The sequence below is a fragment of the Geotrypetes seraphini genome, chromosome 2, assembly GCF_902459505.1.
Source record: "Geotrypetes seraphini chromosome 2, aGeoSer1.1, whole genome shotgun sequence".
NCBI classification, from domain to species: Eukaryota; Metazoa; Chordata; class Amphibia; order Gymnophiona; family Dermophiidae; genus Geotrypetes; species Geotrypetes seraphini.
Window position 1 is genome coordinate 416,713,264 of NC_047085.1, and position 126,013 is coordinate 416,839,276.

Below are 126,013 nucleotides of genomic sequence, written 5' to 3' on the forward strand. Positions count from 1 at the left end.
CCCAAGGACTTTACATAACGCTCACAACAGGTGGCAAAATTGTCCAGCAACAAGTCCCACCCGACAGGTGCACCCGATCCCTGGCAAACAGCCCTACACATGCCACAGTCACGGCTGTATAATCTTTGAAGGAAGGATCCCACAAAGGGCCTTGTGTAACTCAGAGACAGATATTAGATTTTAAGAGTCTTCCTGAAAGAATTCTGAAAGTCTGGTGACTGTTCCACAAAAAAGATTGTCCCTGCACAAGGCAGAGATATATTGAGCAATTTACCGATAAGCAAAAATATCTTCTCCTCTGCCTTCTAGATCCAATTGAATTCCCTCTAATGGATGTATAGAACCATCCTCCTCAAGGATTTGATATAAAAATTGTATAATCCAAAAAGACAAATACAATGAAGGATGTTCTAATCAATAGTCACAAACCAAAACACACCCTGTGATATCGTGCACCCAACATGATCTTGCTTGACAATAGGAGTGGGCCTCAGAGGCCTGAATGTCAGGCAGTAGACTGCCATATATGTTTGCAGGTCTATGTCTCAATCATTGGCCCAAACCAAGTCATTAAATCTTGTTTTTTAAAATTTTTTAACATTTAAAACTTTTTAGTGTATAAATATATATAGAACTTTTTAGCTATCCAGAAAGTTGTGCTCCGTATTGTTTAAACACTATCCCCTGACGAAGCTTATTGAGGTGAAACGGAGACCCTGTCGGGTTTCACCTAGTAGTGCTGTAACCTTTCAACAGCGTTTACATAGATAAGTGCTTTTTTAAAGTATAGGCACTATTTTTGAATGTTCTACTATTCTACTATTTTTGAATGTTCTACTATGCAAGTCTAAATATTTAAAAATATATTTATACACTAAAAAGTTTTAAATGTTTAAAAATTTCAAAAACAAGATTTAATGACTTGGTTTGGGCCAATGATTGAGACATAGACCTGCAAACATATCTAGCAGTCTACTGCCTGACATTCAGGCCTCTGAGGCCCACTCCTATTGTCAAGCAAGATTGTGTTGGGTACACGATATCACAGGGTGTGTTTTGGTTTGTGAATATAAAAATTGTATCCCTTATGCTTCCCATCTCTGGAATATTGCAGTTTCTATTCCTGGTATGAAGTCTAGGTTATCCACTATGGGAACAGGTCACTGTTATTTGGATTCTATTTGCATAGATACACTAGTCTCTTCCATGCCTCCTCTATGGGCTGTACAAGAACATAGGCTCTCTAGTGTGAGGGGAGTGACTGTGGATGCACATAGAGTATGAAACTAAGAGGTAGTGGCACCCCCAAGACTCAAACTCTGTTGGAGTAAAAGTCAGTGTCCAGGATCTAGTCTCTTATGTGGTACAAGGTACAAGTCTTGCATTCCTAGCCCCCTTCTGCTCCATTTAAAAATGTCCTAGCCCCCCTATGCTCCATGTAAAAATTTTGCTGCTCTTAATTTAGGTTTCCCCCAACAAAAATTGGTGATCAATCTATTAATGAGGTGAAGATCCTTATATGTAGGTAGGAATGGGAAATTCTGAAGTGATCCTGCTGCAAAGTGAATGCCCAAGTAATGCAAACTATCAGAAGCCCAGCGGAGCGAAAATCCACACCCCCAGGCCTTTTGAAGCCTGGACTAGGCCTCTGATTTGTTCATGTTTACCTTAAAAGACTGCAAGGGTTCAGGATTTCTGGAAATGTACTGAATTGATTTACATCATTTTTACAAGATCGACAGATTCAGGTGAAGTTAGGGGCTTGCTGTTCTTGGGAAAATATTAGTTCAGGAGTCCCCTAAGGGTCCTCTCTATCTGCACTTTTGTTTAATATATATATTGCACAATACAGCAGGGAAGTTACAGGAAATTTCTGGATGTTTAGGAGCTATTGGCTAAATTTTGTAAGGAACGATAACTAACTTTATTTTACTGACCTTTAAACATACACATCCAGGGTGGGAGGGAGGGGGGAGGAGTTTGCATTGGAATTGATTTGGGGATTTTTTTAGGTAGTTTCTTGTGGGTATTTATTTTCTTGATTACTAGGTGGGAGGGTAGGGGAAAATAATTGCTTATTAATATCTGTAAGTTTATTGTGCTTTTCATGTAATATTATATGTACATGAATTATTTGCATGCATAATTGTACCACCCTGTACAATCTTGAGTTTTCTGGGAGTACGTTATTGGCTATATGCTGATGATATTCAGTTTTATTTTCCAGTTCATGAGTCAATTTTCATTTTTGACTTGGTGTATGAAAGGTGAGCCCAAGAGCTTGTCTCAATGGGCGATGATAACATGGGGCTGTGAGGCCCACACTGTTGCCCATCAAGTAGAATAGATAGACATAGTGTTGAAGGATTGGCCGATGGATTATTCCTGCTGAAGGAATTGGGCCAATAATCAGACTGCAGGAGACAACCCAGCTAATCCAAGTTTCAAGTTTCAAGTTTATTTCGCTCTTGATGAATCGCCTATTTCGAATTTCTAGGCGATGTACATAATATAATAAAGAAACTTTAAACATAGTAACATAAAATTCCAATAATAACTAACATGAAAGAAAAAGGAAAGGAGGTAAAGTTACAATAAGGGTAAAGAAAAAAAAGGGAAAAACAAAAGGTAGGGTAAACAATTCTAAGGCACACTTTGTGAATATTAATTAAAAGAATAGATAATTTTAGAATTTTTAAAGGTCATAAGCATCCTTAAACAAATGAGTTTTTAAAAAATTTTTAAAAGCTGAAATATCATATTCTATTCTAATGTACTGGGGAAGGGAGTTCCACCATTGTGGACCTGCAACAGTGAACATATCTGCTCTTCTCGTTCCGATGATTTTTAAAGAAGGGACAGATAATAAATTTAAATCGGATGAACGTAAAGATCGTTGGGGTTTGTATGGGATTAGCGATTTAGATATGAATTGCGGCTCACTAAATGTTAGGGTCTTAAAGATTAAGAACATCAGTTTGTACAAAATCCTATGGTTAATTGGTAACCAGTGTGCGTCTATCAACAATGGGGATACGTGATCAAATTTTTTGGCGTTATAGATAAGTTTTATAGCCGTATTTTGAACAATTTGGAGTCTCCTTTTTTCTTTTTGGGTAATATTTAAAAAATCTTGTTTAAACTTTCCTGCATTGTACACCATGCGCTAAATACCAACTCATTGGAACAGATAACCCATCTGTTCTCTACCTCGATCAGGATAAATAACACAAATCCCTCCCCCAAAGCCCTTTAAATCTCTATGGGCTTTGAGGCAGTTACCATAGCAACAGCCGCTAACGCAGCTTTCTTTCTTCTTCTTTTTTAAAAATCTTTATTAATTTTCAAAACTAATACAAAGTGCCATGAATTATACAGACATTAATAATCAACGTAAGCACTTAAATCCCATCAATAACAATGCAGAAGAAAAATATCCCTCCCCTCCCACCCAACAATTTAATCAAGAAATAAACCAAAAAGATTTCCCTCCCCCCTTCCCCATCCTGGATATATGTATAGAAATAAACAAAATAAATAAAAGACAACTATGTTAAAGTAACAAAGGATGTCAACGGGCCCCAAACTAGCGCAGCTTTCTAAAAGGGGAGTTAAATCCCACAGTCAAGGGTGAGCCTGCTGTTTCCGGTGACCAGCACTGAATATCTGGAGAGGAGGGGGCTTTGGGCCAGTGTTAACTTAACCAACTAAATCAATATTCATTGCTGGCCAGTTAATAGCCAAAGATAGGCCTGCTATTTATGCGACCCAATCGGACTGCTAAACTTGGCTAGTTAGCACTCAGTATTGACAGTTCTTGCACAACATAGCCGGGGCTAAGTTGTAGCCACTAATCGTGAATATTCAGCAGAGATAATCTAATCTCATGTAATCGGGATTCCTTAATCACACTTATCCAGTTCAGGTTCAAGGCTATTTACAAGGTAAGAAGCCCATGCAGCATCATGGGAAAATCATCAAATTGAAGAGGAAGGTTGTATTGTTGCAAGAGGGGAAGTAGTTACATTATGTTGTAGAGGACAGTTACATTGTCAAGGAGAGGGTGCAGGGTCACTGAGCTGAAAGGAATTTATCAAATAGGTAAGTTTTCAATCTTTTCCTGAAAGTGAGGTAGTTCAGTTCTTGTGGATGTCGGAAGGGCGTTCCAGGTTCTCGTAGAGACGTGCTGAATATTTGCTTGTATTTCACTCTCTTGGATGAGGGAATGATCAGCTCGTTTGTGTTATTTATCCTGATCGAGGTAGAGAACAGATGGGTTATCTGTTCCAATGAGTTGGTATTTAGCGCATGGTGTACAATGCAGGAAAGTTTAAACAAGATTTGGGTATTTACAAGCAGCCAGGAAGCATGCGGAAGTATGCAGAGACGGGCTATTTCACACTGAATATGCATAGTTAGCCGGTTAAATGCTATTTAACCAGCCAGTGATCATTTAAATAGCTTTTAATATTAGGGGGTAAGTACTAAAGAAATCTAACCTTACTTTTGTAAGAATCAGCTTATTTTTATTTATTTATTTAAAACATTTGCATTCCGCTTTTAGCTAAAGCAGCTCACAATTCAACGTACATAATCTTTAAAACGCACAAGTTTTCAGAAAGGGTGGTAGATGCATGGAACAGTCTCCCGGAAGAGGTGGTGGAGACAGACTGTCTGAATTAAAGAGGGCCTGGGATAGGCACATGGGATCTCTCGGAGAGAGAAAGAGATAATGGTTACTGCGGATGGGCAGACTGGATGGGCCATTTCTATGTTTCTAATTCTCATAATTCTTCCAGCGAACAAGAGTAAAAACTATAAAAGAGGTAATTTACTAGACATTTTATCATACACTATCTCAACAAAATTACATATTCTGCTCAATGTAGGGAACAATTAGTATAAAAATGGATGCACAAAAAATGAGTTTTCAATAATTTTCGAAAATGAAGCTGGTTGCCATAGAATCTCAATGTAATTTCATGGATTTCCAGCAGAGGTCACCCTTGAAACACAAGAAATAAACCCAACCGTATTATTCTTCTGTACCAAAGACAAGCATTTAAGTAGCAGATCTCAAGGACACTGTGTATTGATATTTCTACCCAGAAGTCAAGGTCAACATCTAAGTTTATTGCCCTAACAACTGTGACTAGCTTTCAAAGAATTAAATTCCTTGTGTATTAAAACTGGTGGGAAATAAAAGATTGTATTAAAATTGTATTACTCTTTCTCAGATTTTAAGGAACTTTGCTAGGTTGTAGTAAAACATCAAAATGCCTTCTTTGTGATATCCATATAAGATAAGTTATTTGATATTGAGTTTTGAAAACAGAATCACATTCAGGGTTACAGTGGGTTAGGGTAACCATTTTACTCCAGGCAATTTAACAGACTGATAGAGTCCTGGTTTTTGCCTCAGTGCATAACTGGATTTATCATTCTGATTCTTAGGAAAATCAGTAGGGACATAGGACATATCCATGCATGCGTAAAGAGCCTAAGATCCAGCTGAGGGATGCTAACAGTGACAACTAGAGACCGTGCTGAATTCATATATTTTTACTCAGTGGCGTAGCGAGGGAAGGAGGTGCCCAGGGTAGCATCACAGTGCTATTCACCCCATACTCTTTCCCATCACTTGAGTGCCCCCCCCATCCATACTTATCTCTTGAAATGTTTACCAGCACAAGCAGTATCTTCCACATCCTACCCATGCTGGTCTCAACTCCCTTTTGATGTCACGTCCTGGTCCCATGACCAGGAAGTGACATCAGAAGGGAGCCGAGACTGGTGCAAACAACAGGTGGAAGATACTACTTTTCAAATGTACTTTTGTACATTTCAAGAGGTACACGGGAACAGAGAGGAGCCGGTACCCCTGCCAAGATGGTGCATAAGGACATTTCTCCCTCCCCCCTTACTCTGCTGCTGTTTATACTCAACTCTTACATCACTAGCTTCCAGACAGAAGTACCCTCCAGTATTATGAGAGGAGGAGTTTAGTTTTGGAAGGACCTTCCCTGGGGTATAAATCCCTGTGCTCAATTCAAATCTCTGCCTACATGTGAGGGGAGAGACATCTGGTCCAAAGGCCCTCACCATCTAAGCCCAAGCAAGGCATACAGATACATGGATGCTCTAGTCAGGACAATCTGTAAGAAACCAAGGCACACCTAACAACGACAGAAGCCTATTGAACTCTGCATTGTCACTGGGACAATGGGAACAGGGAACCTGCTGAACCAACTCCTGGGACTGAGGAGAAGCTAGCGGTGTATTTCCAGCAAGGTGGCCAGGACCACCTATCATCTGAAGAGACCACAGACTGCTTGAAGCAATGGGTCTGCTGGGCCACCATTACACATCCAACCAGGACTCAACTACCTAAGCAATGCTCTGGAGCCTCAGACCCCCTGAGTTTCCCAGTGCATCTAACAAGAAGCCTGAAAGTGGCAATCTTTGAAGTAAATGTTCAACTTGCGGTGGTCAGCATATTATTTGGCTGCCAACAGCTTTAGATCAGGATGTTCAATACTGAGCCATGTCTGGCCACGGGCATTGAATATCTGGGAATGTGCGGGCAGCCATCACATATCGAGTCGGGTGCAATATTTTACATACAAGCAGCAGCGAGACCTACCGCAACCACCAAGAGCCAACAGACCCGATCCTGCCAGGAGTGTGAACTCCTCCCCCTGCAGTCCATTGGAGAGATCAATCTGCCTGCTTTTAAATATCAGCAGCAGTGGAGATCAACTGCTTTTACACCTAAGCAGCAACGAGACCAGCCACAACCACCGAGAGCACACAGACCCGATCCTACCAAGAGTGTGAACTCTTCCCCCCATGCAATCCGCTAAGAAGATCGACTGTCGGCTCCGGGCGGCTTTCCCGCAGAGGAGAGAATCCTGCATTCATCGTGGGCCTCATCTGGGGCAGCCTCCTTGGAGCGGCTGGGGCACGGGCAGTGTGTCTGGGAGGGAATGCATGGATGGGAGAACATCGCAGGGGAGGAGACATAGGCATCCTGGGACTGTCTGCCAAGTCTCTTCCCTGAAGAAGCCCTTCTGGAAACGTCAATCGCTCCTCCTAAACTTACTTGCTCCACTTCATCACTGACGCTGAAACCGTGGATTGAAGACAAAGTTTTATTTTATTTTTCTTTCCAGCTTATGATTTATCTTTAATCTTATCTATTGTTTTGCCTTTTGTCTTTGTTTTGTTCTATTTCTATCATTTAAATTTCTCCAGAATTCTACTGTTCAACGGCTCCCCCTTCTGCTTCTATTCCTTTCTCTCCTCTTTTCTTCCTTCCAAAGTATTTAGATCAATGCTGTCTTGTTAAAATGTTTATTTTATTTTTATTTTTCCTCTAACTCTACTTTTCACTTCTCTATTACCCTCCAGGTACTTTAGTTAGATTGTGAGCCTTCGGGACAGTAAGGGAATTTTTCAAGTACCTTTCTTATTTCTAATCTTAATGTATATTTTCTGTAAACCGCTTAGAACCTAACGGATGTAGCGGTATATAAGAAATAAATTACATTACATTACATTACATTAACTGCATATGTTAAACCGGACAAGCGTGCGTAGGATTGTGTTTTTTGCAGTCATGTTTGTCTAACTTAGATACTAAATATCAGCACTTTACTACATACATGCTGACTCCGCTCCGGACCACCCACAAAACCGATGGTTATGAGTTTGGCTGATATAATCTTTTGAGAAAGCTTCATTGGCTTCCAACCTGTTGTAGGATACAGTTTAAGTGTGCATGGGTCGTTTTTAAATTCCTTTATGGAATATTTGATCCTTCAATCTCACTATGCGGGAATGCTCTTAGATCCTGTCATTCAAGGATTACAACAAGTTATAAATGATCGTTTCCATCTTCTAGAGGACTTAAATGTGCCGGGAAACTCAGCAAAACTTTGTCATTTAAATTGGTGGAAATTGGGAACACATTACCAGACTCTTTAAGACTGTTAGGTCAGTTACAGCAATTTCGGAAAGATTTAATAACTTGGCTGTTTATGCAATAGCCATTCAATTTCTGACCAGTTCTTTTAAAGATTTAAATATCTATCTAACCCTAACTAATTAGTACTCTTCCCCATTCGATCTATTAGATGCTATCTTATTTTTTTAATTAACTGTAAACCGAATAGAGTTCCTTCGGGAAATGATTTGGTATATAAACTGAAGACTAGATTAGATTAGATTTGATTAGATTGACGCAAAATATCAGTGGATAGCCCCAAACAAGTGATTTAACCAGCCACGAGCTTCACCTGCACTGTTCAATTGCTTTGACTATCATCTCCTTTGAAACATGCTTTTACTACTAGCAACACTTAATAGAGTCACATATTCTCAGCAGAAGTAAAGGATATAAGAGAAATAAAGAGTCTCTGTAAATATTGTTTGCTTTCTGCCCCTGCCAGAGTGCACTGCCTCTGCTATTGTTACTGTCCCACTTATTTACCATGAAAAAGACGCACGTAAACAGCCCATAAATTAGCCATGTGAGCAGTCTCCGTCGTAAACATGGGATCTATTTTCTGCGTGTGATGGAACAAAACCAGGACTGGGTTAGCCTGCTTGTTTATCCTGGCAGGAGGTGAAAACACTACAGTACACAGAGCTGGAAGACGGTAGCCATGCCAAATTAGAAGGTTCTGGAGGAACTGTCCACGAAAACTGTTCAAGGAGCTCTTACGTGCACTGATCTGTACCAAAGCAGTGAGAATGTGCTGCTTTCTGTACCATTTCAATAACCAGCACAGCCTTTTAGAGTGGTAGTAATTGATGATTTTCATAAAAGCATATTTTCTGTCACAATTCTAAAAGAAACTTCAATCAACCATCATGTCACAGATTAAAGAGCACCTTTTTTTTAAACTGTATTTTGAATATATTTAATATAAACTCAAGTCGAAGGGAAGACTTGTGTTTCTCGGCTTCCAGGAGCTTTTTACGAATATGCATGAGCACTTTACAACACTAAGCTGCCTGTCACGTGACCATCTATTGCGAAATTACCACCATAAAAGATAAGTTATGGAGTTATTATTTATATTGATTAGTTAGACATGTATAAGGTGGTACAGACAAAAATGGTGCTATGATGGTCTGATGGCAGCCTGTGTTCTGTTTTATACACTTGAACATTGTAGGTTGTGGATCGGAGCACTATTTAAAAAAAAATTTTAATGATTGGTATAATGTGTATAATATTGTGATATGAATGTAGTTATTTATTGATTATATTTAATAAACATTAATATTTCTAAGCCGTCTCCCAAGATGTTAGAGTAAATCAGAGTGCTGCAATGCTGACTTTAATCCCCCAAAAAAACCTTACACGTATCACACTGTAACTGATAATATTGCAATAAAAATTGAAAACAGGACTTACAGAAGGGAATTGATGGAAAGGATAGAGTATTATATAATGTGTACAATTTACATTCCTCTGTGTGTGTGTGTGTGTGTGTGTGCTTGTGTAAGTGCCTTTTTCTGCTCTGCAGAAGGCATGTGCATATTCTCTATGCATGCACACATGCAGGCCTGGTGTTAGACATAGGCCCAGGGCAGAAATTAAAGAGGGCCTCCCCCATTTCTCTCCCTCCGCCCTCTCCCCTGATTTCCCTATCTACCAAATGCCCTCCCATCAAGCATCTCTCCCTTTCTCCTCCTTCCCTTCCTTCCCAGCACCCCCCAGCACCAAATGCCTTCCCATCCAGCATCTCTCCCTTCATTTTACAATCAGTTGCTCGAGCCGGGATATCCTTCCTTTCTCCTCACCCCGATCCGAAGCCACCCTCACCTTTAAAATGTTAAGGTGTCGCCGGTGCGGCAGTGATTTTCTGGCACTGTCCGCAGCCTCTTCATCACTGTTCCTCTGCTGCAAACCGCCTCTCAGATTTAACTTCCTTTTCCACTTAGGTAGACCATGGCAGAGGAACAGCACTGAGGTGGCCGTGGGCTGTGCTAGAGAATCACTGCCATGCCAGCAACCTCACATTTTAAAAGGCAAAGGGAAGCATGTTTTGGACTGGGGTGAGGAGAAGGGAAGGACAGCCCAGCCTGCGGGGGCCCCTTGGAGATGTGGGGCCCAAGTACATTGCCCTGTGCGCCCCCTCACACACACACAATGGTGGCCCTGCAGACATATTTTGTACGTTATGCATGTTAAGTGGGAGCCCCACCCATGTTCTGCCCAAAAGCACTCCCCCTTACAATACACATGGATAAGTAAGTTAAGCAGGTATTTGTAAAATAGATGTCCAGTTGGTATTTTCACAGCAAATTAGGGCTGCATCCTAATTGCTTTTAACACTGCAATTAATGCATCAATCATTAATCACAATAAAAAAAAAAGAATCAAATTGCAGTGTCTTCTGTCTCCTCCAAACATCTCCACTCCCAACCCCTGTCCTTGGTGCAATCCAACATTTTTCCCTCATTCATGATTCAACATCATTCTCCCTCCCCCACACCTGTCTACCTTAAAGGTGGTCTTCTGTTGCTCCTTGCCAGTGGCAGCATTACACATATGCTGCCTGCCACCTGGTCCAAAGCTTTCCCTTTGACCCATCTCGCCCATTCAGAAACAGGAAGTGATGTCAGAGGAGTCAAGGAGAACATAAGAATTAGCAGTATCCAGTTTCCAGCAGTGGCCAACCCAGGTCCCAAGTACCTAGAAAAATCCCAAGTAGTAAAACAGATGTTATGCTGCTTGTCCCAGGAATAAGCAGTGGATTTCCCCAAGTCATCTCAATAATGGCCTATAGACTTCTCTTTTAGGAAATTATCCAGACCTTTTTTAAACTGTGCTCAGATTTCACTACATTCTCTGGCAATGAATTCCAGAGTTTAAATACACTTTATGTAAATAAATATGTTCTCCGGTTTGTTTAAATCAGTGGTCTCAAACTCTCAACCCGCCAGGTACTATTTTTTGGTCTGCGGTCTGTACTAGTTCTGCCCGCTCTTTGCAGCGTCCTCTGGCTTCCCCCCTGGCCTCTTGCTCTTACCTTCAGATAATTACTGCAGCCTGCAAAGAGGATTGCCGGTGCTGTACTGATCCTTGCAGGCTGCCGTTGTCCTCAGCAGAACGTTCCCTCTTCCGCGATCCTGTCCCAGATATCAGAGGAGGGGTGGGACCGCGTCAGAGGGAACATGCTGAAGAAGCCGATGGCAGCTTGCAAGGATCGCTATAGCACCAGCAATCCTCTCTGCAGGCTGTGGTAATTAGCTGAAACTAAGACCGGGAGGCCAGGGGGGAAGCTGGAGGATGCTGCAAAGAAGGGGGGGGGGAACATGCAGACCTTCGAGGGGGGGGGAATTTATAAACTATAAAGAGTTTTAGCTCATGCAAATATTTTTTCTGCGGCCCTCCAAATACCTACAAATCCAAAATATGGCCCTGCAAAGGGTTTGAGTTTGAGACCACTGCCTTATAATAATGTGTATGTTAACCCTAAAACTAGTTTCACTGAGCCAAGGCCATATAGACATTAAACTGAACATACAGCCCTTTTTTCTACATGGCTCAAAGCAACCTCTCCCTCCCCCTCTTCCCCATCCCCCCCGCCCTTGCAGAAAACCTACATTAAAGTAAAACTGGTACATGGTTGTTAGTATTGAGGGCAGAAGTGTGAAAACCACAGAAATCCAGGAGAGAAGGTTGAAAAAAAAGACTTCTAAAAAATGAAATACCAGATCAAAAACATGTATCTCAGAGGGTTGCCAGGAAGACTATTAGATTCCTTCACCCCCCTGATGCCAGGGAGGAAAATTTTCTTAGCCTTCAATGGGAAGGACATTGATATCCCCCTCTCCTCAACCACCCTGTAACATGGATCAGCAATGACGCGTTAACAGCTATTCAGGCAAAAGCCTCAGAACACCTGTTGTTTTGTTTGGACGTGTTAACTATAGAAATGACAGCAATGGCCACTGGCTCATGCCAGGGAAGCGCCACCTCCATGTATCCCACCCACTGAAGCTACACCCCTCCTCTCCACAGCATGCACTCCATCTGCTACCAGCAACTATCTCAGAGGATGATGAGCCAGAGGTGGAAAAGTTAGAGAGGGCATCCAAAAGTGGATGGGTGAAATAGCCTCCAAAATATCCCTCCTAGTTTCCCCTGAAGAGCTACCATTACAGCCTTAGTCCTCACCTGCTGTTGCCTTGAATACTGCTGTTTCCAGAATACTGCAAATATCATTCTGTTCAATATGCTGGTTTTCTGTATACTATTTTGATTTTGGTTTTTCGGTACACAATTCCCTGGAGTGTATACAGTGTACATAAAACAATCAGTAACAGAATAACATTAGCATTCGCATTCCCGTCACCTGCAACTGAAAGCTAATCACCATCAATCAAAAATCACACAACTCAGTTTTATTAGAATAAATATTTGGCCGCAGCTTTATTATCTATCTGAATATTATCTCCACTTACAATACAATCTGTGTCAAAAACCAACAAACCCCCAATGCATATCTCACACACCCCCAGGGAGCGATTCGGTGTTGAAACTAGCTCCCGTTAAGTCTTTAAATTTATAACATTCCCCCAAACATGGCCCAAGGTGACGCAAGGCCATGCTTCCCCTCCCCTCCCCCCAAACATGACACACGGTGACGCAAGGTCATGCTTCCCCTCCCCCCAAACATGATCCACGGTGACGCAAGGCCATGCTTCCCCTCGCAGCGGTATCGCATACAAGTGTTACATTTATTTATTTATTAACTGCTCATCTCCCAGATCCAACTGGGTCAAACCCCATTTTCCACCCCACCCATACTGCAATCACCTCCCCCCAACCCCATAAGTTTCACCAAACCCACCCAAGTCGATATATAATATGTACACCCCCCACCCCACAACACTGACACAAAACATAACACCAGCACAAATGGGAGGGAGGGAGGGATAATCTTTTCCTGAAGAGACTACTCTACTGTTCCCCTTTCCTCACAGAATTCACTCCAGCCTGCCACAACATCCAACCAATCACGTGACTGCTCCACCCCATCACCTTAGAAACCTCCCTAATCATTTCTCCTTCTTACAAGCTTTGTCTATTAACCCTTTCTTACCTCCTCTTATAAACTTGTCAATCCTTATTCTACAGACCCTTGACAACACCTCATATATTCCCTTCACCCTCTGCCCCCCCTCCCATTTTACCCACACCATCATTCAATAAATATTACCAGTTGGTGACATCAGCTCAGCTAATGTTATATCAACCTGATGAATCTGCTGTTCTTCTTTACTGTCTCTTTTTTTTTTTTAAGAGTGGTGCAGTATTCTTTTTAAGCTGCACTAAACAGTATCTGAATTTTATTCATAGTTATAAACTACATGTGAATAAGTAGGGATTACATGCAGAGTATGGCATTCTTTCCAACTTCCCTGCGAGTGTGTATATATATATATATATTTATATCATAATAAAACCCTTAGCGCGCATGCGCACTTCAAACTCCTTGCCTCCGTGTGGCCGTGCCACGCATGCGCAGTAGAAGGAGCCAGCGGCGGTTTCCCCATCACTCTCCCTCGGCGACGCTGGTTCCTTCTACTGCGCATGCGGAGGAACGGAGCCAGTGGTGACAACCAGGATGGCGACTCCCCCCTCCCGCCCTCACTCCATCTAACACTTTTTACACAGTTCAAAGGTATGTGTGTGTGTGACTTAAAGGACCAAGGAGAGCACAAAAATAATAACAGGGAAGCAGGCATACCGACGCTCAGCATCCGGACTGTAGTTGGCGGTTGTTCAAGCTAGGGAGGGTGTAAACAACTAGCAGGAGGCAAAAGGAGTGATTTAAGGGTAGGTGGGAGAAGGGGGCTGGAGCTGGAGCTGAAGTATCTCAGCGCATGAGAAAGAAAGACAGGCAGGCATGGGGCAGGGAGAGAGACAGAAAGAAAGAAAGACAGACACACAGAAAGACAGGGGGAAGGGGGAGAGACAGAAAGAAAGACAGATAGAAATAAAGAAAGGGGGCAAGGAGAGAGAGAGAAAGAAAGACAGACAGAAAGAAAGAAAAGAGGCAGGGAGAGAGAAAGAAAGAAAGAAAAAATGCCTGTCTACACATCTATTTTAGCACCCATTAATGTAACGGGCTAAAAAACTAGTATATATATATATATGTATAAAGAGAGAGAGAGAGAGAGAGAGACACTTAAAATGTTTATTGCAATGCCCTAGGTTCATAAAATTGCATAAAGTCATATTTCTGCTCTGAGCAGGGAGACAGGGGTAAGAAAATTAAGACTGCAGGGACAGTGAGGGAACGGGGATGAATCTTTGTCCCCACATCACTCTCCAATACCACCATCTCAGTTCCTGCACAAGAACTGAGGGGGGGGGGGGGGTGACTGGGAGCATGGCTATGCACTGCCACAATGTTCAGACATCCCATGGCTGTAGATAGAGGATATCTTCAGCTGGCAGAGCTTGGAGATCACCGCCAGTCAAGGTATTCATTTTTTGCATGTGGTGGAGGGAGAGAGAGTGGGCAGTGGTAGCAGAAAGGAAATGTGTGGGCCCATCCATTCTACCTCTGAGCCCAACCAGAAATTGTATTCTGACTACACCACTAGAGGACATTTGGGTAAGTTGTAGGATTGATCTTTTTTTGTTGTTGTTGTTTTGTAAATACACTTATGATGATATATGTATTCTTTCTCTGGCTTTCCTATCTTTAATGGTGTTCCTTTCATAATGTATTTGTATTGTAAACCGCTTGGGTCTGTCATATGCTAAAGTGGTTCGGTCATATGCTACAGTTTTAATAAATCATAAACATAAACCACTAATGTGTATTAAAATAGCACAGACTGGAATGTAAATTGAAGAATGAGATGTTGAAATTAAGATTTAGGGCTCCTTTTACAAAGGTGCGCTAGGGCCCTAACGCGTACAATAGCGCGCTTTAAATTCCCGAGCGCACTAGCCACTACTGCCTCCTTTTTAGGAGGCGGTAGATTTTCGGCTGCTGCATGCTATAGCGTGCGGTAATTTTGTGCGTGCGCTAAAAACCTTAGCGCACCTTCGTAAAAGAAGCCCTTAGTGAGTGCATGCTAAATAACTTGGAAATTTCTTTTACTACAGTTATGGTTTATAGTTATTCAAGACTTAATAAACTCTGTATAACAGAGTGGTGTGCTTTTTAAGCAACTAACATTTAACTTTTTAGCACTAGTGGCAGGTCTGGGGATAAAGAGTGGGTGTATTCTACGCTAATTGGTTAGCGCAGCTACATTGCTGCATGCTAATTAGCACTTAGTTAGCACATGGAGCCTTCGCTGTCAAAGAATGGGAAAATGAGTGCATCACCATTAATGGGGAAAATTGAAAAATATTAACTTTATTACCCCAGCAGTTTTTTAATTCTTCAACTTCATATTTATGGTGATGCAGTTGATTAAGCTGCCTGGCAACATCTAGCCAAGAACGCGGCCTAACATGTGCATCACCATCCCCAAAGAGTAAGAGGCACAGTGCCTCAGGATTAAGTCAACGGCCATTCCGACTCCTGCCTAGAGAGGTTTGCCTTCCTTAAGACAGACAAGATTGGAGGGTTCTGCAATGAGAAGTGCATATGGCCACCTAAGCTTCTAAATATCTCTGCAGTTGCAAGAATGCTGAAAGCAGTGGGAGCAGAGGCATAGTAAGATGGGGGGGGGAGGACCATCAAGGGTGCCATATTGGTGAGGGCGCTGACACCTCTATATCCCCTCACACCACGATCATATCCTCCCTCCCCCTGTACCTCTTTAAATCTTTGTTAGTACTAGCAACTTGTCCGGCCTGCTGCCCACGTTGGCCTGGCTCCCCTGTGAAATCACTTCCTGATCGCAGGGCTAATGAGGTAACAGCTGGATAATTGACGCTTCATTCCTCAATATCAGCTATACAGAAAATTGGCCTCTCAGGTATGTCTTAACCGGGTACGTCCGCCACATCTATTGCACTAAATTGGCAATAAATAGATCAGGTGTGAGAACATAAGAACATAAGAATTTGCCTCCGCTGGGTCAGACCAGAGGTCCATCCCACCCGCAGCGGCCTCTCAGGCCTTTCACCTGTCAGTGGCCCCTGACTATTCCTATAACCTAGCTCAACTCCTATTGTACCCCTCAATCCCTTTATCCTCTAGGAACCTATCCAAACCTTCTTTGAGGCCCCCACCTACCTTGGGTTTAGAAAATCTCTCAAAACTCACCTATTCCATGGACAAGACACCTAACACCCCTCTCCAATGAACAACAATCTCCTCCTCCCCCCTTCCACCTCCTTTCCCAACCTACCCACCCCCTCCCCCCCCTAACCTACCCCCCTCTCTTCTCCTAACTTCATTCTACCTCCTTGCTCCAAATATTGTTCAATTGTTTTCGAACCACGTATTATTTATTGCTTACCTCTAATATTGTTCAATTGTTTTTAAACCACTTGTAATTTTTTGTTAATCTAATGTAAACCGCCTAGAACTCCTTGGGTATGGCGGTATACAAAAATAAAGTTATTATTATTATGTAACGTGCTCTGGCCTATCACGGCCTCCGGAAGCGCGTTCCATATGTCCACCACCCTCTGGGTAAAAAACAACTTCCTAGCGTTTGTTCTAAACCTGTCCCCTTTTAATTTCTCCGAGTACCCCCTTGTACTTGTGGTTCCCCACATTGTGAAGAATCTGTCCCTGTCTACCTTTTCTATGCCCTTCAGGATTTTAAAGGTTTCTATCATGTCTCCTCTAAGTCTCTGCTTTTCCAGGGAGAATAGCCCCAGCTTTTTCAATCTATCAGCATATGAGAAGGGACAAACTTGCCTGTCTCAGGTGAAGTCCATTTTTTGGCAAGATGTAATAGGTCAGCTGCTAATTGTCTATCTGGGTCAGGTGGGAGCACAAATTTTCCAAAGTGAAGAGCCTTCACTAAATGCAACTGGTCATTCAAATGCAGCTTTTCATGTGAGGTATTGTGGCATATAGGAGCCAAGAAATGTTGTAACACAGAGCCACTGGATAATAGGTATGTTGTTCATAGGGGATTTAGGGAGTGGTCACACATAAGCCATGGTACTGGGTCTGATGTAGGTGGGCTTTTGCATATCAACACTTATCCAATATCTTGTAATGTACTGATTACAGATAGAGTATGAAATAGGCAAAATAAGTGCAAATAAAGACCTGACATCTTGCTTATGAGTATTATGCTGCTTATACTCAAAACATTGTGGATGTGCAACACTGGAGATGATCCTAATCGGTGCCAATGTCACAGGCGCTCCATGCGATGACGAAAGCACAATAAACATATGGTTTGCTAGATTGGCTGAGACTTTCCTAATGGGTAGAAATGCACATATTCAGTAGACACAAAGATCTACTAGGGTAGTGTCTCTCAAACTTTGTGCCCCAAAGAGATTCCAGAATTTTACTTTTATTTTAAAAAATTCCCTTCATAAGTATACACCAGAATAGATGGCATGTGCGTCGCATACGCAAGAGTCTGTCAATGTTATGAGCGTGCGTGTCAGTGTCAGTGTTATGAGCGTGCGTAAAGATACAACCACTCAGAAAAGCATTATTCTTTGATGTGATTGGTCCTTGAAAACCAACGGCAAGTCAATTTAGTTGTATTTTTTTATACAGTAGTTTTCCTAAATTGAGCAACAAAGCAATCAAGGCTTTGTTACCGTTTGGGTCTTCTTATCTTTGCGAACTTGGATTTTTAGCTCTGACAGAAACTAAATCGAAAAAAAGAGAACACCTGCAGAAAGTGGATGATGAAAGGCTTGTTTGTCAACTATCGAGCTGTGTTTTGAGTTAATTTGCACTCAAAAACAAGCTCATCCATCGAATTAGCAATTCTAGCTACTTTATCCCCTCTTTTACGAATGCATAGTGCAGGCTTTAGCGCCGACAGCGGTGGTAACAACTCCGACGCTCATAGAATTCCTATGAGCGTCGGAGCAGTTACCATCACTGCTGGCGCTAAAACCCACGCTGTGCGTTCATAAAAGAGGGGATTAGTCTCACTGTTGTTACAATTAACCATACATAGCTTAAAGAACTTTAAATTACTAACTCTTGACTTTAATTTTTTGTTGGTGTTGCAATTTTATAATTTCAATCATAATGTGCCACGAAAAAACATTTGCTTCGTTTAGTGTGCTGGAACTAAAAAAAAAAAAAAAAAGTTTGAAAGACAGTTCTAGGGCTTTCTCATGTCGAATCAGGAACTACAATATTAGGGAGCTAGCAGCACATGATTAGACAGTAATGGAAACATGGTCCTGCTGACTATAGTGCAGGGCTAGAAGTTGCTTTTACCAAGGAATCTCAAGAATCCAGGACAGAAAGGCAGATGTTCAAAAGCATACCATTTGAGTAAGGCTGGTTGTAGCCAGTCTAGCTTCTGAGTAAGTTCAGCCACCTCCCTCCACTGTACCTTTTACCAACCATGGTAGTAGCCACTGAGAAGCCAACACAAATGCATTACAAGGAGCTCATTAGTATTATAATGAGCACTCCCTGTCATGCACAGCAAGGAACACCCACCTTTTGCATGCAAACATTTGTGGCAGGTTGGATAAGGTTATCATATGTCCAGGAAAACCCAGACATAAGAACATAAGCAATGCCTCCGCTGGGTCAGACCTGAGGTCCATCGTGCCCAGCAGTCCGCTCACGCGGCGGCCCAACAGGTCCAGGACCTGTGCAGTAATCCTCTATCTATACCCCTCTATCCCCTTTTCCAGCAGGAAATTATCCAATCCTTTCTTGAACCCCAGTACTGTACTCTGTCCTATTACGTCATCTGGAAGCGCATCCACCACAAGTTGGGTAAAGAAGAACTTCCTAGCATTCGTTCTGAATCTGTCCCCTTTCAACTTTTTCGAGTGCCCTCTTGTTCTTTTATTTTGCGAGAGTCCGTGTGTCCGGACTTTTTTTTTTTAAAGGGACAGTCTGTCCTGCTAACTGTATGCCATGTGACTCTCTCACAGTGTTATCTTTCCTAGCTCAAGTTGGCTTGGTATTGCCTAACAGATGACTATTTATTCCCTTGGTGTAAGGGTGTAAGTGTAGATCTGCCTTCTTTGGACACATACTTGAGACCTTATTTTTATGCATTTATATACTGCCTATTAAATTATCTAACCAGTTTACAATCAGGTACTCAAGCATTCACAGTTGTTTAGGCATATCAAGTCCCCTTATCAAAATCAGCGCTAAAATGTCATGGAGGTCTGTCAGAGACTAGTGCTTGAGCGGCTCTAAAACGAACCCTTTAAACCGGTTTCCTGGAAAGTGAGAGGTGGTTGTGCTTGCTAGATCCCTATCCCACCCTGCCTAGGGGGATTTTCTGTGCTCTTTAAAGAGTATATACATTGTTTGTTTTCAGTAAATTTAAAAATCTGAGTTCCGTGCCACTTTTAGTCTCTGGCTCTGACAGACCTCGATGACATTTTAGCGCTGACGGATCCTAATACTTTTCCCTCCCTATGCTGAGACGGATCCGTCAGAGCTAAATTATCATCGAGGTCTGTCAGAGCCAGAAATTGACTACAAGTGGCACGGACCTCAGGTTTTTAAGGACATGCGGTTTTAGATCCGCGAGGTCCGCGTTTTACCCCTTCCCTCAAAAGCAGATTTCTTACTATGGCCACATAAACTGCAATACAGAAGGAATCTGGATATGAAATACACCCTTTGTGGAACATTTGATAAATTCTGGTGAAAGCATAGTTTATCCTCCATGACTTTACCTATTACAAGCTATTACATTCATGTTGTTCATGGTATGCACACCACAAGTGGCCTGTCTGCACCTCAGTAGTGGTCCCAGGAAATCAGCAAGCAGGCATTTTACAAGGGCTAGACCAGCATGAGTAGTGAGCAGACAAAAGACACACAAAAGATACGATATATGGATTTTTGATTTTGATTCCTCTTAGAGATATAGAAATATTATGGCAGATAAAGGCCAAATGGCCCATCTAGTCTGCCAATCCACAGCATCCATTATCTCCTTCTCTCCCTGTGTAACCAAGGTTAAAAATTAAAGAAGTTGTTTTTTAAATTATAAAATTACCTGGGGCGAATTGAGCCCCACAGCTGCTGCTTCTGGTCCCAACAATTTAGGGGCTGGTGCTGCATCGGAGTTGGACTGCAGGTAAAGACTTGGTGGCTGCATTGGAGCACGGTTGGGAAACAGGTGCACTGCTTGGCAGTGAGCCAGCACTGCTTATTGTCTAGGGGAACCCCCAGGAGCAGTGACCCACAGAATTGCTCGTTGCCAAGGGGAGGTCTGTCACCAAAGGAGGTGAGCCTGGTTAGTGGCAGCATGTCCTGGTGGTCACGGCATGAGTTGTTTGTGTGCCAGCTGCTGGGACATGGAGAAGGAAGACTTTGCAGCTGCGATGCATACCAATTATGTCATCACATATGCACAGTGACATCATTGGTATGTGACTGCATATGCACGGTAGATGCTAGGAGTCGGCTGGGCCTAGTTGGCCCGAAGAGAAGTTTTTTAAGAGCCAGGGAATGTTGGAAAAAGCTGTTGGGTGGCCAGGAAGAGTGGGGGAGGGCTCCAGAGAGCCTCCTGAAGATTTTGGAGGTGTGGGTGTTATTTTTAAAAAAATGGGCATGTGAATGGGAAAGAGGAGCAGTTGGAGACGTGGGAGCTGGAGTTGGTGGTCACTATGGTGATGGCCCTCAATCGGGCTTGTGGCTTCAGGCTCGAGGAGGTTAAAGAGAAGAAAATTGAAGTTTTTAAAAGTAAAAAGAAGACACCAAAGGTAAGGACTGGTGGCTTTCAGTTTGTTTGTTTTTTTTATTGTTGCTGGATTTAAGTTTGAACTGGTGTTTGCAGATTTTGGAACTGCAAGCTGCTGATTGCTGCAACCAGTCTCTGTGTTCCTGATGCAGAAATCAGCAATGTTGGCCAAGGTTCTAAAATGTCACTGTGACAGTTGGGTGGATTTGTTTTAGAGGAGATAGCTGTGTGTTAGAGCTATCTCGGTTTTTGGTAATGTTATATGAGAAAAAGATTTGGTGGTAATTTTTACAAAGGTCTGTGGTTTGAGTTGACTTGTCTGAATTGGTTTGTTATACTGTAAAGGTATATTAGAAAAAGGATCTGTCAGCTTGTCTATTGAATTGACTTTGGTAACAGTTCTTTGAGCTTGTCTGCTGTGAGAAACTTGGGATTTTTGGTTATAGAGTTTTTCTCTCTCCATTTCTGGTTGGGTGCTGTAAAGAAGTTACAGCTGTTTTAATTATTGCTGAGAAAGTTTACTTTTCACCTGCTGTGCAACTGTAGTAGCTGTCATCTGTCAGCCGCTGTTGACAGTTCAATTTGTAATTGGAAATTGAACCATTTAATTTTTTAAAACATGGTTTACCTGTGCCTTACCTCAGTTACTGCAGCTCTGAAGTGATTTTACGGGAGGAGAAAGTGTTTGGGAAATTTAAAAGCGAATTAAAAACCTTTTTATTTAAAGACGCATTTTTAAACTAAGTAAATTTTATTATATAGTGTTATTCTAGTTAATTATTTTTCACTTATTTTTTAAATTCCTTATGTGTTTTCCCTGTATGTTCTTTCTTTACTATAAAAAATGTATTTCTCCCTCTCTTTCCCTTTGTTTTTGTTATAATTGATAAATTGTATGTAATGTTTTCGTTTTCATATGTGTATATTTTATTGTAAATCGCTTAGAAATTTGATTAAGCGATTCAACAAACAACCTAATAAACTTGAAACTTGAAACTTGAATTGCAATTAATTAAAGTTCTGTCCGGACAATATTAGGTTCTGTGAAGTATAGTTTAAAAGATTAATTCCTTGATTTGCACTAAATTGTGAGAGATTGTGGATTGGTTTCAGCTTAGGCTTTTAGCAATTATTCTTTCTTTTGGGGTAATTAGTCAAGGAAAAAATAAACTTATTGAAATCTGGTTTAGAGGTAGGTTTCTATCTTGTTTAGATTTTAAAGTCAGGTAGCAGGAAACTTCAGAGATTTTCTTCTAGCAAGAGCGCAAAGGGGTTGCACTGCAAAGACCTGCCACAAAATATGGGACATGGGCCTGGAAGATCCTGAGACCCTCTTCCCTTCTTTGGCCTATCTGTTTACACCAAGCAGATTGATGTAGTCTGGGAAATGCCTGATGTCATATGGCATATATCTTCCATGTAATGTATGGCAGTGCATGCTGTGCCCTCATATGCCCCCTAATAACAACCAATGGAGAAATAATTGGGATTGTTATACATCGGTTCTGCACTCTTTTTGTAGGTAGCACAGGAATAGACATCTTCTCTGAAGCTGGTGTTTGTGGCTTGAAAGTCTGCACTTGTTTTTCTGTGCAGCACAAAGCTTAGAGATATGACATAGAATTGGTACAATTTTTTCTTTTCCATCCATCAAGGGATGTAAATTTAAGAAATATCACCAACGTCTTTTAGCTTACCAAGCAGCCTCCTGGGACAAAGATTTGAATTCCCTGATTTTGAATGCTAGTACGTATCAACAGTTTAGGAAACATCTAAAAACATATCTGTTTACTAGATTTCTGGGCAATTAATATGTTCCTCTTGATTGTCTAATTCTTTTGTAAATGCATGGATCCGCATGGTTATGCAGTATCAGTGGCGTACCTAGGGTATGTGGCACCCGGGGCCCATCATTTTTTGACACCCCCCCCCCATCTATATGAAAAATATGATTTTTAGTACCAATCTACATATCGCACCACAAGAGTGTACCTAGGAAAAGGCTGCATCTTAAACATTGCAGTGAGCACTAGAACACCAACACATACATTGTAAAACTAAACAAGCCAGATCCCGCACAGTCAATTGGTCCTGTAGTCAATGCCAACTGAAAACTATGTCTTTTTCAGAACACACAGAACAGAGATACACCCTCGCCCAAAATGGAATAATCACAAACTAAAAATAGAAATATGTAGACAAAAGTTAAACTGATCCGCCAAGAAACCAGACCCTGGATACAATGCAACACCACAAAAAACAGTAACACATGTCCTCTAATACAGTGCAAAATATAAAGACAGTAGATGTAAATTTGAAAAACCTGATACATAACAATCACCACTTTATAAATTAACAAATAAAAATAAAACAAATAATGAGAAATAAAAAAATACCATTTTATTGGACTAATCCCCGTAAGCTCGGTCCCCATCCCCGCAAACCACCTGATTCCATCCACACAAGCCTTGAATTGTTTATATTAAAGTATAAAAAGAAACAATATTCTGTACAATTGTCAATTTATAAATCAGCATCTTCTCCCCACTCTCTTCCCCATTTCCCTTCAGCATCCTCAGCCCACTCTCTCTCCACTTTCCTTCAGCGCACGCACATAAAAACAAGCAAGTAATTTTATATCATTTTCATTCTATTCATTCATAGAAATTAAAGTCTAGATAATGCCAGTCACATAACAAAACATGATTTTACAAAAATAATTCCCTGCAGTCAAGCCTGCAAGGATTACTAGATGTCTTTCAGCAGTTCCCCTCCCTCCCTCCCCCTTACCTTTGTGGCCAAGTCAAAATGATCTACCAACAATAAAATTTTAAAAACACAAAGCACGCTGTACGCAGAGAAAATGTTAATTATCATTTATATTCCGCGGGTTTTCAAAGAGGTCAAGGCAGATGACTTTATGCAATGTCACCTCAGTAACAACTATACAAAAATAGACAAATATTCCCCCTCCCTTTTTACTAAACTGCGATAGCGGTTTTTAGCGTAGGGAGCTGCGCTGAATGCCCCACGCTGCTCTCGACGCTCATAGGCTCCCTGCGCTAAAAAACTCTATTGCGGTTTAGTAAAAGGGGGCCATAGTGCAAAATATAGACAGCAGATATAAATTTTCAAAACGGACACATTTTGATCACTGAGTTGAAAATAAAATCATTTTTCCTACGTTTTGTCTGGTGATTTCATGAGTCTCTGGTCCTTCTTCTGGTCCTTCTTCTTTCTCTCTCCCCCTGGCCCTCCTCTTTCTTTCTGCCTTTCTTTCTCTCCCCCTTGACCCCCTCTTTATTTCTGCCTTTCTTTCTCTCCCCTTGGTCCCCCTCTTTCTTTCTGCCTTTCTTTCTCTCTCCCCCTGGCCCCCCCTCTTTATTTTTTCCTTTCTTTCTCTCTCCCCCTAGCCCGCACAAAGCCATCGTGCCGATTTCTCCACTTCCACGATTCTTTCCCTACCCTCACCCCCAAGCCAGCAGCCGATTTCTCCCTGCTCCTTCCCCGATGTCCTGATGTCCTGAACTTCATCGGGCAGCAGCAGCATTCACAATTCACTGCTGTTGCCCGCTTCAGGCCTTCCTCTCTGTCGGGTCCTGTCTTCATGAAAACTGGAAGTAGGCAGGACCAGGCAGAGAACAAGGCCTGAAGCCGGCAACAGCAGCGAATTGTAAACGCTGCTGCTGCCCGAAGAAGGTAATGGAGCACCGAGGCAGTCCGCTTCTCCCCCCTCCCAGCCGAACCCCCGCTGACCCTCCTATCTCCCCCCCCCCGTGAACCTTTCCGACCTTCCCAGCGAGAGCAGCAAACCTCCTTCGCGGCTTTCTCCTCCCTCTGCCGCGTTACTGATGACGTCATCAGTGATGCGGCAGAGGGAGGATAAAGCCGACGCTACTGGAGGGAGGTTTGCTGCTTTCGCTGGGAGGGTCGGAAAGGTTCACTTGGGGGAGGAGAGATAGGATGGTCAGCGGGGTTTCGGCTGGGAGGGGGGAGAAGCGGTCTGCCTTGGTGCTCCAAGGCCTGGCGCCATTACCTTTTTCGATAATGGCGCCGATGCTGCTTTCGCTGGGAGGGTAGGAGCGCGATAGGGACCGGGCCAGCTGTGCACCCCCCCCCCTAAGGCGGCACACGGGATGGACCTCCCCCTCGCCCCCCTTGGTACGCTACTGCCCTGGGGAAACAGCCTGCAACAAGATCGCGCGATGCCAGAGATCTTTGCCTGCTTCGGCTGTTTCCTCCGCCGCGGTCCCGCCCCTCCTCTGACATCAGAGGAGGGGCAGGACCGTGGCGGAGGAAACAGTCGAAGCAGGCAAAGATCTCTGGCATCGCGATCTTGCTGCAGGCTGTTTCCAGACGCGACACCCGGCGCAGGGGGGGGGGAACTGGACCGGATCGGGAGCACCCCCTCAGGGCTTGGTACCCGGGGCGGACCGCCCCTCCCGCCCCCCCCTTGGTACGCCACTGTGCAGTATAGAAGCAAGTTTTTATGTTATGTCTTGTTATATTACAATGGATCCAGATTTTGAATCCACCGTTATGCAGGGATGGCAGTTACATAATTGTCTAATCTGCAAAAAGTCTAACTAGCTGCAACTTTGGCCAGGAGTGGTGGAAGACCATAATGGTTAGTGCAGTGCACTACAAACCAGGGAAAACTGGGTTCAATTTAGAGGTGTGCGTAGGGATGGGGACCATGGGGAACTCATGGAACGGAAGGGATCAGATCAAAAGTGAATGGGGATGGGAGGGTTTGGATTGGAAGTGAATGGGGATGGGGGGGATCAGATTATGTCCAAAGAAAGACAGACAGCCTCACACTCTCAGAGAAAACATTCAGGCCCGGATTCAGTATAAGGCGCCCTTTCTCAGAAACCGCCTAAGCAGCTTTGGAGAATCGCACACGGGTGTCCTATACAGAATAGTCCTAAGCTGCCTAACCACCACTCTTACCAATGTCCATATTACAGGCACCGGTTAGAGAATCATGTTGCCACTGAACTGATGGGAGCAAAGGATCTCCCTGCCGCGATCAGTATAGAGGCCATGGCCCTTCTCCCCCATGTGCAAAGACTACTGTCAGGAGGGATGCCCAGACCCTCCTGCCGGGACCCCCGAAGCCAGGCCCCACCCCCACCCCTGAATGTCAGCGGCAGGAGGAGTGCCCAATTCCTCCTGCTGCCACCCCACTGACACATCTCCCAGCAGGAGGTATGCCCAGTCCCTCCTGCAAGACACCCACCACTCCCCATAATGACTGCACCCAGGAGGGGCCCCCCGCAAAGGTAGGCCGCTAACCCCTAGCTGGAAAAAACCCTTGCCTAGCCCAGCCAGACCAAACCCCCCAGCCAACCTGAACACCCCCCCCCTATCTTTAGTATAAGAACATAAGAACATAAGAAATGCCTCTGCTGGGTCAGACCCAAGGTCCATCGTGCCCAGCAGTCCGCTCACGCGGCGGCCCAATAGGTCCAGGACCTGTGCAGTAATCTTTTATCTGTACCCCTCTATTCCCATTTCCAGTAGGAATTTGTCCAATCCTTTCTTGAACCCCAGTACCGTACTCTGCCTTATAACGTCCTCTGGAAGCGCATTCCAGGTGTCCACCACACGTTGGGTAAAGAAGAACTTCCTAGCATTTGTTTTGAATCTGTCCCCTTTCAACTTTTCCGAATGCCCTCTTGTTCTCTTATTTTTCGAAAGTTTGAAGAATCTGTCCCTCTCTACTCTCTCTATGCCCTTCATGATCTTGTAAGTCTCTATCATATCCCCTCTAAGTCTCCTCTTCTCCAGGGAAAAGAGACCCAGCTTCTCCAATCTCTCAGAATATGACAGGTTTTCCATACCTATTATCAGACGTGTTGCTCTCCTTTGAACTCTCTCGACTAATGCCATATCCTTCTTAAGATACGGCGACCAATATTGGACGCAGTACTCCAAATGCGGGCGCACCATCGCCCGATACAACGGCAGGATAACTTCTTTCGATCTGGCTGTAATACCCTTTTTGATTATACCAAGCATTCTATTCGCTCTCTTAGCGGCCGCTGCACACTGTGCCGACGGCTTCATTGTCATGTCCACCATTACCCCCAAGTCCCTTTCCTGGGTACTCTTATTCAATAACATCCCTCCCATTTTATAGTTGTACCCCGAGTTTCTGCTCCCCACATGTAATACTTTACATTTCTCAATGTTGAACTTCATCTGCCATTTCGCCGCCCATTCTTCTAATTTGTTTAAGTCCCTTTGCAACTTTTCGCAGTCCTCTGTAGTCCGAGCTCCATTAAATAATTTGGTGTCGTCCGCAAATTTTATTATCTCGCACTTCGTCCCTGTTTCTAGATCATTTATGAAGATATTAAATAGCAGCGGCCTGAGCACCGAGCCCTGCGGGACACCACTCGTGACCCTCCTCCAGTCGGAGTAGTGACCCTTCACTCCTACCCTTTGTTTTCTACCCTCCAACCAGTTTCTGATCCATCTATGTACGTCTCCTTCCACCCCATGGTTCTTCAGTTTCCGGAGTAGACGTTCATGGGGCACCTTGTCAAAGGCTTTTTGGAAATCTAGATATATGATGTCTATGGGGTCTCCTTTGTCCATCCGTTTGTTGATCCCTTCGAAGAAGTGCAATAAGTTCGTTAGGCACGATCTTCCCTTGCAGAAACCATGCTGGCTGGTTATCAGAAGTTCATGTTTTTCAAAATGTTGATCAATGTTTTCTTTTATCAGTGCTTCTGCCATTTTCCCCGGAACCGAAGTCAGGCTCACCGGCCTGTAGTTTCCCGGGTCACCTCTTGATCCTTTTTTAAAGATGGGCATAACGTTGGCTATCTTCCAATCTTCCGGGATCTCGCCTGTTTTCAGGGATAAGTTACAAATTTGCTGCAGTAGTTCCGCTATCTCATCCTTTAATTCCTTCAGAACCCTTGGATGTATGCCATCCGGACCCGGGGATTTGTCAGTTTTTAGTTTTTCTATCTGCCTACGAACGTCCTCAAGGCTCACTTCTATGGATGTTAATTTTTCTGCCTGACTTCCGTTGAAGAATTGTTCAGGTTCCGGCATGTTGGACGTGTTTTCGTTTGTAAATACAGACGAGAAGAACATGTTAAGCCTTTCTGCCACTACCTTCTCCTCCTTCACCACTCCCTTCCTGTCTCCGTCGTCCAGCAGTCCCACTTCCTCTCTAGCCGGCTGCTTCCCTTTAACATATCTGAAGAATGGTTTGAAATTTCTTGCTTCCCTGGCTAGCTTCTCTTCACACTCTCTTTTGGCTTTCCGAACCTCACGGTGACATTCTTTTTGATGCTTCTTGTGCTCTTTCCAGTTCCCCTCAGTTTTGTCCTTTTTCCATTTCTTAAATGATTTTTTCTTATTGCCTATCGCTTCCAGCCAGTAGGTGGCTGGACGGACGGATGGATGGATAATTCTTCCGTCTAGCTAGCAGGCCTGCCTTCATATGAATGGTGGGCCTACCCCTTCCCAGTGCTCTATGGGAGGGGTCATAGGTGCCTGGGCCAATCAGAATCTTAGGCCCGTCTCCCAGTGCATTGTGGGATGTGCTAGGAGTGGCCTAGGATTCCAATTGGCCAGATGCCTTAGGCCCCTGGAAGACAGGCTTAAGATTCTGACTGGCCCAGGCACCTAAGGCCCCTTCTATGGGAGGGGTCTTAGGTGCCTGGGCTTATCAGGCCCTTAGATACCTCCATGGTTCACCACACAATGCATCAGGAAGGGGCAGGCTTGCCATTCAGATGAAGGTGGAAGGGGGGTTGCAGCTGGGCTGGGAGAGTTCCAACTGGGGAGTCGGTGGCCTACTTTTGTGGGGGGTTTCTATCCTGGGCATGGTCATTATGGGAGGTGTCCAGCAGGAAGGACTGGGCATCCATCCTGCTGTGGTCATTATGGAGGGGTGGGGTGGGTTGTCCGGCAAGAGGGACTTGGCATCCCTCCTGCTGGGGGATGTGTCAGTGGGGTGGTGGCAGGAGGAATTAGGCACTCCTCTTGCCGTGGACATTCAGGGGTGAAGTGGGAAGGCTTTGGGGGTCCGGGTAGGAGGGACTGGGCATTCCCTCTTTCCGGTAGTCTTTGTGGGGGGGAGGGAGGAGACAGATCCCTGTTGTGGCTGCTGAACTGATCATGGCAGGGAGGTTTCCTTGCCGATAAGTTCAGTGGCTGCATTTACTTGAAGGTGCATGAAATGTAGGGGAAGGGGTGGAGACAAAAATGGAGAGGGGATGAAGCTGAAATGAATCAAGTACAAAGGAGAGAAGGAGCACAGGACAGACAGTTTATTGAAGGGACATAGAAAATGGGAAGAGAGAGAGAGGGAAGACACTGGATGGAAAGGGCAGAGAGGTCAATGGATGGAAGGGGCAAGAGAGGGTGATCAGTAGATGGAAGGGGGAGAGAGAGGGGGAGAGACACTGAATGGAAGTGTGGGGAAGAGGGGGGTCAGATGCTGAATGGAAGTGTGGGGGAAGCAGACAATGGAAGGAGTGGGGAGAAGAAAAGGGCACATGCTGGATTGGGGGAAGAGGATAGAGTTAGACACTGGAAGGGGTGAGGGAAATAGGTGGCAAGCTATAGGTAGACACAATGAAAGAGGGAAATGGAGGACTGAATAGTAAGAAAGAATTTAGACAGATGCAGAAAATAAGTTGAGAAGGAAAACCAGGGAAGAACAGGAGGAAGGGAGCGGAGAGAGATGCCAGTGCAGGGGGGAAGGAGACAGACACCAGACCTGGGAGGAGGAAAGGAGGAAGGAAACAGATATCGGATAAGAGGGGAGGAATGGAGGAGAGAGAGATCTGCTGGGAGGATGGGAGAGATGGAAGGGAAGAAGACAGATGCCACATCATGGGGGGAGCAGAGAGAAGTAGATGGATCCCATAGCATGGGGGGGAGAGAGAGAAAGAGAGAGAGAGAGATGGAAAGGAGAGGCAGACAGTTTCTGGAAGAGGCATAGAAAGAAAGCAGATGCCATATGGAAGAGGCAGAGAGAGGACGGACAGTGGATGGAAGGAAGAGAATGATGAGAAGATGAGAGGGGAGGAATGGAGGAGAAATAGAGAGATGGAGGGTAGGAGAGATGGAAGGGAAGAAGACAGATACCACACCATGGGGGGAGCAGAGAGAAGTAGATGGATCCCATAGCAATGGGGGTGGGGGAGAGATGGAAAGGAGAGGCAGACAGTTTCTGGAAGAGGCATAGAAAGAGAGCAGATGCCATATGGAAGAGGCAGAGAGAGGGCGGACATTGGATGGAAGGAAGAAAATGATGAGAAGATGAGAAAAGCAGAAACCAGCCAACAAAGGTAGAAAAAAATTTCTATTTGTTTTATTTATTTATTTTTGCCTTAGTATTATTGTAGCTGTGTTGATGATTGTTTATTAATAGAAAATGGAAATAAGGTGATCCTGTTTATTGGACTACTTGTAATACATTTTTTTCTAATTCAGAGACCATAACATCTTTCCTCAGGTCAGGACAGGGTTACTGTAATAGCAGTATAGTTTACTGATTTGAAGAAAGAGGTTTTAACCTCTGAAAGCTAATTGAGAAATGTATTAGTCCAATAAAATGACGGGCACTAAATTTTCTTCCCATCATGCCCCATGCCTCTTACCCAAATGCAAAATATAAATTGGTGGGTTTCAGATTGAAATAAACAAGGTTTAACTTCACATCAGTGGTCCTGCAGGAGTGTTCATTGTCCATTGGACACAATCTTGAATGAAGGGAATCTTCGGGATCCCAGTCAGCATGGATTCACCAAGGGTAGGTCCTGCCAATCCAATCTCATCAGCTTCTTTGACTGGGTAACAAGAAAGTTGGACTTGGGAGAGTCTTTGGACGTCGTGTACCTGGACTTCAGTAAAGCTTTTGACAGTGTCCCACACCGCAGGCTGCTAGGAGGGTTAGGAGAGACACTAACTGCATGGGTCAATGATTGGTTCAGTGGCAGACTTCAGAGGGTGGTGGTTAATGGTACCCTCTCTAAAACATCGGAGGTGACCAGTGGAGTGCCGCAGGGCTCGGTCCTGGGTCCACTCCTTTTCAACATATTCATAGGGGATCTGACTCAAGGGCTTCAAGGTAAACTAACACTATTCGCTGATGACGCCAAACTATGTAATATAGTAAGTGAATGCAGTTTACAGAATTATATGGCGCAGGACCTGCTTACATTGGAAAGTTGGTCCTCAACCTGGCAGCTAGGCTTCAATGCTAAGAAATATAAGGTCATGCACCTCGGAAGCGGAAATCCATGCAGAACGTACTTCTTGAACGGAGAAACTTTAACTAGGACTTCAGCAGAATGAGATTTAGGAGTAATCATTAGTGCAGACATGAAAACTGCCAATCAAGTGGAGAAGGCTTCATCTAAGGCAAGGCAGATATTAGGTTGTATCAATAGAAGTTTCGTCAGCCGAAAGCCTGAAGTCATAATGCCGTTGTACAGGGCCATGGTGAGACCTCATCTGGAGTACTGTGTGCAATTCTGGAGGCCACATTACAGTAAAGATGTGCGCAGAATTGAATCGGTTCAACGGACGGCCACCAGGATGATCTCGGGGCTCAAGGGTCTCCCGTACGAAGAGAGACTGAACAAATTGCAGCTCTACACTCTTGAGGAACGTAGGGAGAGGGGAGACATGATCGAAACATTTAAGTACCTCACGGGACGTGTTGAAGTGGAAGATGATATTTTCTTTCTCAAGGGACCCTCGGCCACAAGAGGGCACCCGCTCAAACTCAGGGGCGGAAAATTTCATGGCGACACCAGAAAGTATTTCTTCACAGAGAGAGTGGTTGATCATTGGAACAAGCTTCCAGCGCAGGTGATCGAGGCAGACAGCGTGCCAGACTTTAAGAATAAATGGGATACCCATGTGGGATCCCTACGAGGGTCAAGAAAAGGAAATTGGGTCATTAGGGCATAGACAGGGGGTGGGTAAGAGGGCGGGGCATGGTGGGGAGGGGAGGATGGAGTTGGGTAGGGGATGGAGTGGGGCAGGGGGCCCAGTGGACTTGTGTGCCTAGGGGCCCTCGACAAATTAATCCTGCCCTGCCGCTGAGCGTGATTCTCTATAGTGCATCTATTAATTATAGTATCGCGCTCAGCATTATGCTCCTGAGCGTCTAAACAACACCTAACTTTTAGACGTCTTTTACAGAATCTGGCTCTTATTGTACAGAAAACAAGCATCTAAAATTCAATAACCAAAAATTTATCAGAACAAATGAATGCTAACCCCCCTCCCCTTTCAAACAGAGTGAAATGCAGAAAACACAGAATAGTTCAGTGGAAGACATGCATAAAAATAAGAATCCTCAGCAGATTTGAGCCAGGTTTCAGTCAAACATAAGAAATTGTTATAAGTGGAACCAGCCATCCACTGCTGCTAAGTGCAATTTTTTTTTCCTGAACTGATGTTTCAGGCACTTTCAGAATCAAGCTTCAAATGTGTTGTTTTTTTTTATCTGAAAAGTTAATAATGATATTTAGATAGTCACTTTAAGCTACAGACTTGATTTGCCTCTGTCCCTTCTTAAACTGGCTTGACTTTGTTTACCCTGTTTTACCTTCTTACTCAACTTTCCCAGAAAATGAACAGATAAGCCTAACATCCATCCCACACCTCTGCCATAATGTTCATAAAGACAGGTCAAAGAATTACTCTTACTCTGTGTGGAAATTTTACCGAGCAATAACCATGCCTAAGTACTGACTTGCGTTCTATCATTATCATAACGAGTCAGATTTTGACACGCTCACTGGCAATCATGAGCAACCTCCTGGCATCTGCTCTATTTGCGCTCCTTAGTTACAACAAAAGAACATTCAGGTTGTTGGCATAAACAAGATTTCTTCACTGAGTGTCAGTTGCAGCTTGCACCTTCTCTGCTTTCATTTCTCCTTTGTTAGAAATATTGAAAACCTCAGCTGTTCACTTTCTTATCCATTATTACAGAAAGTTTTCACTATTTTGCATTTGTAATTTTGGTAAAATGCTCATTCTGATTTCCTTTAAGATTACTACAATTATTTGAGTTAACTCTATGCACTAAAAATATAATATCAGAATTATTGCATTAATGTACTACAATATTCAAATATGAAATAAAAAGGATAATAAGTTGATTATAGTTACAGTTATGGTTTATTTGACTTAATATACTGCCCTTTGTTATAACAGAAGAGTGGTTTACAAATTTACCCCCCCCCCCTTTACAAAATTGCACAAGAGACTTTTAGCGCTGGCCGACACGCTGAATGCTCTGCGCTGCTCTGATGATCATAGATGTATGAGCGTTGGAGCAGCTCAGAGCATTCAGCATACCGGCCAGCACTAAAAACCTCTTGCGTGGTTTTATAAAAGGGGGGGGGGGCTAATACAAATATATTCATTTTAAATAAAAAGGAACACTAATGTCAACATAGAATAAATAATGCAAAGTCAAAGGCAAGACAGAGCTATACTATACTGTATTGCTTGTCCCCAGGCCACCCATCTTGAAATGCATAGGAGATCCAAGGCAGTACTAATTTGAGAGAGATGAGAAAGCCAAGGGAAGTCTTGCCACACCAATTTGCTTCATTTCTTTGAAGGCGTGAATAAACATGTGCATCTAGATTTTCAGAAAGCTTTAGACAAAGTCCATCATGAGAGACTTCTGAGAAAGTTAAAAAGTCATGGGATAGGAGGCAATGTTCTGATGTGGATTAGGAACTGGTTAATGGATAGAAAACAGAGGGCAGTATTAAATGGCCATCACGCTTGGTGGAGGAGGGAGGATACGAAGGGGTGCTGAAAAGTTCTCAGCCCAACCAACCAACTTCCTAAATTCTGCGTGCTATCTTATTTCGTCAAGGGCCAGATTCTGTCACTGGTGCTGAAATTGGAGGCCACCTTAAAAGCAGCTGCCGATTGTGTATCAATCACACATCGGTGCCAGTTTCAGAATCGCGCTTACGGGAAAGATAGACATTTCTGGCGCCTATCTTTGAATGAATCACACCTATGTAGGTGCTTTAGGCCACCTAACTCCACTTCTGGCATTGACTACCCTTACTATGGTGTTCTGCGGCCTAAAGTGTCTATGTAGGTGCGATTCCAGTGATTTATATTTAGGTGCTGATGGGCACTTCAACCTTGCCATTTTTTGCCATTTCTAATGGCGTTCTTCAATTAACTTAGGCTCTGCTAGGGCACCTAAGTTTACACACTGATTTTAGAATTTCCCCTTAAGTGCCAGTTTGCAGAAACAAAATTCTATGTTTTGACATTGTTCAAGATCATTGATTGATCCATATCCAGGTCATTCTCTTCTTGATTGGGCTGAGAACTTTTCAGTACCCCCACATAGTGGTATGCCCCAAGTATCTGTATTGGGATCAGTGTTCTTTAACATATCCTATATAATAAAAGACTAAGCACACATGCGCACTTAGGATTTCGTGTTGCCTGCCGCTGTGGTGTGTGATCCGTGGCAGCCAACCCAGCGGCAGGTAACATTCTGGCCACTCCCCTCCTCCCGCCCTCACTCACCCTGGAAGCCAGGCAAGCTCTCTCCCTGCCCGTGTCCTCGGCAGGGAACTCACCTCGGCCCTCACTCGCCGCCGCCGCCGCTGCTGCTGCTGCTGATCCTCCTGTAAAGAACAGCCTGCGATGGTGGCCGGCTTTAGCAAACCTCGCAGGCCGCTCTCCAACTCGGTAGCACGTTCCCTCTGACGCGATCCCGTGCGTCAGAGGGAACGTGCTACCGAGGCTGGAGAGCGGCCTGCAAGGTTTGCTAAAGCCGGCCACCATCGCAGACTGCTCTTTACAGGAGGATCAGCAGCGTGAGAGGAGCCGCCGCCGGCACTTTTAAAGCTTAAAATAAAAACCTTCGGCTGCAGCAGGCCAGCCCGCGGGAAGGGAAGGGGGAGGCACCGAACAGAGCAGGCCAGATCGCAGGGAGGGGCCGAACGGAGCAGGACAGCTCAGGTAAGAGAAGGGAATTGCTTCACAGGGACCTGGAGGGGAAGGGAAATATCACTGCTGCTTCTGCAAAGGAAAGTGGGGGGGGGGGGGAAAGAAGGGAATGGGGGGGTGGGAAAAAATGCTACTACTACTTCACAGGGACAAGTTTCAAGTTTCAAGTTTATTAAAAATTTGATTAATCGCTTAATCTACATTCTAAGCGATGTACATGTTATTAAAATTACAATAAAAAAGGGGAATAATACACTAAATAAGACTGAACAAATTATTGACAGAAAAAATACAAAACGAAACAAAACATGATACATAAGGAAAAGGAGGGGTAAAAGTTACAATATATGTTAAAGATAGAAAAACAAGTAAGGAAAATACATGAGGAAGGGAAAAAACTGAATATTTCAGTAAAAGATTAGAGGTAAAAGAATTGTTATTAATTTGTGTAGAAAAGATTAAATAGAAAAGGCATCTGGAGGGGAAGGGAAATACCGCTGCTGCTTCTGCAAAGGAAAGTGTGGGGGGGGAGAGAAGGGAATGGGGGGGGGCTGGGGGAAAATGCTGCTACTACTTCACAGGGATCTGGAGGGGAAGGGAAATATCACTGCTGCTTCTGCAAAGGAAAGTGGGGGGAGAGAGAAGGGAATGGGGGGTGGGGGAAAATGCTGCTACTAATTCACAGGGACCTGGAGGGGAAGGGAAATACTGCTGCTGCTACTGCAAAGGAAAGTGTGTGGGGGGGGGGGAGAGACAGAAAGAAATACAGACACACAAAGGAGGCCAGGGAGAGAGATAGACAGAAATAAAGACGGACAGGTGACCAGAGAGACAGACAGAAAGAAAGACCGACAGACAGACAAAGGGTGCCAGGGAGAGAGAGAGAAAAGTAGCAGGAGGGAGAGAGACAGAAAGAAAGGAAGAAAGAGACAGGAGCAGGGAGAGAGACATAAATAAAGAAAGACAGACAGGCATATATTCTAGCACCCGTTAATGTAACGGGCTTAAACACTAGTTTATAAATAATCTAGAAATAGGAACGATGAGTGAGGTGATTAAATCTGCAGATGACACAAAACTATTCAGAGTTGTTAAAATGCATGCGAACTGTGATACATTGCAGGAATACCAAATGGCGTTTGAAATATAATGAGACAAATGCAATCTGATGCACATTGGAGAAAGACATCCAAATCCCAGCTTTAGGTTCCACCTTAGAAGTCAGCACCTACAAAAAAGATCTAGGTGTCATCGTGGATAATATACTGAAATCTTATGCCTAGTGTGCAACAGCAACCAAAAAAGCCAATCGAATGCTAGGAATTATCATGAAAGAGAAAGAAAACAAGATGAAGAATACTGTAATGCCTCTGTCGCACCATAGTGAGACTTCATATTGAGAACTGTGTGCAATTCTGGTCACCATGTCTAAGATAAAGCAAAATTAGAAAAGGTTCTGATGGTGACCGATGTGATTAAGGGGATGGAACTCCTCTCATATGAGGTTTAATCAACCAACTTCCTAAATTTGGCTTATGAGTTTAGGGCTCTTCAATTTGGAACGGCTGAAAGGGGATATGAAATCCCGAGTGGTGTAGAATGAGTAAACATGAATTATTATTTATTCTTGCATAAAGTACTAAGATTAGAGGTCACTCAATGAAATTACATGCTAATTCTTTTAAAACAAATAGGAGGAAATATTTTTTTCATCCAATGAATAGTTAAGCTTTGGAACTAATTACCAGAAGATGTGGTAATAGCAGTTAGCCTATGTGGGTTTTTAAAAAGTTTGGACAAGTTCCTGGAGGAAAAGTCCATAGTCTGCTATAGAGATATAAATAGGGAAAGTCACTGCTGTTCCTGGGATTGGTAGCATGGACTATTGCTACTATCTGGGATTCTGCCAGGTACTTGTGACCTGGATTAGCCACTGTGGAAACAGTGGAAGATACTGGGCTAGATAGAGCGCTGATCTGCTTCAGAATGGCTGTTCGTATGTTCTTATGTAAGAGATATGTCTTTAAGGCCATTTTAAATGTTGGAAAGGAAGCTTTAGTTAATAGAACATAAGAACATAAGAAGTTGCCTCCACTGGGTCAGACCAGAGGTCCATCTCGCCCAGCGGTCCGCACCCGCAGCGGCCCATCAGGTCCACGACCTGTGAAGTGGTTTCTGAACACCTCTACAACCTACCTCAAGTTCTATCTGTACCCCTCTATCCCCTTATCCTCCAGGAACCTATCCAAACCCTCCTTGAACCCTTGTACAGAGTTCTGGCCTATCACAACCTCTGAAAGTGCGTTCCATGTGTCCACCACCCTCTGGGTAAAAAAGAACTTCCTAGCATTTGTTCTAAACCTGTCCCCTTTCAATTTCTCCGAGTGACCCCTAGTGCTTGTGGCTCCCCACAGTTTGAAGAATCTGTCCTTATTCACTTTCTCTATGCCCTTTAGGATTTTGAAGGTTTCTATCATGTCCCCTCTAAGTCTCCTCTTCTCCAGGGAGAACAGGCCCAGCATTTTTAACCTGTCAGCGTATGAAAAATTTTCCATACCTTTTATCAGTTTAGTCGCCCTCCTCTGCACAATAGGTACAAGGGCATAGCATTTCAGAATATTGGGACAAGGAAGAAAAAAGTATGTATAGCCATTCTCTTCCTATTTACAAAAGTTACCCAGAGGAAAAAGTTCCTCATGTTGATTCTTCAGGAAATTGAACGGCTAGGGGAAACATTAGAATCTGTTCAGGCATACAAGGAACCTCCCGAAGAATGGCAATAATGTAGAAGACCCAGCTCCTCTCCCCAGCTCCATAAACACACCCTTCAATCAAGCTGCTCTTTTTTCCCTTTTTCTTCAAACCTACTTTCCAAATCCCTCCTCTTTTGGATACCCCCTAATTCTGAAGACATACTCCCCATGATCCTTCAAAAAAAATCTTCTCTTATCCACAATTTCACAACACCAGTCTAGCACTGACATAGTTCCCCACCAGAAAAGCCTCAGTGTTAGCAAGGTTCAGTCTTAATTTAGGCCTTGAGAACCATTGTTGAACTCTGCCCAGTACAAACAATATATTCATGCTCATGTACTGAATCACAATGTAATGAAAACCAAAGTTGGATGTCTTCAACAAACCATGTAAAACTGAACTCCCCAAACAAGTAACATTTGCCTACAATAATATTAAAATGATAAGGGAGTAAAATAAGCCCTGAGGGATTGCATACTAGGGTTGCCAACTGAAAGTCAACTGAAAGTCAGATCCTCATTCTTTAAGATTCTTTATGATAGGAATAACCAAAATATGACCCAACTCATCTCGGGATAAATGGGTTATTCCCAGATGGTTGGGTCATATTTTTGTTATTCCTATCATAAAGAATCTATATCTGTTAAAAAAAAATTATAGACCTATTGCAAGTATACCTTTGTTCTGTAAAACAATGGAAGGTTTGGTTAACTTAGAACTAGTCAAGTACTTAGAAAAATTCAATATTCTTCATGACCATCAATCTGGTTTTAGACAAGGCTTCAGTACGGAAACTGTAATAGCTTCCTTGATTGACCACATCCATTGCCTGTTTAGTCAAGGCGCTAGTGTTTTAATACTTCAGCTAGACCTTAGTAGTGCTTTTGATTTGGTAGACCATGAGATCCTACTGGGAATGCTATGGGAATATCTGGAAAAGTTTGGGATTGGTTCTAAGGTTTCTTGAAAAAATGATTGTATCAAGTTTTCAGTAATGGTCAATATTCCAATTCTTGGAGCAATCCATGTGGGGTATCTCAAGGTTCACCATTGTCACCTACCTTGTTTAATATTTATATTGCCCCTCTGGCTGATCTATTACAAAGTTTAAATGTAATATTTCACATTTATGCCAACGATATTACTATTCTGATACCAGTTATTTCCTTTACCACTGAAATAAAATATCAGATTACCTTCATCTTAAATCGGATTGAACAGTGGACTATCGATTTCAAGCTGAAATTAAATACCAAAAAAAATATTTTTTCTTGCTAGCCCCAATGATAAAATTAAGGACAAGACTCTTTATCTAACAGGATAAGAATATCCAATAGTCACTTCTCTTAAAGTTCTGAGAATTACATTCGATCGTCATTTGATATACTTGTTAAGAAATGCTTTTTTGCACTATGGAAATTGTGAACTATTAAAAAATATTTGACCCAATCTCTTTCAGATTACTAGTTCAAGCATTAATCTTGTCCATTCTTGATTATTGCAATATAATCTGTCTGGGATCTTATAAAACAATCCTTGGAAGATTAAGGTTAATTCAAAATACAGCAGTTTGCTTAATCAGGTTGAAAAAAACAAGAACATGTCAGCCCTTATAACCAACAACTGCACTGGCTACCAGTTGAAGCTAGAATATTCAAATTCGCTTGTATTTGCTATAAACTGTTATCTGGATTATCACCATTTTACCATTTTTCGCAGTTTGAATTGTATAGATCAGTTTACTCGTCGTTCTTGTCCATTTTCCTTTCCTAATCCTAAAAATTGCCGTTACAAGAAGTTTTTTGATAGAACCTTGGCCTTTCAAGCAGACAAACTCCAATCTTCGTTAGATGACATCATCCGTCAAGTTGTATCATATTGTTCCTTTAGGAAACTAGTAAAGACCTACTTGTGTAAAAACATTTTCACATATCTGTATCTTATCACTGATTGTCCAGTTCTCTTATTTGTAAACCGCTTAGAACTCTTTGGGTGTTGGCGGTATAGAAAAATAAAATTATTATTATTTAATCCCTTCTAAGGAATAATACCATGAAATAACAGAAGCTCCCATACCCAAAAAGTCAAATGTCTCCAAGACAAGGCAATGATCTACATCGAAATTAGCTGAAATAACTAAACAGATGACCAAAACTTCCCACTCTTCATTCATATAATGAAACATATTATCTGTTATGAAAGAAGTACCATTTCAGTACTATGACTGCTATGAAATCAAGAAAAAGGAATTAATGACATCAGCCTGCTTCAAAAATTCTAACAGATACAGCTCTCTATATCAGTTTACCCATATACATGAGGTTTGCAAGAGGCCTGATATTATCCAATAACTGCAGTCCCTATTTTGCTTTGGTCCTATCTTAACTACAGTTGCTTCAGAGATGAGGGGAAAATACCTTCCTGTAAAGAACCATTTATAATTTTTTACAAATTCAAACTGCAGCCCCTGCCATGCTAAACAATCAAGGTAAAAAGGCAAATGTACTGTAGTAGCACTAGTTCTCTGAACAATATCTAAAACTGCCCCAGGAACTGAAACAACGTTTTTCCAAAGAAAAAGAGGATTTAACCCTAAAGATTGACACAGTTCAATTATAACACTTGCTAACAGTCAGAATCTCAGTCTAAAAAATAAATGGCAAAATCCTGAGCAGAAAAGGTTGATGATGATGGGGATTGAAAAGAGCCTGTAATAAAACTTTATTAGTAGGAACATAACAGCGGAACCTGGAGCGGCCCACTACCCCAAGGCAAGTCTTCCCCCCAACATCTCTTACCCGCACCCAAACCAAGGAAACAATGACACCTGTGTGGTAGAAACTTGACCGCAGCCCTGTTTATTGAAAATAAACATAATTAAATAACTTATTAACATATCTTAAATAAACATCTTGCAAACAGCATTAATAACATTATTGAATTAAACCAACACAATGGTATCACCATTGTGCCCCCGACCCCGCCGTCTAAGCAAGGGTCCAAGGGGTGGCATGTCCCCACATGCCCCATTGTCCCGGGTCATCTGACCCACCAGGCACGGCTCCCAGCCGGCCCACCACTCATCCCTTGATGAGCCCAGCAGCCAGTAGCTCGGGATACCGCCACAGGCCTGTAACTCGTTACAGCCCCCCCCCCCCCCCCCCCAATGAACAGAGCTGCGGCTAAGGGGTCAACACACGCTCGCAACAGGAGGCAAAATTGTCTAATAAAAGGTCCCACCCAATGTCGGAAAGATGCACCCGATCCCTAGAAAACAACCCAGAACAAGAGACATCACCCCAATCATGTGTAATCTGCATCCCTCCCCGAGCTTCCACCCACCGGCCAATCTGGCGATTCACCTTAGTGAGCCCCCTGGTCCACCGGCATGATTCCAACCGTTTCGGTCGCGGGATAATATCAGACCAAACCAGTCGGGCACCAGGAAACCAACTCTGAATCACCCCCAAATCGCCGATAACAGGATCGATCAAATATTTGCCACTAAGTGAGTCGACATCAGTACTCCCAAGGTGCACTAACAAAAGATCTGGGCGCCGAGAACGACGCCAAAGGTCCTCCAGCAGTGGAAGCAGCTGATGCCACCGCATGCCCCGCTGTCCCCACCAAGAGACAAAAACTCCACGGTGACGAAGGCCCAAAAGCTGACCACACGGTCGGACAACTGCACGCTCCCCAGCCCAATGGACGAAGGAGTGCCCAATGATCCAGACTGACAGGCCAAGCCGCACCGCATCTGCAAAGCAAAACTCAGCAATCACGCCAACAGCACCAGAACCACAAGGTTAGTAAGGAACAACCATGCAGTGACCCAACACTCCCATGCACACCCCTGCCCCAAATCACAACCGCCCCATCCCTCTTCCGACACCACCCAAGAGCTCCCCCAACGGACCTAACCCACCCGTCTAGAATCCTCACTCGACCTGAACCCTATGAACGAATGTAACTGCGATAAGCCTCCGATGACCATCGTCCCAGCCGTCAAATAACCGCAACAGGGACCCCTGCAGCGAATGCACTGGTAGCAGCCCCAATGCGGAAAGAATGCGTGCCATAACGCAAAACAGCTAAAAACTGGAATCGAGAGAGACGAGTACCATCCTCGTGCACCAACAGCGCTAAGTCCTAGTTAGAACGAACTGCCATGAAGGCATCAAGGGAACGGACGGGGCACGACACGCAGCCCACTACCTGATGAAGGACCAATGTGCGCCCCCTGCCCAGCTGGTCCGTCTTAGACCGGGAAATTAATAAACGCACTGTATCCCTATCTACCTGACTGCATAGAAGACCACGCCGGCCCAGGGCATCAGACGGGTGGACAAGCAGCTCACCAACCCGCAGGGCCCCGAAGAAGGCCACAGAGAAAGCCATGTGAAACAAACAGGCTTTGAAACAAGAACGCGTCACCTCCAGCAATACCCCGAGGAGACGCACTAACAGCGCATGAGAAATTGGCAACCGAGAATCCGGCAACCTCAGGGCCACCCGATCCCAAGTAACCAGCATCCAGCGAGGCAAAAATCCCGACGACGGGCAAGGCCAACCCAGAGCCCTACAAAAAAATTAAAAAATGCAAAGCTAGCCAAGTGACCAGCCACTACACTCCGAGAATAGCCCGCCAACTGAGAGGTCACTAAAAAGTCCGCTAGCAAGACCTCAGAAACAGGGCCAGGGACCCAGCCCTGTGAACGAAGAAAGGCAAACACCATTGCAAAACCCTGATTGTAACGGATCCAAGTGGACGGGGCTACAGACCGTTGCAACAACCACCAGATCCGCTCACCACCAGGCTCAACAAATGATCGGGCATCGGTGACCCTTCCATCTACGCTGCCGGTGCCAGCTGACGAAACTGTAAGAATTGAAAGTGAGAGAGAACGTCAGCAAGCTTGTTCTGAACCCCCGGGACATAGCGCACCCGAATAAACAAGTGAAGACGTAAACAGCGTAAAACAAGTTCCCGCATTACTGCCTTCACACGCAAACATTTGGCAGCCTGACGATTAACAACCTCGACCACCCCCATATTATCACACCAAAATATTACCCGCCGATTCCGCAACCTATCTGGCCACAACTCATATGCCACCAGCAGGGGAAAAAGCTCCAGGAGGGTTATGTTGCGAGTAATGCCTGCCTGCCGCCAGCTCTCCGGCCACGCTGCCACACACCAATCCCCCTGACAATAGAGCCCGAAACCTACACCCCCAGCCGCATCCGATTGTAGCTCAATATCCAAATTAGAGACATCAGGATGCTGAATCGGGAGAGACCCATTAAAGAGTGTGAGAAACAGAGACCACATGCGCAAATCCGCCTGAATCCCCACTGTAATACGAACAAAATGTCTGTGGTCACGGACACCCGAAGTCGCCGCCGCCAATCGACGCGAAAAGACACGGCTCATAGGCAGACCCTACAAGCAAAGTTAAGAGACCCCAGCACCACTCTCAGGGTCGGCTTACGCGAAGTCCAATAACAGCCTCACCTTCCCCAGTGGCAACCGAGTGACCATCGCTACCGAGTCAATTTCAATTCCCCGGTATGCCCCTCCGATTTATCAGCCGCCAACGGCACCCCAAATTCAGCCTCCATGACCTCGAAAGCGGATTGTAACCGTCCACAATCACCTTAGCCCACCGCCCCGACAAACAGAAAATCATCCAGGTAGTGAACCACAGAATCCCTCCCCGCTCGCCGAACCACAACCCAATGTAAGAAGGAACTGAACAACTCAAAGAAGGCACAGGAGATGGAACACACCATCTCCTGTGCCAAACAGCGATCAAAATAAAAGGAACCCTCGAACCGGAAGCCCAACAATGGATACGAAGACGGATGAACCGGCAACAACTGGAAGGCCGACTCGATGTCAATCTTGGCCAACAAGGCCCCGCTACCGAGGCGCTGAACGAGACACAATGCACCATCAAAAGATGCGTAGCATATCGAACATAGATCCCGCGGAATACCGTCATTCACCGAATGCCCCACCGGCCACGACAAGTTGTGGATCAAGCGAAATTTGCCAAGCTCCTTCTTAGGAATAATCAGGAGAGGAGAAACCACCATCACCGGGAACGGGTGATCCTGAAAGGGCCCAGCAACTCGCGCCTTCTCCAGTTCTTCCAGCAACTTCCGCCGTACCTCTATCCGCAACTGAGAAAGAGAAGAGGCATTAGAAGCCTGCACATTAGACAATGGAAGAGCACACGGAATAACAAAACCTTCATTAAATCCCTGCCAACAGTGCTGCAGCCTGCGCATCCCCATATTGTTCCAGCCAAGGCCGCATGACATCCACCCTGACTGGAGTGGGCAACACCCACGCCCACACTCACTTAGGAGGGGCGGCAGGCACACCAGCTCCCTTCATAGGGCACTTGAGAGATGAATGTCCCTGACCGCACAAGGAACATGCATGTCGGAAACGACAGTCGGTAAAGGAACAGGCTGATTTGTTAAACAAAGGCCTGGGCCACCCCTAGCCCCCGGGCCACCCATGGGACGAAAGGAACGCACTCCACTGGGGGCAAGAACTCCCTGCTACCCGAAGAACCCAAGCCGGACCCAACAGGTTTCGCCATATGGGTCAGCCACAAATTAATGTCCCTCGTACCCCAAGACATGTGGCGGTTCTCTTCCATTTTATCACGGAACGCTGCGTCATAATTGAGCCATGCCCAACCGCCAAAACGCTGACACACATCTAACATGGAGTTCGCATAGGCCAACAGGAAGCCATTATCCTGGGGGCGGTCCCACCCCCAGACACTAGCCAACCTCAAAAACGCACGCTTCCAGTTCAAAACATTACGAGATACAGCACCCGATTTCACCTTCACCCCGTCCTTCTTCTTCTTCTTCTGCCGCCTACTCACTCTGCCCTCCAGCAACTTGAAAATGTCCACGCACCTATGCTTCTTAATTTTGTGCCTAAGAGACCGCGGCACCGTTTTCCAGAGCTCCGAAAGCGCAACAAGTGCCGGAGCACCCTGGTCCTCGCCCTCCTGAACGCTCCTCGTACCCGCCTCCCGCAGAGGTGACCCTGCGGAAGACGACGAAGAAGAGGAAGAAGAGGTTAGAGAAGACGAAGAGGACGAAGAAGAACCCTTACCCCAACGGCCCTTTCTATTCTTCCCCTTCTTCTTCCCTTTTGTACCCGCACCACTAGTCCCAGCCCCTAAGGCCATGTTACCCATAATCTGGTCACCTCCTGGTCTGTGCCCACCTCCGTCCGCTCTGGAAGTGGCGCCATCCGTAGCAACCACCATAGCTGGACACTGGGGAGCCGCCCGCATAGGCTCTTCGACTCCAATCAGCGGGGCTTCGACCGATCCTCCATGAGACCCGGCAGCTGCAGACATCCAAGCCATGTGTCCATCACCAACGGCGCGGTCTTGTAGGAAGAAAGCCGGACAGGGGCCAGCAACCTGAACAGTATAAGGGTACATCATCCCAGAGGGACCTAGCCCCCTCCCCATACCCCCAACCCCCGCAGAACCCCCTGATCCCCCACCACCCGGGGGGCCGAAACCCCAAGTCTGCGGAGTAACAGGTCCAAAAAGCGGGGGCGGAAACGCAGACCAAGGTCCAGGTCTTCAAGATCCCCATGGCCCAGCCGCCCACAGCGACGCCCAGCCCGAAGAACCGGCCAACATACTTGGACCAACTCCCGAAGTAGAAGGGCGTGCCCCAGTCCCCTCCACTCCCCCTGAAATACCACTCCCATCCTGGGAAAAACCCTGCTCCACCTGCTGGTGTGCTGCAATCTGCTCACTGGACTCCACCCCCTCCCGCTGCAAAACCGGTGAAACCTCCGAGGACAAATCACCCGCAGCTGGGCCCCCCCCCCAGCCACTGCAACGGCTGCGGCAACCCCCAGACTCCGCCCCCGGACCCCAGGTAGCCTACTCCGGCCTCTGCGGGCCAACTCGGGACCACCCTCGCGAGCCGGCACCTCCCCCACAACCTCCAAAGCGATCGCGGTACGGACTGCCGACTGCGAACGCCTCGGATGCAGCAATCTCTCCCCCTATGCAGGCCCACTCACCAGCGCCGGCGAGTCCTCGTTGAACGAGTCACTGGCAAGCAGGGACAGCTATGCGGGCTCCTCGGCATCGTTGGCAGAAGCGCGAGCCATGCCTGCACTGACCTCTGACCCCACGCGCACCCAGCCCAGCACAAATCGCGACGCTCCGGTTCTCAACCGCCACGTGGTACTGGAAGCGAGCTGCCTGATGAAAGCCGACTCGGAGGACCAAAAGCGTTAATGGTCCTCCGAGAGCCCTCCCTTTATAAATTACCCACCCTTCTCTCCGGCTGCGACCCGCCAATCAGGGACTATCCCATAATGGGAAAGACCTACCCCCGCATCGGATCTCGCTACCACGCCTGATCCTCACCCCCCTCCCCTCTCGCCTGACCAACAGGCGACCCCGCGGGCCTCCCAGCTTCGCGTTAGGGTCGCCCATTGAGACTAGCTCTCGGGCTTAGCATTCCATCTAAAGATGACTATCTTCTTCAGGGCTTTATGAAGAGGAACGGACATGGAAAAAGTACAGAGACCTTAAAACTGAATTTCCCTCTGACATCTCTTTGCAGGCTCTTCTATCTTCAAGGCTAAATTGACTTGAGAAATGAGGAATGCCAGCCCTTTCTTCTAAAATAAATGCATGACTGCAGTCATTGCTCTCATTTGGCAACAGCTCTCCCTCTTCTGAGGAGAGACGGCTATGAGGGTTCTAGTCTTCTACCTCATCTGCCTCCCATACCTCCTCAAAGTAAGAGGTGGGAATTGAGCCTGACGGTTCCTCCAAGAGCTTCCTAGCTATCTTTGGGCATGGCTGGCTCCACTCTACCTCTAGAGAGTGGCCCTGAAAATGAAAGAGACTCCCCAGATTGAAAACCCCCATTGCCCTCAGGGCTTCCAACAAGCCAATACATACTCAACCTAAAGGCCACAGGCCTCAGACCAGCAAGCAGAAACAGCTGCCATACCAGACAATATTGCAACTATCTGCTGGAAGCAGAGAATGCTAGCGATTTCTGGGGCTGAACAAATCCTGCGATGAGGTCACCAGAAAGTTCCAGATCTCTTCTTCTGGTGCTGGTGAGGTGGCAAAACTCATTCATCTGGACTAATCTAGCAGGATTAAAAGGAAGACCTTTTTGCATTTGCAGTGGGAAAAGTCTTTATAAAATGCATCTACTATCAGGACTTTTCAGTTACATAAAAGGCTCCTTTTACTAAGCTGCGTTGGCGTTTTTAACGCACGCAGCATTTTAGCGCACGCTAGACCCACGCTTCGTGGCTAGAACTAGTGCCAGCTCAATGCTGGCGTTAAGGTCTAGCGCGCGTGGCAATTTAGCGCACGCTATTCTGCGCATTAAAGCCCTAACGCGGCTTAGTAAAAGGAGCCCAAAGTGTTTAGAGATCAATCTGTGTATTGCACTGGCTTGTTATAAGTAAAATAAAGAACAAGAAAAAAATGCCAGGACAAATAGGGCAGATAGCAGCAAGGAAAAGAATAAGCAACATGAGTTCTGAGCGTTCTGTAGGCATTGAGTAACTTGGATTGTTTTTGCATTACAGTTTAGGCAGAATTTTCCATGTGAACTACATCTGATTGGTTCAAGATTTTCTGACGTTAAAGGAACATGATCTAACACAGTGCACTTCCCTAGTTTCACCAAAGGAGAGGGAATGTGTTCCCTAAATACATGCAACAGCGCCTTAAGCTTCATGACCTCTAACCTACATAACTTGTCTAGCATGAAAAGCAGACTAGGTAGCTTTGAAAGCTGATATCGTTGGAAAATATCATTCAAGAACAAAGGTCAATTTGATTACAGTATAGTTGTAGTGATATAAACAGGCTAAACTATGTACAGCAATAAACATTCTGGATCTGCTGTGTTTTTTCAGTGCCAGAACTAGATATTTTGGCAGCCAGGAGAAGCTGCATGAAATATCATGGCTCCACTCTTTACTTTGCCTTATATACCAGAGGTCAAGGCCCTCAACATATGGCACCCCGGAGAGCGCCCAAGTCTACCACTCTAGTTCCAGCCCTAGTTTTTAATGGGAGACCAGTATGATTCTTTCAAGAAAAACACACAAACCATGAAGTATTGTTTTGTATCTTGAACTGAAATAGTCTAAATATAGCAAACAAATTCAGACTAGATTTTTCTTAAAGACTAAAAACAACTTTACTTTTTTTTTTTTTTACCTTGTTTAGATGTTGAAGTTTTGATGCACCACAGCCATATTATGACACCAAACATATGGTTTATGATAGTAATTATAAAATGGTTAAGAATGAATAATATCCATGAAGATATCCTGTCATAACATCACATTACATTCTACAAAAGGAGGCTGCAAGTAAAAGCCATAGGTCATGACTCATGACAGAAAAACCATAGGCCATGATAGAAGAGACTAATCCCAGTCTACGGAATTTTAAAAACAATGGCGTCCATTTTCGAATGGGGCGTCCAAATATATATATATATGTATTTTTTAAATCACCTATTTGGATGTCTTAGCCGCCAAAATGTCTACAGCAGACTGCAAGGACATCTAACTTTGTTTGTAATTTTCTACCACAAAAACATCCAAGTTAGAAATGTACAAATCAGCACCATTTAAGATGTGGGAGGGGCCAGCATTCTAATGGACTGGCTACATAAATGTGCCAACAGAGCAGTAGGGTACCTTAGAGGGAGAGTGTGGTGCAATGGTTAAAGCTATAGCCTCAGCACCCTGAGGTTGTGGGTTCAAGCCCAAACTGTTCCTTGTGACCCTGAGCAAGTCACTTTATCCCTCCATTGCCCCAGGTACATTAGATAGATTGTGAGCCTGCTGGGACAGGGAAAAATGCTTGAGTACCTGAATAACATAAGAATAGCCTTACTGGGTCAGACCAATAGTCCTTGTAGCCCATTCTCACAGTGGTCAATCCAGGTCACTAGTACCTAGCCAAAACCCAAGGAGTATAGAAAATTGGATGAATGAATAAAGAGTCTCACCATATATTTATTCAATTTCTAGACCATTCTCCCAGGGGAGCTCAGAGCAGTTTACATTGATTTATTCAGGTATTCAAGCATTTTTTCCCAGTGGGCTCACAATCTATCTAATGTACCTGGGGCAATGGGGGGATTAAGTGACTTGCCCAGGGTCACAAGGAGCGGTGTGGGTTTGAATCCACAACCTCAGGGTGCTGAGGCTGTAGCTATAACCACTGTCAAGACCTTCAAAACTCCCCTCAAACCTACTCTACCCACCTGTCTACCACCCCAAAAGCCCTTATGGCTGCAGGAAGCACCTATATGGTGGCTTTTGAAGTGTTCATACTTAACACCATAAATGTAGTGGTTAGAGTGGCTTATGGACCTGGGCCCTCCTCTCTATGGTTCACTACCCCATCCATCAGGTTACTTAAGACACCTGTGTGATGCTGTACTAGGCTTTCCCATACCAAGTGCTGCTGTTCTAGAGACAGGTATGTACTCTTTTATTCAGATTTTTGGTAGTGAGAGGGAGAGTGTGGGGAGGTCATACCTTTATGTATCCAGTGGTCATCTGGTCAGTTTGGGTACCTTTGTGGCACTTAGACGTTTCTAAAACAGGTTTAGCTCCATCCAGGATGTTTTGAAAAAAGTTTGATTATACATTGGTCAACAAGCATTTTGCTACTGGAGTTCTGTCACCTGTACCTTAACAAGGGCCACATGCTGACTCCAAATCTGAAAACAGTTTTCGTCTATCACATCCTGTTTTTAAATTATGCATCAGTTTGTGTTTATATCATTTTTGTCAATAATGCTACCCTGCAGCATCAGTATTTTGCTGTTTCTGTAACACAATATTGCATTTTAGGACAGCTCATCGATCACATATACCAGTAATATGAAAGTTTATTCTAAAAAGTGATTGTGCTGCTTTTTCTACCTGTGAATTTTTATATTTTGTTTGTTTTTGTCTAAAATATTCTAATTTCTGTTATGTCTGCGGACAATTTACTGTACAAGACCAGGAAACAAATCTGTCCAGCAGACTTCAAAGTGCATACAAGCTTTATTTTGGCTGTAAAGTTGGCGTCCAAGATAAAGCGTGGGCACCTCATGTGTGCTGCACTGTCTATTATTCCGGATTAACACAGTAGTTGAATGGGAGACGGAAGAAGATGCCTTTCGCTGTACCCATGGTGTGGCGTGAACCAACAAATCATCATTCACAAAGAGGAATAAATCAAAAATTGTGCATCCTGATTGCCCATCAGCAATTAAACCCATTCCTCATGATCTGCAGATGAAGAATGTGCCTCTGCTGCTGTGGAGGAGTTGTATGAACCTGAAGTGGATGAAAAACAACCTCACCTGCTAACTCAAGAAGATCTTAATGATCTGGTTAGAGACTTGTCACTGTCAAAGGAGAAAGCAGAATTGTGTGAATTAAGTGAGGCGTTAACATGTCTCCTTATTGTCTTCTTTCAAGTCTAGTTTCAAGTTTAATAAAAATTTGTATACCGCCTATCAGTCTTCTAAGTGGTTTGTACATAATAAAAATAGTAAAATAGGTAATATACATTAAAACATACAGGACCTACTGGAATGATAGGATTAAGGTAAAGAATTACAGAATAAACTCCTTAATAGAGAATGACATGGTGACAAAATTCATCACCGTTCCTGTCCCCGCGGATAACCGCGGGAAACCATCTTCATGTCATTCTTTAAGGAGAGAGGGAAGAATCAGAGTATGAATGGCCACAACCACTGATCCGCAAGCTTTGCTCTGAAGAATGCTGGTGTAGAAGGACCGAGGTTGAAATAGACACTAGAAAATGGCATGGGATTATTTCCCGCAGTTATCAGCGGGGACGGGGACGGTGATGAATTTTGTCACTGTGTCATTCTCTACTCCTTAACACAAGTTTGGTGGGACATAGTTCATACTTGCAATTTTACGCTGATATGTATCTCAGAAACCAGACATGCTAGCTGAATTTCAATTACAGATCTGAAATCAGCGTCATTAAATTAACTAAGAACACTTCTTAAGTTCTTAGTAGTAAAGAAAAACTTTTTATTTTGTTGACCAGTGTAAACATGTCCCTCTTGAACTCTGGAAAACGGATTCATTTATCGGCACTTGGATATCCCGATGATTAGGTGGTTTTTTTTGGACATTTTACCCCCTCTTCTTTGAAGCTGCGCTAGTGGTTTTTAGCGCAGAGAGCCACGCTGAATGGCCCGCACTGCTCCCGATGCTCATTGAGTTCCTATTAGCGTCGGGAGCAGTGCAGCCATTCAGCATGGCTCCCCCTGCTAGAAACAGCTAGCGCAATTTCGTAGAAGAGGGGGGTTAGTATTTTGATTATGCCCCTAAATCTCTTTAGGTTTCCTGGAAACACACATGAAAACAGGAAAAAAAAACAGAAGCAGGAAGGAGAAAATGGAAAAAAAAGAAAAACTCGCATAGGTAGAGAAGAAAGAAAATCATCCGGGTTCATTTACTAATTTGCTTTGGCTCTAGCATGGTAACACAACGAGTGAATCAGTATGTTGATTTATTTTTGAATCCGCTTGTTCCTTTTGCTAAATCTTTTATTCAGGACACTACACACTTTCTAAAAATTTTGCAACAATATCATCCTACTGCATCTACTATCTTAGTGACGCTTGATGTACAATCTCTGTACACCAATATACCACAAGATGAAGCACTGACAGTTTTAAATCTTACTTTGGAATCCCGCCCTCGTCCACATTTGGTCCCTTCAGCATTTATCATTCAGCTCTTATCCATTTCATTGAAACAAATTTTTTTTGTATTCCAGAATGTTTTTTACCAGCAGTGCAGTGGGACAGCAATGGGGGCATCATGTGCTCCCGCATTAGCCAACCTTTTTATGTCTCATTTTGAAACTAAATTTGTTTATTCATCTAATTGGTTCCTCCATACCAAGTTATGGTGTCGGTATATTGATGATATCTTTATGCTGTGGGAAGGAACAGTTGAAGATCTTCTGCATGCTGTGGATGAGTTGAATCGATATACTCAGACCATCAAATTCACATGCTATTTTGATTTGAAGCAAATTGCGTTCTTGGATGTCCTAGTAGAAATTAGAGATTCTACTTTTTTTACTACTGTCCATTGTAAAACGACAGACAGGAACACTTTTCTACACTTTTCGAGTTCTCACCCTACACATTTAAAAGAGAGCTTACCCGATTCTCAATTTTTGAGGTACAGACGAATTTGTTCTACCAAGGATGAGTTCAAACGTCAGTCAATTGTGTTAAAACAGAAACTCTATGATAGAGGGTATTCAGAAAAATGTGTGAAGAATGCTTATACTAGGGCATTATATAATCCAAGAGAACGCCTTTTAGAATACTCTAAATCTCCAGATATGGACCCAAGGATTACCTGTGTATTACCTTACTCCCAGCAGGGGAGTGCTATGGCCGCAGTTTGAAGAAATATTTGGAGTGCTTGTCAGTGCACCCCTGTTTTCGTGATTGTACCATGATGTTTTCTTATTCACAAAATAAATCCATTCAAGAGGAGCTATGCCCCATGAGTAGTGTGGCAATTGAAGCTGTGAATGAGCGTATGAATGGGAATGCGGATATTGGACATGTTGTGTGGACATTGTTCTGTTTGTGACATTATGGAGGTGTGTTCATCCTTTGTGAATCCAGCAGATCATAAAGTGTATTTTTTACATCATTATTCTGATTGTGCCAGCAGTGGAGTTGTGTATATTATTAGATGCCCTTGTCAGCAACTATATGTGGGCCAGACTTCGAGAGCATTGAAGACACGCCTCATTGAGCATCGCTCGTGCCTTGCGCGAGAACGAGTCGAGGCACCTATGGTACAGCATTGCATTGACTGTAATCATGTTTTTGAGGATTTGCACTGCTGGGTTTTGGAGAGAGTATTACCTTCTGCATGGGGTGGTGACTTCAAATAACTTTTATTGAAAAAGGAACAACGTTAGATATTTTCTTTACAAACCTTTGCTCCTATGGGTTTGAATAGTGGGGTGGACTGGAAAGCCTGGTTTTGAAAGTTTGTTATGGGATCAGCGGATTTGAATGAATATGATGTCATCACGTCTCGGCGTGATGACGTATCGAGTTGCTTTTTCAGTAAGAACGCCGAGGGGCCATTTTTATGACAGGAGTGGAAGCGGGTGTATGATTGCTGTGGGTAAAGCTATCGTCTCTTTGATTGATTTTCAATGTTTTTTTAAAATTTTCTACAATTTGTTTTTTGTTTTTTTGCAGCAAATCCCTGAAGAAGCATTTTTTGTGAAACAGGGGGCCCTGTTGGATGATTTGGAAGAATGTTTAGCTTGGATGATTGGTAGCTTTTCTTCCATGGAGCAGTTTTTCCTGCTTTCTTAACCCCAGGACTACACTTGAATAACAATATTCAGATAAGTGACTTCTATTGAGTATATTGTTCAATGTAAGGGACTATTTTTGAAAACAAGAAGAAAATTTGAAAACTATAAGAAAAATTAAGAATAGAATTTCACATGTAATTTGGGAGTTTTTTGACCGAGGATGTGTCTGCTAGGATTAAATTCTGTTTAAAACTAGCCTGTCTATGCGGGTAGCTTATAGAGCCCCTATTAGACACTGAGGTCTTTTCTCCCTTTTTTGTAAAGAAAGGTGATTTATTGTCCTGTGCTTTTTGGAGGGTGCAGTATTTTTGTGATTTACTTTGGGCATCCTTTTCTTGATTTTTTTGATTTCTTTGTTAAACACAATTTACCAGTCATGATTTACTAGTCAGTTCTAACATTCAAATTAGACTGGCCTTTAATACTTGACATACTAAATTACTATTGCAGTTCTGACATGGTAAAACTACTACATTCAGGAGCTCAGGCTTTCCCATTCTAAATAAGCTAAAGTAAAAGACTGTCTTCCTCCAGATGAAAATAACCCCTCACCACCACCCAGCTTTACAGTAGTCAAAGCTATCCTCCCTAGTAGACAACCACCAGCTCCTTCTCAAAATAACTCCCTCCTTCTCAAAGAAAGCCAAACTTCTTACCTATAGGTGTTCTCCATGGACAAGATACAAGTCCTCACTACTGTTTGATGGAGCCGATGATAAGCATTTTGAGAAAAAAGCCTTTAAAAGACACCATTGCACATGCAAATGACTTCTTTTCTCATAGTACTATGTGGATCTCCTCAGTCAATGAAATATTTTTTCAATAAATTTTATTGCATTTGCAAATTAACAATAAAAGTATATAAACATATATACATAACAATGTAAAAAAGTTACACAGGAACAAAAGTACTTGTATTGAAGTGTACGCTAAAATATAAAATCAAGTTGCAGCTAATACTTAAAAGATAAATGTTGCAAAAATTATCTAAAGGCGCCCAAGTTTTACAAAAGTGTGTTAGTGTACAAGATTTTATAGTGATAATATTTTCATATTTACATATAGAGCACACCACATGACTCCACCACTCAGTAAAATTGAGTTTACTGTTATCCTTTCAATTACAAATTATAAGATGAGTGGTGGTAGCAAGAAGGATATTAAAATGTTTCTTTTGTTTATCAGGAATATTAATAGTAGGATTTGAGGAACGCAGGATAAGATTCCTAATTCTATGCCATATTAAATTCCAATAAATTTGCACATTGGGACAATGCAGTACATTAAAAGATGAGCAAGCGTACCAGGCTCTCTCTTACAAGACCAACATAGATTTGAAGAGTATGTGATTCAATTCTAGCAAGCTTAATTGATGTCCAGTAAGATCTATGAATCTCAGTCAATGAAATTGCTTCCTATGGGGAAGTGGGAAACTATATGAGAATTTGTGACCTCCTGCTACAGGTAAGCAATTTGGGTTTCTTTAAGGATAATCAGGATAGCAAGTTCTCACAACCGGGGGCTTGATATTCAAGTTTCAAGTTTTATTAGGATTTTATATACCGCCTATCAAGATTATATAAGCGGTTTTACAATCAGGTACTCAAGCATCCTGGTGAGCTGGGCTGGCAGGGCATCTGTGCAGAGATCACATGGAGGCAGGCCGCTGTGTCCATGCAGCCTTGGAGTGGGTGTACCGTGTGCATGCATGGTAGCGGGTGTGTGGCGCACAGGACCCGTAGCAGAGCAGACCGTGGCTCGGGTATGCAGGGCTACGTCCTTCAGGTCGGCTCCCCGTGCACATTGGCCACCCCCTCTTTGGGAGCAGTGTGCAGGAGATCCCCGGTTGGCAGTTTCTCTAACAGGCAATAATAAAAACAAAACAAAATCACAACAATGAAGTGGGCAGGCAGGGCACATGAAGCACGCAGGATCAATGTATTAGCTAAATGCCCCATCATTGGTTTTGCATTGGTGTGCATAGTGAACATTTGCTTGAAATTGTCTTGAGGACTAGGTCCACTTTATAGTCCAGAGTATCCTTTAACATCACACCTCCTTCACTGGGCAATGAAGTTAGTTTGGTGACCTGTGCCACCAGCGAATCTACCTTCGGCTGAACAAACAGCTACTGGAAGTCCAGAGCCATAGGGTAAAGCTTGACCATAGATTTAGCCACTCATAGGGACCCCTCTGGTGACTCTCGGTGGGCCGTGACTAACTTTGTGATGTCCAGATGCAAGATAAAGAACACGGTCGGAGTAACTGAAATATTTATAATTGAGCACTGTGTTGTGGGGGCTAATAGAACTTCCAACTTCATTTCTCACAGCGAGGTAGATATGATGCATGGGAACATGGAGTCTTCCTCCGGTCTAGAGCCACTACTGCTTTTTGACCACTGTTTTAATGCATGGATCCAGACTCTGCCACAGAAACTGCATCCTGGTACAATAATGGAATGTAAATTTACTTTAAATCTTCCCAGAATATGTCAGACCGAACCTCCTGGTCAGCTTTTTGTGTTTGTCTGACCAGGGTGCATGCTGAGGCCTGTTCCCCTGTGCCACCACCTCCATTGCACCAAACACAGATGCTTAGTCTGCCTAGTGCTAAGGCTGGCCTTGGATCTGAATCATGCTACACAGCTTCTGTATGAAAAGTCAGGGGAATCCCATGTCCACCAATTGCCAGCAACCACTTTATCCTTTTCAATCTCACACTACTACTATTCCGAAAGGTTTCACCATTCATACATTTAGCAACTATCAAAAAAAATAAAATAATTGAGGCCATTTTCAAATGAGTGGCCAAAAATGGGAAGTCTTACAACTCCATGTAACTATACTGGAAAATACAATCACAGGGTAGCTTGACCCTCTAACTAGAAGTAGCTCACTCAAATCATATGACCTTAAAATAAACCCTGAATTAAACTGGTTAACCAGGGCCCGTCTCTAAACAGAAGGCAGAAGCGTCATAACACACCCCTCTTGAAAAATGCATTCTTGCCCAACAGACCCCACCCCCCTGCTCAGCACATTTTGTTCTCGGCAAAGGCACCAAAACTAAAAGAACTGCAGACGTGTGTGATGTGTTTACTAGTTGTCACTGCCCAAAGGCAGAGTGAGAGTCAACCCAGCCCATTCTATCGTTGGCTGCTTCTTGAGTGGAGGCTGAGGAGGTCAATAGCCATGGGCAAGGCACAGCTCTTGTTTTTCTTTTGGAAGATGGCAAGATTCCAGGACAATTGAGTGTTCTTAGAAAGAATTCTAGAGGGGCGGAATTAGCTGGTAATGGGGTTGGGTAGCAAAAGAGATATGCAGAAAAGATATACTGTACAGTACTCTATTTTAGAAGGCCGAGCCTCAATGTTAAAGGTTCCCCTAGCCAAGGGGTAGGCAATTCTGGTCCTCGAGAGCCACAGGCAGGTCAGGTTTTCAGGATATCCACAATGAATATGTATGAGATGGATTTGCATGCACTGCCTCCTTGAGATGCAAAACTATCTCATGCATATTTATTGTCGATATCCTGAAAACCTGACCTGCCTGTGGCTCTCGAGGAACAGAATTGCCTACCCTTGCCCTAGCCCATGGACTCCATGCCTCACTTATGTGTTTGTACTTTTAAAAAAGTTTTGTGCAGCTGTGGATTTACCCAGACATATAGTATGAGGGAATCACCACCGTCTGGAAACCATGAATAGCAAATAATTTTTCTTTTGAACCCTCCCTATCCATCCCTTTGCCTTGTAAAAATCTCCCTCACAATTTCTACTCGCATCCCGCCTCTCCCCCAAGACATCCGTTTTTTGCCCTCATCCTAAAGTACAGAACAGCCACTGATTTCACAAACTCATCCATAAAATCAAACATAAATACCATTTATTATAACCCTCCCCAGCTATGTCCAAGCTTCTCTCCTCTCTCCAGACACCTAGGTAGCTAAATCCATCTTACTGCCCTATAAATATCTTTCCCACAATATAATACTGACCCTCAATAAAAATTCATAACAGCGGAAGCTGGAATGGCCCGCTTTCTTAATGTTAACATCATCCAGCCCATCAAACCCTTAAACAAATCCCCAAAGAAGACACGTAAACGTGCGTGGTGAAACCTGGCCGCAGCCCTGTTTATTGCAAATTAACATACTTAAATAACATTTAAATAATATGAATAACAGTACAATCAACTTTAAATAACCGTTTATCTATTAAAACCTTCACAATGGTATCACCATTGCGACCCAGATCCCGAGCTACTGACACAGATGTAAATGGCCCCCGACCCTGCCATCCAAGCAAGGGTCCGAGGGGTGGCATGTCCCCACATGCCCCATTGTCCAAGGTCATCCGACCAACCAGGCACGGCTCCCAACCGGCCCACCGCTCATCCCCATGATGAGACCAGCCGCCAGTAGCTCGGGATACCGCCACAAGCCTGTAACCCGTTACAGGCTCCCCCCAATAAACAGAGCTGCAACTAAGAGTCCAACACACGCTCGCAGCAGTTAGCAAAATCATCAAGTAAGAGGTCCCACCCAATATCCGAAAGATGCACCTGATCCCGGAAAAACAAACCCGAACAACAAACATCAACCCAGGAATGTCTAATCTGAACCCCGCCCCGAGCTTCCACCCACCGACCAATCTGTCTATTTACCTTAATGAGTCCCCGAGTCCATCGTCGAGACACCAACCGCTTCGGCCGCGGAATAATGTCCGACCAGACGAGCAGTGCACCCGGGAACCAACCCTGTATCACCCCCAGATCCCCTATCACCATGTCAATCAAATGCTTCCCACTGAGCGCATCCACATCATTGCCCCCAAGGTGGAAAAGCAATAGATCGGGACGCCGAGCTCGATGCCGCAGATCCTCCATTAGGGGGAGCAGCTGGTGCCAACGCATCTCCCGCTGACCCCACCAGGAGACGTAGACTCCGCGATGATGGAGACCCAAGTGCTGACCACCCGGTCGAATCACTGTGCGCTCCCCGGCCCAATCGACAAAGGAGTGCCCAACGATCCAAACTGACAGGACACGACGCGCCGCACCTGAAAAGCAAAACCCAGCAGTCAAGCCAACATCCCCAGAACTCAATATGTTAGTAACAAGAAGCCATGCAGTGCACCCGCCCGCACATCCCCGAACCGCAAACATCTAAACCCAGAACTCAACCACCCGCCAAACCTCCCTATCCCAGGAGCTCCCATTAACCCAATCTACCCGACTGCGCATTCCCATGCAGGGCAGCTATCGGGCGGATGTAGCCATGATAAGCACCTGAAGACCATTTGCCCAGCCTTTGAATGGCCCCTTCGGGAACACCAGCCTCAAAAGCACTAGTGGCAGCTCCGATGCGAAAAGAGTGCGTGCCGAAGCGCGCCGGCTCTGCACCGCACCGGCCCAGAGCCCGACGCAAGACAGTCAGAAATTGGTAACGAGTAAGACGGACACCGTCCGCGTGCAGTAACAAGGCCAAGTCAGAGCTAGGTCGAATCGCCATATAGGCTTCCAGCGACTGGACCGGGCATGAAGCACAGCTCACCACTCGGCGCAAGACCAAAGTGTGCCCCCTGCCCAGCTGATCCGACTTAGACCGGGCAATGAACAAACGCACCGCATCCCCAGACATGCTTACCTGGCTAAACAATAGACCTCGCAAATCCAGGGTGTCAGCCGGGTGGACAAGCAACTCACCCACCCACAGCGCCCCAAAGAAAGCCAAGGAAAAGGCCACCCTAAACAAACAAGCCTCAAAACTAGAACTTGCAACCACAGGCAATACCGCAATGAGACGCAGCATGTCTGATGGGCAGCCGGGCATCCGGCAGCCGCGGAGCCACCCGATCCCAGGCCGCCAACATCCTGCGAGGCAAAAACCCGGACGTTGGGCAGGACCACCCGAAGGCCTTACAAAAATAAGCAAAGCCTGCCAGGTGCCCCGCTGCCGCACTCCGGGAAAAACCCTCCTGTTGAGATCCAGCTAAGAATTCCGCTAACAAGACCTCAGAGACAGGACCGGGGACCCAACCCCGCGTATGCAGAAATCGACAAACAGTCACGAAACCCCGATTGTATCGAATCCACGTGGCTGGCGCTACCGATCGCTGCAACAAACTCCAGATCCGTTCACCAACAAGCCCCATAAATGTTCCGGCATCGGCGACCCCTCCTCCTTCGTCGTAGGCGCCAACTGGCGAAACTGCAAAAATTGAAAGCGAGAAAGTGTATCAGCAAGCCTGTTCTGAACCCCAGGTACATGTCGAGCCCGGATATACAAATTAAGGCGCAAACAGCGTAAGACCAGCTCCCGCATTACCCTATTCACCTGTAAACATTTTGCAGCCTGCCTATTCACTACCTCAACCACCCCCATGTTGTCACACCAGAAAACCACACGCCGGTTCCGCAACTTCTCTGGCCACAACTCACATGCGACTAACAAGGGGAAAAGCTCCAAAAGGGTCACATTACGAGTAAAACCTGCCTTCCGCCAACTCTCAGGCCACGCCGCCGCGCACCAGTCCCCCTGACAGTAGAGTCCGAAGCCTACGCCCCCTGCCGCATCCGATTGCAGCTCCAGATCCACACTGGAGGTATCCGGGAACTGAATGGGAAGCGATCCATTGAAATGAGCTAAGAAGAGAGACCACATATGCAGATCCGCCCGAATCCCAGCCGAAATCCGAACAAAGTGTCTACGATCCCGAACACCTGACGTCGCCGCCGCTAAACGACGGGAAAAGGCCCGTCCCATAGGCAGGACCCGACAGGCAAAGTTAAGGGACCCCAACAAAGACTGTACGACTCGCAGAGTAGATTTATGGGTACCCCGCACCATAGAAATCAAGGTTAACAGCTGCCGCACCTTACCGTGGGGTAGCCGAGTCACCATTGCAACCGTATCAATCTCAATCCCTAAGAAGGTGAGACAAGAAGTGGGCCCTTCCGATTTATCAGCCGACAACGGCACTCCAAATTTGGCAGCCATCGCCTCGAAGGTAGATTTCAGCAGACCGCAATCACCCGAGCCCGCCCCCCCTACGAACAGAAAATCATCTAGATAATGAACAACCGAGTCTCTGCCTGCTCGGCGAACAGTAACCCAGTGTAGAAAGGAGCTGAACAACTCAAAAAACGCGCAGGAGATGGAACAACCCATCGGCAGGCAGCGGTCACAATAAAAGGCACCCTCAAACCGAAAGCCCAATAACGGATAAGAGGATGGATGAACCGGTAACAACCGAAAAGCCGACTCAATGTCCACCTTCGCCAGCAAAGCACCGCAGCCCGCGATTCTCACCAGACGCAAAGCACTGTCGAAGGATGCGTAGCGAACCGAACAGAGATCACGAGGAATACCGTCATTCACCGAACGACCTACGGGCCTGGACAAGTTATGAATCAGGCGGAATTTCCCAGGTTCCTTCTTAGGAATAATTGCCAGAGGAGACAACACCATCACCGGGAACGGACGATCCAGAAAAGGGCCCGCAACCCGCGCAAGAGCAAGTTCCTCACGCAACTTACGCCGCACCTCCCCCCGCAATATGGAAACCGAAGAAGCATTGGAAGCTTGCACGGAAGACAAGGGAAGGGAACAGGGAATAACAAAACCATCGCTAAACCCCCCGCCAACATTGCCGCCGACTGCTTATCCCCGTACAGGTCCAACCAAGGTCTCATGACACCTACCCAGACCGGAGTGGGCAACCCCTGCACCCCGACCTCACTTAGTTGGAGCAATGGGGGCACCAGCTCCCTTTTTGGGGCACTTGAGAGCCGGGTGTCCCTGGCCACACAAGGAGCAGGCATGCCGGAAGCGACAGTCTGTAAAGGAACAGGAGGATTTATTGAACTGCCAGCAGAGACCCGGACCCCCTCCGGCCCCTGGGCCTCCTGTGGGACGAAAGGAACAACCTCCCCCAGCTACCGGAAACCCCGTCTTACCAGCGACACTCAGGCCAGACCCCCCAGGTTTAGCCATATGGGTGAGCCATAGATTAATGTCCTGAATACCCCAAGACATGTGCCTGTTCTCTTCCATCTTGTCACGGAAAGCCTCATCATAATTGAGCCAGGCCCAACCCCCGAACCTCTGATAACCATCTAGAATGGAATCCGCGTAAGCCAACAACAGGCCGTAATCCTGGGGATGCTCGCGACCCCAAACACTGGCCAAACGCAGAAACGCTTGCGACCAATTCACTATATTGCGGGACACGACACTCCCCTTAGGCTTCCCCCCCTCCTTCTTACTCATTTTCTTCCGACCTCGTACACGGCCTTCCAAAAGCCTAAAAATATCAATGCACGAACGCTTCCTAATCTTGCGGCGAAGAGACCGCGGAACCTTCTCCCACAGCTCAGATAGCGCCACAAGAGCTGGGGCCCCCCGATCGGCACCTTCCTGTACTGAGCTCTCACCCATCCCCCGCCGAGGTGAATCTGACGAGGAAGAGGACGTCGAAGAAGAAGAAGATGTTAAAGTAGACGAAGAGGACGACGAAGAATCCTTGCCCCGTCGGCCTTTCCTACCTTTTCCCTTACCCTTCTTCCGCCTACCCTTACCAAGAACCCCAGCCGCTAAGGCCATGTTACCCGTGTTCAGGTCTCCAGCCGGGCATCCTCTACCACCTGCCGCTCCAGGAGTGGCGCCCTCCGCAGCTACCACCATAGCAGGACTCCGATGGGTCGCCCGATCGTGCTCCTCGATTCCAGTCTGCCATGCAGCATCCAATCCCCCAGTAGGCACTCCCGACGAAGAAGTCCCGGGGACACACTCGCGGTCAGCAGCAGAAGCCTGGGGGAAAAAATCAAGACAGGGGTCAGCAACCTGCACAGCAGAAGAAGAAATTAGCCCAGAGGGCCAGACCCCCACCCGCTGATCCCTCAACCCCTCAATCCCTCGAGGGGTACCCTCAACGGGGATGCCCGAGCTCCAAGGCGGCGGCGGGACAACCCCATGGTAAAGAGGAGGAACCAGGGCCCAGGGATTAGGACCCCAAGGGGACCCCCAAGGACCTGGCGGCCACGAAGACCACCAGCTCCCCGCGCTTCCAGGCATCCCGTGACCCAATCCCGAGGTAGAGGGCACAGCAGGGATCTCCGACGGACCATCCCCAAGTACTCCACCCCCCTCCAAGGCATGAGCCACACTGTCCTGATGGCCACACCCCGACCCCTCACCCACATTCACCACCCCAGCCCGAGCAGCAACAGACCTACCAGTGAGAGGGATCCCAGCATCCGACTCACTCACAGTCCCAGCAGGAGCTAAGGAAAAAAGGCCTGCCAGCCTATCCTCAGCCTGTGAAGCACCACGGCTCCTCCCCCTTCCTCCCTGTAGTCTTCCACGGCCCCTGCGGGCCGACCCCGCGCTGGCTCTAGTAACCAACGCCTCTCCACCGACCTCCAGCGCTATCGCAGTTCGGGCAGCCGAACGCGAGCGTCTAGGAGGCAAGGGTCTACCCCTCCCAACCGAGGCACTCACCGGGTCACGCTCCTCCTCGTCGAACGAGTCACCGGCGACCAGGGACAACTCTGCAGGATCCGCAGCAAAGGAGGTAGGGACACGCGCCATGTTTTTTTATTTATTTATTTATTTTTATATATTTGTCACACCCGACTCGCGCTGCCGAACCGCTACCACCACCGCGCACCCCGAGGACCGACACGCGTGGAGTCGCAGCCACGTGGTAGGCCCGAGAATCCGCGATCAGCCGACCCAGCTAAAGTTGTCTCGGAGGACCGGAAACCGTTAAGGTCCTCCGAGACCCTCCTTAAATAATCCTTCCACCCCCCCGCCCCCCCACGGCCGCGACACTGACCTATCAAAGGCCAGTCCCTCGGCGGGAAGGCCTCTACCCGCCCGATTTTACCTTTCCTACCTAACCCCCCCTTTTTCCCAAAACCTACTCGGCGGACGGCCCCGCGGGCCTCCCAGCTCCGCGTTAGAGCCGTCCGTCGAGACTAGCTCTCGGACTTTTTATTCTCTTTTCCTCCCCAGCAACATTCTTTGTGTTGCCAGTTCCCCCTCAAGCCCCCTGCCCCAGAATATGTCCTTCTGTTCTCCATCTTTCCTTCCCCCCCTATCCAGAATATTTCCTCCTCCAGCTCTCCTTTTCAAGAGCCCCTTATCCCTGAACATTTTGTCCTCCAGTTTTCATCCCCCCAGACCTCCCCCCAAGTGTTTTTCCTCTTTCCCCTGCTTTTGTCCCCTCCCCCCCCATTGAAGTTTTTCTTTTCCCCCCCACAGGGGGTGGAAGTTAGAGCAGCCGCCTCAGTATCCTGAAGTTGTGAGCTCCATTCCCACTCATCTTGTGACTGTGAACAAGTCAGGTAACACTTCATTGCTCCAGGTACAAATCCTGTCTAAAACATGTAAACCACTTTGAATGTATAAACCACACAGAAAAATGCAATATATCAAGTCCCATCCCCTTTTACCCTTTTGTCCTCCCTATTTTATTCCTCTTTCCCAGCTTTAAACCACCCCCCCCCCCCCCGACTCTCTGCTCCAAATATTTTCTCTTCTAGTTTTCCAAGCTTTCCTCCTACCCTGAAGTCCTTGGAATATTCTTTCCCTTCAACTGAACCCCAGCCCAGGCCTCTCTAGAAAACGTCAACTTTAATTTTCCACCCTACTCCCTCCCCTACCTGGAATGCGGGATATTCTTTTTGACATTGATAATAGTAATGTGCATGCTAAAAGATCAGATCGAATCCAACAGTAACCCAAAGAACACAGTAAGATGCTGAAGCAATTTAAATGCTTCAATGTCCTGCACCTCCTTATAAAGCACATTTGGGATCGGACGCCTGATGTAGCGTGTCTTCGGGGCTGGGGGTGGGGAGCAAGAACGGCAATTCCAAAAAGGGCTCCTCCGTATTTTTACCAGAGACGCAGCTGTCACAGGGGGAGGGTCTTTGTTGGTCATTACTCTGCTGAGTTGTTGATAGGCTTCAGAGTAGAAGTTATGCAGATGTCATGCCCCAGGACTAACAAGAAGACATGCTTATCTTGTGCTATAATTCATGGAAAAAAATTCCTAGAAGTTGTTGCTTAAATGTGGCATCCTACGCTGCTGAGGAATGTATGTTCCTCCAGAAAACTGTAAACAAAAAAAAACCCCAGTGAGTTTCAGAAACAATGCATTTTCCATCTGTTTTCAAAGATTTCCTGATTCTATTCCTAGAAGGACACAGGAGGGGGGGGAGAGGCTTGCAATAAAAACTGGGCTGGCATTTCAAGATTTCGCTCTCTTCAACCAGTTCAGCAAAACACATCCCTGCCCCTTACAGTAAGACACAAAGCGTCTCTGTGCTGACAGCTGTAAACTCTACAACAAGCTGTTGTTTTCACCCAAGCTGACTTCTTGAGACCCCACCCCTTTTAGAACGGCTTCTTGGAATCCTTTCTTTATGGTGTTTTTTTAAAGCGCCCTCGTTTTGTGAGTGGTCCGGACAAGAGAAGGGGGCGGGGCTTCGCCAGGTTGTCCTGAGGGCGGTCTCGGGAGGCGAACAGAACCTTGGCAAGCAATACTTTGCGAGGGGAGACACTGGAGTAGTGGGGCCCGTGTACAGTCCGAGTTTTCTCACGCTGATAAGGAAACAACGACGAAGAAGGCACTTCCAACAAGGAAAGCAGAGGGTGAAGATGAAGTTTGCCCGCTTTTTAATGAAAAATGCTGCTTTGGCCAATGTGCCCAAACAGATTGAAAGGTTTTCAAGGTTTTCACCTTCTCCGTTGTCTATGAAGCAGTTCTTGGATTTTGGTGAGAGTGACCGTTTATAGACTGGTTACTAGGATTACTACTAGTTTTGTATATGCATATTGTTGTCTTGCTGATGTGCTTCTAAAGGATCTGTGCCTAAAATGCTGCACGATCAGTACTGATGTAGCCGGTGATCACCTTCCTACTTCAACCTCTGGTATTCTTACCTAGGTGCCAGCTCTGGGGTTGTTTAAGGGTCTTCAGCATAGTGCAAAGTCCTTTACTGTGTCCACGGAGGGATACTTTCTATTACGTTTAGCACACAGTTGTTTTGAAAAGTTGGGTCCTATGTGACAAGATAAGATAATCTTGCTTGATTTAATATATCTTGCATGAACTTCAAAGTTAGAAGAACTTTAGCAGTACCAGATGAGATATCCAGTTAATAAATCATACAAGAGCCTGCTGTCTTTTGATTATTTTATTCATTTTTCTATACCGTTCTCCCAGGGGAACTCAAAACAGTTCACATGCATTTATTCAGGTACTCAAGAGTTTTCCCTCTCTGTCCTGGCGGGCTCACAATCTATCTAACGTACCTGGGGCAATGGGGGGATTAAGTGACTTACCCAAGGTCACAAGGAGCAGCATGAGTTTGAACCCACAACCTCAGGGTGCTGAGACTGTAGTTTTAACCACTGCACCACACTCTCCCCTTATTATCTTGCTGTGGTACTTTAACAGTATACCTTAACAGCATTTTGGAAGGTCAGATCTTTCTATTAAATACGGTAAGTGTTTTCCGTTTTATTCCTCATAGTTCAGGCTGTCCTTCTGGTAAAACTTTAAAATGCAGGCGTGTAGAATTACTCATTCACTTTATACTATGCCAGGAATATTTTTTGGCATGGATTTCATTGGCCTACAGGCTGAAAAACATGTTTATGCAGGGTAGAAAAGGAAAGTGAAATACAAACCATTGGTATGTTTGGGTGTTTAGTAGTTATAGCTTAGATTTATTTCATTACAAATCATTGCAAGAGAGATGTTATGACTACAAATTTCTTAAGCAGGTTTGCAAAGCAAATTTAATAACTGAAAGATAAATTAGTTTCATATCTTAATGCAAGTGATTTCCTATTGAGAATCCTCTAAATATTTTGGTTTAGCGGCTCAGTGCAGTAAACACTTTGCAGCCTATTATCCTATACAATTCTCTGGGGTACTGAATTTGGTATTTCATTAGTAACAAGAATAGAACCACCACGTAGTTCACTGGTCCTTATTTCCTGTGATAATGGTAGCAGCAGAGTTGAGAGGTTACAGTGTTCCAGGAAACTGACTCTTCACTGTCTTGGGAGCAGAGGTGATGGCAAAGTGACAGAACAAAATCCAATCTAATCACTGTACTTATATTCTGCCAACTCTCCCATATCAAGAGTTCAAAGCAGATCCCATATACTAAGAAAATAAGCCATTCACCACAGAATGACAATAACAAAATTTTGCTCAGAATAGCACATAATAGAATCGTGAAATAGATTTAAATAATTCCATCCTCAATATTCAAAAACTTATAGCTTTCAGCTGCCTGAAAGTGGCCTGATAAGAGTTTTTTCTAATGTCCATGATCAAACTATTCCAAGTACTTTTTATTTATTTTTCTCAAGAGTAAAAATATTATCCTCTCCTTTAGTAACGCATAGTGTGGGTTTTAGCTCTCACAGTGGCAGTTACTGCTCCAACGCTCATAGTGAGGGTCAGAGCAGTTATTGCCGCTGCCGGCGCTAAAACCCAGATTATGCGTTTGTAAAAGAGGGGGAAAAACTTTAAAAAACACACATATATTACCATAATTTAAATTAAACTGGTTGTGGTTCACATACATCTATTTTTTTTGTATTTATTTATTACATTTGATGTAAGGTCTCTCTCTGAACATGTCCAATGAAACAATTTCCAGATCCTCCTATCCTAGTCAATCGCTTGAAAACTGAATGAACCATCCAAAAATTTCTTATATTAGAGACCAGTTACTGACAGAAAGTGCCGCAAAAGAGCCTTTGATCAAGAGTTTCTTTTAGACTTGAAGAAAAACACATGCTTGTTTAAATAATCTGCTGTTCAGACTGAAATGGTGTTCTTGAATGGATCTTTGTCCCAACTTAGAGCTCTCAATATATGTTTCAAAGTTTTCCACTCTAAGTACAATCCTTTTATAGTAACTCTTCAATTCTTCTTATTTTTTTTTATTATCATTCATCCCATCTATAACTGGAGAACTCAGAAACACCACTCCGCCCCATTCATTAGTCTTTTGGCAGGGAGATTTATGTACTGAATCCTCATAGGTCAAGGTTAAGAATTATACTGTATTCTAACTATTCCCAACATATAAATTTTTTATGTCTGTATTTCTTTAATATTACTTGTTTCATATTAGTATTATTTATCTTTGTAGTAGTTAGTCTTTGTTGCGTGTTAATAGACTAAGCGGCTGGACCGACATGTTTTGCAATGGCTTCGTCAAGGATCCACCCACAACCATTGTCACCACTGTCAGCAGTAGTGGGCAGATCATTGACGAAGCCATAGCGAAACATGTTGGGTCCATGTGTGGTTTCCAAACTCCTTTATGCAATATTCGACCCTTTGATTCCTCTTAGTTGGAACTCTTTCAGATCTTATTATTCAAGGATCACAACAAATTATAAATTAGCATTTCCTTCTTTGAAAGGAGTTAAATGTACTGGGAAGCTTAGTAACCTTTTAATCCTGTACCATTTATCTAATCTTAAGAACATAAGAACATAAGCAGTGCCTCTGCTGGGTCAGACCAGAGGTCCATCGTGCCCAGCAGTCCGCTCTCGCGGCAGCCCAACAGGTCCAGTACCTGTGCAGTAATCCTCTATCTATACCCCTCTATCCCCTTTTCCAGTAGGTAATTGTCTAATCCTTTCTTAAACCCCATTACTGTACTCTGCCCTATCACGTCCTCTGGAAGCGCATTCCAGGTGTCCACCACACGTTGGGTAAAGAAGAACTTCCTAGCATTCGTTTTGAATCTGTCCCCTTCTATCTTTTCCGAGTGCCCTCTTGTTCTTTTATTTTTTGAAAGTTTGAAGAATCTGTCTCTCTCTACTTTCTCTATGCCCTTTATGATCTTGTAAGTTTCTATCAAATCCCCCCTAAGTCTCCTCTTCTCCAGAGAAAAGAGACCCAATTTCTCCAATCTCTCAGCGTATGAAAGGTTTTCCATACCTTTTATCAGACGTGTCGCTCTCCTCTGGACCCTCTCGAGTAACGCCATATCCTTCTTAAGGTATGGTGACCAAAATTGGACGCAGTACTCCAGATGCGGGCGCACCATCGCCCGATACAACGGCAGAATAACTTCTTTCGTTCTGGTCGCAATACCCTTCTTGATTATACCAAGCATTCTATTCGCTTTCTTAGCGGCCGCTGCACACTGTGCCATCGGCTTCATTGTTGTGTCCACCATTACCCCCAAGTCCCTTTCCTGTATACTCTCCTTCAATAATATCCCTCCCATCGTATAGTTGTACCTCAAGTTTCTGCTTCCCATATGTAATACTTTACATTTCTCAACGTTGAACTTCATCTGCCACCTCGTCGCCCATTCCCCTAGCTTGTTCAAGTCCCTTTGCAATTCTTCGCAGTCTTCTATAGTCCAAGCACCACTAAAAAGTTTAGTGTCGTCTGCAAATTTTATTATCTCACACTTTGTCCCTGTTTCTAGATCATTTATGAATATATTAAATAGCAGTAGCCCGAGCACCGAGCCCTGCGGTACACCACTCGTGACCCTCCTCCAGTCAGAGTAGTGGCCTTTCACTCCTACCCTTTGCTTTCTACCTTCCAACCAGTTTCTGATCCATCTATGTACATCTCCTTCCACCCCATGGTTCTTCAGCTTCTGGAGTAGACGTTCATGGGGCACCTTGTCAAAGGCTTTTTGGAAATCTAGATATATGATGTCTATGGGGTCTCCTCTGTCCATTTGTTTGTTAACTCCCTCGAAGAAGTGCAGTAAGTTCGTTAGGCACGATCTACCCTTGCAGAAACCATGTTGACTGGTTATCAGTAGTTCGTTCCTTTCGAAATGTTCATCGATGTTTTCTTTTATCAGAGCTTCTGCCATTTTTCCCGGAACCGAGGTCAGACTCACTGGTCTGTAATTTCCAGGGTCTCCTCTTGATCCCTTTTTAAAGATGGGCGTAACGTTGGCTATCTTCCAATCCTCCGGGATCACGCCTGTTTTTAGGGACAGGTTGCAAATTTGCTGTAGTAGTTCCACTATCTCCTCCTTTAATTCTTTCAGAACCCTTGGATGTATTCCGTCCGGACCCGGGGATTTGTCAGGTTTTAGTTTGTTATTCTTCTTTTTTAACGAATTGTAAACCGAGTTGAGCTCCTTAGGGAGATGATTTGGTATATAAATTGAAGATTAGATTAGATTGAAAGGAAATTCTTGCACCCCCCCCCTCCTCCAAAATCAATTCTGGCTATGCACCCAGGGGAATACCTAATATTTTAGGAATTCTAACTGAAATACTGGTGCTTATATAGCTGAGTCAGTCTAGTTGGTACAAGGTTTTAATGCCTGGTAGCTTCTGTGCCTTTTAGATTTTTAGTGCTCTAAACCTATATTGGTGACTTCCAAGTATTGTTAACAGTAGTTCCCTCTCTGTACTGAGAGACATAGATTATGGTTTCTTTTGAGTCCTCTTCCTAGGGTTCTCTTGGAATAACCAGTGGGTGCAGCTCATGAGCAGTGGTTAGGATTTTTTCTAGTTTGGGGCTGTGAATGCTACTACACAGGAGACTCCAGGACACTTTCTTTTTAGTTTATGATATTTTATTTTTAAATCTCATTCATTGTTTTGCCACTTGGTTTTTGTTTCCTAGTTTATTATTTAAATTTCATTTAAATTTCCCAAGAATTCTATAGTTTCAATGGTTCTCCCTTCTGCTTCTATTTCCTTTCACCCCCTCTTTTTCCAACCTTTCAAAGTCCTTTAGATCATTGTAGTCTTATTAGAATGTTTATTTTCTTATTTTTCTCATCTATCTCTATTTTATTTCTTCATTACTCTATTAATTGTCATTTTTTTTCCAGGTACTTTAGTTAGATTGTGAGCCTTCAGGACAGTAAGGGAATTTCTAAGTACCTATTTTACTTATAATTTTAATGCACCCTATTGTCTATTTTTCTGTAAACCGCTTAGAATCCTAACGGAGTTTAGCGGTATATAAAAAATAAATTACATTACATTACATTACTCCAATTCAAGGTTTTTCTCTGAGGCTAGCAATGATAGACTTGATCAGAAAGAGAAAAGGAAGACAGTTACCATTACTGCTGGGGATGGAAAATTATTTAGAAAACTTGGAAGCTAAATACCCTCCTGTGAATATATATTATTTTTTTGTCTTTCATTCTTGGTAGAGTATTTTTCCAAAGATCAAGCAAAATGGTCAGCCACACAAGTGAGAGACACCATCTGACTGTCTTGACATAGTTCCCAAACTGTTTGGAAAAAGACTAGAAGACTTTTTCTTAGGACTTTTGTGCAACTGCAGCAAAGGTCTCCTCAAGTTTTTCATCTGTGGAGATGCCAGAAATAAGAACATAAGAAAAGCCATTCTTGGTCGGACCATCTTGCCATCTTGCTCAGTATTCTATTTCCACAGTGGCCAGCCCAGGTCACAAATACCTGGCAAAAACTCAAACATTCCATGGTTTCCAGACATTATTTTTCCTGTCACTAAGGTTTTCTTTTTTCCATCTTTAAGATTTTGATGGTTCCTAAGTTTTTCTTTTTCTTTCTTTCAAAGTAGTTAACTCAGATATTTTTTTCATTTTAATTCTTTTGCTACCTGTTACTACATTACTATTTGGTTTTCACTTCATCTATTGCCCTTTCCTTGGCCAAAAAAGAATCCTGCAGCTTCAAACACTGTTCTGTTGAATCTTCAAGATGTCCCTTACGAGCCAGAACAATATTTGGGGCTAGGACATGATGCCTTTGGGTGTGGCATTATGTTGAAAGGTGTCTCCTAGGGTTATCAAGCTCCAGCAAAGTGAGATTTCAGGACTTTACCTGAAAAAAATCTGGTCCATTTTATCACCAGAGAACCTAGGATTTGCCGGAGCCTCTGTTTGCATAAGTCCAATGATTCCACTCTCATCACTTGGAACATGAGAAGGGCTCCTCAGGTCTGAGGAGTTATGGCAGCCAGTGTCTGATACCTTCTTCAAAGAATCAACTGTGATCTCCAGCCATACAAGAACCTGAGAGCAGAGATATAATGATTATTGTAGCTTTGCTTCCCAATGTCAGGAAGCTATATTCAGAGTTTGACAACACTGCAACAAATTTAAACGGACCAATTATCTCCCATCATTATTTCTTCTTTGACAGCCCAGGAGGGCCTCTATCTTCAGAGATAAACTTAAGTAAAATAAAAAAAGAAAATCAAAGAATTAGTTGCCTCATTTGGCAGACTGATCTCTAGCAGTGCATCAGAATACCCCACTAGAGGCCAGATACAGATACCACCATTTTGAAATAGGGAGGAACAACTGGACCATGCTCTTGCCTTTAGTAATGGGTGGAAAGTCAGGAAATCTAGATGGAGTTGGGAGTGTCCATGGTAGTTGGTTAGGGGACCAGGGGGATCTAGAGAAAAAGAGGCTGGGCATAGTGAGGGATGAGAGGAAGGGGAGGAAGAAATGCTGGAGGATGAGGAAAGGAGAGATAGAGGGAGAAAGGGCACATGATTTGGGGGTATCCTAAAGTATAGTCTTCTTGGAGGAAAATTAACATAAGAACATAAATCTGCAATACAAATGTGTTTTCCACTCCATGCTCACCTTTCTAGGCGTAAAAACTTTGAATGACCTTACTGAAATAACCAGGACAGAACCTAACTACAACATATTCTGGAAGAAATTGAAAACTCATCTATTTGACACATAGTCACCAGTATCCTCTCCTCCCCCTCCACCATTCTCCCTACCCCCTTCTACCCTCCTCTTCTCCCACCCCTCTTCTCCTTCCCCCTTCTCCTTCCTCACCCCCCTCTTTAAGTCGCTTTGAGCCTACCTAGGTATGAGCGATGCAGAAATAGAAGATTAGATTAGATTCCATGGAATTGGGAAGGTACGGATATGCAAATGGGAATGTTGCTGTGGGGGAGGAGGCGTAAAAAAGGAAAAAAATGCTTCTTTTTAGTATACAGTTGATGGTTAATGTATTAATGCTATGGATAATTGCTGATGTTATGTTACATTTATGACATTGTCTTATGTGTTCATATTAATAAAAGTTATTAAACAATTGTGACTTTCTTTTTAGTACAGAGAATTGATAAGAGCAGATTTTCTGGGAGTATTTTTTTCTCAAAATGTAAGAAAATTTTATGTGCCAAAAATACATATGAATTGTTGCATATGTAATTGCAGTACTGCTCAGGCTCAGAGCAATTCCTGTGCTTGATGAGATCATATATCTTTGAGTCTGAGTCCTGGAGACCAGTAAATGGCATATGTTTTTACATTGGAGGGTATTAGTGGACCCTGTGTTATAGTGGCTTTTCCCGTTACCCTTTTATTTTCAAGCTGTAAAGAATAGATTTAATGAATATGTTTTTATGATGGATAACATTTGGGCTGTTATTATTCACCTCTCAGCAGCTACAAAGGATTTGAGAAAAATGAGCGTTTATCATAAAAACAATTTACATCTGATTTTAAAATATAACACATACAATCAAAAATTACAGGAGAGGGAAAGTAATTTGTAAGTGCCCCAGTAAACTGAATATTAAGATAGGTTAGCTAAGTACTGACATTTGAGACTAGCATGAAACCACCTGATAATCATTTTAAATCGCCATGAATCTGCATTTTAGCAACTGCTTATTGCAGAGTTTTTACAGTTGGCAGCACAGAGAAGTTTGTGGGCAATTGTAAAGGACGAGTGTTGCTGAACTTGTTGAAGAGAGTGTAATCTGAAATGTCTGCTGAGTTTTCATTGCAATCCTCTCCCTCTCCTGTGTACTTCTAAGAATGGATTTTTGTTCTGTATCCATGTTTGAAAATGGGTGGAAAAGTTATTGCTTCTGAAACCCATTGTTTTGATAGTTTTCTAGAGAACATACATTCCTCAGCAGCCTCGGATGCCACATTTAAGCAAAAGCAGCTGCACTTCTAGGAAATGTTTTTATGAATCGCAGCACAGGATAAGCATGTTTGTTAGTCCTGGATATGACAGCATAACTTCATCTATAAATAGGGTTACCAGATGGCTCCAGAAAAAAAGAGGACGGAGTGAGACAGCCAGGTTTTACTTCCATTCTTTTCAGTGGAAGTAAAACCCGGATGTCTCGATCTGACCTCCTTACTTCCATTCTTTTCAGTGGAAGTAAAACCCGGATGTCTCGATCTGTCCTCCTTACTTCCATTCTTTTCAGTGGAAGTAAAACCCGGATGTCTCGATCTGACCTCCTTACTTCCATTCTTTTCAGTGGAAGTAAAACCCGGATGTCTCGATCTGACCTCCTTACTTCCATTCTTTTCAGTGGAAGTAAAACCCGGATGTCTCGATCTGACCTCCTTACTTCCATTCTTTTCAGTGGAAGTAAAACCCGGATGTCTCGATCTGACCTCCTTACTTCCATTCTTTTCAATGGAAGTAAAACCCGGATGTCTCGATCTGACCTCCTTACTTCCATTCTTTTCAATGGAAGTAAAACCCGGATGTCTTGATCTGACCTCCTTACTTCCATTCTTTTCAGTGGAAGTAAAACCCGGATGTCTCGATCTGTCCTCCTTACTTCCATTCTTTTCAATGGAAGTAAAACCCGGATGTCTCTTTCTGTCCTTCTTACTTCCATTCTTTTCAATGGAAGTAAAACCCGGATGTCTCTTTCTGTTCTTCCTTCTTACTTCCATTCTTTTCAAAGGAAGTAAAACCCGGATGTCTCGATCTGTCCTCCTTACTTCCATTCTTTTCAATGGAAGTAAAACCCGGATGTCTCTTTCTGTCATTCTTACTTCCATTCTTTTCAATGGAAGTAAAACCCGGATGTCTCTTTCTGTTCTTCCTTCTTCCTTCCATTCTTTTCAAAGGAAGTAAAACCCGATGTCTCAATCTGTCCTCCTTACTTCCATTCTTTTCAGTGGAAGTAAAACCCGGATGTCTCAATCTGTCCTCCTTACTTCCATTCTTTTCAATGGAAGTAAAACCCAGATGTCTCGATCTGTCCTCCTTACTTCCATTCTTTTCAAAGGAAGTAAAACCCGGATGTCTCGATCTGTCCTCCTTACTTCCATTCTTTTCAATGGTAGTAAAACCCGGATGTCTCGATCTGTCCTCCTTACTTCCATTCTTTTCGATGGAAGTAAAACCCGGATGTCTCGATCTGTCCTCCTTACTTCCATTCTTTTCAAAGGAAGTAAAACCCAGATGTCTCGATCTGTCCTCCTTACTTCCATTCTTTTCAAAGGAAGTAAAACCCAGATGTCTCGATCTGTCCTCCTTACTTCCATTCTTTTCAAAGGAAGTAAAACCCAGATGTCTCGATCTGTCCTCCTTACTTCCATTCTTTTCAATCCATCCTCCTTTTTGTGGAGCCATATGGTAACCCTAGATATCAGGGATCACAAACTGTCTATCTTCATACTTTAAAAGGACTGTGGTTTGGCAGATTTTCATGGTGAACGTAAACACTGAACTGATTGAGCATATTATTTTGTACATTTCAAAAATAAACTCTGGATTGATTGAGTATATTAGTTTTGATTTCTGTAAATATGTCAGCCAATTATTCAGCCCATGATGGTCAGTGATTTGTCTTAAATGTTGATTTTGTTGACAGATTTAGTGTTGAATATTTAATGCAAGGCTGGCCCCAATCCCCCTTCCCTTCTATTCCACAGGTATTTTAAGGCTGACCGAGGGCCCCCTCCCCCGCCTGCCTGTAAATACTTGCTGTTCTAGTGGGGTTGTATGGACAAGAGCAATGTCCATTCATTCCTATCCATCAGATCAACTGTTGTAAAATCAAATACATAATAAACATTAACACAAATGGAGAAGGTCAAAGGAAGAAACTGTAATTCAATAATGCCTTTAAAAAAAAATTAGAACATAATTTTCAAACATTTTATTTTCTACAGTACACATGTAGAGTCACGATTTGAAAACAGAATCTATAGTTTCAAAAACAGGGTAGGGAAAGGTAAGCAGCTTAATCCAGATGATGGGCTTATTTATATTAAAAGAAAATTTAATTATAGCAGTTTTTAATATATTCTTTCTTTCTACAGGTACAGTTAATGCATGTGAAAAAACATCTTTTGCCTTTCTGCGACATGAGCTTCCAGTGAGGCTAGCCAACACTATGAGAGAAATTGCTATTCTTCCTGATCCACTGCTGGGCACCCCTTCAGTACAGCTAGTGCAGAGCTGGTATGTAACACAAGCACACACACACACATACACAAAAAAAAATAATGGCTGCCTTAACCATTCCTTTGAAAGGAAAGCAAATGCACCAATACTTGCATATAAAATTATAACACACTAGCTTGATGTACAATTGTAGTTGACTAAGATATTATTTTAGAAGTCTCAAAACCTGCATTTAGATGTCAATTTTGCATAGACGTCCAAATCACAATTTTATAATGCCAGGATATAGATGTGTAAAATTTGCAGTACATCCATATGGCAAGGGGGTATGGTCTGGGTATGTTTTGTGGGTCTAGGGCAGGGGTGGGCAAACTTTTTGACTCGTGGGACACAATGGGTTTTGGGTTTTTAAAAAATCTTTATTTAGTTTTCAAATCCACAAAAAGTGCAATACAATATACATACAAATAATAATAATCAAATAAGCACTTATAATCAATCAGTATCAATACGCAAATAAAACTCCCTCTCCCATCCAACATTTTCCATCATCAGTGATGCGGCAGAGGGAATTCCCCAAAGAGAGAAGGCTGCAAAGCAGCCTGTTTAGAGTGCTGCTGGCCTGATGCTGCTCTGAAGGGAGATAAGTAGGGCTTGCAGTTGGCAGGGTTTAGATGGGAGGGAAGGATGGAGGGTCATCAGGGGTTCAACTGCGCAGTGGGGACGTGTGCTCAAGGGTTCTGCTGCACAAAGGATGGGAGGGAGGAAGGGAAGAATGGAAGCTAGGCTCACGGTCGGCAGGGTTTGGATGGTCGGCGGGCCAGATTAAAAAACTAAACGGGTCGGATATGGCCTGCGGGCTGTTGTTTGCCCATGTCTGGTCTAGGGAGAGGCCAAAATATGAATATTTAACTCCTATTGCAGAGGGATACAGAACATCCATGTCCAAAAAAATGGATGTCAATATTAAGAGAAGCTCACATTCGAACTTCGTTTCCCCCCCAGTTAGAGGTTGTAAACTGAAAAAACACCATGAACACCTTCTCTCACATCAAGCAGCATTATGGGGCAAAGATCTAGAACAATTGCTTTTGCCCACTACTTATGAGGAATTCAGGAAGCATCTAAAAACACACCTGTTCCTAAAGCATCTAGACAACTGACCCGTACATCTCTTTCTCCTCAATAACGGTTTCTGATCTATATAATCCCTTTCTTCCACCTCTCTTAAGTTCAATCAATTTGTACCTTTGTTTAATCTTTTGTAAACCGCATAGAACTTCACGATATTGCGGTATATAAACTGTTATTATTATTATTAAATGTGTTGTTTGTTTGATGGTTTTGTAGGTATATTCAAAGCTTAATGGATATATTGGAATTCCAAGATAAAAGCTCAGACGACCAAATAGCTTTATCTGAGTAAGTATTATTTTAATTTATTATTTTTACAATCATACCCTCCCCCCCACATTTACAAAACCGTAGCACAGTTTTTAGCGCTGGCCATGGCGATATTATCTCCGACGCTTATAAAATTCCTATGAGCGTCGGAGCTGTTACCGCCGCAGCCGGCACTAAAAACCACACTATGGTTATGTAAAAGGGGGGATGGTTTCTCTTGGGCAGCACAGGATTGGGTTGTGTGTTTGCAAATGTAGAAATCAAATTCACCAAACAAGTTGTAAGTGCTTTTTTTTTTTTTTACTGCTGTAACGCATGCATGACTAGCTTTGGAGAACTACATTCTTTCCATCAAGTTAGTATACTGTATATTTTTCAGCACAGTTTTGAACTGACCTAATGAAGAAATCATTGTTCTCCTAAGCTAGTCATGTTTGTGTTAAGTTAGTCCAATAGAAAGGACATATCAGCAAAGTTCAGGATCCAGTTCAAAATGTTGTAGCTTTTTAAAATCCTGCAAATCAAATCTTTCCTCTTTATCTCAAAGGAGAGATTAGTGGAGTATGTTCTTGTTTGGTTATTAAGGTTTCCTGGTGAAAACCATCTTGGATTACCTTTGCACAAGGAGATGTGAAGGGGAACTAAGAAAATGGGTGAAAGGTAGGGCAGGGGTGAAACTAACAGGAGGCAGGGCCAGGGGCGGGGCTGAGAATGTAGCAGGGGTGGGGTTATGTGTCCTCTTTTTTTGACTTCACAAATATGGTAACCCTAGAGCTAACCAATCATATTCGGTGGCACTTAACCGGTTAGTGCTGCTAAATATTACCACAAAATACTAAACTCTGTGGGTGGTCTGGGAACAGAGGCAGCACTTACCAGTATTCAGCGCATGGCCAGCTAAGTTAAGCGGTTCATAGACAGTGGCGCGCAAGACGCCAGCGCGCTGACAATCCAGCGCTGACAATTCGGCGCAAGACAGAAGCGCGCGGGGGAAAAAGTAATTTTTAAAGAGGTCCGACGGGGGGTTTGGGGTGGCAACCCCCCCACTTTATTGGTTAGTGTTCGCGCTGCTGTTGGAGGGGGGTTCGTGGGGTTGGAAACCTCCATTATAGCGAAAACGGAACTTTTTCTTATTTTTTTTGGGAAAAGTTCCATTTTCTTTATAATGTGAGGGGTTTCCCCCCCCCCCCCCGCAGCGCGAGCACTAACCAATAAAGTAGGGGGATTACCACCCCAAACCCCCAGTCAGAGCTCTTTAAAAATGACTTTTTCCCCCGCGCACTTCTGTCTTGCGCTGAATTGTCGGCGCGCTGGCATCTGGCGCGCGATTATCCCATCACCGAGTTTAGCAGTCATATCAGACTGCACAAAAGTCAGTCCTGTCTTCATGCAGCATTGCTTATGCAGTTAAGTGCAGAATATTACACTTAACCACGTAAGAGAGAGCCGCACACATAAACCTGGATAGTCAGTGCTGGTTCCTGGATATGGCCCAGCATTGAATATCTGGGAATAATACCAACGATGGCTAAAAAATGCTCACTGTCACCAGCTGAATATCTCCCCTCCCCCCTATCATTTAAAAAAAAAATGCTGCAGCTGGTGTTTTAAAAGAATATGCTGACTGCTGGTTTTAAACATAATACTCCCCCAGTGTTATCCTCCCCAAAACCATATGGAAGCAGGTGGTGTGGTTTGGTTTGGTTTCTTAAGGAAATAAACTGTTTTTAGTTTCTAGAACCCAAACTAAACCTGGGGTCTTATCTAAACATAAAGCAGAGATTCATGTCAGCAACAGGATCTCTTGAACTGCAAGGTGTCTTGAGATTGCTTGCTTGTGAATCTTATCTTGGAGGAGCAGATCTTGTTTACTCTGCTAAGGTCTCATCATCATGGTACAATGTTAGATGATACCTTCTGAGTCATTGTAAACATTTTGACCCGGGGGTGCCTAAACCTTTGCAAGCTCAGGTATAAAGCATCCATATTACAGGGCTCAGAGATACTGGATTTTGAATCTTGATTTTGGGGTTCCCAGCTCATCACAAAGAGGGTGACCTGCAAGCAGATGACTGGACACATTGAAAACAACCATGGGGATGACGCTGGAGGGACTTACTGGACAAGCACAAAATCGATTTCTTTTTAGATCTGTAATTTATCAAGTTGCTAGGACTCGGACACAAGTCGATGGCACCTCACTAACTAACTAGCTCATCACTCTAACCATTAGGCCTCCCTCTTAAGAACATGAAACTTGCCATACTGGGACAGACCATGTTTTTGAAGGCTTTGCCTCAAACAATATTTGTCATAATTGCAGAGCAGGATGAGCTGTTTGGAAATGTGTTTTCTTTAAACCTCATTGCTATCATAATCTGGCACCCCGCCAACCCTTTTTCAGTCACTGAGAAAACAAAAAACGATTTGTACTGTACTGTTATGCAATCCGGTATATGATATTTTTCTGCTAGGAGAAAGAAAGAAAATTGGAATATGGGGATTTTTGGATTTGGCTTGCTTTTTCTCAGTAGTTCAAATATAAAATTGAAGGAAAACAACTTAGAGATTGTGACTGAGTTGAATCAGAGGCAGAGCTGTGTGCAGGAAAACAGTTTGATTCATGGACCTGGTTTCCAGTTGTTGTGTTAGGATATATGAAAGACAGTTTCCCCCAGAAATAAATACCTCTTCAGTTGGTATATAGAGTAATTTCACTCACAGGAGAGATGATCAAGTTTTCAGCTTAAAGTATATCATTCAACCCTCCAGCTACTGTTCATCTATTATACAGGCCCTAATGTGATAAAGCAGACCAACTTCAGCATGTTTTTAGAGTGATGTTTCTGGGAGTAACTTTATAAAGAATATTTCATGTGTGTATGGCAATATACATAGGTAAAGGCTTCATATAAAATTATCTCACATGTAAAAGTACATGCAGTGTAATTATAAACCAAAAGATAAGCAGACCACACAACAAAAGAAAATAGGCAATTTATTAAACAAACAGTGCCCAATGTGGCCACATTTCACCTTGAAGGCTTTGTCAAGGGCAGAAAACTGTCAAGCACATAAAATACAAAAAGAAACAAATTAAGGCCCTCCTTTACAAATCTGCAGTAGCGTTTTTAGTGCTGGCCGTGGCGGTAAGAACTCTGATGCTTGTAGGAATAAATGCTTTGCTGGCGGTATAAATGCTAACAGGGCTTTGTAAAGAAGGCGGTAAATATAGTCAAATTACAAGTTATACTCAATTAAACAGTTCACTGATAGAAGAATAAAAGATCTCTAGGGCCTTCTAGCCCTACACTTCAAAAACTTTGCTACTATTATTTTTCTCACTTTACTACTGCTTTTTTTTTTTTTGCTCACACAATAGATGTAAAATATGTGCTAAGTGTAGCCCGCATTTTGACTTGGGTTTTAAGATAATCATGGATTTTTATTGCGTGATACATGAGCATGTTAGCTTACCTCATCAGACCTTAGACATGGTTTATTTGTCTTCTAAGAATGAGTAAATAAAAAATCTATGCCAAAATTAGCATGCATTTTTACTCGCATTTATTACATTGTTCCTTACAGACCACCACAGCACTATCCACATAGTTTCCAGGCTGTGCAAGGGCAGAGCTGGAATTTATCCAGAGAGCAGTGATATTCAGTCTGCTCTAATCAGGTTGAGGTGCCCTTTTACTAAAATGCATTAAGATTTCAAGTTAACATGTCTGAAAATGGAATTTTCCCTTGCATTAACTAAATCTAATGTGGCACTTTTCAGGGTATTTTGAAAAAAAATTTTCAGGTCATGCACTAGCAAATTAGGAGTTAATGTGGGAGCACTTAGGAGGAAATTCTATAAATGGTACCTAAAGTGTAGAAGCTTACATCAATGAAATTCAATTTCAAAATGAAAGTTAATGACATTGTTAATGAGCTTTAACAAGCTCACAATAAAAATAATTTTTTTAAAAAAAGATTCATTGGGTTGTAGGCACTACATCCAGATGCGTACCACCATGTAGATGTGGTTAGGGGCAGATTGGGGGTATTCCACACTTTTCTTGACATCTTTTGTTTCATTTGATATCAATAAAATGAAAAGCGTAAAAAATAAGTGTGGAATAACTTGTAAGTTTTATGGCTGCACATCATTCTCTTCTTGGTTGGGTTGAGAACTTTTTGGCGGCCCCTTGTAACGATTCGGTCTGTTAGGATAGTTTTATGTGCTGGAGAAGCAAGTAAGAAATCTCAGTATGAAGGTGGTCCACATCTGATGAGAGCTCTACCTGAAATCCAGCCCTGAAACTCAAGCACACGCAGCTTGGAACAGGGCTTGTGAGATGATAATGTTCTCTCTTCAGGGTACTGATGATAAATTCAAATGTATTGCTGTGTAATTTAATAAAATGTATTCTGAAGTTATGGTGTTTTGGTGATCAGCTTTGCAGAGGCACTTATCATCATTCGAAACAGACACAACAATGTGGTTCCCACAATGGCGCAAGGCGTCACGGAATACAAAGAAGCTTTTGGTGTGGATCCCGTCACCAATCAAAATGTCCAGTACTTTTTGGACCGTTTTTACATGAGCCGCATCTCCATAAGGATGCTCATTAACCAGCACAGTAAGTCAGATTTCATTTCTCGCTTAAAATGCAAAAGTTTAATATTTATATTTTATATATACGGACTTACAAATATATAATATTGAGATTTGAATATGGTAGCAACCAAAGAATTTGTTTCTTTCTGCTGCTTTTGCTTCTAGTTGATGAAATTCTATTTACTTTTGATATGATTGAGAAAAGAGAGAAATCTTATCCTTCTGTGGAGTTAGCTAGTTTTGTGAGGGAAAAGACCCAATGGACACTTTTTCTTGTTCATATGAAGGAGCATTTTCTAAAAGTCATCTAGGTCCGAATTGGGACATTTTTACCAATAAAGTTTTAAAAAAAAAAAAACCCCATCCATCTGACAGCAGCTATTTTCTTTCTTTTTTTTTAATCTTTATTCATTTTAGGTTCAAACAATTTTTATTGATGCAAACAGCAGCAAATACAATGCCAGGGCACCCCAAAGGTGCACAGTACAAACAATGATGCATCATTTACAATAATATAACAAGCATGGACAAAAGAAGAGTAACAACAACCAAATTCCCCCCTCCCCCCATCCTACTCTACATAGGGTGAGCGAGATTAATGAGGACGGAAAGGCATTTCGAGGCCCTGGCCCCAAAAATGCCACACCACCCCCTCCCCAACCTAAGCCTACTTATCCTATTCGTGACTAAGTGCCAGAACCTTCCAATACCCCCACTTCCCTTCCCAAATCCCCCCTCCCCTCCCCCCAATAATAACCAATATCAAGTGCAACAGTTTATAAGTTTACAAAATAAACAGCATCTAATTCCATCAATTAATATAATAAGTTCATATCCCTACGTTCAAATTTATAAATTTGGCACAAGAATTCCACCAAAAACTATAGTTTAATCTGTCCCAATTTTTCAAAATAAGCTGCATGGCAACTCCCATCATGATGAAAAGTAATCTATTATTATATGAAGTTATGGGACTCTTGGCCATCAAAAACATACCAAACAGCACTGTATCATATGTCAGTGCCAATGTCATCTGACAGCTATTTTCAAACAGGAATAATGTCCAGCAGCAAGATTTGAATTGGACTCCTCTGGTTGTCAGCTCAGTTGTCTACGTAGCTAGTGTATTTACGTTAATTATTTTGATCTGTGCTTAATGATTTTCATTTAATTTTATGTTTCTTTTGTGGGTGGCTGAGCCTGGTCATTTCTGGTGGGGGGGGGGGCTTCCCCCCTGTGTCTGTGATGTATTTTTAACTTTTGTTACTATTGGGTTTCTCATGTATTTGGGTTATTGGGCATGGAAGCATCATTGAAAAATGTTGTAAACTGTTAATTATGATACAATTTTTAGTATGGAAAATCAGTTCTGCAGCCATTTCTCAAATTGGAATGCTGGTAGCATTTCATTTTGAAAGTTGTTTGCTGGTGTGCACAGGATGGAATACCAGACGTAGGACTCTGACTTCACTGTGGTGTTCCTCCTTTTGCTTGAATTTCTGCTCCACATCTAATCGCAAGTGCACCTACAGCAGAGTGAGAGAACTTCTATTTTTTTTTAACTAAATTATAACCTTGAACACTGAACATCATATATTGAATTGCCTGAAGCATACTATTACCTTGTGGTAAAACTATTTTCTCTCAGAATTCTCAGTAGGCCTCTAGGTTTTCATGGTTATCACTGAGGAGCACATATGGCTCCAAGATGCTGGATTTGTGCATTGAAATGTATAAAACTGTGAGCTATAGGCTAATTATTTTGTTTTCTTGAACAGCTCTTCTTTTTGATGGTAGTATGAATCCAGCTCACCCAAAGCATATAGGAAGCATTGATCCTCACTGCGATGTGATAGAAGTGGTAAATGGTATGGATTCTTTTAAGTTTTATGTGTGGTCATTTCTGGATTCTTAATACAAAGTAACTTTATTATAACAACCTCATGTTTTCCCGTTCTGAAGAATTAAGGGGGAAAATCTATAACCAGCGCCTAAATTTAGGCATTGGTAGGTACCCTGCCGATGCCTATGGAATTGAAAAATGCAGATAGAAACAGCAGTGTTGAAGTGCCTACTGATGTCTAAATAAAAGACGGCTGAAATGGCCGCTGGAATTATGGCTAGGTAGCTGCTTTAGACTGTGGAACACCAAAGTAGGCATGGCCAACGCCAGAAGTGGCATTAGGCAGGCTAAAGTGGCTACCCAGTCGTGAATCACGCCAAGATTGGTGGCTTAAATATAGGCCTGGAAAACCCTAACCTACATTTCAGCCGCCTATCTTTGCCGCTAGACCGCAGCAGCCAGTCATGGCAGGGGAATTCCCCCTCCCCCATCAGCTGAATGGCAGGGATTTCCCAAAGCTGTGATTCTATAACCGGCACCCAAGTCAAATTGCCAGTTAATCATTCTAGGGTGCCGATTACAGAATTCCAGCTTTGGGAAGTCCCTGCCGCACATCTGATTTTGGGGGGGGGGGGGGGGAAATTCCCTTGCTGAACAGCCTTGGCAGGGAACCCCCGAATCACATCACATGTTGGCCAGCAGGAGGGATACCCAATCCCTCCTGCTGCGACCCACTAAACATCCTCCTCCAAAACCCACACAGACCCCTCCCTTACCTTTTTCTGGAAGGCTGGCTGGAGGGAGTCCACTCCCTCTGGCCGGCAGGCCCGCTTCTTCAGAATGGTGAGCCTTCCCCTTCATGGTGCATCCTGGTATTCACCGGGCAGGGGCCAAAGGCTCTGATAGGCTCAGGTGCCTAAGGCCCCTTCAAAAGGAGGGACTTTTCACTCCTGGGCCAACTGGAGTCTTAGGCCTCATTCCCAGTGTATTCTGAGATGCATTGGGAGTGGCTTAAGACTTCGATTGGCCAGATCCCTAAGGCAAGGGGCTCTCCTTCCGGAGATATTAGCAGGAGTGATGAAAGCAGGGATTGGGCATCCCTCCTGCTGAGGATGTTAGTGGTGGTGGCAGCAGGATGGAGTGGGCATCCCATTTGCCAGGAATGTTAGCAGGAGATGCCGGAAGAAGGGAGTGGGCATCCCTCCTGCCGGCCAACTTGTAGTGGGGTTCAGGGGGTTCCCTGTTGTGGCCACTCAGTTAATCGCGGCAGAGGAATTCCCCCCCTCCCCATAAGCTGAGTGGCATGGACTTCCCAAAGCTGCAATTCTGTAACCAGCACCCTAGAATGATTGGCAGGCAATCCAACTTGGGCGCTGGTTACAGAAATGAGGCAATGGGGAGTCCTTGTTACTCAGCTGATGAGGGAGGGGGGAATTCCCCTGCCGCAATAAGCTGCTGCAGTCTAGCAGCAAATATAAGCAGCTGAAATATAGGCCAAGGTTTTTCAGGCCTACATATCAGTCGCCTATCTTGACTGAATAGACGCGATTCTGTAACCGGCGCTCTCAAATGATTGACATGCAATCAGCAGATGCTTTTAAGATGGCCACCGACTTGAACGCTGGTTACAGAATCCAGCCCTAAGTGGCCAATTCTCAAAAGACAATTTTTGGAGTAACTAGGTGTTTTTATCTGCAAAGAAATGCCTTTAAAAATCCCACCCCCATCCCCCCGGGTCTGGCAAAAAGAGGCAATTTAGATTAGGTCATTAAGCCAGGCAAAGTAAGTGTGGGGATTTAATTTTGAAATCTTAATACCTTCTTTACTTCACACATTTTGTATTTGCAAATTATATTGGTTTAAGATGCCCCATAGCACTGGCCTATCATTGATTTTAAAAAATGAAATTCTCAGGCAGTTTCCCATGTGGCCCGTGAATGCTAAAAATTGGCTACTCTATATTAAGCTCATCCAGATAACACGGAACAAAAAAATTAGACAGCATAGAACATTTCTTTAACTGTTAGCAATAGTTTTTACTACGAGGGGCTGCTGAAAAGTTTTCAGCCCAACCATCAAAGTTGAGTTAGTCTCCATAAAGGACTATACACTTAGCCAGTGATTTTCTACTTTTTTCATTCCGCTGGAAAAATATGTAACGAAAAAGTTGTAAAATTGCTGAACTAAGGGCCTGTTTTACGAAGCCGCACTAGCAGCTGTACTGCGGTAACGGCCTTGAAGCCCATAGAGATTTAAAGGGCTTCGGGGCCGTTGTCGCACGGCTTCGTAAAACAGTGGGAAAGTGTATAGCCCTCGATGGGCTGAGAACTTTTCAGCGGCCCTTTGTACAACTCATATGAAAAACTAGGTAAAGATATTGTGGTTATAAAGTAAATTAATGTTATACAAATTTACAGGCAAATTCCAGTCACTGATACTTTATAATTAGAGATCATAAAGGGAATAAATTATCAATGTGGGTTACCATTAAGACATTTGTGCTACTTTAGCACAGACCTATTTTATGCACTGAAAAGTGGAGGAACATTAAAAAAATAAATGTAAGTTGAAAAATAAAAATAGGTCCTGCTCATAACCTTTTAAAAAAATGGCCATCTCACAGCAATAGTCAAACAGGAAAAACATCAGATTTCCAATTTGATTATGACTGTGAGATGGGTGAAATTGCACTGAAAACATCCAAAATGAACAGCCATTTTCCAAAGTGAAACATCCAACATTTTAATAACAAAAACCAGGGACAAGAATGTCTGGTATCATTTTCAAAAATATGGCCTCAGAGACTGCCGTGCAGAACAAAGGAGTAGCCTAGCGGTTAGTGTAAACAAAGAGCTACAGGTTCAAACCCCCCATAATCTTTTTTTTATATATAGTAAATATGATCCCCCCCAGGCCCTGAAAAATACCTACTGTGCCAGAATGTGCAAGAGCCTTCAGCTTTGCAGGTACAGTAGGTATTTTTCTGTTTCAGGAAGGCTCAGAATTATTATTCTAAAAAGTTGAAGTAAGATTTGAATCTGGATCACTTGGTTCACAGCCCACTGTACCAACCACTGCCCTACTCTTCTAAATTGTTTATTATATTGTTCAGAAAGGCTATAATACCAGTTTCACTTTCAGGGCAGAGGGACAGCAACCACTGGAGGGATAAGGAGGCATCATATATTAATCCCTCCAGTGGTCAGCTGCTCAATTAGAGCACCCTTCTGTAACCTGGGCATGACCAAAACATGACTAGATAAAAACATCTTTTTTGACAGAGATGTTTCTTCCCATTTGAAAATCCTACTTTTGGGCCTTCCCTAGTCCTGCCGAAAACATGCCCACAACATGGCCCCTTGCTATTTGGACAAACCGCAGTGAGAAATGTCCAAATTCTGACTTTCCAAAATCAGGATTTAGATGTTTTTAGTGAATGGACCTTTTACGAGGAATTTTAAGACCTTTGTCCGCTCTGAAAATGAGCACCCTAGTTACTAAAAACTCAGGGTCACATTAAAATTACGTAGTGAACTCTCATATATTAAATTTAGAAGTCTGTTGAAAACTTCTCTTTTCGGATTGGCATACTCTTAATTGCTTTTTCAATCAGGGGATATTTAGGATCATATTGGTATGAACGTTGGGGGAGAGATCTGAAGATTTGCAGTTGCTGCTTTTTACAATTATATTTTAAGTTTTATAATCTTTTTTTTCTATTTTAATTAGAATTTACTTTGTAAATTATTATTATTTTCTTTGTATTTTACTTTCCTATTGATTATGGAATTCTTTTCTTTTTTTTGTTTAGTACTATGTAAACCACTATGATGATGGATTAAATAGTGGTCTATAAATATCAATAAACATAAAATAACATATCTTAATGGTAGCATGCACTGATAACTTCCCCCAAAGTATCTTAGGGATTTGTTCTTGAAGATATCATTAAAGTCCCCTCAATAAATTAGTTCTGAGCGATACTTTGGTATGTGAATTATGTCATGTGCTCTCCTTGTATTATGCTTTGCATATATCTGCAGTGTTTTGTTCTGAATCCTGCATAATAAGACTATATACTTTATATGAATGTATTGTAGATGCATTTGAGAGCGCAAAGATGCTGTGTGACCAGTACTACTTGGCTTCTCCTCAACTGTTGGTCAAGCAGGCAAATGGTAAGAAAAACAGCTGCATTCAGTAACATCTACAAGCATTTTGATCATTCTTTCTCCTATATTTGTAGTTCAAAATATTTTTATTGATTTTATAGATAGGGTAATAACAGCATAGTAGAGCTAACCCCAGGATTTTTTTTTAAACTTCCATTCAGTATAAAATCCTTTAGCATTAACACAAAGATAAAACTGATATTTTTTGAGACATAACATTGGTTTTGTCACTAAGAATTATACTCGGGTATCAGTCACCAGATCCATAGATAAGGATGTGGAGACATAAGTCACAGAAAAAAAGGTGACTGTTGGTGTTATTCAGAGAGAGAACATGGATGGCCCTGTAATTACTAGTTCAAGCCCTCCACAACTATGTCAACTGTTTCCCTGATTAAAACTCTGTAATACTTGATATCCTGTTGCTGTGGAAAGGACCTGTGAATATTTTCACATCTGCAAAGAGGGCCTACTTTTTTGCTAAACCAAAAGCTTTTTGAATGGATTCTCTATTGTCACCAAATAGAACAATGATCAGTTTCAGAGGCATGTATGTACTGACATATCAAACATGCATATCTTCACTCAAAATGGGCAGATTGTAGTTCAAGACTTTAAATGAGGCAGAATCTGAGAGTGAAAACGCATAGCATATTAGACAATCATGCTGTTGATCAGTAGCAGCCTGCCTTAGTGATCCTGCTGGATCTCTCTAGCGCATTCAGTTATGTGACAGTAATTCAGCTCTGCTGGAGAGGTGACATTAAGTAGTTGTAGAGAAGAGGTGGGCTTTGCTGCAGCAGCAATTTTTTTAAATAGGCGTTGGGAAAGGGGAAGCACTTATTTTCAAATATTCCTTTTTAAAAAAAATTTGGGGTCTTTTTAGATCTGTAATTTATCACTAGGACTCGAGCAAGAGTTAATGGCACCTAACTAACTAAGGAAGGGAGGATCAGAACTATATTTGCTTTCAAATTAGGCCTGCTGTTTCTTGGTCAGACCTGCACGCATAAACTTTATGCAGAGAACTGCTAAATTTTGTCTGAAGCTGTATATATACTTGGTTGGTCTGTTGGAGATCCCTAGGGTATATGTTTTTTTCTGAATTAAAAGCCACACTTTTACATGGTGACAAAAAGCTGTGTAGTCACTGGAGGGAAGAGAGCTCCATTGCCACTGCACAGAAGGAAGATGTAATACGTCAAGCTCTGCCCCCAGCATTATTCAAATCCAGACTCAAAGCCCACCTTTTTGAGGCTGTGTTCAATTCCTAACCCTCGTTTACTGTAACATAACCATGACTGAGAAACTCCCTAACTCCCTGCTTGTCCTGTTTGTCACTTTGTTTAGATTGTAAGCTCTACTGAGCAGGGGTTCTCTCTTGAAGTTTTAATGTACAGAGCTGCATACGTCTAACAGCACTATAGAAATGATTAGTAGTAATAATAGTAAGACAGAGAGGACCTTTGCTCTCCACTGATCTAGTGGGTTTTTGTTTCCTTCTGGGTCTAGTGGGTTTTTGGGGGTTTTTGTTCACCACCTTGGATATTTGGCACATCAATGAGGGCCAAGAGCCAATTATCTTCGAATAATAACAAGCTATTACTCATTATGACAGGGATTACCATACAACAGATTATGAGAAATTGGAAAAATTGGGATCGATTGAATTATAGCTTTTGGTGGAACTCCATATATCATATATTTAAAATGGAAAGAGTAATTGCCATGCAGCAGGGGAATTTTAGGAAATTTCAGGATATTTGGGAACCATTAACAAAATACTGCAATGAATGAATATCATTTTGTCCCTTTAAATATGCACATCCAAAGTGGGGGGAGAAGGGTGGGGGGGTATTTTGGTTTTCTTATAAGTGCAAATAATGTGGAGAGGGGGCTATTATATGTCTTCTTATGTTTGATGAAAGTCATTGAATATGGGGAGGGAGGGTTATGAGATCTGAATTAGATTATAATAGGATATTAAGTGATGTATTTAAATATAAATTGATGTTATATGCTGTTGCACTTATTGTAAGTTTTAAAAATGAATAAAGAATATTAAAAAAAAGAAGAAATATTTTCTAAATAAAATGTATCTAATCTCAACCTGGAAAGAAAAAAACCTGAACCCTTTCATTTAAATTCAACTCTCCTGTAAATGGTTTTATAACTATCTTGTAAATCTTATTGTATGAGTAAATCAAATGCATCAGCAACCCCCCCCAAAAAAAAAAATAAATTAAAATTTATTTATTTAAAAAATTTCTATACCATTTAGAACTAAACGGTTTACATAATTTACATACATAAAATTTTAAAAACATAATGAAACAGACACACAAACAATCTTCAGATAAATATCTGCAAAATAACACCAAAAACTTATATAAAGAGATCATGAATAATTCATCACTATACCAGAGGAAGAAAAAAAAATTATTGGCTAGAAAAAGGCGTCTACAAATAATTGCGTCTTGAGTAATTTTCTAAACAAGCCCTTTTCATGACAGTTTTGTATCAGGCCCACAAGGGAGTTCCATATTTTAACTCCTGCACAACAGAAAGTCATTTTACCCGTCTCCACAAGCCTCGGGTTAGCATTCGTTTTCAGCAAAGCTAAATTCTCAAATCGTAATGATCTGTTTGGTGAATAACTAAACATATTATTTTTGAACAATTCTGGTATGATTCCATACAAGAATTGATGGCAAATCATTACTACTTACATCATTTCCAGTTACAGGTAGTGCTGTCCCTCGACAAGGTTAAATATTAGGCCTATACTAAGGGCTCCTTTTACTAAGCTGCGGGTTCAGTGTATCTGCGGTCAGCAGTACTTCTTCCCACAAATTGGTATTTGCAATTGGGAAATCTATTCCACAATACTAGCGCATTAATTAACAACTGGACCCTTGAAAAAGTCTTTGTAAGCCGAAAAACGGCCCGTGCTGGGTCTGTTTGTTTTTAATGTGGTTGATGTGGATATTTATCTTGACATTGATTGAAGAAATAAAAGAAGGTCAAGAACATTGTGTTTCGTCCACAGTTTGTTTTGTTGTTGGATTACAAAAGAGAATGTCTCTTGAACTATAAAAACAAGATGGTTTTTTAAAAAAATTATAATAAATGGGTCTAAACGATAACTGTTTCCTTTATTTCAGCAAAAGCATCTGAACAGCCCATTCATATTGTCTATGTTCCTTCTCATCTGTATCATATGCTGTTTGAACTTTTTAAGGTACATTTTGTATAAATTTTGTTTACAGTACATATCTTAAAATTGAATTCAGGCTGCCCTGCTGTCCGCTGAGGTGTGCAGGAACTGTCTCTGGGCTTCCTGTTTCGTCAGGCCTGGGTGCACTATGAAGGTGATGCACTCAAGTCTGGAAAAGAAGGCACAGTAGATGTTGCTACTGTGAGGGACCCCCGCCAGCCAATAAGGGTATAGTTATGAAGATGTTCCCCTGCAGCCCTCTGGTTAGAAAGGGTCCCCCTGGGTATGCTGCCTAAAGGGATGGCAGCGACTACTCAGAATGCACAAAAAAAAGGCTTTTTGCTTTAGATGATAACTTCTTTTCCTCACGTCAGGGCAAGTGTACTTGGCATTTTACATTTGACACAAAAAGGCCCATAGTCCCCAGACACAGTATTGATTTGCTGAGTATTTATTTAGACTAACATAATTTTAAATCAGCAGTTGGAAAGGCCAGGGCTTACACTGTGCTTCTGAAGTGTCAGAAACAATACCTTAGGAGCCCTTGAAGTGTTGTTAGCCTATGAATTAGCAAATGTTAACTGAGAGCACATGATGGCACAAAAAGCTGATTGTTTAGCTGGTTATAGGGTGGAAACGAGTAGGGAATGGATGTGGACTGTGCATTGCTGTTAGTGCAAACTACTCTACTATGTAATAAGGGGGAAATTCTATAAATAGCACTGAAAAAGATGCGCACTAAGCGCTATTCTGTAACTTTGAGTGCCAGACTTAAGGCCTGCTGAAACCTGCTGGTGTTCACGTTAGTTTTGCTAAGGTAGTATTCTATAACTATGCACATAACTTTTAGGAATGCCTCTTCTATTCTGTGGCCACGCCCCTTCTGTGACATGTCCCTAATATGGCCATGCCCCCTTTATGGGACATGGGAGTTAGGTGCCATGACTTAAAGCAGTGTATCGCAAACTCTGTGCCGCAGCACACCAGTGTGCCTCCTGAGATTTTCAGGTGTGTTGCGACACACTGGCGAGGAGGAGAGTCATCCGCGCTGGCTGACGGCCTACAAGATGTGCCTCTCACGGCAAGAGGCAAGTCCCATAGGCAGCCAGCCGGCGCGGATGACTCTCCTCCTCGCCGGTGTCTCTCCTCCTCTTCCCGCACCTCCCCTCCTCCCGGATCCCTCCACTGAAGTGGGTCATGGCCAGATGGGCCTCCATGCATGCGTGGACTTCGACGCAATGACATCATACATGCATGTGACATCATCTGGGTGCCTTCTGGCCGGGGCACTGGGTTTAGTGTACCGCCAGCTGGAAAGTGTACGAGACACTGACTTATGGAATAGTGTGCAACCAATGCAGTCAAAACTTTTAATGAATTGCCAGTTAACAGCAATAATTAGTTGTTAGCATCCAATTATTGATGGTTAAGAGCTCTTTAACCAATTAAGTTGTATGTGCATTTCAGGACCACACCCAAATTTGGGCACCATGTATAGAATCTGGGGGTAACTGTTATCGGAGCAACAATTATTACAATTATTGCCTCTTAAATAAAGGGGCTAAATGCATCCACATTAGCACAACTGAACTTGTAAAGTATTTTTCTGTCCATTAGGTTGTATGCTAGGAACAACCCAAGCAGCTAGCAAACAAACTCTCCACTATACTTACTATACATTAATTTTGCATTTAGCATGTGGTAAGTGCAAATTTTGACATTTTAGTAAAAGGGACTGTTTTGTGTGAATTTTGACATCAACTATAAATTTAACCTGTCCTTGAAGGTGCTTTCCTATCTAGTTTAAGGTTGTATGCAGGGCAGGATTAATTCGTCAAGGGCCCCTAGGCACACAAGTACACTGGGCCCCCTGCCCCGCTCCACCCCACCATGTGCCCAGGCGTAAACAGGAAGCTGCGTCAGAGAGATGCTTTGAGCAAGCAGCACTGTTTGCAAAATTACAGTTCCCATTGCCTTTCTTACCCGCATTGCTTGCCTGTCTTACTTTCTGTTGAGGGGGGGGCCGTGTTGCTGATCGGGGGGGCCTGCGTTGCCATTTTTGGGGGAGCCCGCGTTGCTGATCAAAGCTGGAGGGGCCCATCGCTGATTGAAAAAAACAATGTTTATGTCCTCCTTCAGCGGGCCCCCCCCTGACCATTTTGGGCCCTAGGCACGTGCCTACTGGGCCTATTAGTTAATCCTGCCCTGGTTGTATGTCTTTATTTCCTAAATAAATAAATGAACATGGGATGAGGAGTAGTGCAATTGGAAATATAGCCCTAAACTGGACTGGAACAAGGAAAATCTAGATACAATTTTACTTATGAAAAAAAATGTAACTAGTTGACTGTTTGCCCACTACGCGCAAAGCAAAAGACAAATTTGTAAATTTGTAAATAATTCAAAAGTCTGATAGCAATATGGTTGCCCAAATTATTTGGTTTGAATTTTGTCATTCATAGTACTTAGATGAAAGCTTCCAACCCTGTTGCTCAGTAAGTGGCAGGTTTTCTGCAGCATGTACAAATATGTTCATGCACACATGTCCGATTTGAGACACACCTTCAGAGATCCTCTTTAGTTTCCAAATTCTCTTAATTTTTGAGCACACGCTGGTATGCAACACAACTGATATTATGTGAGATTGATAATTGTTCTGAAAAAATGTTTTTGAAGAATGTTTTGTGGTATTCATTTCCTCAGAATTCAATGAGAGCAACAGTTGAAAGTCATGAAGACAATCCTTCTCTCCCTCCAGTTGAAGTAAACGTTGTCTTAGGAAAAGAAGATCTAACAATTAAGGTAATCATTTTAAGCTGTATTCAACAAGTGAAAAAATAGTGGTGTTGGTTGTCATACATTAAAGATCGGCTTAGATGTGGGCTAAAAGGAAATGGGGCCATCTGTATTTCTGGTACTCACTAAAATGTAGGTAGTTCAGGTCTTCAGTGAATCGGTAAGTCTACCTGAGTTAAGCCAGAGTGTCAGCAGGAACAGGGTCAAGTTCATGGCCAGGATAAACAACTAGAAGGGCAGTGCAGGGTCAGCCAGACAGGGATTTGGAAACTGGGCTGAAATTGAGGAAACAAGGGGGAAGGCACAGTAGTGATGTAGCAATAGGTGAGCCTGAGCCCACTTACTATGGGCTCAAGCCCACCCAGCAGTGGCTCACCTTTTGTCTCAGCTGGCAGGGATCCCCAAACTTAGGGTTACCTTATGGTTCTAGAAAAAGAAGGACAAATGAGACATCTGGCTTTTACTTCCATTGAAACCAATGGAAGTAAAACCCAGATGTCCCAATCTGCCCTCCTTTTTCTGAAGCCATATGGTAACCCTAATCACTCTAGTTGAAGATGTCTGCAAAAGCATGCTGAGCTCCCTCCAGCACACCTCAGCTAGTGGCAGCTTTAGTGAGCCACTTCCCATGCTGGCATGCTGGCATATGCACGAAAACTGAGCATGCACCAAGTACCATCATCAGGGGCAGCTCACTGAAGCTGCCACTGACTGTGGTGCACTGGAGAGGATATGGCTGGCATGATTTGGGGATCCCCAGCATCTTCAGCTGGCGCAGTTTTGGGATCCCCTCCAGCTCAGTCATTTAATATTTGAGCTGGGATAGGAGCATGAGAGGGAGGGGGATCAGAGAGGGCATTTTGCTCATTTATTTTGGTGGTAGGCCATCCCAAATTTTGGGGTCTGGCTATGCCACTGAAGCACAGAAACCCAGAGTGGGTCCACATAAGTAGTAAAGCAGGAACAAGATAAGAAGTCATGTCAGGTAGCAGGAAGAGTAAGGCACAAGCCATAACAGAACTGCGGGAACAGGTCCACAGAGATCATTGAAGCAACAGGAAAGCAGTTCTAAAAAGATGTAGTCTGTTAGGGATGGTCCTCCTGGCCAATAAGATGGCTGCTCAGTGAAGCCAACCTAACCATTTTGAACGATAAAACTATGGGGATATCTGTCCTTGTGGCACAGTGTTATGAAAAGGCAGATCCATACCTTGGAAAATCCTTGGAAAAGCATTTGAAAAACAGATAAGAGGGACTTACCTGATGGAGTTTATGGGGAGAGCATAGGGGGAGATAAGTGAGAAGAGATATTGAGGGGCTACAGAGTGAATGCATTTGTAAGTCAGTAAGAGGAGTTTGAACTGTATTTGGAAATGGATGAGGAATCAATGAAGTGACTTCAAGCGAAGTGTAAGGTATCTCCAGCACAACCTCTGTGTCTTTTTTATTCACTCATAAAATTCTTGGCCATTGACAAATTCCCTAACAATCTGAGTGCTTTTACTCTTAGTTATGGCATTCTGCCAGTCCTCAGCTCTAATGTCCCCTTTTATCTCCAGTTCATGAGAGTGCTCCCTCTCCCCCCCCCCCCCCCACGTCTTTTCTTTACTGTAGGACTTGCACACCCAAGGCAATGGAAGAGCTAAAAGCAGCAGCTTTGCTTATTATTTCTCTGAAGGTTACCCCCAAACACTCTTGGCTCCGTACTAGCCATCTATTCCTTATAGTGTGGTATGCAAGATCCCTTTACAGTGATACATATATTCTACATAGGCTGAGTGATTATGTTTCTGTTGGAAATGAAGATAAACATTTCAGAAGATTTAACTAACAGTTCATGTGAATAAAATATCCTCTTAAGAAATTATAGCCATCAACACCAAATTGGATATAATAAAAAACTGGCTCTGCAACAATAAACTCTCACTAAATATACAAAAAACACAAACAATGCTATTTACATGGAAAAAAGACATTATACCAATATCCCCTTTTTTGCTTGAAAATAACCCAATTGAATCTGTTTCATCCATAAAAATTTTAGGAGTTACTATTGATACGAATGTATCTTTTCATGATCACATAAGTCAAACGGTCAAATCCTGTTTTTATAAATTACGTTTGATAAGATCTATCTCATCCTTCTTAGAACCAAAATCTGTTAATATCCTAGTTCATTCTATGATTATTTCCAAATTAGACTACTGTAATTCTTTATTATATAATATTTCCTAAAAAGAAAAGAAAAGACTCCAAATAATCCAAAATACTGCCATAAAACTTATACATAAAGCTAAAAAATACGACCACGTAACACCCCTTCTTATTAAGTCACACTGGCTACCTATTAATCATCGAATAACATTTAAAATAGCATTTCTAGTCTTTAAGGTCCTACTATATAATACCCCTCAATTTATATCTAGAATGATTATCCCATATCATTCAAATCGATCTCTTCGATCGTCACAACAAGAGTTATTATTGGTCCCTTCCTTAAAAATTGTGGGAACAAGGAGAAACGATATGTTCTCAGTTTTAGCTCCCCAACTCTGGAACACTCTGCCTCTTTTTATTAGAAAGGATAGAGATCTTGTCTCTTTTAAAAAACTTTTAAAAACTTTCTTATTCAATGATGCCTTTATCGATTAATTAATCTCTTCTTTTTTTTTCTTTTTTTTTTTCCTTCCTTTTCTTTTCTTTTCTTCCCCTCCCTTTGTTTTTTTCCCTAATATATGTTTTTTCCTCCATCAAGAGAAAATTTGTAACTTTTTCCCCCTTTCCCTCTTTTCATGTTTGTTTTTTAACATTATATATAGAGATCTTTTCTGTTTTATGTAATTACTTAACAAATATTTATTTAGCTGTTATTAATGTATTACTAATATGACTATATGTTCTCTTATAATCTGTTTTTAATTGTACATCGCTTAGAATGTTTTAAATAGGCGATTCATCAAAAATAAAGTGAATTTGAACTTGAACTTGAACATTAAAAAAAAAATGATTTTTAATCAGGTATCAGACAGAGGAGGCGGTGTTCCGTTGAGAAAAATAGAGAATCTCTTCAGTTATATGTATTCTACAGCACCTACACCAGTGATGGAGGATAATTCTCGAAATGCTCCTTTGGTAAGTACAAATAAAACATCTTCATTCCCCTCGTTTCTTGAAGTTATGGTTAATATCAGACTTAAACCTCCTTTTATAACTGTGGCGGTATTAGCTCCGACGCTCATAGAATTCCTGTGAGCATCGGAGCTAATACCACCGTGGCCGGCAATAAAAAAACCTAATGTGGCTTTGTAAAAAGGGATGGGGGATTAATTAGATGTAAAATAAGGTCTGTTCTGAAAAGCATTAGTATTTCAGGTATAAGTGGAAGCATAAGAAGGATGAATTTTCAGAGGCACAAAATATGGGAATTCTTCAGTCTTTACCACTATAACCTCCCCAACCCTGAAATGTCCTGTCTAAAGTAGATTGTAAGCTCTTCTGAGCAGGGACTGTCTATTGTATGTTAACATGTACAACGCTGCAAACGCCTTTCAGTGCTATAGAAATAATAAATAGTAGTAGTAATAAGAGATATGCCTCAAAACTAGTTGAGAAATACATATGATGTGGTGACACTGGACCTAGTACTGACAAATGAAGACGTTGTTATCAGGGTTCAGTGGTCATTGTAGAAGGATCATCACATGTAAATGCTGTTTTACCAGGATGCTATTTACACATGGGGATCCACATCATCATGTAGATGTCACATTGATTATTCGAAATTCTGATTGTCGTCAAATGTTCTTAATTGAAAAAGCAGGTATAAATGCTGAGAACAGTCTTCAAACCCCCACTGCACCCCCCTCCCACCCCTATGCCATGGTGATTATGAGGATAACTGATGTCAGGAGTGGTTGTCATGGGAGATAATTGATGTCAGGGGGAGGCTAATCAGCAGATGGGAAGGACTTCTTATTCTGGTGTGTGTGTGTGTGTGGGGGTCAATTAGAAAGCAACTCACATGCACATGAAAGCTACTCACATGTGCAGCTTTCTAACAATCGCTGCTTCCACAAGACATGGAACGACATGGACATACTCAAAAATAAACCAATCCAAATATAAACTGAGATAACATTCCCTCCCTCCCCTTTTTGGGGGAAAATGTTAACTTGAATATAAACTGAGGGTTTATGTTCAAGTGCCGCCCAGCTGTACACCCACCTGCTCCCTCCCCTCCTAAATCTAGCGCTGGCCTCCCCTCAGGTCCACCTTAAATCCTGGTGGACCAGTGATGAGCCAACTTAGGACAGGAGTGATCCCTCCCTCACCCAAGATGAGGTGTCGAGTCCTGTCCCGGCTATCAACTGGCTGTAGAATCACCACACGCCTCCTCCCTCCATCCCTCCATCCCTCCCTCCCTCCCTGCCTCAGAGAAGCAGCAAAGGCCTCCTCCTGGGCCTACCTTAGTCACTGGCAGTCCAGCGGAGTGAGTCAGGGCCACAGCGATACTCTTAAGCTCCTGCCCATGCAGTCTCACTGAAAAAATGGCTGCCGCATAACCTTTGTGGGTACCCTGAAAATCTGACTGGCTGAGTGTGTCCCAAGGACTGGGTTGAAAATCCCTGTACAAAGCTAGAAACAGGAAATACTACGTAGGGAGTACAAACAACTTCTGCTTCTTATAGGGTTTAGTCCGTTCTGAAATCAATTAAGCATGTGTTTACTTCTAGGCTGGGTTTGGATATGGTTTACCAATTTCACGTCTCTATGCACAATATTTCCAAGGCGATCTGAAGCTGTATTCAACAGAAGGCTATGGGACAGATGCTGTTATCTACTTAAAGGTAAGATCTCTTTTTATAGTGACATAAAAAATAAAATAATTGTAAATGGATAGTCCCAAACACACCTACGTGCAGGTTGCATAAAAGTACACCTCTTCTTGTCAATCTGCACACTTGTATAAAATGTTCCTACAAGTTATGAACATAATCAGCCTTTTTCATGCATAAAACAGGGTTGCCATGTAAAAAGTCCTTTATAAAATTGCCCTAAAGGACTTGTATTAACACAGATATGAGATACCTGCCAAGGTGTCAGCTAGGCTTTATTCATTCATAATTCAGTGGGATTAGATTGAATTAGGCATAATTATATCTTCAAATCATCATATGTACTTTCTAGCACATATTTTGATCTGGTTAAGTGTAGACACAAATTATTTGTTCTTACAACTCTGCAAGCAAGATCAAAATTACTACCTTTGGGTAGGGTTACCAGATTTTCCAGATGGAAAATCTAGACCCCCCCCCCAGGCCCACCCAGTTCCACCCATCCCTGCCTCATTATGCCCCATCCCCGCCCTCATTCCCACCCTAGCCCTGCCCCTTCTGCCTGTTCTCGTTAGGCAGAAGGGGATCTTTGCATGCGCGGATGCCCTCCTGTCCAACAGCGATTTGTTGGAAGCTTTTCAAAACCCGGACAAAATTTATCAACCGCCTATATCTTGGAGGGAGAAGTGTACATTTGAAAATGCAATTTATGCATATTATTTTCTGATCCCTCTAAAAATATCCCTGGGAATGGCTTCCCCAAATGTAGCTAAATATACGTATGTTGCAGTATGCTGCTCATTATTTTTGCAGATTGAAGGACAGTTTACATAGGTAAATCACTTGGAAAATGTGTCTTTGCCAAAATAATTTTGTGCCAAAAACTGAAAGGCTACTCTTCATGTTGTGAAAGTTTTGCTATATCACAATCTTCTCTAAGGCTGGTTTGTAGAAGTTATCAAATTAATTGAAGTAAGAAATATTATTCTTTTTTTTTCTCTTCCACTTAAGAATCCTTTAAAGAAATATTACTGAATGTGATATACACAGAGCAGCACTTATACAAAACAGAGACCAGCAAGAACCGTGCAAATGCTTGCATAGTTTTAAATACAGTGGTGCCTCGCATAACGGACGCCTCGCACAGCGAACGCTGCGCACAACGAACTTTATGTCTTGATTCGTACAACGAACTTCGTTTCACACAACGAAGTCGCCCGAGCTGCATCCTTCCGCGCAGGCACTGCGCTTAACTGCCCTCTCTCCGCCTGGCTCCCTCTTGCCCCCCCCCCGACTCCCCGACACGATCGGGGCAAGAGGGAGCCCAAGCCCTCTTGCCCCCCCCGACTCCCCGACACGATCGGGGCAAGAGGGAGCCCAAGCCCTCTTGCCCCCCCGACTCCCCGACACGATCGGGGCAAGAGGGAGCTCAAGCCCTCTTGCCCCCCCGACTCCCCGACACGATCGGGGCAAGAGGGAGCCCAAGCCCTCTTGCCCCCCCGACTCCCCGACACGATCGGGGCAAGAGGGAGCTCAAGCCCTCTTGCCCCCCCGACTCCCCGACACGATCGGGGCAAGAGGGAGCCCAAGCCCTCTTGCCCCCCCGACTCCCCGACACGATCGGGGCAAGAGGGAGCCCAAGCCCTCTTGCCCCCCCGACTCCCCGACACGATCGGGCCAGGAGGGAGCCCAAGTCCTCCTGGCCACGGCGACCCCCTAACCCCACCCTGCACTACATTACGGGCAGGAGGGATCCCAGGCCCTCCTGCCCTCGACGCAAACCCCCCCTCCCCCCAACGACCGCCCCCCCCCAAGAACCTCCGACCGCCCCCCAGCCGACCCGCGACCCCCCTGGCCGACCCCCACGACACCCCCAACCCCCTTCCCCGTACCTTTCTGTAGTTGGCTGGACATACGGGAGCCAAACCCGCCTGTCCGGCAGGCAGCCAACGACGGAATGAGGCCGGATTGGCCCATCCGTCCCAAAGCTCCGCCTACTGGTGGGGCCTAAGGCGCCTGGGCCAATCAGAATAGGCCCGGGAGCCTTAGGTCCCTCCTGGGGGCGGGGCCTGAGGCACATGGGCCCAACCCGACCATGTGCCTCAGGCCCTGCCCCCAGGAGGGACCTAAGGCTCCCGGGCCTATTCTGATTGGCCCAGGCGCCTTAGGCCCCACCAGTAGGCGGAGCTTTGGGACGGATGGGCCAATCCGGCCTCATTCCGTCGTTGGCTGCCTGCCGGACAGGCGGGTTTGGCTCCCGTCTGTCCGGCCAACTACAGAAAGGTACGGGGAAGGGGGTTGGGGGTGTCGTGGGGGTCGGCCAGGGGGGTCGCGGGTCGGCTGGGGGGCGGTCGGAGGTTCTTGGGGGGGGGCGGTCGTTGGGGGGAGGGGGGGTTTGCGTCGAGGGCAGGAGGGCCTGGGATCCCTCCTGCCCGTAATGTAGTGCAGGGTGGGGTTAGGGGGTCGCCGTGGCCAGGAGGACTTGGGCTCCCTCCTGGCCCGATCGTGTCGGGGGGGCAAGAGGGCTTGGGCTCCCTCTTGCCCCGATCGTGTCGGGGAGTCGGGGGGGCAAGAGGGCTTGGGCTCCCTCTTGCCCCGATCGTGTCGGGGAGTCGGGGGGGCAAGAGGGCTTGAGCTCCCTCTTGCCCCGATCGTGTCGGGGAGTCGGGGGGGCAAGAGGGCTTGGGCTCCCTCTTGCCCCGATCGTGTCGGGGAGTCGGGGGGGCAAGAGGGCTTGAGCTCCCTCCTGCCCCGACCGTGTCGGGGAGTCGGGGGGGCAAGAGGGCTTGGGCTCCCTCTTGCCCCGATCGTGTCGGGGAGTCGGGGGGCAAGAGGGCTTGGGCTCCCTCTTGCCCCGATCGTGTCGGGGAGTCGGGGGGGCAAGAGGGCTTGAGCTCCCTCTTGCCCCGATCGTGTCGGGGGTGCCAAGGACCACACGGAGTCACCCACCGTACCACCCGATTCGGGTAAGCGCAGGTATCGGTGGGTGGCTTATTTGCGGGGGGGTGCCTTATTTTACATTTTTTTCTAAAAAGGGGGGGCTGTCTTATTTGATGGCCCTGCCTTATCATCGGGGAAACACGGTAGAAAAAAAAAAAAATGAACAGTTAAGTCCCAGATTTTGCCGCTGAGACTCTGCCCTCTCACTGTAAAATTAGACTCTACTTAGTCTGTCTTTAAATTTAAAAAATGTGTGTTGTTTTAAAAAACAATTATGTTTTTAGATGTATCTAAATAAAAATAATAACCAAAAATTTATCTTTTTTTATGTCATCTTAGCATATTTTATGCTGCAGAACGAATTATTTTTTTTTACATGTATTCCTATGGGAAAACGCGTTTCACATAACGAACGTTTCACATAACAAACTTGCTCCTGGAACCAATTAAGTTCGTTGTGTGAGGCACCACTGTATATATTCTTGGACAAAAGATATGTGAAGTCCTGCAACTTCTGGAAAAGAAAAGTTTCACAGAAAAAAATGACACTTCGAAATGCTTTACTGTAGTATGTAACTTACAATGGGATCCTTTTATTAAGGTATGCTAACTGATTTAGCGCTTGCTAAAGATTAGCGCATGCTAAATGCTAAGGTACATATAGAATATAATGGATGCTTTAGCATTTAGCATGCAATAAATCAATTAGTGCGTACTGAATCAGTTAGCCCGCCTTAATAAAAAGACCCCAATATTCTGTAAGTTATGGGCATAAATGATGGGCCTGCATTTGCTCCACCCATGCTCCTCTCCTGTGAATGCCTCCTTGGTAAATTAATGCATCGTGTTTAGAATAGCATTGAGCCCTCATCTGGCATCTAATCGTGCAAGTGCATACTTACCCACATGCTAGCATTGTATACACACACATACATTCACATACTCTCTCTCTAGCTAAACAAAGCAAAACCAATAGTAAGCTTTCTGATACTGTAAAACAATTTGTTAAATTTAACCGTTAACAATTGTTTCATTAAATTCCTTAGCTTGTATTCTTTAAAACATTTCATCTAGCTTCAGTGATGAATAATACAAGAAAAATGGCTTATATTCAGTCTTGCAATGTATAACCTGTTTTCAAAGTTCCTCCTCAAATCTTGCTGCAACAGGTCATCCAGTGATAACTGCTGTTTCCTCCCAATCCTAACAGCCTCTCATGGTTTTTTGGGGGGATGGTATTCACTATTCAACCAATGAGTGTTTCAAGCCTCAGTCTGATGTTCCAGCTGCCTCTCTGTATGTTCCAAGCCTCATTCTAGTTCTCCAGTTGCCTCTATCAGTGCATTCTAAGGCTCATTCTGGAGTAACCAGAAATTTTGACTACACTCCCATAGGAATCACACAACAACTTCTCCCATCCCCACAGGAATCCCATGGCAACTTCTTTCTTATCCATGGGAATCCTGCAATCCCCATTCCCATGCAGCTTTCTAATTCAGGCTGCTTATATCAGTAAAAACCAACCTGCTTATCTGTAACTTTGATAACAGCAGCTCAGTGAATCTCACAAGTCATCGTGATTTTCATTTTAGAATTCATTCTTTCTCACTGTCTATCTTGAATAAACTGAGTGGCAATTGACTTCATGTTATTTGGGTAACTTGCAACACATTTTTATTTTTGATTAGAATTTATTAACAGCTTCTTTGAAGAAATTTACTTGAGGCAGTGTATAGCAAGAATAAGCCAGATATAGGCAATAGAAAACTACAGCAGTAAAAATATTCAAATAACAGTACACATTATGGATCAGTATGCTGCTTACATTAAAACAATATACATTAAAAACATTCTATTAGGCAGCATAGGGCATAGTTCACAAACCTGTCCTGGGGTAGGATTACCAGATGTCCGGGAAAACCTGGACAATGTCCTCTTTTTAGAGGATTGTCCAGGTGCACAGGCGGACTTTCCAATTCCTGGCAGTTTGTCTGGGATTTGGAAAGCCCTGATGAGCTCCAGCTACACCTAGAGGGCCTCTGAGCATACACGAATGACATCACATATCTGCACATGCTCAAGGTCCTCCAGATGCAGCCAGAGCTCATCAGTGAAAAAGACAAGGCTTTGAGGGGGCGGGGCTAGAAGTGGAGCTGGGTGGGGTTGGGGGCATAATGGGCTGGGGCCATGTGTCTATGGCTCAGAATATAGTAACTCTATCCTGGGGGGGGACCCCCAGCCAGTCATATTTTCAGGATATCCACAATTAATATTTATGGGAGAGATTGTCATGTAGTAGACAAAATTGCGTATGACTTTATGAAAATAATCTCTAGCTGAGCAGGGTGTTTCTCCAAACATGCACATGATGTAAGTTACATGATTTCAAATTTGTGACTCCATAGAACTTGATTCTGAGAGAACAAACATTCAAAAAAGTAAGCAATTTCACTCATGACTGAAAAGCAATTACTTCAGAATCATGTACTCGAAAATAAGCATGATATAGGTTGCACAATGATACATAATGGAGTAAATTTTCAAGGAATGAGTCACCTGTTCCATAAGCAAACTAGAGTTAATCCATGTAAGTCAGCCATGTGGCTAAGTGGATTTTTAGCTTCTAACATTGTAGAGAAACAGAGTCCAATAGATGGAATCACACCAGTGTAAGCATATGGATTTACTTTAAACTATAACCTCTGCTTTATTTCAGCTCTTATTATTTGACAACATACATATTGGACATTTTTGGTGTACACATTATTTTATGCCTCGAAATACAGTTGAATAACATAACGGTTAGTAATAGTTTCTTTCTTTTGCTTTAGGCCCTGTCGAGTGAGTCAGTAGAAAAGCTGCCTGTGTTTAACAAATCCGCCTGGAAGCATTATCAAATTAATACAGAAGCTGATGACTGGTGTGTCCCAAGTAGCGAACCCAAGAACCTGGCAAGGTAACAGGCAGCGGTACTGAGCATGCAGTATCAGGAAATACGAAGCGAATCGAATAGAGGACTGTTGCCTGAAAATGTCACTCCCCTGCAAAGAAAGTGGCAGACTGGACTGCCCCGCTGCTGCTCGGAGAAACAAAAGTGGCAATCATGGAAAATACGATGAACAGGCTAAATCCATGCATCACAGGATGACTGTAAAACCTATTAAACTAAGGAGAGCTGCTACTTTTAGTGTTTTTAAATCTGGAATACGTATGTTACTCTAAGGTAAAATCAGGTATATTCTGTTTTTCTTGTAATAGGGAGGGGGGGGGGGAACCTATATTCCAAGAAACTTTTCAATTAATATATACCAAAGAAGTAAATTCCGGATCACAACCGTTCTTCAAGAGGCAAAATCCAGTAGGCAGAGGGTGCTACTGCTCAGCTAGGAGCCATTGTTTTTGTGGCTAGTTGCAAGCTGAAAAGTTTGCTGGAAAACAGACTTTGACCTGTAGCTCCACCAATGCCAGGCAAATCCAGTGAATACTCTTTAACCAAAACAGACTGATATTGGCTATCCAGCCCAATTCAGGAAATCAGAAGATAAGCCAGCACTATGGTTTTTTTTTTTTTCTATTTAAAAAATGATCTGCTGATACTGGAGTCTTTTCTAAAACACCTGCAGGAATATTTGTGTATTTGCCAGAACATGCAGCAGGAATAGCCATTTTGCAAATATACATATTGAGAAAAAGAAGAGCACAAACCTGGCAGCTTCTACATGGATGTATCAGTACTTACACGCAGTAGCGTAGTAAGGGGGGGGGAAGCAGGGGGCAGGTGGACCGCCCCGGGTACTGTTTTGGTGGGGTCACCGGCACCTCTCCTCCTCTCTGCCCCCGCTTATTCCCTCAACTCCCCACTGCACGCGCCTTCACCCACCCACTGTACCTCTAGCTCTTTGCTGTTGCAAACAACAGCTCCAACCTGCTGCTCGCACTGGCCTCGGCACTCCCTTCTGATGTTACTTTCAAGTCCCGCGACTAAGAAGGGACATCAGAGGGAGAGCCGACACCGGAGATTCTGCTCGCACCAGGGAAGCTAAACAGGTACGGGGGAAGGGAAAAGGCGGGCATACGGGGCGGAGCAGAGGGCAAGGGGGCACCACCTACCCTCGCTATGCCAGTGCTTACACATGGAACTGGCAATTTTGCTACTTACATGTGTAGCTACCTCATTTTATAAACCTACACAAATAAGTGTCACTAATGGTATAGTGAGGCTTCAATTTTAACTTTGGAGGTAGAAATAAACTACTTGAGATTAAGGAGAATGAGCCCCCTTAATCCCTCATGTAAAGTCCTGGCTGAAATGAGTTTTGCTTATAAATTAAGTACAGGCCTTTCAGCTGGTAAAACCAGATGTTGCAATTTTTACACATACATGCACTCCCTTGTAAGATGAGGAAAATACAATGTGTGTGTAGATTTTTAGTCTGTCCAAACCTTGCCCCCTTAATCTCAATATGGTATGGATCTCTACATGTAAATAGTGGATTTGTATGTACAATATACATGTGTAAATGATGCTGTTTAGACATGAATATGATTCTAAAATAATTGCTTAAGTTTCTGTATAACATGGGGACAGTTCTATAACTGGGTGCCTACAAAGAGGTATCTATAGGGTATCTGGTAGGAGTCTATTCTATAAGGGAATGTAGGTGCTTACTTTCCTTTACAGAATGCTTCTATATCTGCTTACATATGTGTGTGTAAGTTAGACGCAAGCACTCAGAGCTAACCTGTGTGTGCACTTAAGTATCAGAGATAGACACATGATATATAATATTCTATAAGTTAAATCTGTAAGTGTGAGTCCTGCACATGTTATATTAATTCTCTACCAATAAAATATATCATTCGTAAAAGGAAGAATACATTTTATATTAAATTGATATTAATTTGGGGAATGAACTGCCTGTTTAAACCTTAGCTCTGTATGATTTTAAAGAACTGAAACTTAGAGCATTTGAGAGAAACTAGAATATTATTTTTACAGAGCAAAATTTTTTTATAATGTTAGGGATCTTTACACAAGGGAAATGTGCCAAAAGATAAAATATTGTTATAGAAGCAGAATGATTAAAAGTAACTCACTCTGACACAGGCCCTTGCTGGAAGGGTTCTTCATTTGCAGAGGAGAGCACATGGCCTGTAGAGGAGATATGGCATCTTGAATGCAGAGGAGAGAGATTATAGCACAGTGTTTTCAGCAATGATCCCAAGAGAGAGATTCTCACTCTTTTATGGATTCTGGAGGATTGAATTCTAATTACCGAGGCAGGAACCCAGAAGCAATGTCCAGTCCCAGATCAGGATTTTGATTCAAAACTTTTTCTGTTTCTAGATGCATGAGGTCATCTGGTTTGCCTTTTGACTGGGCAGGACCTGATTGAATTTAAAGTTTTTTTTATCTTGGAGTTTCAGGTCCCAATACTAAGGGCTAGATTCTCAGAACTTTGCAGTAAAAACCGATGGGCTACTGTCGCAACCGTTATTGTTTCAATTTCAAAAAGCAGAGTAATTCTAAAAAAAAATAAAAAAATGCACATGCAAATGAGGTTGGCAGAGAGTAGCAGGTATGTACTATGTTAAGTGAGTATTTGGAGAATAGCGCTTAGGTAGAAGTCTGGCAATTATGTGCATACATAGATGCATAAATGTGCATAAATGTTGGTGCCTAGGTTACAAAATTAACCTCCTCCATTGTGAACATTTAGGGGGTCTTTTACTAAAATGCATTAAAGAATGAGCTTAGCACATTTTAATAAGGGACTTTCCTCTGTACTAAGCCCATATTTATGTTCAAATCAATTCTATTGTGAATGCGATAAAAAAAACCAAACCAAGAGCAAGAAACAGAACAAGAACAAAGGAATCAACATCGAGCAATACTCAATTTTCAAAAACAGTGCAAAGAGCAAACCCCACCCAACGCCCCCCACCCATAAAGCAACTACCCCTCCGGGGTCCCCCACCAGCAAAAAAGGTCTCTCAAATGCCAAAGGCCTGTACTCTTGTGGCCCATGGGCTACATCAAGAGGAAACCCCCCCCAAAACAAACACACACAAAAAAAGAGATAGACAGTGACTGACCAGGGGAGCAAGCACAGGGAACACTAGTAAAGCTAAGCAAGAGAATTCAAAAGAAGGCTACGACCTCTAGGAGGTAAAGAATCCAAATAGGCTTCCCAAATTTGCAGGCAGGTGCGCCACCGTCGAAAGCGACCAGACGCCTCTCAGGCCTCCCAGGCAGCCAAAGTGTGCACCAGAGATCTCCAAGTCCAATAAGAGGGAGGCTCAGAAACAGTAAGGCCTTTTTTTATTTGCAGGTTGTGCACTAATGTTCTCATTAGTGCATAATTTAACATGGCAGTTAGTCTGCGTTATTCAGGTGCCTCCTGCGCTAATCAGAATTTGCCTCCTGAATAATGCTTCCATGTCCATTCCTCACCCAAGGCATGTTCCCTCCCAAAAATATGTTTGAAAAATAAATAATGCACACTTAGCATGCATGACAGGGTAAATTACTGCAGAAGCCTTTAACGTGTTTTTCCACATTAGGGTTTAACAGCCTTTAGGACTGTAGGCTACAGAACAATTCAGGACAAACAGACTGTATCACACAAATTGCATGTGTATGTCATACGCTATCCAGTTACTGTAGGTGCTGTTGCTTGACCAAAGTCGTAAAAAGAAGCTAGTTTTCAGTGTCTCATTTGGGTTGTCCTATTCATTTAAGCCATTTCTGTAGGAGGACTCCATGTTAATTTCTTTTCCTAGTAATAAAATAGTTATGTGCGAAAGTTTAGGAACCCCTGGACAAACTGTCCCCCTCTTTTACTAAGGTGTGCTAGCCAATTTAGCGTGCACTAAATATACGCACATGCTAAACACTAACGCGCCCATTATAAGTATATAGGCGTGTGAGCGTGCACTAAAACACGTAGCGCACCTTAGTAAAAGGAGCCCCGTGTGTATGTGGGCAGAACCTGATATAACCTCTGTGGTGCAAACCTTAAACGTAACATCTCTGCAAAGTTTAGACTGTAATTACTACTGATTTTCCAATACGAGATGAAACATAACAAAATCAATGCAGCTGATGAAAAAGGTTGGATTCCTTTCCTGTTGATTCATTTCTTCAGTAGATAATAAGGCCTAAAACATTTACTAGGCCTTCAGTTAATCAGATAAAGACAATAATGCTGTTGAAACGATAATATGACCTTTCTAACCTCTCAGGTTCTGATGGCTGTTCTCTCTATTAGGCATTAGAAAATGAAGATAATTTATTCCTACAGAGCAGGGGAGTATTGTAAAGAAATGTTCTAAATACTTTCTGTTAGGAATTTCAACTGTCATAAACCCCTCCCCCCTTTTACAAAAGCATAACGCAGTTTTTTATGGGGTTTTTTTTAGAATTCCTATGAGCGCAGGAGCTGTTACTGCGGTGGCCAGTGCTAAAAACCGTGCTACGCTTTTGTAAAAAGGGGGGATAGTTAAGAACTTATAGGACCCTCATCCACCAGAGGACATCCGCTGAAAATCAGGGGAGGGAAATTTCATGGTGACTCCAGAAAGTATTTCTTCACCGAAAGGGTGGTCGATCATTGGAACGAACTCCCACTGCAGGTGATTGAGGCCAACAGCGTGGCAGATTTTAAAAATAAATGGGATATTCACGTGGGATCTCTAATGATGTAAAGGAGGGGGTGGGTCGGCAAAATCAGGGCAAAGGGTCACTGGAGTGGCAGACTTGATGAGCTGTGGCCCTTTTCTGCCGTCATTTTTCTATGTTTCTATGAACTGAAAGTTACAGCAAAATCTGAAAGACCAAGACGCATCTGGTAGAACTGCCTCAAAACTGGTCAGATTTGCTATATAGAACTCACAGGTCACTGCAACAACCTGCTGAAGAGTTTAGCTGACACTGGCATAGCTGTCAGGTTCACAGTGCAGTGTTGCTTATTTAATTGTGGTCTGCATGGGAGAGTTATCAGAAGGAATCTTTTTGTATGGCCTTATCTAAAAAATAAAAAAAAATCAGTATGCAAAAGGAAACTTTCATCCATTTACAATATATTGGAACCAAGTGCTTTGGATGTGACCACACAATATACATCTGGTCACAACTTACACATTTGGAGAGAAAAAAAAATTTAAAGCAAGAGCAGGGAAAAAAGCCCTTAGTTGAATACAGAAAATAATTGGAAGCAGGTATATTTTCCAGAAAAATAAACATGAATATTTTGTAAAAAGCCCACTTGTCAGCTATTGCCCTAGATGGGTTACAATACAAAATCAGGAATAATAAAAATACAACACTACTTCAGAGTTCAATATTTGTCAAAGTACAAAAATCAGATACCGTGATAAGGCACTGTAAATGCTCGTGTACACATCAAAGCCTTGAGACACTTCCTGATTGACTACAAGTTGCTAAGCATTCAAAATTAATCGGGCAGGACATTTTATATTCATGGAGCTACATCTGCAAACACCTTTGAACAGATGGCAACCCTTCTAATTTTTACAGATGACGCATCAATATTTGATAGCTGAGAAGTATGTAATGGTCAAGCAACGTGAAGCAAAGATGTAAGAGCAAGCGACATCTCAGTGCGTTAAAGGTCATCACAATTAATCTGAACTGATAAGCAACTGACAAGGAGAGTAACTTGGAGAAATGTGGTCACGCTTTAAATGCCCCCTTGGTACACACACTGCATGCAGCATTCTGAGCCAGCTGCAGAGCTCTACTAGAAAGGGTCAGTAATAAGCACTGCAACAGAGTAATCCAAGCCCTGACAAAATTAATGCCTGAAATACTGTATAGCCCTAAGATGACTGACTGAGGGTCATAAAAAGCTCTTAAATGTTTATGAAAGTGAAGCTTTAATGTCAAGAGTCTAAAGTGACTCCAAGATACCAAACCTCTTTTGAAAAAGGAGCATAAACTCATCTAGTACTGATTGGAAAGACGTCCAACTTTATCACATTTAGGGCTAAATTTATTAAAGTGCTCTACTGCATTAGCATGTATTATTAGTAAATAGGTTCTGTTGAATAAAATAAATAAAAGCTATGGTAAATGACATATGTTAATACATGGTAGTATATAGTAATGCAGTAGTGCCTTTTGGAAAATCTAGTCCTCCCAGGTTTCTTATTTTAAATCTTGTAAAAATGTTATGTGTATTCTTATATCATGCCAAATCCTCATTAAACAGAGTTCTGGGTGGGTTTCAAACAGCTTATCGTTACATAGAATCATATGTAGCATTGTCCATGTGAAAATATAATGACATAGCTAGGGCCTTCAGTACCCGGGAGCCAGTGTTTATACCTTGACCCTGACATTCTCTGCAAGTCACTCAATCCTTTTTGCTAAGAAGAGAGTGCAGCTTGGAGCTGGCAGGTCCTTTGTTTCTCTAATTCACCCTTCCTGTCCATGGGGTTCACAGCTCAGATCCACTTTACCCTATCGAGGGTAAAGGCCAGAGCAGAGAAGCTCGCCTCCTGGAGATGAATGCGTGGCTACGTGGATGGTGTCATCGAGAGCATTTTGACTTCTTGGGTGACCAGAGAATTGGATAGAGGGAGCGTGATAGATGTGATATATTTAGATTTTAGCGAAGCCTTTGACAGTGTTCCACATAGCGTCTAATAAATAAACTGAGTGCCCTCGGGATGGGCCCCAAAGTAATGGGCTGGGTCAGGAACTGGTTGAGTGGAAGGCAACAGAGGTTAGTGGTCAACATAGATCGCTCTGAGGAACCACAAGGGTCTTTTCTTGGGCCTTTTCTTTTTAACATTTTTATAAACGATATTGCTGCAGGGCTGTCGGGTAAGATTTGCCTCTTTACAGATGATACCAAAATCTGCAATAAAGTAGACACCTCAGATGGTGTGAATAACATGAAGAAAGACTTAGCGAAGCTCGCGGAATGGCCTGAAATTTGGCAGCTAAAATTTGATGCTAAGAAATGCAAGGCCATGCATTTGGGCTGCAAAACTCTGAGGGAACGGTACAGTTTAGGGGGTGAACAGCATATATGCACGACAGAAGAGCGGGACTTGGGTGTGATTGTTAGTGATCTTAAGGTGGCCAAACAGGTTGAAAAGGTGATAGCAAAAGCTAGAAGGATGCATAGGGATAGATAAGGCCAGTAGGAAAAAGGGAAGACCTCATTTAGAATATTGTGTGCAATTCTGGAGAACGCACCTTCAAAAAGATATAAAAAGGATGGAGTCGGCCCAGAGGAAGGCTAATAAAATGGTGTGTGGTCTTTGTCATATGGCATATGGGGACAGACCTCAAGATCTCAATATGTATACTTTGGAGGAAAGGCGGGAGAAGGGAGATATGATAGAGATGTTTAAATACCTATATGGTATAAATATGCATGAGTTGAGTCTCTTTCATTTGAAAGGAAGGTCTTAAATGAGAGGGCATAGGATGAAATTAAGAGGTGATAGGCTCAAGAGTAATCTAAGGAAATACTCTTTTACAGAATGGGTGGTAAGTGCATGGAACAGTCTCCCGGAAGATGAGGTGGAGACAGAGTCTGTGTCTGAATTCATGAAGACGTGGGTTAAGCACATGGGATATCCTAGAGAGAGGAAGAGATAATGGTTACTGCGGATGGGCAGACTGGATGGGCCATTTGGCCTTTATCTGGCATCATGTTGCAATGTTTCTATGAATCGGCCTGGTGTTCCATAGATTTTTCCAGTTCATTATATGTTTTAGAGAGCTTTGAATTAAGCTGAAGGCGCAATGACAGCTGGAAGAACAGGTTTGAGAAGAATCTGCCCATCACATCAGTAACTTCACTGTCCTGCTGTCATCTGGGATCAGGCTGTAGCAATAAGGGGGAACTGAGGAGATGAGTGGGTGGTGGTACACATAGCCTCTGAGTAAAGTAATGAAAAGAAAGAATCAAAGTACAATGAACTGAAAAAAAAACCCCAAAAAACCCAACCATGTGCCTCACAGAATGGGATGAAAGTTCTCTTTATTGGAAGACCTGACACAGGTTGTGTTTCAGCACAAATGCCTGCAACAGGGGTTGATAATAAAAAAAGACTTCAGTCTGAAAAGGTCCAATAGTAGAGAATAGCAAATTTGAAACCAGAGATGTCCCCAAAACTAGTATACTAAAGCACACAGCAGCTCGGCAGCGTCTTGACAATTGTTACAGACCCAGGACTATTTATTCAGCACTGGTGGAAGCTGTTTTTGACACCAGTTGATTGTATGCCTCTGATGCAGTCTTGTAGGTGAAATGCGGCCACATTGGGCACTATTCCTAAGAACATTTTGATTAAATACAAGTTGTTCTTCATATGATCTGCTTGTTGTCTTCTGCTCCTTCTTCATGATCCAGCATCTCCCCTCCTCCATGAAGTTGTATTTCTCTTTTCTCTCCTGCCCCTACTCAATTGCTTAGTACCCCCCTGGCTGGCACCCAGGGTTCAAAACATTCCTTACCCCCACTGAGTAAACAATTTTGCACTAACATTCTAGAATGCATGAAGAAGAGAATGAATTTGGAAACACCCCTTGAGGATCCTCCTCCCTTCCCCCATGAAACATTTGAAGGTGGACTAAATATCATTGTCACATGCTGATCAACAGTGTCTTGGCCCTGCATAGGAAGATAATTGGTGGCTCTCCTTTAGCTTGTTTGAATCCATGATGGCCTCAGCTTAAAAATTAATGAAGACTACTGAATTAGTGATTCATTCAGATGTACAGGTTGACCAGGGTGCTTAAACCTTTTCACCCTCAATTTCATAGCTTGAAATTTTCCTAAGTAGTCATTCATGTGGAACCTTGTCAAACGCCTTCTGAAAATCCAGATATACAATGTCGACCGGGTCGCCTTTGTCTATCTGTCTGTTTACTCCCTCAAAGAAGTGCAGCAAGTTCATCAAACACGATCTGCCTTTGCTAAATCTGTGCTGACTGGTCCTCATTGATCACCTTGATGAACATGGGCTGATGAGCATCACCAGTGGGGTGCTGCAGGGCTCAGTGCTTGGACCCGTGCTCTTCAACATCTTTATAAATGATCTGGACATTGGTACAATGAGTGAGGTGATTAAATTTGTGGACGATACAAAGTTATTCAGAGTAGTGAGGACAGGGGGATTGCGAAGATCTGCAACGTGACATAATCAAGCTCGAGAAATAAGCATCGACATGGCAAATGAGGTTCAACGTGGATAAGTGTAAAGTGATGCATGTCGGTAACAAAAATCTCATGCACGAATGCAGGATGTCTGGTGCGGTACTTGGAGAGACCTCCCAGGAAAAAGACTTGGGAGTTCTGATCGACAAGTCGATGAAGCCTTCCGTGCAATGCGCGGTGGCAGCGAAAAGGGCGAACAGAATGCTAGGAATGATAAAGAAGGGGATCACGAACAAATCATATAAGATTATAATGCCGCTGTACCAGGTTGTGGTGCACCCTCACCTGGAGTACTGCGTTCAGAACTGGTCGTTGTACATGAAGAAGGACATGGTACTTCTCAAAAGGGTCCAGAAAAGAGCGACTAAAATGGTTAAGGGGCTGGAAGAGTTGCCGTACAGTGAGAGATTGGAGAAACTAGGCCTCTTCTCCCTTGAAAAGAGGAGACTGAGGAGAGGGAACATGATCGAAACATTCAAGATACTGAAGGGAATAGACTTAGTAGATAAAGACAGATTGTTCACCCTCTCCAAGGTAGGGAGAACGAGAGGGTACTTTCTAAAGCTGAAAAGGGATAGATTCCGTACATACATAAGGAAGTTCTTCTTCACCCAGAGAGTGGTAGACAACTGGAACGCTCTTCCAGAGTCTGTTATAGGGGAAAACACCCTCCAGGGATTCAAGACAAAGTTGGACAGATTTTTGCTAAACTGGAATGTATACAGGTGGATTCATTTAGAGCACTGGTCTTTGACCTAAGGACTGCCGCGTGACCACTGGTCTGACCACTTATGTTCTTATATTCATTTCCCACAACACAAAAGAGAAGAAGGTCAACAAACAAGTTAATGCAAACTTTTTTCTTGGACTAGATACAAATCTGTCTAGCAACTGACTTGTTTTTCCTTCAGGTCATCGCATATGTTGCAATAAAAAGATATCTACAACTTGTTTATTGACCTTTTATTTCTGTTAAGAGGTGTTTTGCTCTTTATGTGGCTGAATTACAAGATGTTTGATAACTTTAGTCATGCTCAATAAAGCATCACAGCTGTTCAGCCTCTTTCTAATTAAGAAACCTTTCAACTGTCTTTTCTGTAAGCTACATCTTATTTCCAACAAAGGGGGAAAAAAGATATTTTATTAACATGGGAAATAATTAAAGGGGAAGATTTAAAACACAATAGGAAAGTCCTATAACAACTCCTACTGTACTTTCGTTGTGTTTTACGTGCATTCCTGCAGGTATTTTGAAAAAAGCTCTAAGTTCGCAGATCCTTTTCCTGAAATACAGCTGGAATTGACGGCCCTACCTTGAAGTATCAATTCTGATTTCTATGTTCTATCTGAAATAGGGCTGCATTTCATAAATTCAGTAATCCTCTCTAAACAGACATTGTCTGGATTAAGACACTAGCAGTGAGCTTTCATTTTCAACAAACATCCTGGTCTTTGGAGATTTTGCTTACATAACAGTTTTTGAACCATCCAAAGCCAATATGTCTCTTCTAGACACAAGTATTTAAATTGAAGTGGCACAGTTTAGCATAAATATCAGTCTCTAGCCCCCTCTTCTATTAAACTGCACTAGCAGTTTTTAGCGCAGAGAGCCACGCTGAATGGTCCGCGCAGCTCCCAATACCCATTGGAACTCTATGAGCATCAGGAGGAGCGCGGGCCATTTAGTGCAGCTCCCCATGCTAGAAAACTGCTAGCACAGTTTAATAGAAGAGGTCTTAAGTCATTTACACTTATCTTAGTCTGATATATTTTTTTCTTTTTCTTTAATAGAAAAAAATACAGAAATGTTTGTGTAGTAGTACATTATTGCAGAATTTTTTTTTTTTAAATTTATAATTTTAAAAAAAACCATCCAAGCATTAAACATCATGAACAGAAAGTTAGATTAAGACGACAATAGTTTTAAAATCAAAATTGATGATTGAGTTACATTCAGAACCTGAAGCATGACAAAATAGAATTTTGGAAATGAAAGAAGTTGCAAACTGTTTTTAAAAATTGGGTTGGGCCTACAGGAGGAAACCTAAAGTCTAGTTTTGATGCCATGATTGAAGTGGCTGACAGCTGTGAGGTTGTGGGGATTGCACTACAGGAGGAAGCAGGCCAGGTCATACAAGCAAAATCAGGGCAGGCATCTGTGAAACACATCTAAATTGGCAGGCCACAATTTATCAGGTCCTGACAGGAGCATAAAGACTTGATACTAGGCCATGCTGGGTTTTTTTCTTTCGCCTGGGATCAGGAGCTGAAAACCCAGGGAGTACTAGAGAAATGGGAGGGGCTGCCAAGGCATGGGGAGGAGGTAAGAGAGACACAGGCTGAAGCAGTACTTGAAATCTGCTTTAAATTTAAAGGGGAAAAGAATTGGCTCACAATAAGAATTCTCCCAGAAGGGAGATGTCCATTGTATAAAGGGCTTATGTATTAGAGGCCTGCTTAATATTATTAAATTTAATTTAATTTCCAATCTTACTTTTTCCTTTCAATCTTTCCCTTCTGGGAGAATTCTTATTGTGAGTCAATTCTTTTTCTTTTTTGATATTTAGGTTGGACTTTATTGGCTACTGAGTCCTTAGGGTTTTAGCGGTTAAGCTATTGTTGGTTAAATTTAAAGGGTTCATCTGCTAATTTTTGAAAGTTAATTTGTGGGGCAAAGAAGGCAACAAAGGGCATGAGGTTCCCCGAGGAGATGCAGAACAAAGAATCTCAATCCTGTCTTAGGGGAACCTTAGCCAATCACATTTTCAGGATATCCACAATGAATAGATTTGCATAAAAAGGAGGCATCAATTTCATGTTTGAGGTGTGATCTAAAAATACTGTGTTTAAATAAAAAATTATTACAGTAAAAGACACATTGCCATAATCCCCCTCAAAATACTCCCCCTTGCTTCGAACACACTTATTCCATTGTTCTTGCCACTTTCTGAAGCAGTTCTGGAAATCCTCTTTTGTGAGTGGCTTTAGTTGTGCTGTTGTGGCTTTCTTGATATCCTGAATTGATTCATGGTCATTTTGACTTTAGGGAAGAGCCAGAAGTCACATGGTGCCAGATCCGGTGAATAAGTTGGATGAGGACATACCATAATGTTTTTATTTGACAGAAATTGCCATACCAGAAGTGATGTGTGACATGGAGCATTGTCATGATGGAGGATGAAACTGTTTGCCCATTTCTCATGTTCAAATCTGTTTAAATGTTTTGAACAGAACTATAAGAGATGTTCAAATCCTCAGAAATGTCCCTAATAGTCAATTGCCTGTTTGTTCAAATCATTTTACTTACTCTTAACATTCTCTTGGGGTTTTTTTTATGTTGAAGGACATCCTGAACTCTCCTTATCTTCAACTAATTTACAACCATTATGAAATCACTCAAACCATAGTCACTGCAGCATCAATTCAACTTGTTTCTCTTGCATTACTACAGTGCATTATGGACCGGCTATACGTGGTGACAGCCAGCCAAACAGGCTCTACTGAACTGAAAGAATTGCTTCATCAAGGGCTGGACTGTTTTTGTATACTTAAAGGGACTAATTTGCAAACTCATTTGCATGTACTGATATTAGTAATAAAAAGGGTCTCTGAAGTGGCTAAGCCCTAAACACTTGGGAGAGAATCCTAGAAGGGGGGGGGGGGGGCTTCCAAAAGGAAGCCTCCAAGAAGGACTATTGTGGACATAACATATTTTCACCCTGAGATAAAAAGGAGGCAGTGACAAAGACCTGTGGGCTGGAAAAGCAACTTGTCAAAGTCCTAGGAAACTGGTACTCTCCAAATGACCCTTGAGGGGATGAATGCTGGCTGTAACCTAATCTTCAGTAAGACCACAATGGAGAAAAATGATAATCACAACGCATTCAGTCTTCACAGTGCCCTCTGGACCAAGTGCAGTAAAAGTCCACAGGCAGCTGAAATAGTTTACAAAACTTCAAAAACCATGCTTGCTGTACCAAATGTTACTAGATGGAATTCATTCTATAATGCTGTTGGCAAAGTGTATTTTATTGTGAAGAAGAAGTCTGAAACTGCTCAGTGACATCTGTGAGAAGCTTTACCTAACAGCTTTCCGTTCAAATGAAATTACTTTCATGGCAGAGTATATTAAGGTGATGAAACCAATTGCTATGGCACTGGACACACTGCAGGCTGAAGACCAGTATTTCATGGGAGTTCTTCTATCAACAATTTCTTCCCTGTTTGCACATCTTACCTCCATCAGGCCTTCGCTCAAATTTGCCAGCCCACTTGTTGATGCTCTAATGAACGGAATCATTAAGCTGTTTGGTCCACTTAAAGCTAAAGGATGGTTTGATAGCAATTCATGTTGTGCTGGATCCAGTTACATGCTGCCAGAGCTTGTGCCAAATACTTGCTGATGCAAGCAATGCAGGCTCAGGCTGACGCTGGAAACACAACTCCTAATGCAGCAGGACCTTCCAGTGAAGACACCAGCTTCTTCTGCTTCTATGAATCAAGTAGAGGGTACAACGCTGTGCAGTCGGAACTAGACCTCTTCTTGAATGAAGCTGCACGTGATATATTCAGTCTCCAGCACTATCCAATTGTTAAACATAGAAACAGGGATGGCAGATAAAGGCCAAATGGCCCACTCAGTCTGTCCATCCGCAGTAACCATTACCTCTTCCTCTCTCTAGGAGATCCCACATGCCTATTCCAGACTTTCTTGAAATCAGACACAGTTTCTGTCTCCACCACCTCTACCAGGAGAATGTTCCACACATCTGCCGCCCTTTCTGTAAAAGAGTATTTCCTTGGATTACTCCTGAGCCTATCACCTCTTAACTTCATCCTATGCCTTCCATCAAGCGCACCACTGGAGAGACTCTTCAGCATTGGTGGACAGATTCTTACACCACGCAGGAACAATTTAACTTAACAATCATTTTGAAATGCTTTTAATGCTCAGAGACAATAAGAAACTCATTTGAAAATAAAGTACTCATTGTTGTAATGTTCTTATAGTTCGTATAGTTATAATTAATAAACAAAGTAACTTTTAACTACCTAATTTTTTTTTAGTAACAAGTAAGTAGCTATTTACATTTAGTGAAGAGTAACTGAAATTAGTTAATTTTTATCCCATGTAACTCGTAATAGTAACTAGTATGGTGTTTCCATAGAGCCTCCATGATAATGGCAAACAACACTGTTTTCAATAAACTTTGTAGGGTTAGAATTCCTAGAAGCTGTGCTACAGAGCAGATGTGGTTTTTGAAAGGCTGAGAATGAGTACGTTTTTAATTCTTTCCAACCCAATGCAAGTTGGAAAGAATTATACAGAAGGTATTGAATGTCTGACTGGTGGTAAAATAACTCTCCAAAAATTTAACAGAATAGGACGAAATTTAGCATTAGGAAAAAAAAAAATGGTACAAGACTACCTCCCACCCCACCCCCCTTTAAAAAGCTACACTAGAGGTTTTTAGCGTGGGCTGGTGAGGTAAGTGTTCCAGTGTTCTTAGGGATTCTATGAGCAATGGAACATTTACCACACCAGTTCATTCTAAAAACTTCTAGTGCAGCTTGATAAAAGGCTGCAGGAATATTAAAAATTTTAATTGCAATTAATTATGCTGTACATTAGCAATTAATCACACCTGGGCCAATCAGAGCCTTAGGCCCCTCCCCGGTGCATCCCAGGATTCTGTGAAAGCAGGCCTGCCAGTAGGAAGGAGTTAGCATCCTTCTTGCCGGCCATCAGAGAAAGGTGCAGGGGCATTGGGGGTTTGTGGGTGGCAAGGGGATCTTGAGGGTGTCGAGGGCATTCAGGGAGTAGCAGGGGATCTTGGGTGGCAGGGGTAGTGTCAGGGTGAAGTGGCTAGTGTGGTATGGAGTCAGGGAGTGTTTCAGGGGCTTTGGGGGATGATGGGGCCAGTGGCAAGAGAATGTGGCAAGAGCAATTGGGCATTCCTCCTGCTGCAGGTATTCAACCTCCTACCACAGACATTCAGATGGGGGGGGGGGGGTGCTTCAGAAGTTCTGGCAGGAGGAAGTGGGCATCCCTCCTGCTGGTTGACTTCATCGGAGGGTCGGGTTCCCTGCTGAAAAAAATCCAAATTGTGGAACATCTAAGCTGCATTCGCACCAATAAAATCGAATCCCCTTTAGTTGAACACTGGGGCCAAGTCAGTCATTCTTTATTTGATTTAAGGGTTTGTGTTTTGAAACAGTTTATCTACAGGAATGGGGGGCAATATTTCTCACTTGTTCACTTACCATGAACAGCGGTTGATTTTCGCATGGGGCATGGTAATCCCTTTGGGACTTAATAGAGAACTTGAGTGGCTTGTTCCATGTTAATGTGTCTTTGATGATATATTTTTTTTCTTTGTTCTTGGATCTATCAGTGCCCTTTACAGCCACCAGGCTATCCTGTTAATTGATTGCAACTGTGAATTTTACGTATGCTGGTTCACGGCATTTAAATTTCAGCACCATTCTAGTGGACCACGTGATTTCACCTGGTGGTTGGGAAACCACTACACTTGGGAGTGTATGGACTGCTTCTCTCAACCCAGCAAGGAAGCCAATATTCATTTTAATGAATGATTTTTGGATTATTTCTTGTTATTGTGTGATGTTTTCCATTTTTTGTGCTGATACATTTTATTATTTTTTGTTTTTCATTTCTAGTATTTATTTCTTCCTCATGAGAAAGACTCTTTTGAAACACGATCTGTGTCGAGCAAGTAGAACGAGAACGCAGAGTGTATTTGTACTGATATCGTTTGTATGATTATGGATATGGATTTTGCATGATTTTGTATGAACTATTTTTGAATGGATTTTTGGATTATGAATTTGATTGTTACACTGTAGATATTGGGAATGGGAACACATGGATTCTGCTGCTAGCTGGTATGAGTTGTTTAGGATAATATTGGTTAAGTAAGCATTTTGTTAGGAAGGTAGGGAGGGCATTTGCCTTGATGTAACAGGTTTAATATTTTTACAGTTTTCCAGCTGGTGTGGTTGATGTTTTTTGTCATTGAGCACACATATATTAAATTATTTATTTAACTATATTTATTTTATTTTTATTTCATTTGAAATTCTCTTGAGCTTTGATAGATATTAATTGAGGATTTTGTTATATATAGATATTCTCTCTTTTTATTCTTTTTGCCAAAACATTTTAAACACATCTCCTGCGTTCTGCCGCCCTTCCCTGCAGTGCGAACCTGTGGTTTTAACCTGTGGGTTTAAAGCAGGGCTGCACTATGGTGTGTTCTGTTCTGTTCCAGTCACGTCGTAGTGCAGCCTCGCTTTAAACCCATGGGTTAAAACCATGGGCTCGTGAGCAAAAGTCAAAGCAACAGTCCAGGAATAGCAGCTTTTTTACTCAGAAGGGTAAAATGTAACCTCTACCTATGCACCCGAATGTAAGAGAGAAGCACTGTCCGAGCTTCCTTAGGCTGATGACCCGGTATAAAAAATTAAGCTTTAGTTTAGTTTAGTTTATGCCATGGAGAGCAAGCGCATGCACAGACCATCTACAGGCAAAGAAGATCTGCGTATGCGTCAGGATTGCTCTGCAGGATCGCTATGTGGCGTGCCTCCGATTGCTGCAATTTGCATGAGGACGCGTTGTGAATTGATCACCCGGGAAGACTCAGCCACAGATCGCCCACGGATCGGATCATTTAGGTGAGTTTAGTGAATCTAGCCCTTAAACAATTGCAGTACTACACCTCCAATGCCTCCTATCTGTAATTTATATAACAGAATCAAGGGTTTTACTGTATCAAAGGCAGCTGAAATATCTAAGGAGACCACACAATATGTTTGCCCAGAATCCTTACTTCAAAGTAAGGTTTCAAGGTTTCAAGGTTTATTAAATATTTGATGAATCGCTATATCTTTATACAAAGCGATGTACATTAAAATACAATTAGTTAAGATAAAAACATACAATAAATATATAAACATTAGATATTAGACAAGACCAACAACAATTGGGAGGAAAGGGAGGTTAAAGTTACATATCTTATAATAAGAAACACATTTAAGGGTAAAACATTGAGGAGGTAGTAAAATTCTTGAAACGAAAAATTTTTATTTAAAAGAAAAAAATTTTTTATGTATTAAAAATCTTTTTAAAAAGATAAGTTTTTAGAGATTTCTTAAAAGAGGGAATGTCTTTTTCATTTTTTATGTAATGGGGCAATGAATTCCACCATTGGGGGCCAACGACCGAAAACATATCTAATCTACGAGTGCCTATAATTTTTAAAGATGGAATAACTAATAAGTTTTGGGAAGATGATCTGAGTGTGCGTGCGGAACTATAGGGAATTAGCATCTTAGAAATGCACTGAGGTTCTTTGAAAATCAAGTTTTTATAGATAAGTAATAGAACTTTAAACTGTATACGCTGGCAAATTGGAAGCCAGTGTGCATCTTTGAAGAGTGGAGTAACATGATCAAATTTCCTGGCATCATAGATTAGTTTTATAGCCGTGTTTTGAACAATTTGCAGTTGTCGTTTTTCCTTTTGAGTAGTATTAAGCAACAAAGAGTTGCAATAATCCAGTTTTGATATAACCAAGGAATGAATTAAAATATTGCGAGATTTGGATTCAAGAAATTTAGAAAAAGATCGAATTAGACGTAATTTGTAGAAGCAGACTTTAACTATATTATTAATGTGATCTTTAAATTCTAATCTTTCATCAATTATTACACCTAAGATTTTCGTTTTAGGAACGATTTCGACAATAATAAGGTCTCCACCCCATGTCCTTTTCTAAACCCATATTGATGGGTTTAGAAATGATTCCAACCAATCATTTTTGCTCCAAAATCTCCCTTAAGTTCCAGTTGTCTGAGACAGTAGTGACATCAGATGGCCATGGAGGAGTATTGCAGCAAGCCATGCAGTATTTTATAGACAGCACACAATTGTTAATTGTAGAAGTAGCCGGGAAGTTCATTCTAAACGTATAATTAAACAATGAAATATGTAGCCAAGCTTTGTTCAGCTGTGAATTTTAGTGTTTGGTGTGTCACATACATGAACATTGTCTGGCAGATGTGCCACAACAGATGTGCCACCTCCATGCTGATGATTCCCAGATCTACCTCTCCACAGCAGATATCTCTACAGGAATCCAGGTCTGAGTCTCAGCCTGCCTGCCCAACATTGGCGCTTGGATGTTTTGTCGCCATCTAAAATGAATATGGCTAAAACCAAACTCCATATCTTTCCGCCTAAACCCACCTCTCCCTCCCGCCATTCTCTATTTCTGTGGATAACACTCTCATCATCCCTGTCTTGTTAGCTCGCAACCTCAGGGTAATCTTTTTTTTTTTGGCTTTTCAGCCTCTCACATAGTTCATCTGCTGTGGGAGCTTGCTCCACCTATTCTCATACCTTTTTTTAAAAACTTGGTGTTAGTCTTGAACTGAAGAACTGAGGAAGATCGATAAGTATATTTTTGGGCAGATTCTGAAGTTAAATTGGAAGTTTTAATATTTTATCTCTTTAGGAATTTTATTCTGTAATGGCATCTTTAAACAAATATCAACTGGTATTGGGTCTATTATATCTGATTTGTTATAAAAGCTGGTGTAGTGACGAGTGATTCTTTGAACCTATCCCAGTTCACCTTTCATGGTACCGCCCAGTTAAGACGGTTAAATTATTTAGTTCCCATCAATTTCTATATGATTGTCTAGAATCAGGTCCTTTGCAAATCCCTGTAGTGACGTCTAGTCGTAAATCCCACAAATTTTATGGTAGAAAACCTAGAGATAGAGTATTAAAAAAGCTTGAACACACGGACTTATTGACTCTCCCAGATTTTCTTAACTTTAAGGGCTACTATCTAAATATTAGATCCATAAGAAATAAAACTCAGATCCTAAAGGATTGGCTAGAGGAAATCAATCCTGATTTCCTATTTTTAACAGAAACATGGTTGGTCTCTGATAAAGATCCCATTTTGAATGAATGCCTGCCTCAGGGATATAGAATACTTCCACTATCCAGAAGCTGGAAAAAAGGGGGTGGCTTAATGATAATTTTGAAAGATTCATTTGATTTTACCAGGTTGGACTCCAAATAAACAGAGGATCTTGACATTTTAACCTGCAAGATCTCAAGTACGCATTTGGAGGATTCACTAATACAACAATATTTTATATTACGAGCTAAATCCTAAAGGTGAGGAGGACTCAAATTTTCCAACAAGATGGAAAAAGTTCAGTAAGCAAGTATTAGATCAAATAGCTCCATTAAAAATGTATAAAAAGAGACAGAGATCCTCCAATGAATGGTTTCATACTGATCTATTGGTTTTTAAACAGGAATTAAGAAAACTGGAAAGGATTTGGTTGAAATCAAATAGGGGGGAGGACAAGGTAAATTGGAGACTTATATTAAAGAACTATAAACTCCTGATTAAAGAAAAATGTTCAAAACATTATGCACAGAAAATAGGGTCAGCCAAGATAAATGGTAGAGAATTATTTAAACTGGTTAATATCTTAATCGATACTACACTGGTTTTAAAAGCGGATAATGAATGCTCGCCGTCACCTGATACTCTTGCAGAGTTCTTCAATAATAAAATTTTAGATTTGAGAGCAACATTACAATCTCCTACTTGCAACTATGATGCTTCACAATTTAGGGGTCCTTTTACAAAGGCGCGGTAGCGGTTTAACGTGCTGAATACCACGTGTTAAATCGCCGCCACGCTAGTACCTAATGCCTCCATTGACGAGGCGTTAGGATTTTAGGCTGCTGCGGGGGTTAGCGCGTGATGAAATGTCCAACGCGCTAACCCCCGTAGCGCGCCTTGATAAAAGGAGCCCTTAGTTACTTGGAAAATGGCTCAAGGACTGATATATCTTGGGATCATTTCCAATCCCCAGACTGGCAACAGTTTTTAAAGTTGTTCAATAAATATGTCAAATCGAACTGTTTGCTGGACGATTGTTCCCCAAACGTAATGAAAAATGCTTCATCTACTTTTAAAGTGGATTTATTTAAATGGGCTACTTTTTCTTTGATTAAGGGACTGTTTCCTGATGAATTGGGTTAGCGTGCACGGCAATTACTAAAAACGCTAGTGCACCTTAGTAAAAGGAGCCTTTAGTGGTACAAAAATGCTTTTTTACATTGTGGAAATTAAGAACCATTAAAAAATATTTTGATCCTTTATCGTTCAGACTATTGGTGCAGGCATTAGTTTTATCTATTTTAGACTATTGTAACATCATCTATTTAGAAGCACCCAAAAAAATTCTAAAGAAATTAAGGATAATTCAGAATATAGCTGTTCGATTGATTTTTGGTTTAAAAAAGAACGACCATATTAGTCCATATTATCATTTGGCTGCCTTTGGAGGCAAGAGTATTATTCAAATTTTCCTGTATCTCCTTTAAGCTAATATCGGGATTGTCTCCAGCTTTTTCCTCATTTTGTGTTGCATAGACCATCAAGAGAAACTAGAAACTTCTACGTATTTGCTTATCCAAAAATTAATGGGTGTAGATATAAGACCTTTTTAGATAGAACCCTAGCATTTCAAGCTGGTAGGCAACAATCTTGGTTAGGTAAATGTATTCAGCAAGCTATGTTATCCTATTGCAGTTTTTGGAAATTAAGAACATAGAACATAAGAACATAAGAAGTTGCCTCCGCTGAGGCAGACCATAGGTCCATCCTGCTCAGCGGTCCGCTCCCGTGGTGGCCCATCAAGCCCATTGCCTGAGTAGTGGTCTATATCTATCTATACCCCTCAATCCCTTTTTCTTCTAGGAATCTAGCCAAACCCTCTTTGAAACCATTTAATGTGTTCCTGTCTATCACAGCCTCTGGAAGCGCGTTCCATGTATCCACCACCCTCTGAGTGAAAAAGAACTTCCTAGCGTTTGTTCTAAACCTGTCCCCTTTCAATTTTTCCGAGTGCCCCCTTGTACTTGTGTTGCCCCATAATTTGAAAAATCTGTCCCTGTCAACTTTTTCTATGCCCTTCAGGATCTTGAAGGTCTCTATCATGTCTCCTCTAAGTCTCCGCTTCTCCAGGGAGAAAAGTCTTAGCTGCTTTAATCTGTCGGTATATGGGAGATTTTCCATTCCCTTTATCAGTTTAGTTGCTCTTCTCTGTACTCCCTCAAGTACCGCCATGTCTTTCTTGAGGTACGGCGACCAGTACTGGACACAGTACTCCAGATGCGGCCTCACCATTGCACGATACAGCGGCATGATGACTTCCCTCGTCCTGGTCGTTAAGACCACTTTATTCGATAAGTTTAATACTTAGTGAGTTTTATTATTGAAATTCTATTTTACAAATATTTGTATTTTTTACTGTATTATTGTATTTCGCTGATTGTCCAGCTCTTTTTAGTGTAAACCGCCTAGAACTTTTGGTTATGGCGGTATAAAAGAATAAAGTTATTATTATTATTGACTCCTCTCTTTCCGTCTCCGCTCAGATCAAACATACCACTAAAACCTGTCGCTTCCTCCTCTATAATATTATGAAAATCTGACCTCTCCTCTCTGAGCACATTACCAAAACCCTTATCCATGCTCTCATCACCTCTCGCTTAGACTATCACAACGTACTTCTCTTAGGGCTTCCACTCAACTGTCTCTCTCCCCTTCAATCCATTCAAAATGCTGATGCACAACTCATATTTTGTAAGAACCGCCATGTTCACATTACCCTTCTCTTGAAGTCACTTCAAGTCACTTCCCCATCCATTTCTGAATACAGTTCAAACTCCTCTTACCGACTTA

The 126,013-nt window shown here is 43.0% G+C and overlaps 1 protein-coding gene across 1 annotated transcript; it reads left to right on the forward strand.

Moving 5' to 3' along the window:
* The first annotated feature begins 64,557 nt into the window (after positions 1-64,557).
* PDK4 (pyruvate dehydrogenase kinase 4) lies at positions 64,558-104,922 on the forward strand. Its single transcript, XM_033931090.1, has 11 exons — positions 64,558-64,812; positions 75,110-75,251; positions 76,545-76,616; positions 81,045-81,229; positions 82,986-83,075; positions 87,151-87,228; positions 90,387-90,463; positions 93,143-93,241; positions 96,254-96,367; positions 97,969-98,082; positions 103,842-104,922. The coding sequence occupies exons 1-11, from the start codon at positions 64,695-64,697 to the stop codon at positions 103,968-103,970; spliced, it is 1,218 nt and encodes a 405-aa protein (XP_033786981.1). The 5' UTR covers positions 64,558-64,694; the 3' UTR covers positions 103,971-104,922.
* The last annotated feature ends 21,091 nt before the right edge of the window (positions 104,923-126,013 follow it).

What these genes read in the sequence shown, in the direction of transcription:
- PDK4 (XM_033931090.1), top strand. Translation starts at nt 64,695, where the DNA reads ATGAAGTTTGCCCGCTTTTTAATGAAAAATGCTGCTTTGGCCAATGTG. An exon ending in GAAGCAGTTCTTGGATTTTG is followed by an intron (nt 64,813 to 75,109) that starts GTGAGAGTGACC and finishes TTCTTTCTACAG; the next exon opens with GTACAGTTAATGCATGTGAA. An exon ending in ATTCTCGAAATGCTCCTTTG is followed by an intron (nt 96,368 to 97,968) that starts GTAAGTACAAAT and finishes GTTTACTTCTAG; the next exon opens with GCTGGGTTTGGATATGGTTT.